This window comes from Delphinus delphis, unplaced genomic scaffold (genome assembly GCF_949987515.2).
Source record: "Delphinus delphis unplaced genomic scaffold, mDelDel1.2 scaffold_48, whole genome shotgun sequence".
NCBI lineage: Eukaryota > Metazoa > Chordata > Mammalia > Artiodactyla > Delphinidae > Delphinus > Delphinus delphis.
In genome coordinates, this window is record NW_027192669.1 from 736,770 (window position 1) to 880,948 (window position 144,179).

Consider the following 144,179-nt stretch of genomic DNA (forward strand, 5'->3'; position numbering starts at 1 on the left):
GGTTTTATGCAGCACGCCAACTCACCTTTCCCCTTAAGCAAGCATAAGTTGGTTTTCTAAATTTGAGACCCTGTTCTGTTTTGGAATTCAGTTCCTGTGTAGCCAAGTTTACATTCCGTGTATTAGGGATATCTTATGATGTTTCTTTTTCTGTGTGACTTATTTCAGTTAGAATCATCGTACCTGAATCTACTCATTATGCTGCTACAGGCCTGATGACATAGATTTCATTGCTGAGTGATACTGCATTGTACGTAAGTACCACAAGTTCTTTATCCATTTTTCACTTTCTGCGATGTTGAACTTGTACTGTAAACGAGGTTCTTGTAAACAGAGCCGTTCCAAACTTTGGGGTGGCTGTGTCTTTTTGATTTTAATTTCCCTAAGCTATAGGACCATAAGTGGAAGTGCCCTAGGCTCTGTTGCTTTGTTTTTTACATGTTTCAGGAAACACCATACACTTCTCCTGAGTGTCTGTTGGCAATTTACATCCCACCCATCAGCATAACAAGGCTCCCAGTTCTCCATGGCCTGTCCTGCCTTTCTGGATTTTACACTTTTTTCAGATGGCCCTTTTGACCGGGGGGAAGTGAGACTTCATTGTAGTGCAGATTTCCTTTGCAAGCTTGCTTGGTTGGCCAAAAAGGGCGTATGCGTTTTTTCCTGAATATATTCAGGAAAAAACGCATACGCCCTTTTTGGCCAAGTGCATCATTGTGGACGTTCTGCCTCTTTTCCTATGCTTTCAATGCAATTCCAGTCTACCTCCTGAAATCGGTTTCCTGCAATTCTGCCCCGCTTTCAAGTCCTCTTGGCAGCCTTACTTCAGTCTATTTTTGGACGATAGCTGTCATTTATAACTCTGCAGGTTTGTGAATTACAGTGCCCCTGAGCTCCTTTCTTCAACTCGCTTTCTTGTGACCTGGCCGCAACACCGCAGGATGGCTTCAGGCCCTAATCTGGTTCCGGCACGGCACGCTGAGCCTTTGGTTATTTCCTCTTCCTGGTGGGAAATGAGAGTTAAATTTGCCCGTCCAGACACCTCCAGCTAGTCTCTCATTGGTTCTCGCTATTCCTGTTCATCTTCCGCAGAAATTGCAAACTGGGCCAAACAGGAGGTTAAAGGGACTGACTCTCCAAGTCGGGAGAGTGTTAGTAAAGCGTCTGGAATGTTGCACCCGAGTACCAGGGTACGAAAACTGTGACATATTTGAACACGTCTCCCGATCACATGGTTGATCATACTCTAGGTTCCACATGCATGTTTTAGCTGAAGGAAGAATACCTTAAACCTGGGTAGTTGAAACCCGTGGAATGGGTACCATGCAATATGACTTCAAAGGGTCTTCATTTGCTCACCGAACCTCTCCAATCCTATCACTGCTGCGTTTATGCCCCTGTACACATGCTTGATTCTCTTTCGGAGACATAGCAATCCATAGGTTTTAAGATACTTACTAGTCAGGTACATTCTTAGGCGTTTAATATGCGGTGTTGAGTCCATTTCGTTGAACAAGGAGTAGTTCTTCTCTATTCCATATTTGACTTAAGGAACTTTATCTGTGCTCATTTCAATCTCTGGTTTTATGCAGCACGCCAACTCACCTTTACCCTTAAGCAAGAATAAGTTGGTTTTCTAAATTTGAGTCCCTGTTCTGTTCTGTAATTCAGTTCCTGTGTAGCCAAGTTTACATTCCATGTACTACTGATATCTTATGATGTTTCTTTTTCTGTGTGACTTACTTCAGTTAGAATCATCATACCTGAATCCACTCATTGTGCTGCTAAGGGCCTGATGACACAGATTTCATTGCTGAGTGATATTGCTTTGTAAGTAAATACCACAACTTCTTTATCCATTTTTCACTTTCTGCGATGTTGAACTTGTACTGTAAACGAGGTTCTTGTAAACAGAGCCGTTCCAAACTTTGGGGTGGCTGTGTCTTTTTGATTTTAATTTCCCTAAGCTATAGGACCATAAGTGGAAGTGCCCTAGGTTCTGTTGCTTTGTTTTTTAGATGTTTCAGGAAACACCATACACTTCTCCCGAGTGGTTGTTGGCAATTTACATCCCGCCCATCAGCATAACAAGGCTCCCAGTTCTCCATGGCCTGTCCTGCCTTTCTGGATTTTAGACTTTTTTCAGATGGCCCTTTTGACTGGGGGGAAGTGAGACTTCATTGTAGTGCAGATTTCCTTTGCAAGCTTGCTTGGTTGGCCAAAAAGGGCGTATGCGTTTTTTCCTGAATATATTCAGGAAAAAACGCATACGCCCTTTTTGGCCAAGTGCATCATTGTGGACGTTCTGCCTCTTTTCCTATGCTTTCAATGCAATTCCAGTCTACCTCCTGAAATCGGTTTCCTGCAATTCTGCCCCGCTTTCAAGTCCTCTTGGCAGCCTTACTTCAGTCTATTTTTGGACGATAGCTGTCATTTATAACTCTGCAGGTTTGTGAATTACAGTGCCCCTGAGCTCCTTTCTTCAACTCGCTTTCTTGTGACCTGGCCGCAACACCGCAGGATGGCTTCAGGCCCTAATCTGGTTCCCGCCCGGCATGCTGAGCCTTTGGTTATTTCCTCTTCCTGGTGGGAAATGAGAGTTAAATTTGCCCGTCCAGACACCTCCAGCTAGTCTCTCATTGGTTCTCGCTATTCCTGTTCATCTTCCGCAGAAATTGCAAACTGGGCCAAACAGGAGGTTAAAGGTGCTGACTCTCCAAGTGGGGAGAGTGTTAGTAAAGCGTCTGGAATGTTGCACCCGAGTACCAGGGTACGAAAACTGAGACATATTTGAACACGTCTCCTGTTCACATGGTTGATCATACTTGGGTTCCACATGCATATTTTAGCTGAAGGAAGAATACCTTAAACCTGGAGAGTTCAGACCCGTGTAATGGGTACCATGCAATATGACTTCAAAGGGTCTTCATTTGCTCACCGAACCTCTCCAATCCTATCACTGCTGCGTTTATGCCCCTGTACACATGCTTGATTCTCTTTCGGAGACATAGCAATCCATAGGTTTTAAGATACTTACTAGTCAGGTACATTCTTAGGCGTTTAATATGCGGTGTTGAGTCCATTTCGTTGAGCAAGGAGTAGCTCTTGTCTATTCCATATTTGACTTAAGGAACTTTATCTGTGCTCATTTCAATCTCTGGTTTTATGCAGCACCCCAACTCACCTTTACCCTTAAGCAAGCATAAGTTGGTTTTCTAAATTTGAGACCCTGTGCTGTTCTGTAATTCAGTTCCTGTGTAGCCAAGTTTACATTCCGTGTATTACTGATATCTTATGATGTTTCTTTTTCTGTGTGACTTATTTCAGTTAGAATCATCATACCTGAATCCACTCATTGTGCTGCTACGGGCCTGATGACATAGATTTCATTGCTGAGTGATATTGCTTTGTAAGTAAATACCACAACTTCTTTATCCATTTTTCACTTTCTGCGATGTTGAACTTGTACTGTAAATGAGGTTCTTTTAAACAGAGGTGTCCCAAACTTTGAGGTGGCTGTGTCTTTCTGATTTTAATTTCCCTAAGCTATAGGACCATAAGTGGCAGTGCCCTAGGCTCTGTTGCTTTGTTTTTTAGATGTTTCAGGAAACACCATACACTTCTCCCGAGTGTCTGTTGGCAATTTACATCCCGCCCATCAGCATAACAAGGCTCTCAGTTCTCCATGGCCTGTCCTGCCTTTCTGGATTTTACACTTTTTTCAGATGGCCCTTTTGACCGGGGGGAAGTGAGACTTCATTGTAGTGCAGATTTCCTTTGCAAGCTTGCTTGGTTGGCCAAAAAGGGCGTATGCGTTTTTTCCTGAATATATTCAGGAAAAAACTCATACGCCCTTTTTGGCCAAGTGCATCATTGTGGACGTTCTGCCTCTTTTCCTATGCTTTCAATGCAATTCCAGTCTACCTCCTGAAATCGGTTTCCTGCAATTCTGCCCCGCTTTCAAGTCCTCTTGGCAGCCTTACTTCAGTCTATTTTTGGACGATAGCTGTCATTTATAACTCTGCAGGTTTGTGAATTACAGTGCCCCTGAGCTCCTTTCTTCAACTCGCTTTCTTTTGAGCTGGCCGCAACACCGCAGGATGGCTTCAGGCCCTAATCTGGTTCCGGTACGGCACGCTGAGCCTTTGGTTATTTCCTCTTCCTGGTGGGAAATGAGAGTTAAATTTGCCCGTCCAGACACCTCCAGCTAGCCTCTCATTGGTTCTCGCTATTCCTGTTCATCTTCCGCAGAATTTGCAAACTGGGCCAAACAAGAGGTTAAAGGCGCTGACTCTCCAAGTGGGGAGAGTGTTAGTAAAGCGTCTGGAATGTTGCACCCGAGTACCAGGGGAGGAAAACTGAGACATATTTGAACACGTCTCCCGTTCACATGGTTGATCATACTTGGGTTCCACATGCATGTTTTAGCTGAAGGAAGAATACCTAAAACCTGGGTAGTTGAAACCCGTGGAATGGGTACCATGCAATATGACTTCAAAGGGTCTTCATTTGCTCACCGAACCTCTCCAATCCTATCACTGCTGCGTTTATGCCCCTGTACACATGCTTGATTCTCTTTCGGAGACATAGCAATCCATAGGTTTTAAGATACTTACTAGTCAGGTACATTCTTAGGCGTTTAATATGCGGTGTTGAGTCCATTTCGTTGAGCAAGGAGTAGCTCTTGTCTATTCCATATTTGGCTTAAGGAACTTTATCTGTGCTCATTTCAATCTCTGGTTTTATGCAGCACCCCAACTCACCTTTCCCCTTAAGCAAGCATAAGTTGGTTTTCTAAATTTGAGACCCTGTTCTGTTTTGGAATTCAGTTCCTGTGTAGCCAAGTTTACATTCCGTGTATTAGGGATATCTTATGATGTTTCTTTTTCTGTGTGACTTATTTCAGTTAGAATCATCGTACCTGAATCTACTCATTATACTGCTACGGGCCTGATGACATAGATTTCATTGCTGAGTGATACTGCATTGTACGTAAGTACCACAAGTTCTTTATCCATTTTTCACTTTCTGCGATGTTGAACTTGTACTGTAAACGAGGTTCTTGTAAACAGAGCCGTTCCAAACTTTGGGGTGGCTGTGTCTTTTTGATTTTAATTTCCCTAAGCTATAGGACCATAAGTGGAAGTGCCCTAGGCTCTGTTGCTTTGTTTTTTAGATGTTTCAGGAAACACCATACACTTCTCCTGAGTGTCTGTTGGCAATTTACATCCCGCCCATCAGCATAACAAGGCTCCCAGTTGTCCATGGCCTGTCCTGCCTTTCTGGATTTTACACTTTTTTCAGATGGCCCTTTTGACCGGGGGGAAGTGAGACTTCATTGTAGTGCAGATTTCCTTTGCAAGTTTGCTTGGTTGGCCAAAAAGGGCGTATGCGTTTTTTCCTGAATATATTCAGGAAAAAACGCATACGCCCTTTTTGGCCAAGTGCATCATTGTGGACGTTCTGCCTCTTTTCCTATGCTTTCAATGCAATTCCAGTCTACCTCCTGAAATCGGTTTCCTGCAATTCTGCCCCGCTTTCAAGTCCTCTTGGCAGCCTTACTTCAGTCTATTTTTGGACGATAGCTGTCATTTATAACTCTGCAGGTTTGTGAATTACAGTGCCCCTGAGCTCCTTTCTTCAACTCGCTTTCTTGTGACCTGGCCGCAACACCGCAGGATGGCTTCAGGCCCTAATCTGGTTCCGGCACGGCACGCTGAGCCTTTGGTTATTTCCTCTTCCTGGTGGGAAATGAGAGTTAAATTTGCCCGTCCAGACACCTCCAGCTAGTCTCTCATTGGTTCTCGCTATTCCTGTTCATCTTCCGCAGAAATTGCAAACTGGGCCAAACAGGAGGTTAAAGGGACTGACTCTCCAAGTCGGGAGAGTGTTAGTAAAGCGTCTGGAATGTTGCACCCGAGTACCAGGGTACGAAAACTGTGACATATTTGAACACGTCTCCCGATCACATGGTTGATCATACTTGGGTTCCACATGCATGTTTTAGCTGAAGGAAGAATACCTTAAACCTGGAGAGTTGAGACCCGTGTAATGGGTACCATGCAATATGACTTCAAAGGGTCTTCATTTGCTCACCGAACCTCTCCAATCCTATCACTGCTGCGTTTATGCCCCTGTACACATGCTTGATTCTCTTTCGGAGACATAGCAATCCATAGGTTTTAAGATAATTACTAGTCAGGTACATTCTTAGGCGTTTAATATGCGGTGTTGAGTCCATTTCGTTGAGCAAGGAGTAGCTCTTGTCTATTCCATATTTGGCTTAAGGAACTTTATCTGTGCTGATTTCAATCTCTGGTTTTATGCAGCACCCCAACTCACCTTTACCCTTAAGCAAGCATAAGTTGGTTTTCTAAATTTGAGTCCCTGTTCTGTTCTGTAATTCAGTTCCTGTGTAGCCAAGTTTACATTCCGTGTACTACTGATATCTTATGATGTTTCTTTTTCTGTGTGACTTACTTCAGTTAGAATCATCATACCTGAATCCACTCATTGTGCTGCTAAGGGCCTGATGACACAGATTTCATTGCTGAGTGATATTGCTTTGTAAGTAAATACCACAACTTCTTTATCCATTTTTCACTTTCTGCGATGTTGAACTTGTACTGTAAACGAGGTTCTTGTAAACAGAGCCGTTCCAAACTTTGGGGTGGCTGTGTCTTTTTTATTTTAATTTCCCTAAGCTATAGGACCATAAGTGGAAGTGCCCTAGGTTTTGTTGCTTTGTTTTTGAGATGTTTCAGGAAACACCATACACTTCTCCCGAGTGGTTGTTGGCAATTTACATCCCGCCCATCAGCATAACAAGGCTCCCAGTTCTCCATGGCCTGTCCTGCCTTTCTGGATTTTACACTTTTTTCAGATGGCCCTTTTGACCGGGGGGAAGTGAGACTTCATTGTAGTGCAGATTTCCTTTGCAAGCTTGCTTGGTTGGCCAAAAAGGGCGTATGCGTTTTTTCCTGAATATATTCAGGAAAAAACGCATACGCCCTTTTTGGCCAAGTGCATCATTGTGGACGTTCTGCCTCTTTTCCTATGCTTTCAATGCAATTCCAGTCTACCTCCTGAAATCGGTTTCCTGCAATTCTGCCCCGCTTTCAAGTCCTCTTGGCAGCCTTACTTCAGTCTATTTTTGGACGATAGCTGTCATTTATAACTCTGCAGGTTTGTGAATTACAGTGCCCCTGAGCTCCTTTCTTCAACTCGCTTTCTTTTGAGCTGGCTGCAACACCGCAGGATGGCTTCAGGCCCTAATCTGGTTCCGGTACGGCACGCTGAGCCTTTGGTTATTTCCTCTTCCTGGTGGGAAATGAGAGTTAAATTTGCCCGTCCAGACACCTCCAGCTAGTCTCTCATTGGTTCTCGCTATTCCTGTTCATCTTCCGCAGAAATTGCAAACTGGGCCAAACAGGAGGTTAAAGGCGCTGATTCTCCAAGTGGGGAGAGTGTTAGTAAAGCGTCTGGAATGTTGCACCCGAGTACCAGGGTACGAAAACTGAGACATATTTGAACACGTCTCCCGTTCACATGGTTGATCATACTTGGGTTCCACATGCATGTTTTAGCTGAAGGAAGAATACCATAAACCTGGAGAGTTAAGACCCGTGTAATGGGTACCATGCAATATGACTTCAAAGGGTCTTCATTTGCTCACCGAACCTCTCCAATCCTATCACTGCTGCGTTTATGCCCCTGTACACATGCTTGATTCTCTTTTGGAGACATAGCAATCCATAGGTTTTCCGATACTTACTAGTCAGGTACATTCTTAGGCTTTTAATATGCGGTGTTGAGTCCATTTCGTTGAGCAAGGAGTAGCTCTTGTCTATTCCATATTTGACTTAAGGAACTTTATCTGTGCTCATTTCAATCTCTGGTTTTATGCAGCACCCCAACTCACCTTTACCCTTAAGCAAGCATAAGTTGGTTTTCTAAATTTGAGACCCTGTTCTGTTTTGGAATTCAGTTCCTGTGTAGCCAAGTTTACATTCCGTGTATTAGTGATATCTTATGATGTTTCTTTTTCTGTGTGACTTATTTCAGTTAGAATCATCATACCTGAATCCACTCATTGTGCTGCTAAGGGCCTGATGACACAGATTTCATTGCTGAGTGATATTGCTTTGTAAGTAAATACCACAACTTCTTTATCCATTTTTCACTTTCTGCGATGTTGAACTTGTACTGTAAACGAGGTTCTTGTAAACAGAGCTGTTCCAAACTTTGGGGTGGCTGTGTCTTTTTGATTTTAATTTCCCTAAGCTATAGGACCATAAGTGGAAGTGCCCTAGGTTCTGTTGCTTTGTTTTTTACATGTTTCAGGAAACACCATACACTTTTCCCAAGTGGTTGTTGGCAATTTACATCCCGCCCATCAGCATAACAAGGCTCCCAGTTCTCCATGGCCTGTCTTGTCTTTCTGGATTTTACACTTTTTTCAGATGGCCCTTTTGACCGGGGGGAAGTGAGACTTCATTGTAGTGCAGATTTCCTTTGCAAGCTTGCTTGGTTGGCCAAAAAGGGCGTATGCGTTTTTTCCTGAATATATTCAGGAAAAAACGCATACGCACTTTTTGGCCAAGTGCATCATTGTGGACGTTCTGCCTCTTTTCCTATGCTTTCAATGCAATTCCAGTCTACCTCCTGAAATCGGTTTCCTGCAATTCTGCCCCGCTTTCAAGTCCTCTTGGCAGCCTTAGTTCAGTCTATTTTTGGACGATAGCTGTCATTTATAACTCTGCAGGTTTGTGAATTACAGTGCCCCTGAGCTCCTTTCTTCAACTCGCTTTCTTGTGACCTGGCCGCAACACCGCAGGATGGCTTCAGGCCCTAATCTGGTTCTGGCACGGCACGCTGAGCCTTTGGTTAATTCCTCTTCCTGGTGGGAAATGAGAGTTAAATTTGCCCGTCCAGACACCTCCAGCTAGTCTCTCATTGGTTCTCGCTATTCCTGTTCATCTTCCGCAGAAATTGCAAACTGGGCCAAACAGGAGGTTAAAGGGACTGACTCTCCAAGTCGGGAGAGTGTTAGTAAAGCGTCTGGAATGTTGCACCTGAGTACCAGGGGAGGAAAACTGAGACATATTTGAACACGTCTCCTGTTCACATGGTTGATCATACTCTAGGTTCCACATGCATGTTTTAGCTGAAGGAAGAATACCTTAAACCTGGGTAGTTGAAACCCGTGGAATGGGTACCATGCAAGATGACTTCAAAGGGTCTTCATTTGCTCACCGAACCTCTCCAATCCTATCACTGCTGCGATTATGCCCCTGTACACATGCTTGATTCTCTTTTGGAGACATAGCAATCCATAGGTTTTAAGATACTTACTAGTCAGGTACATTCTTAGGCGTTTAATATGCGGTGTTGAGTCCATTTCGTTGAGCAAGGAGTAGCTCTTGTCTATTCCATATTTGGCTTAAGGAACTTTATCTGTGCTCATTTCAATCTCTGGTTTTATGCAGCACCCCAACTCACCTTTACCCTTAAGCAAGCATAAGTTGGTTTTCTAAATTTGAGACCCTGTTCTGTTTTGGAATTCAGTTCCTGTGTAGCCAAGTTTACATTCCGTGTATTACTGATATCTTATGATGTTTCTTTTCTGTGTGACTTATTTCAGTTAGAATCATCATACCTGAATCCACTCATTGTGCTGCTACGGGCCTGATGACACAGATTTCATTGCTGAGTGATACTGCATTGTACGTAAGTACCACAAGTTCTTTATCCATTTTTCACTTTCTGCGATGTTGAACTTGTACTGTAAACGAGGTTCTTGTAAACAGAGCCGTCCCAAACTTTGGGGTGGCTGTGTCTTCTTGATTTTAATTTCCCTAAGCTATAGGACCATAAGTGGCAGTGCCCTAGGCTCTGTTGCTTTGTTTTTTAGATGTTTCAGGAAACACCATACACTTCTCCCGAGTGTCTGTTGGCAATTTACATCCCGCCCATCAGCATAACAAGGCTCCCAGTTCTCCATGGCCTGTCCTGCCTTTCTGGATTTTACACTTTTTTCAGATGGCCCTTTTGACCGGGGGGAAGTGAGACTTCATTGTAGTGCAGATTTCCTTTGCAAGCTTGCTTGGTTGGCCAAAAAGGGCGTATGCGTTTTTTCCTGAATATATTCAGGAAAAAACGCATACGCCCTTTTTGGCCAAGTGCATCATTGTGGACGTTCTGCCTCTTTTCCTATGCTTTCAATGCAATTCCAGTCTACCTCCTGAAATCGGTTTCCTGCAATTCTGCCCCGCTTTCAAGTCCTCTTGGCAGCCTAACTTCAGTCTATTTTTGGACGATAGCTGTCATTTATAACTCTGCAGGTTTGTGAATTACAGTGCCCCTGAGCTCCTTTCTTCAACTCGCTTTCTTTTGAGCTGGCCGCAACACCGCAGGATGGCTTCAGGCCCTAATCTGGTTCCGGTACGGCACGCTGAGCCTTTGGTTATTTCCTCTTCCTGGTGGGAAATGAGAGTTAAATTTGCCCGTCCAGACACCTCCAGCTAGCCTCTCATTGGTTCTTGCTATTCCTGTTCATCTTCCGCAGAAATTGCAAACTGGGACAAACAGGAGGTTAAAGGGACTGACTCTCCAAGTGGGGAGAGTGTTAGTAAAGCGTCTGGAATGTTGCACCCGAGTACCAGGGTACGAAAACTGACATATTTGAACACGTCTCCCGATCACATGGTTGATCATACTCTAGGTTCCACATGCATGTTTTAGCTGAAGGAAGAATACCTTAAACCTGGGTAGTTGAAACCCGTGGAATGGGTACCATGCAATATGACTTCAAAGGGTCTTCAGTTGCTCACCGAACCTCTGCAATCCTATAACTGCTGCGTTTATGCCCCTGTACACACGCTTGATTCTCTTTCGGAGACATAGCAATGCATAGGTTTTAAGATACTTACTAGTCAGGTACATTCTTAGGCGTTTAATATGCGGTGTTGAGTCCATTTCGTTGAGCAAGGAGTAGCTCTTGTCTATTCCATATTTGACTTAAGGAACTTTATCTGTGCTCATTTCAATCTCTGGTTTTATGCAGCACCCCAACTGACCTTTCCCCTTAAGCAAACATAAGTTGGTTTTCAGAATTTGAGTCCCTGTTCTATTCTGTAATTCAGTTCCTGTGTAGCCAAGTTTACATTCCGTGTACTACTGATATCTTATGATGTTTCTTTTTCTGTGTGACTTACTTCAGTTAGAATCATCATACCTGAATCCACTCATTGTGCTGCTACGGGCCTGATGACACAGATTTCATTGCTGAGTGATATTGCTTTGTAAGTAAATACCACAAGTTCTTTATCCATTTTTCACTTTCTGCGATGTTGAACTTGTACTGTAAACGAGGTTCTTGTAAACAGAGTCGTTCCAAACTTTGAGGTGGCTGTGTCTTTTTGATTTTAATTTCCCTAAGCTATAGGACCATAAGTGGAAGTGTCCTCGGTTCTGTTGCTTTGTTTTTTAGATGTTTCAGGAAACACCATACACTTCTCCCGAGTGGTTGTTGGCAATTTACATCCCGCCCTTCAGCATAACAAGGCTCCCAGTTCTCCATGGCCTGTCCTGCCTTTCTGGATTTTACACTTTTTTCAGATGGCCCTTTTGACCGGGGGGAAGTGAGACTTCATTGTAGTGCAGATTTCCTTTGCAAGCTTGCTTGGTTGGCCAAAAAGGGCGTATGCGTTTTTTCCTGAATATATTCAGGAAAAAACGCATACGCCCTTTTTGGCCAAGTGCATCATTGTGGACGTTCTGCCTCTTTTCCTATGCTTTCAATGCAATTCCAGTCTACCTCCTGAAATCGGTTTCCTGCAATTCTGCCCCGCTTTCAAGTCCTCTTGGCAGCCTTACTTCAGTCTATTTTTGGACGATAGCTGTCATTTATAACTCTGCAGGTTTGTGAATTACAGTGCCCCTGAGCTCCTTTCTTCAACTCGCTTTCTTTTGAGCTGGCCGCAACACCGCAGGATGGCTTCAGGCCCTAATCTTGTTCCGGTACGGCATGCTGAGCCTTTGGTTATTTCCTCTTCCTGGTGGGAAATGAGAGTTAAATTTGCCCGTCCAGACACCTCCAGCTAGCCTCTCATTGGTTGTTGCTATTCCTGTTCATCTTCCGCAGAAATTGCAAACTGGGCCAAACAGGAGGTTAAAGGGACTGACTCTCCAAGTCGGGAGAGTGTTAGTAAAGCGTCTGGAATGTTGCACCCGAGTACCAGGGTACGAAAACTGACATATTTGAACACGTCTCCCGATCACATGGTTGATCATACTCTAGGTTCCACATGCATGTTTTAGCTGAAGGAAGAATACCTAAAACCTGGGTAGTTGAAACCCGTGGAATGGGTACCATGCAATATGACTTCAAAGGGTCTTCATTTGCTCACCGAACCTCTGCAATCCTATCACTGCTGCGTTTATGCCCCTGTACACATGCTTGATTCTCTTTCGGAGACATAGCAATCCATAGGTTTTAAGATACTTACTAGTCAGGTACATTCTTAGGCGTTTAATATGCGGTGTTGAGTCCATTTCGTTGAGCAAGGAGTAGCTCTTGTCTATTCCATATTTTACTTAAGGAACTTTATCTGTGCTCATTTCAATCTCTGGTTTTATGCAGCACCCCAACTCACCTTTACCCTTAAGCAAACATAAGTTGGTTTTCTGAATTTGAGTCCCTGTTCTGTTCTGTAATTCAGTTCCTGTGTAGCCATGTTTACATTCCGTGTATTACTGATATCTTATGATGTTTCTTTTTCTGTGTGACTTACTTCAGTTAGAATCATCATACCTGAATCCACTCATTGTGCTGCTAAGGGCCTGATGACACAGATTTCATTGCTGAGTGATATTGCTTTGTAAGTAAATACCACAACTTCTTTATCCATTTTTCACTTTCTGCGATGTTGAACTTGTACTGTAAACGAGGTTCTTGTAAACAGAGCCGTTCCAAACTTTGGGGTGGCTGTGTCTTTTTGATTTTAATTTCCCTAAGCTATAGGACCATAAGTGGAAGTGCCCTAGGTTCTGTTGCTTTGTTTTTTAGATGTTTCAGGAAACACCATACACTTCTCCCGAGTGGTTGTTGGCAATTTACATCCCGCCCATCAGCATAACAAGGCTCCCAGTTCTCCATGGCCTGTCCTGCCTTTCTGGATTTTACACTTTTTTCAGATGGCCCTTTTGACCGGGGGGAAGTGAGACTTCATTGTAGTGCAGATTTCCTTTGCAAGCTTGCTTGGTTGGCCAAAAAGGGCGTATGCGTTTTTTCCTGAATATATTCAGGAAAAAACGCATACGCCCTTTTTGGCCAAGTGCATCATTGTGGACGTTCTGCCTCTTTTCCTATGCTTTCAATGCAATTCCAGTCTACCTCCTGAAATCGGTTTCCTGCAATTCTGCCCCGCTTTCAAGTCCTCTTGGCAGCCTTATTCAGTCTATTTTTGGACGATAGCTGTCATTTATAACTCTGCAGGTTTGTGAATTACAGTGCCCCTGAGCTCCTTTCTTCAACTCGCTTTCTTTTGAGCTGGCCGCAACACCGCAGGATGGCTTCAGGCCCTAATCTGGTTCCGGCACGGCACGCTGAGCCTTTGGTTAATTCTGCTTCCTGGTGGGAAATGAGAGTTAAATTTGCCCGTCCAGACACCTCCAGCTAGCCTCTCATTGGTTCTCGCTATTCCTGTTCATCTTCCGCAGAAATTGCAAACTGGGCCAAACAGGAGGTTAAAGGGACTGACTCTCCAAGTCGGGAGAGTGTTAGTAAAGCGTCTGGAATGTTGCACCCGAGTACCAGGGGAGGAAAACTGAGACATATTTGAACACGTCTCCCGTTCACATGGTTGATCATACACTGGGTTCCACATGCATGTTTTAGCTGAAGGAAGAATACCTTAAACCTGGAGGGTTGAGACCCTTGTAATGGGTACCATGCAATATGACTTCAAAGGGTCTTCATTTGCTCACGAACATCTCCAATCCTATCACTGCTGCGTTTATGCCCCTGTACACATGCTTGATTCTCTTTCGGAGACATAGCAATCCATAGGTTTTAAGATACTTACTAGTCAGGTGCATTCTTAGGCGTTTAATATGGGGTTTTGTGTCCATTTCGTTGAGCAAGGAGTAGCTCTTGTCTATTCCATATTTGGCTTAAGGAACTTTATCTGTGCTCATTTCAATCTCTCGTTTTATGCAGCACCCCAACTCACCTTTCCCCTTAAGCAAGCATAAGTTGGTTTTCTAAATTTGAGACCCTGTTCTGTTTTGGAATGCAGTTCCTGTGTAGCCAAGTTTACATTCCGTGTATTAGTGATATCTTATGATGTTTCTTTTTCTGTGTGACTTATTTCAGTTAGAATCATCATACCTGAATCCACTCCTTATGCTGCTACGGGCCTGATGACATAGATTTCATTGCTGAGTGATACTGCATTGTACGTAAGTACCACAAGTTCTTTATCCATTTTTCACTTTCTGTGATATTGAACTTGTACGGTAAACGAGGTTCTTGTAAACGGAGGCGTCCCAAACTTTGGGGTGGCTGTGTCTTTTTGATTTTAATTTCCCTAAGCTATAGGACCATAAGTGGAAGTGCCCTAGGTTCTGTTGCTTTGTTTTTAGATGTTTCAGGAAACACCATACACTTCTCCCGAGTGTCTGTTGGCAATTTACATCCCGCCCATCAGCATAACAAGGCTCCCAGTTCTCCATGGCCTGTCCTGCCTTTCTGGATTTTACACTTTTTTCAGATGGCCCTTTTGACCGGGGGGAAGTGAGACTTCATTGTAGTGCAGATTTCCTTTGCAAGCTTGCTTGGTTGGCCAAAAAGGGCGTATGCGTTTTTTCCTGAATATATTCAGGAAAAAACGCATACGCCCTTTTTGGCCAAGTGCATCATTGTGGACGTTCTGCCTCTTTTCCTATGCTTTCAATGCAATTCCAGTCTACCTCCTGAAATCGGTTTCCTGCAATTCTGCCCCGCTTTCAAGTCCTCTTGGCAGCCTTACTTCAGTCTATTTTTGGACGATAGCTGTCATTTATAACTCTGCAGGTTTGTGAATTACAGTGCCCCTGAGCTCCTTTCTTCAACTCGCTTTCTTGTGACCTGGCCGCAACACCGCAGGATGGCTTCAGGCCCTAATCTGGTTCCGGCACGGCACGCTGAGCCTTTGGTTAATTCCGCTTCCTGGTGGGAAATGAGAGTTAAATTTGCCCGTCCAGACACCTCCAGCTAGCCTCTCATTGGTTCTCGCTATTCCTGTTCATCTTCCGCAGAAATTGCAAACTGGGCCAAACAGGAGGTTAAAGGGACTGACTCTCCAAGTCGGGAGAGTGTTAGTAAAGCGTCTGGAATGTTGCACCCGAGTACCAGGGTACGAAAACTGAGACATATTTGAACACGTCTCCCAATCACATGGTTGATCATACTCTGGGTTCCACATGCATGTTTTAGCTGAAGGAACAATACCTTACACCTGGGTAGTTGAAACCCGTGGAATGGGTACCATGCAATATGACTTCAAAGGGTCTTCATTTGCTCACGAAACTCTGCAATCCTATCACTGCTGCATTTATGCCCCTGTACACATGCTTGATTCTCTTTCGGAGACATAGCAATCCATAGGTTTTAAGATACTTACTAGTCAGGTACATTCTTAGGCGTTTAATATGCGGTGTTGAGTCCATTTCGTTGAGCAAGGAGTAGCTCTTGTCTATTCCATATTTGGCTTAAGGAACTTTATCTGTGCTCATTTCAATCTCTGGTTTTATGCAGCACCCCAACTCACCTTTCCCCTTAAGCAAGCATAAGTTGGTTTTCTAAATTTGAGACCCTGTTCTCTTCTGTAATTCAGTTCCTGTGTAGCCAAGTTTACATTCCATGTATTACTGATATCTTATGATGTTTCTTTTTCTGTGTGACTTATTTCAGTTAGAATCATCATACCTGAATCCACTCATTGTGATGCTAAGGGCCTGATGACACAGATTTCATTGCTGAGTGATATTGCTTTGTAAGTAAATACCACAACTTCTTTATCCATTTTTCACTTTCTGCGATGTTGAACTTGTACTGTAAACGAGTTTCTTGTAAACAGAGCCGTTCCAAACTTTGGGGTGGCTGTGTCTTTTTGATTTTAATTTCCCTAATCTATAGGACCATAAGTGGAAGTGCCCTAGGTTCTGTTGCTTTGTTTTTTAGATGTTTCAGGAAACACCATACACTTCTCCCGAGTGTCTGTTGGCAATTTACATCCCGCCCATCAGCATAACAAGGCTCCCAGTTCTCCATGGCCTGTCCTGCCTTTCTGGATTTTACACTTTTTTCAGATGGCCCTTTTGACCGGGGGGAAGTGAGACTTCATTGTAGTGCAGATTTCCTTTGCAAGCTTGCTTGGTTGGCCAAAAAGGGCGTATGCGTTTTTTCCTGAATATATTCAGGAAAAAACGCATACGCCCTTTTTGGCCAAGTGCATCATTGTGGACGTTCTGCCTCTTTTCCTATGCTTTCAATGCAATTCCAGTCTACCTCCTGAAATCGGTTTCCTGCAATTCTGCCCCGCTTTCAAGTCCTCTTGGCAGCCTAACTTCAGTCTATTTTTGGACGATAGCTGTCATTTATAACTCTGCAGGTTTGTGAATTACAGTGCTCCTGAGCTCCTTTCTTCAACTCGCTTTCTTTTGAGCTGGCCGCAACACCGCAGGATGGCTTCAGGCCCTAATCTGGTTCCGGTACGACACGCTGAGCCTTTGGTTATTTCCTCTTCCTGGTGGGAAATGAGAGTTAAATTTGCCCGTCCAGACACCTCCAGCTAGCCTCTCATTGGTTCTCGCTATTCCTGTTCATCTTCCGCAGAAATTGCAAACTGGGCCAAACAGGAGGTTAAAGGCGCTGACTCTCCAAGTGGGGAGAGTGTTAGTAAAGCGTCTGGAATGTTGCACCCGAGTACCAGGGTACGAAAACTGGGACATATTTGAACACGTCTCCCGATCACATGGTTGATCATACTCTGGGTTCCACATGCATGTTTTAGCTGAAGGAAGAATACCTAAAACCTGGAGAGTTGAGACCCGTGGAATGGGTACCATGCAATATGACTTCAAAGGGTCTTCATTTGCTCACCGAACATCTCCAATCCTATCACTGCTGCGTTTATGCCCCTGTACACATGCTTGATTCTCTTTCGGAGACATAGCAATCCATAGGTTTTAAGATACTTACTAGTCAGGTACATTCTTAGGCGTTTAATATGCGGTGTTGAGTCCATTTCGTTGAGCAAGGAGTAGCTCTTGTCTATTCCATATTTGGCTTAAGGAACTTTATCTGTGCTCATTTCAATCTCTGGTTTTATGCAGCACCCCAACTCACCTTTCCCCTTAAGCAAGCATAAGTTGGTTTTCTAAATTTGAGAACCTGTTCTGTTCTGTCATTCAGTTCCTGTGTAGCCAAGTTTACAATCCGTGTATTAGTGATATCTTATGATGTTTCTTTTTCTGTGTGACTTATTTCAGTTAGAATCATCATACCTGAATCCACTCATTGTGCTGCTAAGGGCCTGATGACACAGATTTCATTGCTGAGTGATATTGCTTTGTAAGTAAATACCACAACTTCTTTATCCATTTTTCACTTTCTGCGATGTTGAACTTGTACTGTAAACGAGGTTCTTGTAAACAGAGCCGTTCCAAACTTTGGGGTGGCTGTGTCTTTTTGATTTTAATTTCCCTAAGCTATAGGACCATAAGTGGAAGTGCCCTAGGTTCTGTTGCTTTGTTTTTTAGATGTTTCAGGAAACACCATACACTTCTCCCGAGTGTCTGTTGGCAATTTACATCCCGCCCATCAGCATAACAAGGCTCCCAGTTCTCCATGGCCTGTCCTGCCTTTCTGGATTTTACACTTTTTTCAGATGGCCCTTTTGACCGGGGGGAAGTGAGACTTCATTGTAGTGCAGATTTCCTTTGCAAGCTTGCTTGGTTGGCCAAAAAGGGCGTATGCGTTTTTTCCTGAATATATTCAGGAAAAAACGCATACGCCCTTTTTGGCCAAGTGCATCATTGTGGACGTTCTGCCTCTTTTCCTATGCTTTCAATGCAATTCCAGTCTACCTCCTGAAATCGGTTTCCTGCAATTCTGCCCCGCTTTCAAGTCCTCTTGGCAGCCTAACTTCAGTCTATTTTTGGACGATAGCTGTCATTTATAACTCTGCAGGTTTGTGAATTACAGTGCCCCTGAGCTCCTTTCTTCAACTCGCTTTCTTTTGAGCTGGCCGCAACACCGCAGGATGGCTTCAGGCCCTAATCTGGTTCCGGTACGACACGCTGAGCCTTTGGTTATTTCCTCTTCCTGGTGGGAAATGAGAGTTAAATTTGCCCGTCCAGACACCTCCAGCTAGCCTCTCATTGGTTCTCGCTATTCCTGTTCATCTTCCGCAGAAATTGCAAACTGGGCCAAACAGGAGGTTAAAGGCGCTGACTCTCCAAGTGGGGAGAGTGTTAGTAAAGCGTCTGGAATGTTGCACCCGAGTACCAGGGTACGAAAACTGGGACATATTTGAACACGTCTCCCGATCACATGGTTGATCATACTCTGGGTTCCACATGCATGTTTTAGCTGAAGGAAGAATACCTAAAACCTGGAGAGTTGAGACCCGTGGAATGGGTACCATGCAATATGACTTCAAAGGGTCTTCATTTGCTCACCGAACCTCTCCAATCCTATCACTGCTGCGTTTATGCCCCTGTACACATGCTTGATTCTCTTTCGGAGACATAGCAATCCATAGGTTTTAAGATACTTACTAGTCAGGTACATTCTTAGGCGTTTAATATGCGGTGTTGAGTCCATTTCGTTGAGCAAGGAGTAGCTCTTGTCTATTCCATATTTGGCTTAAGGAACTTTATCTGTGCTCATTTCAATCTCTGGTTTTATGCAGCACCCCAACTCACCTTTACCCTTAAGCAAGCATAAGTTGGTTTTCTAAATTTGAGACCCTGTTCTGTTCTGTCATTCAGTTCCTGTGTAGCCAAGTTTACAATCCGTGTATTAGTGATATCTTATGATGTTTCTTTTTCTGTGTGACTTATTTCAGTTAGAATCATCATACCTGAATCCACTCATTGTGCTGCTAAGGGCCTGATGACACAGATTTCATTGCTGAGTGATATTGCTTTGTAAGTAAATACCACAACTTCTTTATCCATTTTTCACTTTCTGCGATGTTGAACTTGTACTGTAAACGAGGTTCTTGTAAACAGAGCTGTTCCAAACTTTGGGGTGGCTGTGTCTTTTTGATTTTAATTTCCCTAAGCTATAGGACCATAAGTGGAAGTGCCCTAGGTTCTGTTGCTTTGTTTTTTACATGTTTCAGGAAACACCATACACTTTTCCCAAGTGGTTGTTGGCAATTTACATCACGCCCATCAGCATAACAAGGCTCCCAGTTCTCCATGGCCTGTCCTGCCTTTCTGGATTTTACACTTTTTTCAGATGGCCCTTTTGACCGGGGGGAAGTGAGACTTCATTGTAGTGCAGATTTCCTTTGCAAGCTTGCTTGGTTGGCCAAAAAGGGCGTATGCGTTTTTTCCTGAATATATTCAGGAAAAAACGCATACGCCCTTTTTGGCCAAGTGCATCATTGTGGACGTTCTGCCTCTTTTCCTATGCTTTCAATGCAATTCCAGTCTACCTCCTGAAATCGGTTTCCTGCAATTCTGCCCCGCTTTCAAGTCCTCTTGGCAGCCTTAGTTCAGTCTATTTTTGGACGATAGCTGTCATTTATAACTCTGCAGGTTTGTGAATTACAGTGCCCCTGAGCTCCTTTCTTCAACTCGCTTTCTTGTGACCTGGCCGCAACACCGCAGGATGGCTTCAGGCCCTAATCTGGTTCCGGCCCGGCACGCTGAGCCTTTGGTTAATTCCTCTTCCTGGTGGGAAATGAGAGTTAAATTTGCCCGTCCAGACACCTCCAGCTAGTCTCTCATTGCTTCTCGCTATTCCTGTTCATCTTCCGCAGAAATTGCAAACTGGGCCAAACAGGAGGTTAAAGGGACTGACTCTCCAAGTCGGGAGAGTGTTAGTAAAGCGTCTGGAATGTTGCACCTGAGTACCAGGGGAGGAAAACTGAGACATATTTGAACACGTCTCCCGATCACATGGTTGATCATACTCTAGGTTCCACATGCATGTTTTAGCTGAAGGAAGAATACCTTAAACCTGGGTAGTTGAAACCCGTGGAATGGGTACCATGCAAGATGACTTCAAAGGGTCTTCATTTGCTCACCGAACCTCTCCAATCCTATCACTGCTGCGTTTATGCCCCTGTACACATGCTTGATTCTCTTTTGGAGACATAGCAATCCATAGGTTTTAAGATACTTACTAGTCAGGTACATTCTTAGGCGTTTAATATGCGGTGTTGAGTCCATTTCGTTGAGCAAGGAGTAGCTCTTGTCTATTCCATATTTGGCTTAAGGAACTTTATCTGTGCTCATTTCAATCTCTGGTTTTATGCAGCACCCCAACTCACCTTTACCCTTAAGCAAGCATAAGTTGGTTTTCTAAATTTGAGACCCTGTTCTGTTTTGGAATTCAGTTCCTGTGTAGCCAAGTTTACATTCCGTGTATTACTGATATCTTATGATGTTTCTTTTCTGTGTGACTTATTTCAGTTAGAATCATCATACCTGAATCCACTCATTGTGCTGCTACGGGCCTGATGACACAGATTTCATTGCTGAGTGATACTGCATTGTACGTAAGTACCACAAGTTCTTTATCCATTTTTCACTTTCTGCGATGTTGAACTTGTACTGTAAATGAGGTTCTTGTAAACAGAGCCGTCCCAAACTTTGGGGTGGCTGTGTCTTTTTGATTTTAATTTCCCTAAGCTATAGGACCATAAGTGGCAGTGCCCTAGGCTCTGTTGCTTTGTTTTTTAGATGTTTCAGGAAACACCATACACTTCTCCCGAGTGTCTGTTGGCAATTTACATCCCGTCCATCAGCATAACAAGGCTCCCAGTTCTCCATGGCCTGTCCTGCCTTTCTGGATTTTACACTTTTTTCAGATGGCCCTTTTGACCGGGGGGAAGTGAGACTTCATTGTAGTGCAGATTTCCTTTGCAAGCTTGCTTGGTTGGCCAAAAAGGGCGTATGCGTTTTTTCCTGAATATATTCAGGAAAAAACGCATACGCCCTTTTTGGCCAAGTGCATCATTGTGGACGTTCTGCCTCTTTTCCTATGCTTTCAATGCAATTCCAGTCTACCTCCTGAAATCGGTTTCCTGCAATTCTGCCCCGCTTTCAAGTCCTCTTGGCAGCCTAACTTCAGTCTATTTTTGGACGATAGCTGTCATTTATAACTCTGCAGGTTTGTGAATTACAGTGCCCCTGAGCTCCTTTCTTCAACTCGCTTTCTTTTGAGCTGGCCGCAACACCGCAGGATGGCTTCAGGCCCTAATCTGGTTCCGGTACGGCACGCTGAGCCTTTGGTTATTTCCTCTTCCTGGTGGGAAATGAGAGTTAAATTTGCCCGTCCAGACACCTCCAGCTAGCCTCTCATTGGTTCTTGCTATTCCTGTTCATCTTCCGCAGAAATTGCAAACTGGGACAAACAGGAGGTTAAAGGGACTGACTCTCCAAGTGGGGAGAGTGTTAGTAAAGCGTCTGGAATGTTGCACCCGAGTACCAGGGTACGAAAACTGACATATTTGAACACGTCTCCCGATCACATGGTTGATCATACTCTAGGTTCCACATGCATGTTTTAGCTGAAGGAAGAATACCTTAAACCTGGGTAGTTGAAACCCGTGGAATGGGTACCATGCAATATGACTTCAAAGGGTCTTCAGTTGCTCACCGAACCTCTGCAATCCTATAACTGCTGCGTTTATGCCCCTGTACACACGCTTGATTCTCTTTCGGAGACATAGCAATGCATAGGTTTTAAGATACTTACTAGTCAGGTACATTCTTAGGCGTTTAATATGCGGTGTTGAGTCCATTTCGTTGAGCAAGGAGTAGCTCTTGTCTATTCCATATTTGACTTAAGGAACTTTATCTGTGCTCATTTCAATCTCTGGTTTTATGCAGCACCCCAACTCACCTTTACCCTTAAGCAAACATAAGTTGGTTTTCAGAATTTGAGTCCCTGTTCTATTCTGTAATTCAGTTCCTGTGTAGCCAAGTTTACATTCCGTGTACTACTGATATCTTATGATGTTTCTTTTTCTGTGTGACTTACTTCAGTTAGAATCATCATACCTGAATCCACTCATTGTGCTGCTACGGGCCTGATGACACAGATATCATTGCTGAGTGATATTGCTTTGTAAGTAAATACCACAACTTCTTTATCCATTTTTCACTTTCTGCGATGTTGAACTTGTACTGTAAACGAGGTTCTTGTAAACAGAGTCGTTCCAAACTTTGGGGTGGCTGTGTCTTTTTGATTTTAATTTCCCTAAGCTATAGGACCATAAGTGGAAGTGTCCTCGGTTCTGTTGCTTTGTTTTTTAGATGTTTCAGGAAACACCATACACTTCTCCCGAGTGGTTGTTGGCAATTTACATCCCGCCCTTCAGCATAACAAGGCTCCCAGTTCTCCATGGCCTGTCCTGCCTTTCTGGATTTTACACTTTTTTCAGATGGCCCTTTTGACCGGGGGGAAGTGAGACTTCATTGTAGTGCAGATTTCCTTTGCAAGCTTGCTTGGTTGGCCAAAAAGGGCGTATGCGTTTTTTCCTGAATATATTCAGGAAAAAACGCATACGCCCTTTTTGGCCAAGTGCATCATTGTGGACGTTCTGCCTCTTTTCCTATGCTTTCAATGCAATTCCAGTCTACCTCCTGAAATCGGTTTCCTGCAATTCTGCCCCGCTTTCAAGTCCTCTTGGCAGCCTTACTTCAGTCTATTTTTGGACGATAGCTGTCATTTATAACTCTGCAGGTTTGTGAATTACAGTGCCCCTGAGCTCCTTTCTTCAACTCGCTTTCTTTTGAGCTGGCCGCAACACCGCAGGATGGCTTCAGGCCCTAATCTGGTTCCGGTACGGCATGCTGAGCCTTTGGTTATTTCCTCTTCCTGGTGGGAAATGAGAGTTAAATTTGCCCGTCCAGACACCTCCAGCTAGCCTCTCATTGGTTGTTGCTATTCCTGTTCATCTTCCGCAGAAATTGCAAACTGGGCCAAACAGGAGGTTAAAGGGACTGACTCTCCAAGTCGGGAGAGTGTTAGTAAAGCGTCTGGAATGTTGCACCCGAGTACCAGGGTACGAAAACTGACATATTTGAACACGTCTCCCGATCACATGGTTGATCATACTCTAGGTTCCACATGCATGTTTTAGCTGAAGGAAGAATACCTAAAACCTGGGTAGTTGAAACCCGTGGAATGGGTACCATGCAATATGACTTCAAAGGGTCTTCATTTGCTCACCGAACCTCTGCAATCCTATCACTGCTGCGTTTATGCCCCTGTACACATGCTTGATTCTCTTTCGGAGACATAGCAATCCATAGGTTTTAAGATACTTACTAGTCAGGTACATTCTTAGGCGTTTAATATGCGGTGTTGAGTCCATTTCGTTGAGCAAGGAGTAGCTCTTGTCTATTCCATATTTTACTTAAGGAACTTTATCTGTGCTCATTTCAATCTCTGGTTTTATGCAGCACCCCAACTCACCTTTACCCTTAAGCAAACATAAGTTGGTTTTCTGAATTTGAGTCCCTGTTCTGTTCTGTAATTCAGTTCCTGTGTAGCCATGTTTACATTCCGTGTATTACTGATATCTTATGATGTTTCTTTTTCTGTGTGACTTACTTCAGTTAGAATCATCATACCTGAATCCACTCATTGTGCTGCTAAGGGCCTGATGACACAGATTTCATTGCTGAGTGATATTGCTTTGTAAGTAAATACCACAACTTCTTTATCCATTTTTCACTTTCTGCGATGTTGAACTTGTACTGTAAACGAGGTTCTTGTAAACAGAGCCGTTCCAAACTTTGGGGTGGCTGTGTCTTTTTGATTTTAATTTCCCTAAGCTATAGGACCATAAGTGGAAGTGCCCTAGGTTCTGTTGCTTTGTTTTTTAGATGTTTCAGGAAACACCATACACTTCTCCCGAGTGGTTGTTGGCAATTTACATCCCGCCCATCAGCATAACAAGGCTCCCAGTTCTCCATGGCCTGTCCTGCCTTTCTGGATTTTACACTTTTTTCAGATGGCCCTTTTGACCGGGGGGAAGTGAGACTTCATTGTAGTGCAGATTTCCTTTGCAAGCTTGCTTGGTTGGCCAAAAAGGGCGTATGCGTTTTTTCCTGAATATATTCAGGAAAAAACGCATACGCCCTTTTTGGCCAAGTGCATCATTGTGGACGTTCTGCCTCTTTTCCTATGCTTTCAATGCAATTCCAGTCTACCTCCTGAAATCGGTTTCCTGCAATTCTGCCCCGCTTTCAAGTCCTCTTGGCAGCCTTATTCAGTCTATTTTTGGACGATAGCTGTCATTTATAACTCTGCAGGTTTGTGAATTACAGTGCCCCTGAGCTCCTTTCTTCAACTCGCTTTCTTTTGAGCTGGCCGCAACACCGCAGGATGGCTTCAGGCCCTAATCTGGTTCCGGCACGGCACGCTGAGCCTTTGGTTAATTCCGCTTCCTGGTGGGAAATGAGAGTTAAATTTGCCCGTCCAGACACCTCCAGCTAGCCTCTCATTGGTTCTCGCTATTCCTGTTCATCTTCCGCAGAAATTGCAAACTGGGCCAAACAGGAGGTTAAAGGGACTGACTCTCCAAGTCGGGAGAGTGTTAGTAAAGCGTCTGGAATGTTGCACCCGAGTACCAGGGGAGGAAAACTGAGACATATTTGAACACGTCTCCCGTTCACATGGTTGATCATACGCTGGGTTCCACATGCATGTTTTAGCTGAAGGAAGAATACCTTAAACCTGGAGGGTTGAGACCCTTGTAATGGGTACCATGCAATATGACTTCAAAGGGTCTTCATTTGCTCACGAACATCTCCAATCCTATCACTGCTGCGTTTATGCCCCTGTACACATGCTTGATTCTCTTTCGGAGACATAGCAATCCATAGGTTTTAAGATACTTACTAGTCAGGTGCATTCTTAGGCGTTTAATATGGGGTTTTCTGTCCATTTCGTTGAGAAAGGAGTAGCTCTTGTCTATTCCATATTTGGCTTAAGGAACTTTATCTGTGCTCATTTCAATCTCTCGTTTTATGCAGCACCCCAACTCACCTTTCCCCTTAAGCAAGCATAAGTTGGTTTTCTAAATTTGAGACCCTGTTCTGTTTTGGAATGCAGTTCCTGTGTAGCCAAGTTTACATTCCGTGTATTAGTGATATCTTATGATGTTTCTTTTTCTGTGTGACTTATTTCAGTTAGAATCATCATACCTGAATCCACTCCTTATGCTGCTACGGGCCTGATGACATAGATTTCATTGCTGAGTGATACTGCATTGTACGTAAGTACCACAAGTTCTTTATCCATTTTTCACTTTCTGTGATATTGAACTTGTACGGTAAACGAGGTTCTTGTAAACGGAGGCGTCCCAAACTTTGGGGTGGCTGTGTCTTTTTGATTTTAATTTCCCTAAGCTATAGGACCATAAGTGGAAGTGCCCTAGGTTCTGTTGCTTTGTTTTTAGATGTTTCAGGAAACACCATACACTTCTCCCGAGTGTCTGTTGGCAATTTACATCCCGCCCATCAGCATAACAAGGCTCCCAGTTCTCCATGGCCTGTCCTGCCTTTCTGGATTTTACACTTTTTTCAGATGGCCCTTTTGACCGGGGGGAAGTGAGACTTCATTGTAGTGCAGATTTCCTTTGCAAGCTTGCTTGGTTGGCCAAAAAGGGCGTATGCGTTTTTTCCTGAATATATTCAGGAAAAAACGCATACGCCCTTTTTGGCCAAGTGCATCATTGTGGACGTTCTGCCTCTTTTCCTATGCTTTCAATGCAATTCCAGTCTACCTCCTGAAATCGGTTTCCTGCAATTCTGCCCCGCTTTCAAGTCCTCTTGGCAGCCTTACTTCAGTCTATTTTTGGACGATAGCTGTCATTTATAACTCTGCAGGTTTGTGAATTACAGTGCCCCTGAGCTCCTTTCTTCAACTCGCTTTCTTGTGACCTGGCCGCAACACCGCAGGATGGCTTCAGGCCCTAATCTGGTTCCGGCACGGCACGCTGAGCCTTTGGTTAATTCCGCTTCCTGGTGGGAAATGAGAGTTAAATTTGCCCGTCCAGACACCTCCAGCTAGCCTCTCATTGGTTCTCGCTATTCCTGTTCATCTTCCGCAGAAATTGCAAACTGGGCCAAACAGGAGGTTAAAGGCGCTGACTCTCCAAGTGGTGAGAGTGTTAGTAAAGCGTCTGGAATGTTGCACCCGAGTACCAGGGGAGGAAAACTGAGACATATTTGAACACGTCTCCCGATCACATGGTTGATCATACTCTGGGTTCCACATGCATGTTTTAGCTGAAGGAAGAATACCTAAAACCTGGGTAGTTGAAACCCGTGGAATGGGTACCATGCAATATGACTTCAAAGGGTCTTCATTTGCTCACCGAACCTCTCCAATCCTATCACTGCTGCGTTTATGCCCCTGTACACACGCTTGATTCTCTTTTGGAGACATAGCAATCCATAGGTTTTAAGATACTTACTAGTCAGGTACATTCTTAGGCGTTTAATATGCGGTGTTGAGTCCATTTCGTTGAGCAAGGAGTAGCTCTTGTCTATTCCATATTTGGCTTAAGGAACTTTATCTGTGCTCATTTCAATCTCTGGTTTTATGCAGGACCCCAACTCACCTTTACCCTTAAGCAAGCATAAGTTGGTTTTCTAAATTTGAGACCCTGTTCTGTTCTGTAATTCAGTTCCTGTGTAGCCAAGTTTACAATCCGTGTATTAGTGATATCTTATGATGTTTCTTTTTCTGTGTGACTTATTTCAGTTAGAATCATCATACCTGAATCCACTCATTGTGATGCTAAGGGCCTGATGACACAGATTTCATTGCTTGGTGATATTGCTTTGTAAGTAAATACCACAACTTCTTTATCCATTTTTCACTTTCTGCGATGTTGAACTTGTACTGTAAACGAGGTTCTTGTAAACAGAGCCGTTCCAAACTTTGGGGTGGCTGTGTCTTTTTGATTTTAATTTCCCTAAGCTATAGGACCATAAGTGGAAGTGCCCTAGGTTCTGTTGCTTTGTTTTTTAGATGTTTCAGGAAACACCATACACTTCTCCCGAGTGGTTGTTGGCAATTTACATCCCGCCCATCAGCATAACAAGGCTCCCAGTTCTCCATGGCCTGTCCTGCCTTTCTGGATTTTACACTTTTTTCAGATGGCCCTTTTGACCGGGGGGAAGTGAGACTTCATTGTAGTGCAGATTTCCTTTGCAAGCTTGCTTGGTTGGCCAAAAAGGGCGTATGCGTTTTTTCCTGAATATATTCAGGAAAAAACGCATACGCCCTTTTTGGCCAAGTGCATCATTGTGGACGTTCTGCCTCTTTTCCTATGCTTTCAATGCAATTCCAGTCTACCTCCTGAAATCGGTTTCCTGCAATTCTGCCCCGCTTTCAAGTCCTCTTGGCAGCCTTACTTCAGTCTATTTTTGGATGATAGCTGTCATTTATAACTCTGCAGGTTTGTGAAATACAGTGCCCCTGAGCTCCTTTCTTCAACTCGCTTTCTTGTGACCTGGCCGCAACACCGCAGGATGGCTTCAGGCCCTAATCTGGTTCCGGCACGGCACGCTGAGCCTTTGGTTATTTCCTCTTCCTGGTGGGAAATGAGAGTTAAATTTGCCCGTCCAGACACCTCCAGCTAGTCTCTCATTGGTTCTCGCTATTCCTGTTCATCTTCCGCAGAAATTGCAAACTGGGCCAAACAGGAGGTTAAAGGGACTGACTCTCCAAGTCGGGAGAGTGTTAGTAAAGCGTCTGGAATGTTGCACCCGAGTACCAGGGGAGGAAAACTGAGACATATTTGAACACTTCTCCCGATCACATGGTTGATCATACTCTAGGTTCCACATGCATGTTTTAGCTGAAGGAAGAATACCTTAAAACTGGGTAGTTGAAACCCGTGGAATGGGTACCATGCAATATGACTTCAAAGGGTCTTCATTTGCTCACCGAACCTCTCCAATCCTATCACTGCTGCGTTTATGCCCCTGTACACATGCTTGATTCTCTTTCGGAGACATAGCAATCCATAGGTTTTAAGATACTTACTAGTCAGGTACATTCTTAGGCGTTTAATATGCGGTGTTGAGTCCATTTCGTTGAGCAAGGAGTAGCTCTTGTCTATTCCATATTTGGCTTAAGGAACTTTATCTGTGCTCATTTCAATCTCTGGTTTTATGCAGCACCCCAACTCACCTTTCCCCTTAAGCAAGCATAAGTTGGTTTTCGAAATTTGAGACCCTGTTCTGTTCTGTAATTCAGTTCCTGTGTAGCCAAGTTTACATTCCGTGTATTACTGATATCTTATGATGTTTCTTTTTCTGTGTGACTTATTTCAGTTAGAATCATCATACCTGAATCCACTCATTGTGCTGCTAAGGGCCTGATGACACAGATTTCATTGCTGAGTGATATTGCTTTGTAAGTAAATACCACAACTTCTTTATCCATTTTTCACTTTCTGCGATGTTGAACTTGTACTGTAAACGAGGTTCTTGTAAACAGAGCCGTTCCAAACTTTGGGGTGGCTGTGTCTTTTTGATTTTAATTTCCCTAAGCTATAGGACCATAAGTGGCAGTGCCCTAGGCTCTGTTGCTTTGTTTTTTAGATGTTTCAGGAAACACCATACACTTCTCCCGAGTGTCTGTTGGCAATTTACATCCCGCCCATCAGCATAACAAGGCTCCCAGTTCTCCATGGCCTGTCCTGCCTTTCTGGATTTTACACTTTTTTCAGATGGCCCTTTTGACCGGGGGGAAGTGAGACTTCATTGTAGTGCAGATTTCCTTTGCAAGCTTGCTTGGTTGGCCAAAAGGGCGTATGCGTTTTTTCCTGAATATATTCAGGAAAAAACGCATACACCCTTTTTGGCCAAGTGCATCATTGTGTACGTTCTGCCTCTTTTCCTATGCTTTCAATGCAATTCCAGTCTACCTCCTGAAATCGGTTTCCTGCAATTCTGCCCCGCTTTCAAGTCCTCTTGGCAGCCTTACTTCAGTCTATTTTTGGACGATAGCTGTCATTTATAACTCTGCAGGTTTGTGAATTACAGTGCCCCTGAGCTCCTTTCTTCAACTCGCTTTCTTGTGACCTGGCCGCAACACCGCAGGATGGCTTCAGGCCCTAATCTGGTTCCGGCACGGCACGCTGAGCCTTTGGTTATTTCCTCTTCCTGGTGGGAAATGAGAGTTAAATTTGCCCGTCCAGACACCTCCAGCTAGTCTCTCATTGGTTCTCGCTATTCCTGTTCATCTTCCGCAGAAATTGCAAACTGGGCCAAACAGGAGGTTAAAGGGACTGACTCTCCAAGTGGGGAGAGTGTTAGTAAAGCGTCTGGAATGTTGCACCCGAGTACCAGGGGAGGAAAACTGAGACATATTTGAACACGTCTCCCGTTCACATGGTTGATCATACTCTGGGTTCCACATGCATGTTTTAGCTGAAGGAAGAATACCTAAAACCTGGGTAGTTGAAACCCGTGGAATGGGTACCATGCAATATGACTTCAAAGGGTCTTCATTTGCTCACCGAACCTCTCCAATCCTATCACTGCTGCGTTTATGCCCCTGTACACATGCTTGATTCTCTTTCAGAGACATAGCAATCCATAGGTTTTAAGATACTTACTAGTCAGGTACATTCTTAGGCGTTTAATATGCGGTGTTGAGTCCATTTCGTTGAGCAAGGAGTAGCTCTTGTCTATTCCATATTTGGCTTAAGGAACTTTATCTGTGCTCATTTCAATCTCTGGTTTTATGCAGCACCCCAACTCACCTTTCCCCTTAAGCAAGCATAAGTTGGTTTTCGAAATTTGAGACCCTGTTCTGTTCTGTAATTCAGTTCCTGTGTAGCCAAGTTTACATTCCGTGTATTACTGATATCTTATGATGTTTCTATTTCTGTGTGACTTATTTCATTTAGAATCATCATACCTGAATCCACTCATTGTGCTGCTAAGGGCCTTATGACACAGATTTCATTGCTGAGTGATATTGCTTTGTAAGTAAATACCAGAACTTCTTTATCCATTTTTCACTTTCTGCGATGTTGAACTTCTACTGTAAACGAGGTTCTTGTAAACAGAGGCGTCCCAAACTTTGGGGTGGCTGTGTCTTTTTGATTTTAATTTCCCTAAGCTATAGGACCATAAGTGGAAGTGCCCTAGGCTCTGTTGCTTTGTTTTATATATGTTTCAGGAAACACCATACACTTCTCCCGAGTGTCTGTTGGCAATTTACATCCCACCCATCACCATAACAAGGCTCCCAGTTCTCCTTGGCCTGTCCTGCCTTTCTGGATTTTACACTTTTTTCAGATGGCCCTTTTGACCGGGGGGGGGGAAGTGAGACTTCATTGTAGTGCAGATTTCCTTTGCAAGCTTGCTTGGTTGGCCAAAAAGCGCGTATGCGTTTTTTCCTGAATATATTCAGGAAAAAACGCATACGCCCTTTTTGGCCAAGTGCATCATTGTGGACGTTCTGCCTCTTTTCCTATGCTTTCAATGCAATTCCAGTCTACCTCCTGAAATCGGTTTCCTGCAATTCTGCCCCGCTTTCAAGTCCTCTTGGCAGCCTTACTTCAGTCTATTTTTGGACGATAGCTGTCATTTATAACTCTGCAGGTTTGTGAATTACAGTGCCCCTGAGCTCCTTTCTTCAACTCGCTTTCTTTTGAGCTGGCCGCAACACTGCAGGATGGCTTCAGGCCCTAATCTGGTTCTGGCACGGCACGCTGAGGCTTTGGTTATTTCCTCTTCCTGGTGGGAAATGAGAGTTAAATTTGCCTGTCCAGACACCTCCAGCTAGCCTCTCATTGGTTCTCGCTATTCCTGTTCATCTTCCGCAGAAATTGCAAACTGGGCCAAACAGGAGGTTAAAGGCGCTGACTCTCCAAGTGGGGAGAGTGTTAGTAAAGCATCTGGAATGTTGCACCCGAGTACCAGGGGAGGAAAACTGAGACATATTTGAACACGTCTCTCGTTCACATGGTTGATCATACTCTGGGTTCCACATGCATGTTTTAGCTGAAGGAAGAATACCTTAAACCTGGAGAGTTGAGACCCGTGTAATGGGTACCATGCAATATGACTTCAAAGGGTCTTCATTTGCTCACCGAACCTCTCCAATCCTATCACTGCTGCGTTTATGCCCCTGTACACACGCTTGATTCTCTTTTGGAGACATAGCAATCCATAGGTTTTAAGATACTTACTAGTCAGGTACATTCTTAGGCGTTTAATATGCGGTGTTGAGTCCATTACGTTGAGCAAGGAGTAGCTCTTGTCTATTTCATATTTGGCTTAAGGAACTTTATCTGTGCTCATTTCAATCTCTGGTTTTATGCAGCACCCCAACTCACCTTTCCCCTTAAGCAAGCATAAGTTGGTTTTCTAAATTTGAGACCCTGTTCTGTTTTGGAATGCAGTTCCTGTGTAGCCAAGTTTACATTCCGTGTATTAGTGATATCTTATGATGTTTCTTTTTCTGTGTGACTTATTTCAGTTAGAATCATCGTACCTGAATCCACTCATTATGCTGCTACGGGCCTGATGACATAGATTTCATTGCTGAGTGATACTGCATTGTACGTAAGTACCACAAGTTCTTTATCCATTTTTCACTTTCTGTGATATTGAACTTGTACGGTAAACGAGGTTCTTGTAAACGGAGGCGTCCCAAACTTTGGGGTGGCTGTGTCTTTTTGATTTTAATTTCCCTAAGCTATAGGACCATAAGTGGAAGTGCCCTAGGCTCTGTTGCTTTGTTTTTTAGATGTTTCAGGAAACACCATACACTTCTCCTGAGTGTCTCTTGGCAATTTACATCCCGCCCATCAGCATAACAAGGCTCCCAGTTGTCCAAGGCCTGTCCTGCCTTTCTGGATTTTACACTTTTTTCAGATGGCCCTTTTGACCGGGGGGAAGTGAGACTTCATTGTAGTGCAGATTTCCTTTGCAAGTTTGCTTGGTTGGCCAAAAAAGGCGTATGCGTTTTTTCCTGAATATATTCAGGAAAAAACGCATACGCCCTTTTGGCCAAGTGCATCATTGTGGACGTTCTGCCTCTTTTCCTATGCTTTCAATGCACTTCCAGTCTACCTCCTGAAATCGGTTTCCTGCAATTCTGCCCCGCTTTCAAGTCCTCTTGGCAGCCTTACTTCAGTCTATTTTTGGACGATAGCTGTCATTTATAACTCTGCAGGTTTGTGAATTACAGTGCCCCTGAGCTCCTTTCTTCAACTTGCTTTCTTGTGACCTGGCCGCAACACCGCAGGATGGCTTCAGGCCCTAATCTGGTTCCGGCACGGCACGCTGAGCTTCTGGTTATTTCCTCTTCCTGGTGGGAAATGAGAGTTAAATTTGCCCGTCCAGACACCTCCAGCTAGTCTCTCATTGGTTCTCGCTATTCCTGTTCATCTTCCGCAGAAATTGCAAACTGGGCCAAACAGGAGGTTAAAGGCGCTGACTCTCCAAGTGGGGAGAGTGTTAGTAAAGCGTCTGGAATGTTGCACCCGAGTACCAGGGGAGGAAAACTGAGACATATTTGAACACGTCTCCCGATCACATGGTTGATCATACTCTGGGTTCCACATGCATGTTTTAGCTGAAGGAAGAATACCTAAAACCTGGGTAGTTGAAACCCGTGGAATGGGTACCATGCAATATGACTTCAAAGGGTCTTCATTTGCTCACCGAACCTCTCCAATCCTATCACTGCTGCGTTTATGCCCCTGTACACATGCTTGATTCTCTTTCGGAGACATAGCAATCCCTAGATTTTAAGATACTTACTAGTCAGGTACATTCTTAGGCGTTTAATATGCGGTGTTGAGTCCATTTCTTTGAGCAAGGAGTAGCTCTTATCTATTCCATATTTGGCTTAAGGAACTTTATCTGTGCTCATTTCAATCTCTGGTTTTATGCAGCACCCCAACTCACCTTTACCCTTAAGCAAGCATAGGTTGGTTTTCTAAATTTGAGACCCTGTTCTGTTCTGTAATTCAGTTCCTGTGTAGCCAAGTTTACATTCCGTGTATTACTGATATCTTATGATGTTTCTTTTTCTGTGTGACTTATTTCAGTTAGAATCATCATACCTGAGTCCACTCATTGTGCTACTAAGGGCCTGATGACACAGATTTCATTGCTGAGTGATATTGCTTTGTAAGTAAATACCACAACTTTTTTATCCATTTTTCACTTTCTGCGATGTTGAACTTGTACTGTAAACGAGGTTCTTGTAAACAGAGGCGTCCCAAACTTTGGGGTGGCTGTGTCTTTTTGATTTTAAATTCCCTAAGCTATAGGACCATAAGTGGAAGTGCCCTAGGCTCTGTTGCTTTGTTTTTTAGATGTTTCAGGAAACACCATACACTTCTCCCGAGTGGTTGTTGGCAATTTACATCCCGCCCTTCAGCATAACAAGGCTCCCAGTTCTCCATGGCCTGTCCTGCCTTTCTGGATTTTACACTTTTTTCAGATGGCCCTTTTGACCGGGGGGAAGTGAGACTTCATTGTAGTGCAGGTTTCCTTTGCAAGCTTGCTTGGTTGGCCAAAAAGGGCGTATGCGTTTTTTCCTGAATATATTCAGGAAAAAACGCATACGCCCTTTTTGGCCAAGTGCATCATTGTGGACGTTCTGCCTCTTTTCCTATGCTTTCAATGCAATTCCAGTCTACCTCCTGAAATCGGTTTCCTGCAATTCTGCCCCGCTTTCAAGTCCTCTTGGCAGCCTTACTTCAGTCTATTTTTGGACGATAGCTGTCATTTATAACTCTGCAGGTTTGTGAATTACAGTGCCCCTGAGCTCCTTTCTTCAACTCGCTTTCTTGTGACCTGGCCGCAACACCGCAGGATGGCTTCAGGCCCTAATCTGGTTCCGGCACGGCACGCTGAGCCTTTGGTTATTTCCTCTTCCTGGTGGGAAATGAGAGTTAAATTTGCCCGTCCAGACACCTCCAGCTAGTCTCTCATTGGTTCTCGCTATTCCTGTTCATCTTCCGCAGAAATTGCAAACTGGGCCAAACAGGAGGTTAAAGGGACTGACTCTCCAAGTGGGGAGAGTGTTAGTAAAGCGTCTGGAATGTTGCACCCGAGTACCAGGGGAGGAAAACTGAGACATATTTGAACACGTCTCCCGTTCACATGGTTGATCATACTCTGGGTTCCACATGCATGTTTTAGCTGAAGGAAGAATACCTAAAACCTGGGTAGTTGAAACCCGTGGAATGGGTACCATGCAATATGACTTCAAAGGGTCTTCATTTGCTCACCGAACCTCTCCAATCCTATCACTGCTGCGTTTATGCCCCTGTACACATGCTTGATTCTCTTTCAGAGACATAGCAATCCATAGGTTTTAAGATACTTACTAGTCAGGTACATTCTTAGGCGTTTAATATGCGGTGTTGAGTCCATTTCGTTGAGCAAGGAGTAGCTCTTGTCTATTCCATATTTGGCTTAAGGAACTTTATCTGTGCTCATTTCAATCTCTGGTTTTATGCAGCACCCCAACTCACCTTTCCCCTTAAGCAAGCATAAGTTGGTTTTCGAAATTTGAGACCCTGTTCTGTTCTGTAATTCAGTTCCTGTGTAGCCAAGTTTACATTCCGTGTATTACTGATATCTTATGATGTTTCTATTTCTGTGTGACTTATTTCATTTAGAATCATCATACCTGAATCCACTCATTGTGCTGCTAAGGGCCTTATGACACAGATTTCATTGCTGAGTGATATTGCTTTGTAAGTAAATACCAGAACTTCTTTATCCATTTTTCACTTTCTGCGATGTTGAACTTCTACTGTAAACGAGGTTCTTGTAAACAGAGGCGTCCCAAACTTTGGGGTGGCTGTGTCTTTTTGATTTTAATTTCCCTAAGCTATAGGACCATAAGTGGAAGTGCCCTAGGCTCTGTTGCTTTGTTTTATATATGTTTCAGGAAACACCATACACTTCTCCCGAGTGTCTGTTGGCAATTTACATCCCACCCATCACCATAACAAGGCTCCCAGTTCTCCTTGGCCTGTCCTGCCTTTCTGGATTTTACACTTTTTTCAGATGGCCCTTTTGACCGGGGGGGGGGAAGTGAGACTTCATTGTAGTGCAGATTTCCTTTGCAAGCTTGCTTGGTTGGCCAAAAAGCGCGTATGCGTTTTTTCCTGAATATATTCAGGAAAAAACGCATACGCCCTTTTTGGCCAAGTGCATCATTGTGGACGTTCTGCCTCTTTTCCTATGCTTTCAATGCAATTCCAGTCTACCTCCTGAAATCGGTTTCCTGCAATTCTGCCCCGCTTTCAAGTCCTCTTGGCAGCCTTACTTCAGTCTATTTTTGGACGATAGCTGTCATTTATAACTCTGCAGGTTTGTGAATTACAGTGCCCCTGAGCTCCTTTCTTCAACTCGCTTTCTTTTGAGCTGGCCGCAACACTGCAGGATGGCTTCAGGCCCTAATCTGGTTCTGGCACGGCACGCTGAGGCTTTGGTTATTTCCTCTTCCTGGTGGGAAATGAGAGTTAAATTTGCCTGTCCAGACACCTCCAGCTAGCCTCTCATTGGTTCTCGCTATTCCTGTTCATCTTCCGCAGAAATTGCAAACTGGGCCAAACAGGAGGTTAAAGGCGCTGACTCTCCAAGTGGGGAGAGTGTTAGTAAAGCATCTGGAATGTTGCACCCGAGTACCAGGGGAGGAAAACTGAGACATATTTGAACACGTCTCTCGTTCACATGGTTGATCATACTCTGGGTTCCACATGCATGTTTTAGCTGAAGGAAGAATACCTTAAACCTGGAGAGTTGAGACCCGTGTAATGGGTACCATGCAATATGACTTCAAAGGGTCTTCATTTGCTCACCGAACCTCTCCAATCCTATCACTGCTGCGTTTATGCCCCTGTACACACGCTTGATTCTCTTTCGGAGACATAGCAATCCATAGGTTTTAAGATACTTACTAGTCAGGTACATTCTTAGGCGTTTAATATGCGGTGTTGAGTCCATTTCGTTGAGCAAGGAGTAGCTCTTGTCTATTTCATATTTGGCTTAAGGAACTTTATCTGTGCTCATTTCAATCTCTGGTTTTATGCAGCACCCCAACTCACCTTTCCCCTTAAGCAAGCATAAGTTGGTTTTCTAAATTTGAGACCCTTTTCTGTTTTGGAATGCAGTTCCTGTGTAGCCAAGTTTACATTCCGTGTATTAGTGATATCTTATGATGTTTCTTTTTCTGTGTGACTTATTTCAGTTAGAATCATCGTACCTGAATCCACTCATTATGCTGCTACGGGCCTGATGACATAGATTTCATTGCTGAGTGATACTGCATTGTACGTAAGTACCACAAGTTCTTTATCCATTTTTCACTTTCTGTGATATTGAACTTGTACGGTAAACGAGGTTCTTGTAAACGGAGGCGTCCCAAACTTTGGGGTGGCTGTGTCTTTTTGATTTTAATTTCCCTAAGCTATAGGACCATAAGTGGAAGTGCCCTAGGCTCTGTTGCTTTGTTTTTTAGATGTTTCAGGAAACACCATACACTTCTCCTGAGTGTCTCTTGGCAATTTACATCCCGCCCATCAGCATAACAAGGCTCCCAGTTGTCCAAGGCCTGTCCTGCCTTTCTGGATTTTACACTTTTTTCAGATGGCCCTTTTGACCGGGGGGAAGTGAGACTTCATTGTAGTGCAGATTTCCTTTGCAAGTTTGCTTGGTTGGCCAAAAAAGGCGTATGCGTTTTTTCCTGAATATATTCAGGAAAAAACGCATACGCCCTTTTGGCCAAGTGCATCATTGTGGACGTTCTGCCTCTTTTCCTATGCTTTCAATGCACTTCCAGTCTACCTCCTGAAATCGGTTTCCTGCAATTCTGCCCCGCTTTCAAGTCCTCTTGGCAGCCTTACTTCAGTCTATTTTTGGACGATAGCTGTCATTTATAACTCTGCAGGTTTGTGAATTACAGTGCCCCTGAGCTCCTTTCTTCAACTTGCTTTCTTGTGACCTGGCCGCAACACCGCAGGATGGCTTCAGGCCCTAATCTGGTTCCGGCACGGCACGCTGAGCCTCTGGTTATTTCCTCTTCCTGGTGGGAAATGAGAGTTAAATTTGCCCGTCCAGACACCTCCAGCTAGTCTCTCATTGGTTCTCGCTATTCCTGTTCATCTTCCGCAGAAATTGCAAACTGGGCCAAACAGGAGGTTAAAGGCGCTGACTCTCCAAGTGGGGAGAGTGTTAGTAAAGCGTCTGGAATGTTGCACCCGAGTACCAGGGGAGGAAAACTGAGACATATTTGAACACGTCTCCCGATCACATGGTTGATCATACTCTGGGTTCCACATGCATGTTTTAGCTGAAGGAAGAATACCTAAAACCTGGGTAGTTGAAACCCGTGGAATGGGTACCATGCAATATGACTTCAAAGGGTCTTCATTTGCTCACCGAACCTCTCCAATCCTATCACTGCTGCGTTTATGCCCCTGTACACATGCTTGATTCTCTTTCGGAGACATAGCAATCCCTAGATTTTAAGATACTTACTAGTCAGGTACATTCTTAGGCGTTTAATATGCGGTGTTGAGTCCATTTCTTTGAGCAAGGAGTAGCTCTTATCTATTCCATATTTGGCTTAAGGAACTTTATCTGTGCTCATTTCAATCTCTGGTTTTATGCAGCACCCCAACTCACCTTTACCCTTAAGCAAGCATAGGTTGGTTTTCTAAATTTGAGACCCTGTTCTGTTCTGTAATTCAGTTCCTGTGTAGCCAAGTTTACATTCCGTGTATTACTGATATCTTATGATGTTTCTTTTTCTGTGTGACTTATTTCAGTTAGAATCATCATACCTGAGTCCACTCATTGTGCTACTAAGGGCCTGATGACACAGATTTCATTGCTGAGTGATATTGCTTTGTAAGTAAATACCACAACTTTTTTATCCATTTTTCACTTTCTGCGATGTTGAACTTGTACTGTAAACGAGGTTCTTGTAAACAGAGGCGTCCCAAACTTTGGGGTGGCTGTGTCTTTTTGATTTTAAATTCCCTAAGCTATAGGACCATAAGTGGAAGTGCCCTAGGCTCTGTTGCTTTGTTTTTTAGATGTTTCAGGAAACACCATACACTTCTCCCGAGTGGTTGTTGGCAATTTACATCCCGCCCTTCAGCATAACAAGGCTCCCAGTTCTCCATGGCCTGTCCTGCCTTTCTGGATTTTACACTTTTTTCAGATGGCCCTTTTGACCGGGGGGAAGTGAGACTTCATTGTAGTGCAGGTTTCCTTTGCAAGCTTGCTTGGTTGGCCAAAAAGGGCGTATGCGTTTTTTCCTGAATATATTCAGGAAAAAACGCATACGCCCTTTTTGGCCAAGTGCATCATTGTGGACGTTCTGCCTCTTTTCCTATGCTTTCAATGCAATTCCAGTCTACCTCCTGAAATCGGTTTCCTGCAATTCTGCCCCGCTTTCAAGTCCTCTTGGCAGCCTTACTTCAGTCTATTTTTGGACGATAGCTGTCATTTATAACTCTGCAGGTTTGTGAATTACAGTGCCCCTGAGCTCCTTTCTTCAACTCGCTTTCTTTTGAGCTGGCCGCAACACCGCAGGATGGCTTCAGGCCCTAATCTGGTTCCGGAACAGCACGCTGAGCCTTTGGTTATTTCCTCTTCCTGATGGGAAATGAGAGTTAAATTTGCCCGTCCAGACACCTCCAGCTAGCCTCTCATTGGTTCTCGCTATTCCTGTTCATCTTCCGCAGAAATTGCAAACTGGGCCAAACAGGAGGTTAAAGGCGCTGACTCTCCAAGTGGGGAGAGTGTTAGTAAAGCATCTGGAATGTTGCACCCGAGTACCAGGGGAGGAAAACTGAGACATATTTGAACACGTCTCTCGTTCACATGGTTGATCATACTTGGGTTCCACATGCATGTTTTAGCTGAAGGAAGAATACCTTAAACCTGGAGAGTTGAGACCCGTGTAATGGGTACCATGCAATATGACTTCAAAGGGTCTTCATTTGCTCACCGAACCTCTCCAATCCTATCACTGCTGCGTTTATGCCCCTGTACACATGCTTGATTCTCTTTCGGAGACATAGCAATCCATAGGTTTTAAGATACTTACTAGTCAGGTACATTCTTAAGCGTTTAATATGGGGTGTTGAGTCCATTTCGTTGAGCAAGGAGTAGCTCTTGTCTATTCCATATTTGGCTTAAGGAACTTTATCTGTGCTCATTTCAATCTCTGGTTTTATGCAGCACCCCAACTCACCTTTACCCTTAAGCAAGCATAAGTTGGTTTTCTAAATTTGAGACCCTGTTCTGTTCTGTAATTCAGTTCCTGTGTAGCCAAGTTTACATTCCGTGTATTACTGATATCTTATGATGTTTCTTTTTCTGTGTGACTTATTTCAGTTAGAATCATCATACCTGAATCCACTCATTATGCTGCTAAGGGCCTGATGACACAGATTTCATTGCTTGGTGATATTGCTTTGTAAGTAAATACCACAACTTCTTTATCCATTTTTCACTTTCTGCGATGTTGAACTTGTACTGTAAACGAGGTTCTTGTAAACAGAGCCGTTCCAAACTTTGGGGTGGCTGTGTCTTTTTGATTTTAATTTCCCTAAGCTATAGGACCATAAGTGGAAGTGCCCTAGGTTCTGTTGCTTTGTTTTTTAGATGTTTCAGGAAACACCATACACTTCTCCCGAGTGGTTGTTCGCAATTTACATCCCGCCCATCAGCATAACAAGGCTCCCAGTTCTCCATGGCCTGTCCTGCCTTTCTGGATTTTACACTTTTTTCAGATGGCCCTTTTGACCGGGGGGAAGTGAGACTTCATTGTAGTGCAGATTTCCTTTGCAAGCTTGCTTGGTTGGCCAAAAAGCGCGTATGCGTTTTTTCCTGAATATATTCAGGAAAAAACGCATACGCCCTTTTTGGCCAAGTGCATCATTGTGGACGTTCTGCCTCTTTTCCTATGCTTTCAATGCAATTCCAGTCTACCTCCTGAAATCGGTTTCCTGCAATTCTGCCCCGCTTTCAAGTCCTCTTGGCCGCCTTACTTCAGTATATTTTTGGACGATAGCTGTCATTTATAACTCTGCAGGTTTGTGAATTACAGTACCCCTGAGCTCCTTTCTTCAACTCGCTTTCTTGTGAGCTGGCCGCAACGCCGCAGGATGGCTTCAGGCCCTAATCTGGTTCCGGTACGGCACGCTGAGCCTTTGGTTAATTCCTCTTCCTGGTGGGAAATGAGAGTTAAATTTGCCCGTCCAGACACCTCCAGCTAGTCTCTCATTGGTTCTCGCTATTCCTGTTCATCTTCCGCAGAAATTGCAAACTGGGCCAAACAGGAGGTTAAAGGGACTGACTCTCCAAGACGGGAGAGTGTTAGTAAAGCGTCTGGAATGTTGCACCCGAGTACCAGGGGAGGAAAACTGAGACATATTTGAACACGTCTCCCGTTCACATGGTTGATCATACTCTGGGTTCCACATGCATGTTTTAGCTAAAGGATGAATACCTTAAACCTGGGTAGTTGAAACCCGTGGAATGGGTACCATGCAATATGACTTCAAAGGGTCTTCATTTGCTCACCGAACCTCTCCAATCCTATCACTGCTGCGTTTATGCCCCTGCACACATGCTTGATTCTCTTTCGGAGACATAGCAATCCATAGGTTTTAAGATACTTACTAGTCAGGTACATTCTTAGGCGTTTAATATGGGGTGTTGAGTCCATTTCGTTGAGCAAGGAGTAGCTCTTGTCTATTCCATATTTGGCATAAGGAACTTTATCTGTGCTCATTTCAATCTCTGGTTTTATGCAGCACCCCAACTCACCTTTACCCTTAAGCAAGCATAAGTTGGTTTTCTAAATTTGAGACTCTGTGCTGTTCTGTAATTCAGTTCCTGTGTAGCCAAGTTTACATTCCGTGTATTACTGATATCTTATGATGTTTCTTTTTCTGTGTGACTTATTTCAGTTAGAATCATCATACCTGAATCCACTCATTGTGCTGCTAAGGGCCTGATGACACAGATTTCATTGCTGAGTGATATTGCTTTGTAAGTAAATACCACAACTTTTTTATCCATTTTTCACTTTCTGCGATGTTGAACTTGTACTGTAAACGAGGTTCTTGTAAACAGAGCCGTTCCAAACTTTGGGGTGGCTGTGTCTTTTTGATTTTAAATTCCCTAAGCTATAGGACCATAATTGGAAGTGCCTAGGCTCTGTTGCTTTGTTTTTTAGATGTTTCAGGAAACACCATACACTTCTCCCGAGTGGTTGTTGGCAATTTACATCCCGCCCATCAGCATAACAAGGCTCCCAGTTCTCCATGGCCTGTCCTGCCTTTCTGGATTTTACCCTTTTTTCAGATGGCCCTTTTGACCAGGGGGAAGTGAGACTTCATTGTAGTGCAGATTTCCTTTGCAAGCTTGCTTGGTTGGCCAAAAAGGGCGTATGCGTTTTTTCCTGAATATATTCAGGAAAAAACGCATACGCCCTTTTTGGCCAAGTGCATCATTGTGGACGTTCTGCCTCTTTTCCTATGCTTTCAATGCAATTCCAGTCTACCTCCTGAAATCGGTTTCCTGCAATTCTGCCCCGCTTTCAAGTCCTCTTGGCAGCCTTACTTCAGTCTATTTTTGGACGATAGCTGTCATTTATAACTCTGCAGGTTTGTGAATTACAGTGCCCCTGAGCTCCTTTCTTCAACTCGCTTTCTTGTGACCTGGCCGCAACACCGCAGGATAGCTTCAGGCCCTAATCTGGTTCCGGCCCGGCATGCTGAGCCTTTGGTTAATTCCTCTTCCTGGTGGGAAATGAGAGTTAAATTTGCCCGTCCAGACACCTACAGCTAGCCTCTCATTGGTTCTCGCTATTCCTGTTCATCTTCCGCAGAAATTGCAAACTGGGCCAAACAGGAGGTTAAAGGCGCTGACTCTCCAAGTGGGGAGAGTGTTAGTAAAGCATCTGGAATGTTGCACCCGAGTACCAGGGGAGGAAAACTGAGACATATTTGAACACGTCTCTCGTTCACATGGTTGATCGTACTTGGGTTACACATGCATGTTTTAGCTGAAGGAAGAATACCTTAAACCTGGAGAGTTGAGACCCGTGTAATGGGTACCATGCAATATGACTTCAAAGGGTCTTCATTTGCTCACCGAACCTCTCCAATCCTATCACTGCTGCGTTTATGCCCCTGTACACACGCTTGATTCTCTTTTGGAGACATAGCAATCCATAGGTTTTAAGATATTTACTAGTCAGGTACATTCTTAGGCGTTTAATATGCGGTGTTGAGTCCATTTCGTTGAGCAAGGAGTAGCTCTTGTCTATTCCATATTTGGCTTAAGGAACTTTATCTGTGCTCATTTCAATCTCTGGTTTTATGCAGGACCCCAACTCACCTTTACCCTTAAGCAAGCATAAGTTGGTTTTCTAAATTTGAGACCCTGTTCTGTTCTGTAATTCAGTTCCTGTGTAGCCAAGTTTACATTCCGTGTATTACTGATATCTTATGATGTTTCTTTTTCTGTGTGACTTATTTCAGTTAGAATCATCATACCTGAATCCACTCATTGTGATGCTAAGGGCCTGATGACACAGATTTCATTGCTTGGTGATATTGCTTTGTAAGTAAATACCACAACTTCTTTATCCATTTTTCACTTTCTGCGATGTTGAACTTGTACTGTAAACGAGGTTCTTGTAAACAGAGCCGTTCCAAACTTTGGGGTGGCTGTGTCTTTTTGATTTTAATTTCCCTAAGCTATAGGACCATAAGTGGAAGTGCCCTAGGTTCTGTTGCTTTGTTTTTTAGATGTTTCAGGAAACACCATACACTTCTCCCGAGTGGTTGTTGGCAATTTACATCCCGCCCATCAGCATAACAAGGCTCCCAGTTCTCCATGGCCTGTCCTGCCTTTCTGGATTTTACACTTTTTTCAGATGGCCCTTTTGACCGGGGGGAAGTGAGACTTCATTGTAGTGCAGATTTCCTTTGCAAGCTTGCTTGGTTGGCCAAAAAGGGCGTATGCGTTTTTTCCTGAATATATTCAGGAAAAAACGCATACGCCCTTTTTGGCCAAGTGCATCATTGTGGACGTTCTGCCTCTTTTCCTATGCTTTCAATGCAATTCCAGTCTACCTCCTGAAATCGGTTTCCTGCAATTCTGCCCCGCTTTCAAGTCCTCTTGGCAGCCTTACTTCAGTCTATTTTTGGATGATAGCTGTCATTTATAACTCTGCAGGTTTGTGAAATACAGTGCCCCTGAGCTCCTTTCTTCAACTCGCTTTCTTGTGACCTGGCCGCAACACCGCAGGATGGCTTCAGGCCCTAATCTGGTTCCGGCACGGCACGCTGAGCCTTTGGTTATTTCCTCTTCCTGGTGGGAAATGAGAGTTAAATTTGCCCGTCCAGACACCTCCAGCTAGTCTCTCATTGGTTCTCGCTATTCCTGTTCATCTTCCGCAGAAATTGCAAACTGGGCCAAACAGGAGGTTAAAGGGACTGACTCTCCAAGTCGGGAGAGTGTTAGTAAAGCGTCTGGAATGTTGCACCCGAGTACCAGGGGAGGAAAACTGAGACATATTTGAACACTTCTCCCGATCACATGGTTGATCATACTCTAGGTTCCACATGCATGTTTTAGCTGAAGGAAGAATACCTTAAAACTGGGTAGTTGAAACCCGTGGAATGGGTACCATGCAATATGACTTCAAAGGGTCTTCATTTGCTCACCGAACCTCTCCAATCCTATCACTGCTGCGTTTATGCCCCTGTACACATGCTTGATTCTCTTTCGGAGACATAGCAATCCATAGGTTTTAAGATACTTACTAGTCAGGTACATTCTTAGGCGTTTAATATGCGGTGTTGAGTCCATTTCGTTGAGCAAGGAGTAGCTCTTGTCTATTCCATATTTGGCTTAAGGAACTTTATCTGTGCTCATTTCAATCTCTGGTTTTATGCAGCACCCCAACTCACCTTTCCCCTTAAGCAAGCATAAGTTGGTTTTCGAAATTTGAGACCCTGTTCTGTTCTGTAATTTAGTTCCTGTGTAGCCAAGTTTACATTCCGTGTATTACTGATATCTTATGATGTTTCTTTTTCTGTGTGACTTATTTCAGTTAGAATCATCATACCTGAATCCACTCATTGTGCTGCTAAGGGCCTGATGACACAGATTTCATTGCTGAGTGATATTGCTTTGTAAGTAAATACCACAACTTCTTTATCCATTTTTCACTTTCTGCGATGTTGAACTTGTACTGTAAACGAGGTTCTTGTAAACAGAGCCGTTCCAAACTTTGGGGTGGCTGTGTCTTTTTGATTTTAATTTCCCTAAGCTATAGGACCATAAGTGGCAGTGCCCTAGGCTCCGTTGCTTTGTTTTTTAGATGTTTCAGGAAACACCATACACTTCTCCCGAGTGTCTGTTGGCAATTTACATCCCGCCCATCAGCATAACAAGGCTCCCAGTTCTCCATGGCCTGTCCTGCCTTTCTGGATTTTACACTTTTTTCAGATGGCCCTTTTGACCGGGGGGAAGTGAGACTTCATTGTAGTGCAGATTTCCTTTGCAAGCTTGCTTGGTTGGCCAAAAAGGGCGTATGCGTTTTTTCCTGAATATATTCAGGAAAAAACGCATACGCCCTTTTTGGCCAAGTGCATCATTGTGGACGTTCTGCCTCTTTTCCTATGCTTTCAATGCAATTCCAGTCTACCTCCTGAAATCGGTTTCCTGCAATTCTGCCCCGCTTTCAAGTCCTCTTGGCAGCCTTACTTCAGTCTATTTTTGGATGATAGCTGTCATTTATAACTCTGCAGGTTTGTGAAATACAGTGCCCCTGAGCTCCTTTCTTCAACTCGCTTTTTTGTGACCTGGCCGCAACACCGCAGGATGGCTTCAGGCCCTAATCTGGTTCCGGCACGGCACGCTGAGCCTTTGGTTATTTCCTCTTCCTGGTGGGAAATGAGAGTTAAATTTGCCCGTCCAGACACCTCCAGCTAGTCTCTCATTGGTTCTCGCTATTCCTGTTCATCTTCCGCAGAAATTGCAAACTGGGCCAAACAGGAGGTTAAAGGGACTGACTCTCCAAGTCGGGAGAGTGTTAGTAAAGCGTCTGGAATGTTGCACCCGAGTACCAGGGGAGGAAAACTGAGACATATTTGAACACTTCTCCCGATCACATGGTTGATCATACTCTAGGTTCCACATGCATGTTTTAGCTGAAGGAAGAATACCTTAAAACTGGGTAGTTGAAACCCGTGTAATGGGTACCATGCAATATGACTTCAAAGGGTCTTCATTTGCTCACCGAACCTCTCCAATCCTATCACTGCTGCGTTTATGCCCCTGTACACATGCTTGATTCTCTTTCGGAGACATAGCAATCCATAGGTTTTAAGATACTTACTAGTCAGGTACATTCTTAGGCGTTTAATATGCGGTGTTGAGTCCATTTCGTTGAGCAAGGAGTAGCTCTTGTCTATTCCATATTTGGCTTAAGGAACTTTATCTGTGCTCATTTCAATCTCTGGTTTTATGCAGCACCCCAACTCACCTTTCCCCTTAAGCAAGCATAAGTTGGTTTTCGAAATTTGAGACCCTGTTCTGTTCTGTAATTTAGTTCCTGTGTAGCCAAGTTTACATTCCGTGTATTACTGATATCTTATGATGTTTCTTTTTCTGTGTGACTTATTTCAGTTAGAATCATCATACCTGAATCCACTCATTGTGCTGCTAAGGGCCTGATGACACAGATTTCATTGCTGAGTGATATTGCTTTGTAAGTAAATACCACAACTTCTTTATCCATTTTTCACTTTCTGCGATGTTGAACTTGTACTGTAAACGAGGTTCTTGTAAACAGAGCCGTTCCAAACTTTGGGGTGGCTGTGTCTTTTTGATTTTAATTTCCCTAAGCTATAGGACCATAAGTGGCAGTGCCCTAGGCTCCGTTGCTTTGTTTTTTAGATGTTTCAGGAAACACCATACACTTCTCCCGAGTGTCTGTTGGCAATTTACATCCCGCCCATCAGCATAACAAGGCTCCCAGTTCTCCATGGCCTGTCCTGCCTTTCTGGATTTTACACTTTTTTCAGATGGCCCTTTTGACCGGGGGGAAGTGAGACTTCATTGTAGTGCAGATTTCCTTTGCAAGCTTGCTTGGTTGGCCAAAAGGGCGTATGCGTTTTTTCCTGAATATATTCAGGAAAAAACGCATACACCCTTTTTGGCCAAGTGCATCATTGTGTACGTTCTGCCTCTTTTCCTATGCTTTCAATGCAATTCCAGTCTACCTCCTGAAATCGGTTTCCTGCAATTCTGCCCCGCTTTCAAGTCCTCTTGGCAGCCTTACTTCAGTCTATTTTTGGACGATAGCTGTCATTTATAACTCTGCAGGTTTGTGAATTACAGTGCCCCTGAGCTCCTTTCTTCAACTCGCTTTCTTGTGACCTGGCCGCAACACCGCAGGATGGCTTCAGGCCCTAATCTGGTTCCGGCCCGGCATGCTGAGCCTTTGGTTAATTCCTCTTCCTGGTGGGAAATGAGAGTTAAATTTGCCCGTCCAGACACCTCCAGCTAGCCTCTCATTGGTTCTCGCTATTCCTGTTCATCTTCCGCAGAAATTGCAAACTGTGCCAAACAGGAGGTTAAAGGCGCTGACTCTCCAAGTGGGGAGAGTGTTAGTAAAGCGTCTGGAATGTTGCACCTGAGTACCAGGGGAGGAAAACTGAGACATATTTGAACACGTCTCCCGTTCACATGGTTGATCATACTTGGGTTCCACATGCATGTTTTAGCTGAAGGAAGAATACCTAAAACCTGGGTAGTTGAAACCCGTGGAATGGGTACCATGCAATATGACTTCAAAGGGTCTTCATTTGCTCACCGAACCTCCCCAATCCTATCACTGCTGCGTTTATGCCCCTGTACACATGCTTGATTCTCTTTCGGAGACATAGCAATCCATAGGTTTTAAGATACTTACTAGTCAGGTACATTCTTAGGCGTTTAATATGCGGTGTTGAGTCCATTTCGTTGAGCAAGGAGTAGCTCTTGTCTATTCCATATTTGGCTTAAGGAACTTTATCTGTGCTCATTTCAATCTCTGGTTTTATGCAGCAACCCAACTCACCTTTCCCCTTAAGCTAGCATAAGTTGGTTTTCTAAATTTGAGACCCTGTTCTGTTCTGTAATTCAGTTCCTGTGTAGCCAAGTTTACATTCCGTGTATTACTGATATCTTATGATGTTTCTTTTTCTGTGTGACTTATTTCAGTTAGAATCATCATACCTGAATCCACTCATTGTGCTGCTAAGGGCCTGATGACACAGATTTCATTGCTGAGTGATATTGCTTTGTAAGTAAATACCACAACTTCTTTATCCATTTTTCACTTTCTGCGATGTTGAACTTGTACTGTAAACGAGGTTCTTGTAAACAGAGCCGTTCCAAACTTTGGGGTGGCTGTGTCTTTTTGATTTTAATTTCCCTAAGCTATAGGACCATAATTGGAAGTGCCCTAGGTTCTGTTGCTTTGTTTTTTAGATGTTTCAGGAAACACCATACACTTCTCCCGAGTGGTTGTTGGCAATTTACATCCCGCCCATCAGCATAACAAGGCTCCCAGTTCTCCATGGCCTGTCCTGCCTTTCTGGATTTTACACTTTTTTCAGATGGCCCTTTTGACCGGGGGGAAGTGAGACTTCATTGTAGTGCAGATTTCCTTTGCAAGCTTGCTTGGTTGGCCAAAAACTGCGTATGCGTTTTATCCTGAATATATTCAGGAAAAAACGCATACGCCCTTTTTGGCCAAGTGCATCATTGTGTACGTTCTGCCTCTTTTCCTATGCTTTCAATGCAATTCCAGTCTACCTCCTGAAATCGGTTTCCTGCAATTCTGCCCCGCTTTCAAGTCCTCTTGGCAGCCTTACTTCAGTCTATTTTTGGACGATAGCTGTCATTTATAACTCTGCAGGTTTGTGAATTACAGTGCCCCTGAGCTCCTTTCTTCAACTCGCTTTCTTGTGACCTGGCCGCAACACCGCAGGATGGCTTCAGGCCCTAATCTGGTTCCGGCATGGCACACTGAGCCTTTGGTATTTCCTCTTCCTGGTGGGAAATGAGAGTTAAATTTGCCCGTCCAGACACCTCCAGCTAGCCTCTCATTGGTGCTCGCTATTCCTGTTCATCTTCCGCAGAAATTGCAAACTGGGCCAAACAGGAGGTTAAAGGCGCTGACTCTCCAAGTGGGGAGAGTGTTAGTAAAGCGTCTGGAATGTTGCACCCGAGTACCAGGGGAGGAAAACTGAGACATATTTGAACACGTCTCCCGTTCACATGGTTGATCATACTTGGGTTCCACATGCATGTTTTAGCTGAAGGAAGAATACCTTAAACCTGGAGAGTTGAGACCCGTGTAATGGGTATCATGCAATATGACTTCAAAGGGTCTTCATTTGCTCACCGAACCTCTCCAATCCTATCACTGCTGCGTTTATGCCCCTGTACACATGCTTGATTCTCTTTTGGAGACATAGCCATCCATAGGTTTTACGATACTTACTAGTCAGGTACATTCTTAGGCGTTTAATTTGCGGTGTTGAGTCCATTTCGTTGAGCAAGGAGTAGCTCTTGTCTATTCCATATTTGACTTAAGGAACTTTATCTGTGCTCATTTCAATCTCTGGTTTTATGCAGGACCCCACCTCACCTTTACCCTTAAGCAAGCATAAGTTGGTTTTCTAAATTTGAGACCCTGTTCTGTTCTGTAATTCAGTTCCTGTGTAGCCAAGTTTACATTCCGTGTATTACTGATATCTTATGATGTTTCTTTTTCTGTGTGACTTATTTCAGTTAGAATCATCATACCTGAATCCACTCATTGTGATGCTAAGGGCCTGATGACATAGATTTCATTGCTGAGTGATATTGCTTTGTATGTAAATACCACAACTTCTTTATCCATTTTTCACTTTCTGCAATGTTGAACTTGTACTGTAAACGAGGTTCTTGTAAACAGAGCCGTTCCAAACTTTGGGGTGGCTGTGTCTTTTTGATTTTAATTTCCCTAAGCTATAGGACCATAAGTGGAAGTGCCCTAGGCTCTGTTGCTTTGTTTTTTAGATGTTTCAGGAAACACCATACACTTCTCCCTAGTGTCTGTTGGCAATTTACATCCCGCCCATCAGCATAACAAGGCTCCCAGTTCTCAATGGCCTGTTGCCTTTCTGGATTTTACACTTTTTTCAGATGGCCCTTTTGACCGGGGGGAAGTGAGACTTCATTGTAGTGCAGATTTCCTTTGCAAGCTTGCTGGGTTGGCCAAAAAGGGCGTATGCGTTTTTTCCTGATTATATTCAGGAAAAAACGCATACGCCCTTTTTGGCCAAGTGCATCATTGTGGACGTTCTGCCTCTTTTCCTATGCTTTCAATGCAATTCCAGTCTACCTCCTGAAATCGGTTTCCTGCAATTCTGCCCCGCTTTCAAGTCTTCTTGGCACCCTTACTTCAGTCTATTTTTGGACGATAGCTGTCATTTACAACTCTGCAGGTTTGTGAATTACAGTGCCCCTGAGCTCCTTTCTTCAACTCGCTTTCTTGTGACCTGGCCGCAACACCGCAGGTTGTCTTCAGACCCTAATCTGGTTCCGGCACGGCACGCTGAGCCTTTGGTTAATTCCTCTTCCTGGTGGGAAATGAGAGTTAAATTTGCCCGTCCAGACACCTCCAGCTAGCCTCTCATTGGTTCTCGCTATTCCTGTTCATCTTCCACAGAAATTGCAAACTGGGCCCAACAGGAGGTTAAAGGGACTGACTCTCCAAGTGGGGAGAGTGTTAGTAAAGCGCCTGGAATGTTGCACCCGAGTACCAGGGGAGGAAAACTGAGACATATTTGAACACGTCTCCCGATCACATGGTTGATCATACTCTAGGTTCCACATGCATGTTATAGCTGAAGGAAGAATACCTTAAACCTGGGTAGTTGAAACTTGTGGAATGGGTACCATGCAATATGACTTCAAAGGGTCTTCATTTGCTCACCGAACCTCTCCAATCCTATCACTGCTGCGTTTATGCCCCTGTACACATGCTTGATTCTCTTTCGGAGACATAGCAATCCATAGGTTTTAAGATACTTACTAGTCAGGTAAATTCTTAGGCGTTTAATATGGGGTGTTGAGTCCATTTCGTTGAGCAAGGAGTAGCTCTTGTCTATTTCATATTTGGCTTAAGGAACTTTATCTGTGCTCATTTCAATCTCTGGTTTTATGCAGCACCCCAACTCACCTTTCCCCTTAAGCAAGCATAAGTTGGTTTTCTAAATTTGAGACCCTGTTCTGTTCTGTAATTCAGTTCCTGTGTAGCCAAGTTTACATTCCGTGTATTACTGATATCTTATGATGTTTCTTTTTCTGTGTGACTTATTTCAGTTAGAATCATCATACCTGAATCCACTCATTGTTCTGCTAAGGGCCTGATGACATAGATTTCATTGCTGAGTGATATTGCTTTGTAAGTAAATACCACAACTTCTTTATCCATTTTTCACTTTCTGCGATGTTGAACTTGTACTGTAAACGAGGTTCTTGTAAACAGAGCCGTTCCAAACTTTGGGGTGGCTGTGTCTTTTTGATTTTAATTTCCCTAAGCTATAGGACCATAAGTGGAAGTGCCCTAGGCTCTGTTGCTTTGTTTTTTAGATGTTTCAGGAAACACCATACACTTCTCCCTAGTGTCTGTTGGCAATTTACATCCCGCCTATCAGCATAACAAGGCTCCCAGTTCTCAATGGCCTGTTGCCTTTCTGGATTTTACACTTTTTTCAGATGGCCCTTTTGACCGGGGGGAAGTGAGACTTCATTGTAGTGCAGATTTCCTTTGCAAGCCTGCTGGGTTGGCCAAAAAGGGCGTATGCGTTTTTTCCTGATTATATTCAGGAAAAAACGCATATGCCCTTTTTGGCCAAGTGCATCATTGTGGACGTTCTGCCTCTTTTCCTATGCTTTCAATGCAATTCCAGTCTACCTCCTGAAATCGGTTTCCTGCAATTCTGCCCCGCTTTCAAGTCCTCTTGGCAGCCTTACTTCAGTCTATTTTTGGACGATAGCTGTCATTTATAACTCTGCAGGTTTGTGAATTACAGTGCCCCTGAGCTCCTTTCTTCAACTCGCTTTCTTTTGAGCTGGCCGCAACACCGCAGGATGGCTTCAGGCCCTAATCTGGTTCCGGAACAGCACGCTGAGCCTTTGGTTATTTCCTCTTCCTGATGGGAAATGAGAGTTAAATTTGCCCGTCCAGACACCTCCAGCTAGCCTCTCATTGGTTCTCGCTATTCCTGTTCATCTTCCGCAGAAATTGCAAACTGGGCCAAACAGGAGGTTAAAGGCGCTGACTCTCCAAGTGGGGAGAGTGTTAGTAAAGCGTCTGGAATGTTGCACCCGAGTACCAGGGGAGGAAAACTGAGACATATTTGAACACGTCTCCCATTCACATGGTTGATCATACTTTGGTTCCACATGCATGTTTTAGCTGAAGGAAGAATACCTTAAACCTGGAGAGTTGAGACCCGTGTAATGGGTACCATGCAATATGACTTCAAAGGGTCTTCATTTGCTCACCGAACCTCTCCAATCCTATCACTGCTGCGTTTATGCCCCTGTACACATGCTTGATTCTCTTTTGGAGACATAGCAATCCATAGGTTTTACGATACTTACTAGTCAGGTACATTCTTAGGCGTTTAATATGCGGTGTTGAGTCCATTTCGTTGAGCAAGGTGTAGCTCTTGTCTATTCCATATTTGACTTAAGGAACTTTATCTGTGCTCATTTCAATCTCTGGTTTTATGCAGCACCCCAACTCACCTTTACCCTTAAGCAAGCATAAGTTGGTTTTCTAAATTTGAGACCCTGTTCTGTTCTGTAATTCAGTTCCTGTGTAGCCAAGTTTAATTCCGTGTATTACTGATATCTTATGATGTTTCTTTTTCTGTGTGACTTATTTCAGTTAGAATCATCATACCTGAATCCACTCATTGTGATGCTAAGGGCCTGATGACATAGATTTCATTGCTGAGTGATATTGCTTTGTAAGTAAATACCACAACTTCTTTATCCATTTTTCACTTTCTGCGATGTTGAACTTGTACTGTAAACGAGGTTGTTGTAAACAGAGGCGTCCCAAACTTTGGGGTGGCTGTGTCTTTTTGATTTTAATTTCCCTAAGTTATAGGACCATAAGTGGCAGTGCCCTAGGCTCTGTTGCTTTGTTTTTTAGATGTTTCAGGAAACACCATACACTTCTCCCTAGTGTCTGTTGGCAATTTACATCCCGCCCATCAGCATAACAAGGCTCCCAGTTCTCCATGGCCTGTCCTGCCTTTCTGGATTTTACACTTTTTTCAGATGGCCCTTTTGACCGGGGGGAAGTGAGACTTCATTGTAGTGCAGATTTCCTTTGCAAGCTTGCTTGGTTGGCCAAAAAGGGCGTATGCGGTTTTTCCTGAATATATTCAGGAAAAAACGCATACGCCCTTTTTGGCCAAGTGCATCATTGTGGACGTTCTGCCTCTTTTCCTATGCTTTCAATGCAATTCCAGTCTACCTCCTGAAATCGGTTTCCTGCAATTCTGCCCCGCTTTCAAGTCCTCTTGGCAGCCTTACTTCAGTATATTTTTGGACGATAGCTGTCATTTATAACTCTGCAGGTTTGTGAATTACAGTGCCCCTGAGCTCCTTTCTTCAACTCGCTTTCTTTGGAGCTGGCCGCAACACCGCAGGATGGCTTCAGGCCCTAATCTGGTTCCGGTACGGCATGCTGAGCCTTTGGTTATTTCCTCTTCCTGGTGGGCAATGAGAGTTAAATTTGCCCGTCCAGACACCTCCAGCTAGCCTCTCATTGGTTCTCGCTATTCCTGTTCATCTTCCGCAGAAATTGCAAACTGGGCCAAACAGGAGGTTAAAGGCGCTGACTCTCCAAGTCGGGAGAGTGTTAGTAAAGCGTCTGGAATGTTGCACCCGAGTACCAGGGGAGGAAAACTGAGACATATTTGAACACGTCTCCCGATCACATGGTTGATCATAGTCTGGGTTCCACATGCATGTTTTAGCTGAAGGAAGAATACCTTAAACCTGGAGAGTTGAGACCCGTGTAATGGGTACCATGCAATATGACTTCAAAGGGTCTTCATTTGCTCACCGAACCTCTCCAATCCTATCACTGCTGGGTTTATGCCCCTGTACACATGCTTGATTCTCTTTTGGAGACATAGCAATCCATAGGTTTTACGATACTTACTAGTCAGGTACATTCTTAGGCGTTTAATATGCGGTGTTGAGTCCATTTCGTTGAGCAAGGAGTAGCTCTTGTCTATTCCATATTTGACTTAAGGAACTTTATCTGTGCTCATTTCAATCTCTGGTTTTATGCAGCACCCCACCTCCCCTTTACCCTTAAGCAAGCATAAGTTGGTTTTCTAAATTTGAGACCCTGTTCTGTTCTGTAATTCAGTTCCTGTGTAGCCAAGTTTACATTCCGTGTATTACTAATATCTTATGATGTTTCTTTTTCTGTGTGACTTATTTCAGTTAGAATCATCATACCTGAATCCACTCATTGTGATGCTAAGGGCCTGATGACATAGATTTCATTGCTGAGTGATATTGCTTTGTAAGTAAATACCACAACTTCTTTATCCATTTTTCACTTTCTGCGATGTTGAACTTGTACTGTAAACGAGGTTGTTGTAAACAGAGGCGTCCCAAACTTTGGGGTGGCTGTGTCTTTTTGATTTTAATTTCCCTAAGCTATAGGACCATAAGTGACAGTGCCCTAGGCTCTGTTGCTTTGTTTTTTAGATGTTTCAGGAAACACCATACACTTCTCCCGAGTGTCTGTTGGCAATTTACATCCCGCCCATCAGCATAACAAGGCTCCCAGTTCTCCATGGCCTGTCCTGCCTTTCTGGATTTTACACTTTTTTCAGATGGCCCTTTTGACCGGGGGGAAGTGAGACTTCATTGTAGTGCAGATTTCCTTTGCAAGCTTGCTTGGTTGGCCAAAAAGGGCGTATGCGGTTTTTCCTGAATATATTCAGGAAAAAACGCATACGCCCTTTTTGGCCAAGTGCATCATTGTGGACGTTCTGCCTCTTTTCCTATGCTTTCAATGCAATTCCAGTCTACCTCCTGAAATCGGTTTCCTGCAATTCTGCCCCGCTTTCAAGTCCTCTTGGCAGCCTTACTTCAGTCTATTTTTGGACGATAGCTGTCATTTATAACTCTGCAGGTTTGTGAATTACAGTGCCCCTGAGCTCCTTTCTTCAACTCGCTTTCTTTTGAGCTGGCCGCAACACCGCAGGAGGGCTTCAGGCCCTAATCTGGTTCCGGCCCGGCATGCTGAGCCTTTGGTTATTTCCTCTTCCTGGTGGGAAATGAGAGTTAAATTTGCCCGTCCAGACACCTCCAGCTAGCCTCTCATTGGTTCTCGCTATTCCTGTTCATCTTCCGCAGAAATTGCAAACTGGGCCAAACAGGAGGTTAAAGGCGCTGACTCTCCAAGTCGGGAGAGTGTTAGTAAAGCGTCTGGAATGTTGCACCCGAGTACCAGGGGAGGAAAACTGAGACATATTTGAACACGTCTCCCGATCACATGGTTGATCATACTCTGGGTTCCACATGCATGTTTTAGCTGAAGGAAGAATACCTTAAACCTGGAGAGTTGAGACCCGTGTAATGGGTACCATGCAATATGACTTCAAAGGGTCTTCATTTGCTCACCGAACCTCTCCAATCCTATCACTGCTGCGTTTATGCCCCTGTACACATGCTTGATTCTCTTTTGGAGACATAGCAATCCATAGGTTTTACGATACTTACTAGTCAGGTACATTCTTAGGCGTTTAATATGCGGTGTTGAGTCCATTTCGTTGAGCAAGGAGTAGCTCTTGTCTATTCCATATTTGACTTAAGGAACTTTATCTGTGCTCATTTCAGTCTCTGGTTTTATGCAGCACCCCACCTCACCTTTCCCCTTAAGCAAGCATAAGTTGGTTTTCTAAATTTGAGACCCTGTTCTGTTCTGTAATTCAGTTCCTGTGTAGCCAAGTTTACATTCCGTGTATTACTGATATCTTATGATGTTTCTTTTTCTGTGTGACTTATTTCAGTTAGAATCATCATACCTGAATCCACTCATTGTTCTGCTAAGGGCATGATGACATAGATTTCATTGCTGAGTGATATTGCTTTGTAAGTAAATACCACAACTTCTTTATCCATTTTTCACTTTCTGCGATGTTGAACTTGTCCTGTAAACGAGGTTGTTGTAAACAGAGGCGTCCCAAACTTTGGGGTGGCTGTGTCTTTTTGATTTTAATTTCCCTAAGCTATAGGACCATAAGTGGCAGTGCCCTAGGCTCTGTTGCTTTGTTTTTTAGATGTTTCAGGAAACACCATACACTTCTCCCGAGTGTCTGTTGGCAATTTACATCCCGCCCATCAGCATAACAAGGCTCCCAGTTCTCCATGGCCTGTCCTGCCTTTCTGGATTTTACACTTTTTTCAGATGGCCCTTTTGACCGGGGGGAAGTGAGACTTCATTGTAGTGCAGATTTCCTTTGCAAGCTTGCTTGGTTGGCCAAAAAGGGCGTATGCGGTTTTTCCTGAATATATTCAGGAAAAAACGCATACGCCCTTTTTGGCCAAGTGCATCATTGTGGACGTTCTGCCTCTTTTCCTATGCTTTCAATGCAATTCCAGTCTACCTCCTGAAATCGGTTTCCTGCAATTCTGCCCCGCTTTCAAGTCCTCTTGGCAGCCTTACTTCAGTCTATTTTTGGACGATAGCTGTCATTTATAACTCTGCAGGTTTGTGAATTACAGTGCCCTTGAGCTCCTTTCTTCAACTCGCTTTCTTTTGAGCTGGCCGCAACACCGCAGGAGGGCTTCAGGCCCTAATCTGGTTCCGGCCCGGCATGCTGAGCCTTTGGTTATTTCCTCTTCCTGGTGGGAAATGAGAGTTAAATTTGCCCGTCCAGACACCTCCAGCTAGCCTCTCATTTGTTCTCGCTATTCCTGTTCATCTTCCGCAGAAATTGCAAACTGGGCCAAACAGGAGGTTAAAGGCGCTGACTTTCCAAGTGGGGAGAGTGTTAGTAAAGCGTCTGGAATGTTGCACCCGAGTACCAGGGGAAGAAAACTGAGACATATTTGAACACGTCTCCCGATCAAATGGTTGATCATACTCTGGGTTCCACATGCATGTTTTAGCTGAAGGAAGAATACCTAAAACCTGGGTAGTTGAAACCCGTGGAATGGGTACCATGCAATATGACTTCAAAGGGTCTTCATTTGCTCACCGAACCTCTCCAATCCTATCACTGCTGCGTTTATGCCCCTGTACACATGCTTGATTCTCTTTCGGAGACATAGCAATCTATAGGTTTTAAGATACTTACTAGTCAGGTACATTCTTAGGCGTTTAATATGGGGTGTTGAGTCCATTTCGTTGAGCAAGGAGTAGCTCTTGTCTATTCCATATTTGGCTTAAGGAACTTTATCTGTGCTCATTTCAATCTCTGGTTTTATGCAGCACCCCAACTCACCTTTCCCCTTAAGCAAGCATAAGTTGGTTTTCTAAATTTGAGACCCTGTTCTGTTCTGTAATTCAGTTCCTGTGTAGCCAAGTTTACATTCCGTGTATTACTGATATCTTATGATGTTTCTTTTTCTGTGTGACTTATTTCAGTTAGAATCATCATACCTGAATCCACTCATTGTGCTGCTAAGGGCCTGATGACACAGATTTCATTGCTGAGTGATATTGCTTTGTAAGTAAATACCACAACTTCTTTATCCATTTTTCACTTTCTGCGATGTTGAACTTGTACTGTAAACGAGGTTCTTGTAAACAGAGCCGTTCCAAACTTTGGGGTGGCTGTGTCTTTTTGATTTTAATTTCCCTAAGCTATAGGACCATAAGTGGAAGTGCCCTAGGTTCTGTTGCTTTGTTTTTTAGATGTTTCAGGAAACACCATACACTTCTCCCGAGTGGTTGTTGGCAATTTACATCCCGCCCATCAGCATAACAAGGCTCCCAGTTGTCCATGGCCTGTCCTGCCTTTCTGGATTTTACACTTTTTTCAGATGGCCCTTTTGACCGGGGGGAAGTGAGACTTCATTGTAGTGCAGATTTCCTTTGCAAGCTTGCTTGGTTGGCCAAAAAGGGCGTATGCGTTTTTTCCTGAATATATTCAGGAAAAAACGCATACGCCCTTTTTGGCCAAGTGCATCATTGTGGACGTTCTGCCTCTTTTCCTATGCTTTCAATGCAATTCCAGTCTACCTCCTGAAATCGGTTTCCTGCAATTCTGCCCTGCTTTCAAGTCCTCTTGGCAGCCTTACTTCAGTCTATTTTTGGACGATAGCTGTCATTTATAACTCTGCAGGTTTGTGAATTACAGTGCCCCTGAGCTCCTTTCTTCAACTCGCTTTCTTGTGAGCTGGCCGCAACACCGCAGGAGGGCTTCAGGCCCTAATCTGGTTCCGGCACGGCACGCTGAGCCTTTGGTTAATTCCTCTTCCTGGTGGGAAATGAGAGTTAAATTTGCCCGTTCAGACACCTCCAGCTAGCCTCTCATTGGTTCTCGCTATTCCTGTTCATCTTCCGCAGAAATTGCAAACTGGGCCAAACAGGAGGTTAAAGGGACTGACTCTCCAAGTCGCAAGAGTGTTAGTAAAGTGTCTGGAATGTTGCAACCAAGTACCAGGGTACGAAAACTGAGACATATTTGAACACGTCTCCCGATCACATGGTTGATCATACTTGGGTTCCACATGCATGTTTTAGCTGAAGGAAGAATACCTTAAACCTGGGTAGTTGAAACCCGTGGAATGGGTACCATGCAATATGACTTCAAAGGGTCTTCATTTGCTCACCGAACCTCTCCAATCCTATCACTGCTGCGTTTATGCCCCTGTACACATGCTTGATTCTCTTTCGGAGACATAGCAATCCATAGGTTTTAAGATACTTACTAGTCAGGTACATTCTTAGGCGTTTAATATGGGGTGTTGAGTCCATTTCGTTGAGCAAGGAGTAGCTCTTGTCTATTCCATATTTGGCTTAAGGAACTTTATCTGTGCTCATTTCAATCTCTGGTTTTATGCAGCACCCCAACTCTCCTTTACCCTTAAGCAAGCATAAGTTTGTTTTCTAAATTTGAGACCCTGTTCTGTTCTGTAATTCAGTTCCTGTGTAGCCAAGTTTACATTCCGTGTATTACTGATATCTTATGATGTTTCTTTTTCTGTGTGACTTATTTCAGTTAGAATCATCATACCTGAATCCACTCATTGTGCTGCTAAGGGCCTGATGACATAGATTTCATTGCTGAGTGATATTGCTTTGTAAGTAAATACCACAACTTCTTTATCCATTTTTCACTTTCTGCGATGTTGAACTTGTACTGTAAACGAGTTTCTTGTAAACAGAGCCGTCCCAAACTTTGGGGTGGCTGTGTCTTTTTGATTTTAATTTCCCTAAGCTATAGGACCATAAGTGGAAGTGCCCTAGGTTCTGTTGCTTTGTTTTTTAGATGTTTCAGGAAACACCATACACTTCTCCCGAGTGTCTGTTGGCAATTTACATCCCGCCCATCAGCATAACAAGGCTCCCAGTTCTCCATGGCCTGTCCTGCCTTTCTGGATTTTACACTTTTTTCAGATGGCCCTTTTGACCGGGGGGAAGTGAGACTTCATTGTAGTGCAGATTTCCTTTGCAAGCTTGCTTGGTTGGCCAAAAAGGGCGTATGCGTTTTTTCCTGAATATATTCAGGAAAAAACGCATACGCCCTTTTTGGCCAAGTGCATCATTGTGGACGTTCTGCCTCTTTTCCTATGCTTTCAATGCAATTCCAGTCTACCTCCTGAAATCGGTTTCCTGCAATTCTGCCCCGCTTTCAAGTCCTCTTGGCATCCTTACTTCAGTCTATTTTTGGACGATAGCTGTCATTTATAACTCTGCAGGTTTGTGAGTTACAGTGCCCCTGAGCTCCTTTCTTCAACTCGTTTTCTTGTGAGCTGGCTGCAACACCGCTGGATGGCTTCAGGCCCTAATCTGGTTCCGGCACGGCATGCTGAGCCTTTGGTTATTTCCTCTTTCTGGTGGGAAATGAGAGTTAAATTTGCCCGTCCAGACACCTCCAGCTAGTCTCTCATTGGTTCTCCCTATTCCTGTTCATCTTCCGCAGAAATTGCAAACGGGGCCAAACAGGAGGTTAAAGGTGCTGAGTCTCCAAGTGGGGAGAGTGTTAGTAAAGCGTCTGGAATGTTGCACCCGAGTACCAGGGGAGGAAAACTGAGACATATTTGAACACGTCTCCCGTTCACACGGTTGATCATACTCTGGGTTCCACATGCATGTTTTAGCTGAAGGAAGAATACCTTAAACCTGGAGAGTTGAGACCCGTGTAATGGGTACCATGCAATATGACTTCAAGGGGTGTTCATTTGCTCACCGAACCTCTCCAATCCTATCACTGCTGCGTTTATGCCCCTGTACACACGCTTGATTCTCTTTTGGAGACATAGCAATCCATAGGTTTTAAGATACTTACTAGTCAGGTACATTCTTAGGCGTTTAATATGGGGTGTTGAGTCCATTTCGTTGAGCAAGGAGTAGCTCTTGTCTATTCCATATTTGGCTTAAGGAACTTTATCTGTGCTCATTTCAATCTCTGGTTTTATGCAGCACCCCAACTCACCTTCCCCCTTAAGCAAGCATAAGTTGGTTTTCTAAACTTGACACAATGTTCTGTTTTGTAATTCAGTTCATGTGTAGCCAAGTTCACATTCTGTGTATTAGTGATACCTTATGATGTTTCTTTTCTGTGTGACTTATTTCAGTTCGAATCATCATACCTTTATCCACTCATTATGCTGCTACGGGCCTGATGACATAGATTTCATTGCTGAGTGATATTGCATTGTACGTAAGTACCACAAGTTCTTTATCCATTTTTCACTTTCTGCGATATTGAACTTGTACTGTAAACGAGATTCTTGTAAACAGAGCCGTCCCAAACTTTGGGGTGGCTGTGTCTTTTTGATTTTAATTTCCCTAAGCTATAGGACCATAAGTGGAAGTGCCCTAGGTTCTGTTGCTTTGTTTTTTAGATGTTTTAGGAAACACCATACACTTCTCCAGAGTGGCTGTTGGCAATTTACATCCCGCCCATCAGCATAAGAAGGCTCCCAGTTCTCCATGGCCTATCGTGCCTTTATGGATTTTACACTTTTTTCAGATGGCCCTTTTGACCAGGTGGAAATGAGACTTCATTGTAGTGCAGATTTCCTTTGCAAGCTTGCTTGGTTGGCCAAAAAGTGCGTATGCGTTTTTTCCTGAATATATTCAGGAAAAAACACATACGCCCTTTTTGGCCAAGTGCATCATTGTCGAGTTACTGACTCTCTTCATATGCTTTCAATGCAATTCCAGTCTACCTCCTGAAATCGGTTTCCTGCAATTCTGCCTTGCTTTCAATGCCTCTTCATAGCCTTACCTCAATATATTTTTTAAAAATAGTTGGCCTTTATAACTCTGCAGGTTTTTGAATTGCAGTGGCCCTTAGCTCCATTTTTTAGCTCTTATTTTTGTGGTATTGCCCCATAACCACAGGATTCCTTGAAGCCCTATTTTTCTTCTGGGGCACCTGCTGTGCCTTTGGTTAATTCTTCTTACTGATGTGATATTAGAGTGACATGTGCCCATTGAAACCGCTACAGCTAGTTTCTCACTGGTTCCCCCTATTCCCATTCATCCTCTGCACTAACTGCAGACTGTGCGATACCAGAACTTAAAGGCATTGACTCCATGTGGGGATGTTGTTAGTAAAGCGGCTGGAATGTCGATCCGGAGCCCCAGGAGAGGAAAAATGAGGTGCGTTTTAGAAACCTTTCCCGATCATATGGTATACCAGTCGCTGGGTTTCCCAAGCATGGTTTAGCTGTAGGAAGATTCCCTTCAACCTGGAGTGTTGGGACCCTTGGACTGAGTAGCATGAAGTATTGCATTAAACTTTCGGCAGTTGCTCACCAAAGCTCACCAATCCTGTCAGCCCCAAGTGTCCAGCCTTATGTCTTATCCAGCTGTGGGTTTATATGTGGTCAATCCAGGTTGCATCACAGCCCCTGAGCCAATTTTGTAAGAATTTTTCTCTCTTTCATTGTTTCAGCGTTTTGTTTTTAAAATTTATTTCTATAATGGGGTTTAGCTCCTTTTCACTGCTGTGTTTGTGCCGCTCTGCACACACTTGATTCCCTTATGGAGATATATCAATACATGGGTTTTAAGATTCTTATTCCTCAGATATATTTCTCTGCGGTGTATAGGGTGTGTTGAGGCCTGTTCATTGAGCAAGGTGTAGATCTTGTCTAATACCTATTTGGTTTATTGAACGGTATCTGTGCTAATTTCAAACTCTGGTTTTATGCATCACCCCACCTCTCCTTTCCCCTTAAGCTGACATAAGTGTGTTTTCTAAATGTGAGACACTGTTCTGTTCTGTAATTCATTTCTTGTGCAGCCATATTTACCCTCCCTCTATAAGTGATATCTTATGATATGTTTCTTTTTCTGTTTGACTTATTTCAAGTAGTATTATCGGACCTAAATCCACTCTTTATCCTTCTACTAGCCTTATTACATTGATTTCATGGTGAAGAGATATTCCATTGTACATAAGTACCACATCTTCTTTATCCATTGTTCTCTTTCCTGGGATATTTAAGGTGTACTGAAGTTGAGGTTCTTGTAAACAGAGTAGCCCTAAACTGTGGTGTGCTTGTGTCTTGTTGATTTTTAGACTTCCCTAGATATACTCCCATGATTGGAAGTGTCCTATGCTCTGTAGCTCTGTTTTTTAGATGATTTAGGAACCACCATACACTTCTCCAGAGTGGCTCTCGGCAGTTCACACACTGCCCATCAGCGTATAAAGGCTCCCTGTTCTCCATGGCCTGTCCTGCATTTCTGGTTTTTACAATTTTTTAGGATGGCCCTTTTGACCGGTGGGAAGTGAGACTTCTTTGTTGTGCACATTTGCATTGCTTGCTTGCTTCGTTGCCCATAAAGTGCGTATGCGTTTTTTCCTGGATATAATCAGGAAAAAACGCATACGCCCTTTTGGGCCAACTGCATCATTGTCGAAATTCTGCCGCTTTTCATGTGCGTTAAAGACGAGTCCAATCTATCTCTTGAAATCTGTTTCTTGCAATTCTGTCTTGCATTCAGATCCTCTTCTTTGCCTTACCTCAACATATTTTTGGACGTTAGTTTTCATTTATAACTCTGCAGGTTTGTGAATTGCAGTGACCCTGAGCTCCATTTTTTAAGTTGCTCTTTTGTGAGCTGGCCTCAAACCCGCAGGATTGCTTCAGGCCCTATTTTGGCTCCGGCGAGGCAGGCTGAGCCTTTCTTTAATTCTTATTCTTAATGGGAAATTAGAGTGATATGTGCCCGTCCAAACCCCTACAACTCTTCTCTCATTGGTTCCCCCTCTTCCCGTTCATCCTCCTCACAATTTGCAAAATGTGTGAAACAGAAGTTTAAATGTGCTGATTCTCCAAGTGGGGAGATTCTAAGTAGCGTGGCTGGAATGGTGAACAGGAGCACCAGGAGAGGATAAATGAGGTGCATTTTAGACACATCTCCCGATCACATGGTGTACAGTCCTCTGGGTTTTCCATGCATGTTTTAGCTATAGGAAGATCCCTTGAACCTGCAGATTTGGGACCCATTGAATGGGTACCAGGTAGTATTACTTTAAAGGGTGTGCATTTCCTCACCCAACCTCACATTTCTCTTAGCGCAAACAGTTTCCAGCCTTATGTCTCATCCTGCTGTGGGTCTAGATGTGTTCAATCCATGTTGCATCACCGTCCCTGAGGAAAAGTTGTAAGAGGTTTTCTCTGTCTCTCTGTCGTTTATTTTTTTCAATTTATTACTATATTGGTTACAGCTGATTTTCAAAGCTCTGTTTCTTGCTGCTGTACATCCACTTGATTCGCGTACAGAGAGACATCAATAAATTCTTTTTCAGATTCTTACCAGTCGTATATATTCTTTTCCGGTGACTTGAGTGTGCTGAGTGCAGTTCTTTTAGCTACCGTGTAGGCCTTGTTGATTATCAGTTTGGTATTTGGAATGGTATCTTTGCTAATTTCAACCTCCTGGATGATGCCTCACCCCTCCCCACCTTTCCCGTTTAGCAGCCTTATGCGTGTTTTCTACATATTTGACTATGTTTTTGTTTTGTAATTTATTTCATGTGTAGCCATTTTGGATTCCACCTTTAAGTGATATCTTATGATATGTGTCTTTTTCTTTTTGAATTCTGTCACTTAGAATGATCATACGTAACTCCTCCGGAGTCGTTACAACTGGCCATATTTCATTGATTTCCAGGCTGAATAATATTCCACTCTACCTAAGTACCACATCTCTATCCATTTTTTCCCTCCAGAGACATTTAAGTTATATCCTAGTCGAGGATCTTTTAAACAGAGAGGGGGTAAACATTGGGGTGCCTGTGTCCTCTCGATTTTTGTTTTTCCCAAGATATACGCCCATGAGTGCAAGTGCCCTATGCTCTGTAGCTCATTTTTTAGATGCTTTAGTAAACACAATACACTTCTCCAGAATGGCCGTTGGCAATATACATTTCCACTATAAGTCTCACAGGGCTCCCTCTTCTCGTTGCCCTGTCCTGCATTTCTGTTGTTTACGCTTTATGAGGATGGCTCTTCTGACTGATGCGAAGTGATATCTTTTGTAGTATTGACTTCCAGTGCCCACCTGTTTGGTTGGCTAAAAAAGTGTATGCCCTTTTCTTGAATATATACAGAAAAGAACGCATACACCCTTTTTGGCCAACTGCAATGTTGGCAATGTTCAGCTCCTTTTCTTGTGCTTAATGGCGAGTCCTTTCTACCTCCTCAAATCCCTTTCCTGCCATTCTCCCTTGCTTACAAGTCCTTTTCTCTGACTTTCCTCAAGACATTTTTCAGTGATGGATATTTTCAACTCTGCAGTTTTGTGAATTTTACTGCCCCTGAGTTCCATTGTTCAACTCGTGTTTATGGGAACTGGCCACAAAGCAGCGGGATTTCCTCAAGCCCTATACTGTTTCCATGGGCAACCCTAGCCTTTGGTCAATTCGTCTTCCTGATTGGAAATTAGAGTGACATGTGCCTGTCTGAACACCTAGGACTTGTCTCTCATTGTTCCTCATCCTTCCGCTTCATCCTCTGGACAAATTCCAAACTGTACGCAACAGGATGTTGACAGTGCTGACATCTCCAAGTGGGGAGACTGTTAGTAAAGACGCTGGAGGGGTGAACCCGAGCGCCAGGAGATGAGGAGATGAGATGCCTTTTCCAAACTCTTCCCGATCAGACGGTATACCATCCTCTGGGTGTGACAGACATGTTTTAGCAGTAGGAAGAGTCCCATTCATGTAAGGAGAACACCAGGGCTTTTTCAAAATCAGTGTCTCCCCGAAACCCAAACTGGGGAAGTTTTTAAGCTACGGCTACACATATGTTCATTAAGGGCCTTGGGGAGTAGGCAGAGTCCAAACTTTAGATGATTGAAGTCTTCAGGGTCAGAAGCACTCACCACCAGCTTCCCTTAGGCTACACTTTAACTGTCATTGATAGATGATGTCAATAAAAATATCTATTCTTTTTCAGATTATTTCCCCTTATAGGTTATTGCAAAATGTTGAGTGTAGTTCCCTGTGCTATACAGTAGTTCCTTGTTGATGATCTATTTTATACATAGCAGTGTGTATGTGTTAATTCCAAACTGTTAATTTATCCCTCCTCCCACCTTTCCCCTTTGGTAATAATAAATTATAAGATTTTATACTTCTCAGAAATGGGGGAGCTGAAAGAGAGGTATCATTTTCAATGGAAAAGCATTTAAAACAAGATTGAAGGTTTAACCAAGATTATTAGCTGTACATCCTTGGAAAGAAATCACTTCGTTTCTCTAATATTGACCTGACAAATAAGACAAACCTTTTCACTGAACTTGCTTATAAAAAGTGATGGAAATATCAAATGGAAGTGTTAAAAACATCTTATTTTACCCGAGCCTTATACACTGTTCTATGTTAACTACAGTTTGGCTCACACATCTGTTCATTGAGGTTACAATAGTCTCAATTTCTGTTATTGATCCTCCAGAGTGGACCCCAACAAGTGTCCCCCTGCCCAGTGTCATTGGGGCCAAGAGATCGAGACTGAGTTTGGTTCACAAGCAAAGGAAACTTTATATTTTGATCAGAGAATGGAGAGGTGAGAGCATGCACTACCCCGTGGGCTGTGGGCTGGGCTGCTGTGTAGAGATCCTGTCAGAGTCAGTGGGAGGGAGGGAGGCGGCGGAGCTCTCGAGGGCCGGGTTGGCTGTAGCTCAGGCTCTATATCGTGGAGTCTGCACTGGGCCCCAGGAGCTGAGGTGTCGACCCAGCCATTCTGCACTAGGAAATCTGGTCTGAAGTGCCGGGTGTGGAACCTCTGCATGTGGGACCCTAGGAGCACGTGAAATTAGACAAAGCACAAAGGATAAAAAAGGTTAGACTTGACTTTATTGCCCAGATTCTATTTTTATCTCCCAGGGATTTTTAATGGGCTTTGCTGGGGACAAACCCCTCCTCTGCCTTTTGTCCCGTTCCTCATTCTTGGAGTGCTGAGGGTGCAGACCCTTCTTCTGTAACTGCTGAGTGCTGAGTTGGGAGCCCTCATACCCTGGGGCGAGGGTCAGAGCTTCTCCCCAGCAGCCTCCCGGTGACGTTGATTGTCCCCAGGACCCCTGCCTCCCTGCTCGTCCACCTGAGCACCAGCATTGGAAGTGTTATAGATTCTAATGACCTTTAAGGGTCCAGGAAAGAGATGTGCAGAGACGCTGTGGGGGCCGGTTTCACCCCGCCCCACATTTGTTCGGCCACCTTAGGCTGACCGTCTCTGCCAGCCTAGATGCTCTGACCAGTAGTCTGCGCTTTCTTCAGTTAGGCCCCTGAATTAACGTACAAACAGCACCAGGTGTCAGAGCCCTGCCCGCTCAACTCCCAGACAGTCCAGGGTCAGTGGTGATCAAGGACCATGATGGCTACTGAGTCAACAGCCTTTTGAAGTAAACAGGAGTCCAGCCGGTCTTATTGGCCACCATCATCATGGTGTCTGTAGGCTTTTCTATGGTGACAGTGTGGTATACTGTTCCCCCGCCAAGATTATTAGCTCCCCTCTGGGTGCAGTAAGTCCTGCAAGCAGTAGTCTACTCTTTTGGGACACACTCTTGTTGTTTTATGAGAGAAACTCCAGGTCAAGTGATGTTCACACGAGTCGTCATGGTGCCCTGTTGCCCCCGGTTATCTCTCTGGATGTTGGAGTTGGAGAGCCTCCTCACTCGAGGTCGGTGTGCCCACGGAGCGAACCCTGCAACTTCAGGGCATGGTTGGTGGTTAGGATCACCACGTGGGGTCCTTTTCCCTTAGGAGGGAGGTGGCCTTTTGGGCTGCTGATTTCCAGGTTTTTAGATACCGCCAGTATCTTGGCCAGATGTGGCAGTGGGCCAAGCCCCTTAGTGACCGTAGTTTATCCTACCTGGATGGCATTCTTGCATTGTTCCATTTCAAGTGGTCCCAGTTTTTGCACTAATTCTCCAATGGCGATTCACCTTTCACCGGGAATGTAAAGGTCAAAGGGTTTAGCTAAATTAGGGAGTTCCAGGGCAAGGGTCTGAATTGACTGCTCTTTCCATTCTTGAAAGGCCACTTCTGGATTCTATTCAAAAGGATCATCATCTTTTCCTTTCAGTGTTTCATATAGAGGCCCAGCTAGTAGACTGTAGCTAGGGATCCAGAAGCAGCAAACCCTGGCCTCCCCAGGAACCCCTAAGCTGTCTTCTAGTTTTAGAAAGGGGTAAGGCTGAAAATGGTTTCTTCCCTTTCCTGGGATGGGCTTCTCTGACCTTCTGTGAGAATGAAGCCCAGGCAGGTCACCGCAGTCTGTGATATTTGAGCTTTTTCTTGGACAACTTCTATCCTTTATTGGCTTGGTAGTTCAGAGGCCTCCTTAGTAGGGCTGGTGATCAGAATGTCGTCTGCATATTGAAGGAGGGTTTCCTTTTCCAGAGGTAGAACTTTTAGGTCTTTAGCTAAGCTTTCCCCAAAGATGGTGTGGGAATTTTTGCACCCTTGGGGCCAGACGGCCCGGAAGTATTGTTTTAGTTGTATGTTGAGTCCTGCCACTCACAAGCCAAAATTTCTTGTGACTCTGGGACTAATGGAATACAAAAGAAGGCATCATTGAAGACTAATACAGAATACCATGTCCTGGTGGTTGGTAGAATGACCAGCAGGGTGTAGGAATTAGGAGCAACTGGAGGTATATCCTCGGTGGCTTCACTGACTGTCCTGACATCCTTTACCAGGTCCCCAGCAGCCCATGGGGCTCTCGTGGTCAGACCAATCCCAGAATATGGAGCTCACCTGGGCAGGTACCCCACCCCCACCCCAGCCCACGGGGCTCTCGTGGTCAGGCCCCTCCCAGGATACAGAGCTACCCTTGCAGGTACCGTGGCAGGGCTGGGCACACAGGAACTGTGCACATAGCCCTCATTGCAGAGCACCCCCAGCTCACCTGTCGCTCAGAGCTGACACAGAGCACCTCAGAGCAGGACTTGAACTAACAAACAGCAGCTGCGACAGGTCTGTGACCCTGGGCATCACTCCGTGAGGCCTCCCTCCACCTGGTCTTCCAGAGACTTCCACTGCACCCGGGGCACCAGGCCTCTGTCTCCAACCACCACCCACCCCTCCTCTCCCTGACTCCTGGGTTCCTCTCATTAGGAGAGGGTTTTCTTGAAGTTGTCTCCCACTCATGGGCCAGATAAAATGATTAGAAAACAAGCCAAAGCTGCAGCCCCTTGTCTATCCTGACTCTCAGGAGCCCACACCTGTTCCTTGGACCTGGCCGGTTCAGCAAGTTCCATTTTCTGCAACTGTGAGCCCCTGAGGGGTGATGATTGGCTGACCTGGGCAGCCTTACCGTGCCGGCCAGCCCTCCCCAGGTGTGCCTGGGTTGAGATCAATATAAATACTACTCCAGGCAGCAAGAGCCCCTGCAGCCGTGCCTGACGCCATTTTCTCTGCCCTGTCAGCAGTCTCGGGGCTGGGCTGGTGGGAGGGAGTGAGAGGCCACGGCTTTGTGGGTGGCCCAGTGTGAGTGGGGCTCTGCTGGACTTTCTGCAACAGTTGCCAGGCTGCCACCTGCTAAAGAAGAGGATGTGTCACCCATACCTGCTGCTGGAATTTCTCCCTGGGCAGAGGTGAGGAAGGAAAAAAGCAGTGGGGGCAGGGGCAGGACGGGTATCTCAGGCAGGGAAATGGAAATCTTCCAGAAGAGCACCCAGGGCCAGGACCATCCTGGCTGGCCTGCAGGCACCAAGTCGGCCGGCATGCTGTCACTCGTGTGGCTCTATGGACCTTCCTCTAGGCTTTCAAGTCCTTGTATATATTCAGGTGTTTTACCTGGGATGGGTGGGAATAGTTCAGCAGCAACTGGCCTGGGGCTCAGCTCACGTTTACTCACAGATGCCTCGGCACGGTGCCCCAGCTTTGCAATGAGGACGCTTGTTGCGTGGGGGCTGCTGGCTGAATGGGAGACGATTCCCCACCACTGACCAACTTCAGAATTGTTTACAACTGGAGCAAGTGCCCTGATATGGTTTTCCTCTGTGTAACTGGTGGGTTCTGTGTTTTTTTTCTCTTTTTCGTTTTTGGTTCAAGGTAGATTTTATTCCTCTTTTTTGTATTTACAGATATAAGCATGGAAATAATTTATTCATATAAATACATGTATGTGCAGGGAATAATTGTTTTTTCTGTTTTATTTTTTAAATTTTACTTCTTTTTAATTTTGAATTTTATTTTATATTTTTATACAGCAGGTTCTTATTGGTTATCTATTTTATACATATAAATGTATACATGCCAATCCCAGTCTCTCAACTCCTCCCACCACCACCCCCCCAACAGCTTTCCCCCCTTGTTGTCCATACGTTTGTTGTCTACATCTGTTGCTCTATTTATGCCTTGCAAAATGGTTAATCTGTACAGTTTTTCTAGGTTCCACATATATGCATGAATATACAAGATTTGTTTTTCTCCTTCTGACTTACTTCACTCTGTATGACAGTCTCTAGATCCATCGACGTCTCTACAAATGACCCAATTTCATTCCTTTTCATGGCTTAGTAATATTCCATTTTATATATGTACCACAGCTTTATGCATTCGTCTGTCTGTGGGCATTTAGGTTGCTTCCATTACCTCGATATTGTAAATAGTGATGCAATGAACATTGCGGTGAATGACTCTTTTTGATTTATGGTTTTGTCTGGGTATATGTCCAGTACTGGGATTGCTGTATCATATGGTAATTCTATTGTTAATTTCTTAAGAAATTCCATATTGTTCTCCATAATGACTGTATCAATTTATATTCCCAACAATAGTGGAAGAGGGTTCCTTTTCTCCACACCCTTTCCAGCATTTTTTGTTTGTAGATTTTCAATGATGCCTATTCTACCAGGTGTGAGGTGATACCTCATTGTTGAATCCATTTCGTTGAGCAAGGGGTAGCTCTTGTCTATTCCATATTTGGCTTAAGGAACTTTATCTGTGCTCATTTCAATCTCTGCTTTTATGCAGCACCCCAACTCACCTTTCCCCTTAAGCAAGCATAAGTTGGTTTTCTAAATTTGAGACCCTGTTCTGTTCTGTAATTCAGTTCCTGTGTAGCCAAGTTTACATTCCGTGTATTACTGATATCTTATGATGTTTCTTTTTCTGTGTGACTTATTTCAGTTAGAATCATCATACCTGAATCCACTCATTGTGCTGCTAAGGGCCTGATGACACAGATTTCATTGCTGAGTGATATTGCTTTGTAAGTAAATACCACAACTTCTTTATCCATTTTTCACTTTCTGCGATGTTGAACTTGTACTGTAAACGAGGTTCTTGTAAACAGAGCCGTTCCAAACTTTGGGGTGGCTGTGTCTTTTTGATTTTAATTTCCCTAAGCTATAGGACCATAAGTGGAAGTGCCCTAGGTTCTGTTGCTTTGTTTTTTAGATGTTTCAGGAAACACCATACACTTCTCCCGAGTGGTTGTTGGCAATTTACATCCCGCCCATCAGCATAACAAGGCTCCCAGTTCTCCATGGCCTGTCCTGCCTTTCTGGATTTTACACTTTTTTCAGATGGCCCTTTTGACCGGGGGGAAGTGAGACTTCATTGTAGTGCAGATTTCCTTTGCAAGCTTGCTTGGTTGGCCAAAAAGGGCGTATGCGTTTTTTCCTGAATATATTCAGGAAAAAACGCATACGCCCTTTTTGGCCAAGTGCATCATTGTGGACGTTCTGCCACTTTTCCTATGCTTTCAATGCAATTCCAGTCTACCTCCTGAAATCAGTTTCCTGCAATTCTGCCCCGCTTTCAAGTCCTCTTGGCAGCCTTACTTCAGTCTATTTTTGGACGATAGCTGTCATTTATAACTCTGCAGGTTTGTGAATTACAGTGCCCCTGAGCTCCTTTCTTCAACTCGCTTTCTTGTGAGCTGGCCGCAACACCGCAGGATGGCTTCAGGCCCTAATCTGGTTCCGGCACGGCACGCTGAGCCTTTGGTTAATTCCTATTCATGGTGGGAAATGAGAGTTAAATTTGCCCGTCCAGAAACCTCCAGCTAGTCTCTCATTGGTTCTCGCTATTCCTGTTCATCTTCCGCAGAAATTGCAAACTGGGCCAAACAGGAGGTTAAAGGGACTGACTCTCCAAGTCGGGAGAGTGTTAGTAAAGCGTCTGGAATGTTGCACCCGAGTACCAGGGGAGGAAAACTGAGACATATTTGAACACGTCTCCCGTTCACATGGTTGATCATACTCTGGGTTCCACATGCATGTTTTAGCTGAAGGAAGAATACCTTAAACCTGGAGAGTTGGGACCCGTGTAATGGGTACCATGCAATATGACTTCAAAGGGTCTTCATTTGCTCACCGAACCTCTCCAATCCTATCACTGCTGCGTTTATGCGCCTGTACACACGCTTGATTCTCTTTTGGAGACATAGCAATCCATAGGTTTTAAGATACTTACTAGTCAGGTACATTCTTAGGCGTTTAATATGGGGTGTTGAGTCCATTTCGTTGAGCAAGGAGTAGCTCTTGTGTATTCCATATTTGGCTTAAGGACCTTTATCTGTGCTCATTTCAATCTCTGGTTTTATACAGCACCCCAACTCACCTTTCCCCTTAAGAAAGCATAAGATGGTTTTCTAAATTTGAGACCCTGTTCTGTTTTGGAATGCAGTTCCTGTGTAGCCAAGTTTACATTCCGTGTATTAGTGATATCTTATGATGTTTCTTTTTCTGTGTGACTTATTTCAGTTAGAATCATCGTACCTGAATCCACTCATTATGCTGCTATGGGCCTGATGACATAGATTTCATTGCTGAGTGATACTGCATTGTACGTAAGTACCACAAGTTCTTTATCCATTTTTCACTTTCTGTGATATTGAACTTGTACGGTAAACGCAGTTCTTGTAAACGGAGGCGTCCCAAACTTTGGGGTGGCTGTGTCTTTTTGATTTTAATTTCCCTAAGCTATAGGACCATAAGTGGAAGTGCCCTAGGCTCTGTTGCTTTGTTTTTTAGATGTTTCAGGAAACACCATACACTTCTGCCAAGTGTCTGTTGGCAATTTACATCCCGCCCATCAGCATAACAAGGCTCCCAGTTCTCCATGGCCTGTCCTGCCTTTCTGGATTTTACACTTTTTTCAGATGGCCCTTTTGACCGGGGGGAAGTGAGACTTCATTGTAGTGCAGATTTCCTTTGCAAGCTTGCTTGGTTGGCCAAAAAGGGCGTATGCGTTTTTTCCTGAATATATTCAGGAAAAAACGCATACGCCCTTTTTGGCCAAGTGCATCATTGTGGACGTTCTGCCTCTTTTCCTATGCTTTCAATGCAATTCCAGTCTACCTCCTGAAATCGGTTTCCTGCAATTCTGCCCCGCTTTCAAGTCCTCTTGGCATCCTTACTTCAGTCTATTTTTGGACGATAGCTGTCATTTATAACTCTGCAGGTTTGTGAGTTACAGTGCCCCTGAGCTCCTTTCTTCAACTCGTTTTCTTGTGAGCTGGCTGCAACACCGCTGGATGGCTTCAGGCCCTAATCTGGTTCCGGCACGGCATGCTGAGCCTTTGGTTATTTCCTCTTTCTGGTGGGAAATGAGAGTTAAATTTGCCCGTCCAGACACCTCCAGCTAGTCTCTCATTGGTTCTCCCTATTCCTGTTCATCTTCCGCAGAAATTGCAAACGGGGCCAAACAGGAGGTTAAAGGTGCTGAGTCTCCAAGTGGGGAGAGTGTTAGTAAAGCGTCTGGAATGTTGCACCCGAGTACCAGGGGAGGAAAACTGAGACATATTTGAACACGTCTCCCGTTCACACGGTTGATCATACTCTGGGTTCCACATGCATGTTTTAGCTGAAGGAAGAATACCTTAAACCTGGAGAGTTGAGACCCGTGTAATGGGTACCATGCAATATGACTTCAAGGGGTCTTCATTTGCTCACCGAACCTCTCCAATCCTATCACTGCTGCGTTTATGCCCCTGTACACACGCTTGATTCTCTTTTGGAGACATAGCAATCCATAGGTTTTAAGATACTTACTAGTCAGGTACATTCTTAGGCGTTTAATATGGGGTGTTGAGTCCATTTCGTTGAGCAAGGAGTAGCTCTTGTCTATTCCATATTTGGCTTAAGGAACTTTATCTGTGCTCATTTCAATCTCTGGTTTTATGCAGCACCCCAACTCACCTTCCCCCTTAAGCAAGCATAAGTTGGTTTTCTAAACTTGACACAATGTTCTGTTTTGTAATTCAGTTCATGTGTAGCCAAGTTCACATTCTGTGTATTAGTGATACCTTATGATGTTTCTTTTCTGTGTGACTTATTTCAGTTCGAATCATCATACCTTTATCCACTCATTATGCTGCTACGGGCCTGATGACATAGATTTCATTGCTGAGTGATATTGCATTGTACGTAAGTACCACAAGTTCTTTATCCATTTTTCACTTTCTGCGATATTGAACTTGTACTGTAAACGAGATTCTTGTAAACAGAGCCGTCCCAAACTTTGGGGTGGCTGTGTCTTTTTGATTTTAATTTCCCTAAGCTATAGGACCATAAGTGGAAGTGCCCTAGGTTCTGTTGCTTTGTTTTTTAGATGTTTTAGGAAACACCATACACTTCTCCAGAGTGGCTGTTGGCAATTTACATCCCGCCCATCAGCATAAGAAGGCTCCCAGTTCTCCATGGCCTATCCTGCCTTTATGGATTTTACACTTTTTTCAGATGGCCCTTTTGACCAGGTGGAAATGAGACTTCATTGTAGTGCAGATTTCCTTTGCAAGCTTGCTTGGTTGGCCAAAAAGTGCGTATGCGTTTTTTCCTGAATATATTCAGGAAAAAACACATACGCCCTTTTTGGCCAAGTGCATCATTGTCGAGTTATTTACTGACTCTCTTCATATGCTTTCAATGCAATTCCAGTCTACCTCCTGAAATCGGTTTCCTGCAATTCTGCCTTGCTTTCAATGCCTCTTCATAGCCTTACCTCAATATATTTTTAAAAATTAGTTGTCCTTTATAACTCTGCAGGTTTTTGAATTGCAGTGGCCCTTAGCTCATTTTTTAGCTCTTATTTTTGTGGTATTGCCCCATAACCACAGGATTCCTTGAAGCCCTATTTTTCTTCTGGGGCACCTGCTGTGCCTTGGTTAATTCTTCTTACTGATGTGATATTAGAGTGACATGTGCCCATTGAAACCGCTACAGCTAGTTCTCACTGGTTCCCCCTATTCCCATTCATCCTCTGCACTACTGCAGACTGTGCGATACCAGACTTAAAGGCATTGACTCCATGTGGGGATGTTGTTAGTAAAGCGGCTGGAATGTCGATCCGGAGCCCCAGGAGAGGAAAAATGAGGTGCGTTTTAGAAACCTTTCCCGATCATATGGTATACCAGTCGCTGGGTTTCCCAAGCATGGTTTAGCTGTAGGAAGATTCCCTTCAACCTGGAGTGTTGGGACCCTTGGACTGAGTAGCATGAAGTATTGCATTAAACTTTCGGCAGTTGCTCACCAAAGCTCACCAATCCTGTCAGCCCCAAGTGTCCAGCCTTATGTCTTATCCAGCTGTGGGTTTATATGTGGTCAATCCAGGTTGCATCACAGCCCCTGAGCCAATTTTGTAAGAATTTTTCTCTCTTTCATTGTTTCAGCGTTTTGTTTTTAAAATTTATTTCTATAATGGGGTTTAGCTCCTTTTCACTGCTGTGTTTGTGCCGCTCTGCACACACTTGATTCCCTTATGGAGATATATCAATACATGGGTTTTAAGATTCTTATTCCTCAGATATATTTCTCTGCGGTGTATAGGGTGTGTTGAGGCCTGTTCATTGAGCAAGGTGTAGATCTTGTCTAATACCTATTTGGTTTATTGAACGGTATCTGTGCTAATTTCAAACTCTGGTTTTATGCATCACCCCACCTCTCCTTTCCCCTTAAGCTGACATAAGTGTGTTTTCTAAATGTGAGACACTGTTCTGTTCTGTAATTCATTTCTTGTGCAGCCATATTTACCCTCCCTCTATAAGTGATATCTTATGATATGTTTCTTTTTCTGTTTGACTTATTTCAAGTAGTATTATCGGACCTAAATCCACTCTTTATCCTTCTACTAGCCTTATTACATTGATTTCATGGTGAAGAGATATTCCATTGTACATAAGTACCACATCTTCTTTATCCATTGTTCTCTTTCCTGGGATATTTAAGGTGTACTGAAGTTGAGGTTCTTGTAAACAGAGTAGCCCTAAACTGTGGTGTGCTTGTGTCTTGTTGATTTTTAGACTTCCCTAGATATACTCCCATGATTGGAAGTGTCCTATGCTCTGTAGCTCTGTTTTTTAGATGATTTAGGAACCACCATACACTTCTCCAGAGTGGCTCTCGGCAGTTCACACACTGCCCATCAGCGTATAAAGGCTCCCTGTTCTCCATGGCCTGTCCTGCATTTCTGGTTTTTACAATTTTTTAGGATGGCCCTTTTGACCGGTGGGAAGTGAGACTTCTTTGTTGTGCACATTTGCATTGCTTGCTTGCTTCGTTGCCCATAAAGTGCGTATGCGTTTTTTCCTGGATATAATCAGGAAAAAACGCATACGCCCTTTTGGGCCAACTGCATCATTGTCGAAATTCTGCCGCTTTTCATGTGCGTTAAAGACGAGTCCAATCTATCTCTTGAAATCTGTTTCTTGCAATTCTGTCTTGCATTCAGATCCTCTTCTTTGCCTTACCTCAACATATTTTTGGACGTTAGTTTTCATTTATAACTCTGCAGGTTTGTGAATTGCAGTGACCCTGAGCTCCATTTTTTAAGTTGCTCTTTTGTGAGCTGGCCTCAAACCCGCAGGATTGCTTCAGGCCCTATTTTGGCTCCGGCGAGGCAGGCTGAGCCTTTCTTTAATTCTTATTCTTAATGGGAAATTAGAGTGATATGTGCCCGTCCAAACCCCTACAACTCTTCTCTCATTGGTTCCCCCTCTTCCCGTTCATCCTCCTCACAATTTGCAAAATGTGTGAAACAGAAGTTTAAATGTGCTGATTCTCCAAGTGGGGAGATTCTAAGTAGCGTGGCTGGAATGGTGAACAGGAGCACCAGGAGAGGATAAATGAGGTGCATTTTAGACACATCTCCCGATCACATGGTGTACAGTCCTCTGGGTTTTCCATGCATGTTTTAGCTATAGGAAGATCCCTTGAACCTGCAGATTTGGGACCCATTGAATGGGTACCAGGTAGTATTACTTTAAAGGGTGTGCATTTCCTCACCCAACCTCACATTTCTCTTAGCGCAAACAGTTTCCAGCCTTATGTCTCATCCTGCTGTGGGTCTAGATGTGTTCAATCCATGTTGCATCACCGTCCCTGAGGAAAAGTTGTAAGAGGTTTTCTCTGTCTCTCTGTCGTTTATTTTTTTCAATTTATTACTATATTGGTTACAGCTGATTTTCAAAGCTCTGTTTCTTGCTGCTGTACATCCACTTGATTCGCGTACAGAGAGACATCAATAAATTCTTTTTCAGATTCTTACCAGTCGTATATATTCTTTTCCGGTGACTTGAGTGTGCTGAGTGCAGTTCTTTTAGCTACCGTGTAGGCCTTGTTGATTATCAGTTTGGTATTTGGAATGGTATCTTTGCTAATTTCAACCTCCTGGATGATGCCTCACCCCTCCCCACCTTTCCCGTTTAGCAGCCTTATGCGTGTTTTCTACATATTTGACTATGTTTTTGTTTTGTAATTTATTTCATGTGTAGCCATTTTGGATTCCACCTTTAAGTGATATCTTATGATATGTGTCTTTTTCTTTTTGAATTCTGTCACTTAGAATGATCATACGTAACTCCTCCGGAGTCGTTACAACTGGCCATATTTCATTGATTTCCAGGCTGAATAATATTCCACTCTACCTAAGTACCACATCTCTATCCATTTTTTCCCTCCAGAGACATTTAAGTTATATCCTAGTCGAGGATCTTTTAAACAGAGAGGGGGTAAACATTGGGGTGCCTGTGTCCTCTCGATTTTTGTTTTTCCCAAGATATACGCCCATGAGTGCAAGTGCCCTATGCTCTGTAGCTCATTTTTTAGATGCTTTAGTAAACACAATACACTTCTCCAGAATGGCCGTTGGCAATATACATTTCCACTATAAGTCTCACAGGGCTCCCTCTTCTCGTTGCCCTGTCCTGCATTTCTGTTGTTTACGCTTTATGAGGATGGCTCTTCTGACTGATGCGAAGTGATATCTTTTGTAGTATTGACTTCCAGTGCCCACCTGTTTGGTTGGCTAAAAAAGTGTATGCCCTTTTCTTGAATATATACAGAAAAGAACGCATACACCCTTTTTGGCCAACTGCAATGTTGGCAATGTTCAGCTCCTTTTCTTGTGCTTAATGGCGAGTCCTTTCTACCTCCTCAAATCCCTTTCCTGCCATTCTCCCTTGCTTACAAGTCCTTTTCTCTGACTTTCCTCAAGACATTTTTCAGTGATGGATATTTTCAACTCTGCAGTTTTGTGAATTTTACTGCCCCTGAGTTCCATTGTTCAACTCGTGTTTATGGGAACTGGCCACAAAGCAGCGGGATTTCCTCAAGCCCTATACTGTTTCCATGGGCAACCCTAGCCTTTGGTCAATTCGTCTTCCTGATTGGAAATTAGAGTGACATGTGCCTGTCTGAACACCTAGGACTTGTCTCTCATTGTTCCTCATCCTTCCGCTTCATCCTCTGGACAAATTCCAAACTGTACGCAACAGGATGTTGACAGTGCTGACATCTCCAAGTGGGGAGACTGTTAGTAAAGACGCTGGAGGGGTGAACCCGAGCGCCAGGAGATGAGGAGATGAGATGCCTTTTCCAAACTCTTCCCGATCAGACGGTATACCATCCTCTGGGTGTGACAGACATGTTTTAGCAGTAGGAAGAGTCCCATTCATGTAAGGAGAACACCAGGGCTTTTTCAAAATCAGTGTCTCCCCGAAACCCAAACTGGGGAAGTTTTTAAGCTACGGCTACACATATGTTCATTAAGGGCCTTGGGGAGTAGGCAGAGTCCAAACTTTAGATGATTGAAGTCTTCAGGGTCAGAAGCACTCACCACCAGCTTCCCTTAGGCTACACTTTAACTGTCATTGATAGATGATGTCAATAAAAATATCTATTCTTTTTCAGATTATTTCCCCTTATAGGTTATTGCAAAATGTTGAGTGTAGTTCCCTGTGCTATACAGTAGTTCCTTGTTGATGATCTATTTTATACATAGCAGTGTGTATGTGTTAATTCCAAACTGTTAATTTATCCCTCCTCCCACCTTTCCCCTTTGGTAATAATAAATTATAAGATTTTATACTTCTCAGAAATGGGGGAGCTGAAAGAGAGGTATCATTTTCAATGGAAAAGCATTTAAAACAAGATTGAAGGTTTAACCAAGATTATTAGCTGTACATCCTTGGAAAGAAATCACTTCGTTTCTCTAATATTGACCTGACAAATAAGACAAACCTTTTCACTGAACTTGCTTATAAAAAGTGATGGAAATATCAAATGGAAGTGTTAAAAACATCTTATTTTACCCGAGCCTTATACACTGTTCTATGTTAACTACAGTTTGGCTCACACATCTGTTCATTGAGGTTACAATAGTCTCAATTTCTGTTATTGATCCTCCAGAGTGGACCCCAACAAGTGTCCCCCTGCCCAGTGTCATTGGGGCCAAGAGATCGAGACTGAGTTTGGTTCACAAGCAAAGGAAACTTTATATTTTGATCAGAGAATGGAGAGGTGAGAGCATGCACTACCCCGTGGGCTGTGGGCTGGGCTGCTGTGTAGAGATCCTGTCAGAGTCAGTGGGAGGGAGGGAGGCGGCGGAGCTCTCGAGGGCCGGGTTGGCTGTAGCTCAGGCTCTATATCGTGGAGTCTGCACTGGGCCCCAGGAGCTGAGGTGTCGACCCAGCCATTCTGCACTAGGAAATCTGGTCTGAAGTGCCGGGTGTGGAACCTCTGCATGTGGGACCCTAGGAGCACGTGAAATTAGACAAAGCACAAAGGATAAAAAAGGTTAGACTTGACTTTATTGCCCAGATTCTATTTTTATCTCCCAGGGATTTTTAATGGGCTTTGCTGGGGACAAACCCCTCCTCTGCCTTTTGTCCCGTTCCTCATTCTTGGAGTGCTGAGGGTGCAGACCCTTCTTCTGTAACTGCTGAGTGCTGAGTTGGGAGCCCTCATACCCTGGGGCGAGGGTCAGAGCTTCTCCCCAGCAGCCTCCCGGTGACGTTGATTGTCCCCAGGACCCCTGCCTCCCTGCTCGTCCACCTGAGCACCAGCATTGGAAGTGTTATAGATTCTAATGACCTTTAAGGGTCCAGGAAAAAGATGTGCAGAGACGCTGTGGGGGCCGGTTTCACCCCGCCCCACATTTGTTCGGCCACCTTAGGCTGACCGTCTCTGCCAGCCTAGATGCTCTGACCAGTAGTCTGCGCTTTCTTCAGTTAGGCCCCTGAATTAACGTACAAACAGCACCAGGTGTCAGAGCCCTGCCCGCTCAACTCCCAGACAGTCCAGGGTCAGTGGTGATCAAGGACCATGATGGCTACTGAGTCAACAGCCTTTTGAAGTAAACAGGAGTCCAGCCGGTCTTATTGGCCACCATCATCATGGTGTCTGTAGGCTTTTCTATGGTGACAGTGTGGTATACTGTTCCCCCGCCAAGATTATTAGCTCCCCTCTGGGTGCAGTAAGTCCTGCAAGCAGTAGTCTACTCTTTTGGGACACACTCTTGTTGTTTTATGAGAGAAACTCCAGGTCAAGTGATGTTCACACGAGTCGTCATGGTGCCCTGTTGCCCCCGGTTATCTCTCTGGATGTTGGAGTTGGAGGGCCTCCTCACTCGAGGTCGGTGTGCCCACGGAGCGAACCCTGCAACTTCAGGGCATGGTTGGTGGTTAGGATCACCACGTGGGGTCCTTTTCCCTTAGGAGGGAGGTGGCCTTTTGGGCTGCTGATTTCCAGGTTTTTAGATACCGCCAGTATCTTGGCCAGATGTGGCAGTGGGCCAAGCCCCTTAGTGACCGTAGTTTATCCTACCTGGATGGCATTCTTGCATTGTTCCATTTCAAGTGGTCCCAGTTTTTGCACTAATTCTCCAATGGCGATTCACCTTTCACCGGGAATGTAAAGGTCAAAGGGTTTAGCTAAATTAGGGAGTTCCAGGGCAAGGGTCTGAATTGACTGCTCTTTCCATTCTTGAAAGGCCACTTCTGGATTCTATTCAAAAGGATCATCATCTTTTCCTTTCAGTGTTTCATATAGAGGCCCAGCTAGTAGACTGTAGCTAGGGATCCAGAAGCAGCAAACCCTGGCCTCCCCAGGAACCCCTAAGCTGTCTTCTAGTTTTAGAAAGGGGTAAGGCTGAAAATGGTTTCTTCCCTTTCCTGGGATGGGCTTCTCTGACCTTCTGTGAGAATGAAGCCCAGGCAGGTCACCGCAGTCTGTGATATTTGAGCTTTTTCTTGGACAACTTCTATCCTTTATTGGCTTGGTAGTTCAGAGGCCTCCTTAGTAGGGCTGGTGATCAGAATGTCGTCTGCATATTGAAGGAGGGTTTCCTTTTCCAGAGGTAGAACTTTTAGGTCTTTAGCTAAGCTTTCCCCAAAGATGGTGTGGGAATTTTTGCACCCTTGGGGCCAGACGGCCCGGAAGTATTGTTTTAGTTGTATGTTGAGTCCTGCCACTCACAAGCCAAAATTTCTTGTGACTCTGGGACTAATGGAATACAAAAGAAGGCATCATTGAAGACTAATACAGAATACCATGTCCTGGTGGTTGGTAGAATGACCAGCAGGGTGTAGGAATTAGGAGCAACTGGAGGTATATCCTCGGTGGCTTCACTGACTGTCCTGACATCCTTTACCAGGTCCCCAGCAGCCCATGGGGCTCTCGTGGTCAGACCAATCCCAGAATATGGAGCTCACCTGGGCAGGTACCCCACCCCCACCCCAGCCCACGGGGCTCTCGTGGTCAGGCCCCTCCCAGGATACAGAGCTACCCTTGCAGGTACCGTGGCAGGGCTGGGCACACAGGAACTGTGCACATAGCCCTCATTGCAGAGCACCCCCAGCTCACCTGTCGCTCAGAGCTGACACAGAGCACCTCAGAGCAGGACTTGAACTAACAAACAGCAGCTGCGACAGGTCTGTGACCCTGGGCATCACTCCGTGAGGCCTCCCTCCACCTGGTCTTCCAGAGACTTCCACTGCACCCGGGGCACCAGGCCTCTGTCTCCAACCACCACCCACCCCTCCTCTCCCTGACTCCTGGGTTCCTCTCATTAGGAGAGGGTTTTCTTGAAGTTGTCTCCCACTCATGGGCCAGATAAAATGATTAGAAAACAAGCCAAAGCTGCAGCCCCTTGTCTATCCTGACTCTCAGGAGCCCACACCTGTTCCTTGGACCTGGCCGGTTCAGCAAGTTCCATTTTCTGCAACTGTGAGCCCCTGAGGGGTGATGATTGGCTGACCTGGGCAGCCTTACCGTGCCGGCCAGCCCTCCCCAGGTGTGCCTGGGTTGAGATCAATATAAATACTACTCCAGGCAGCAAGAGCCCCTGCAGCCGTGCCTGACGCCATTTTCTCTGCCCTGTCAGCAGTCTCGGGGCTGGGCTGGTGGGAGGGAGTGAGAGGCCACGGCTTTGTGGGTGGCCCAGTGTGAGTGGGGCTCTGCTGGACTTTCTGCAACAGTTGCCAGGCTGCCACCTGCTAAAGAAGAGGATGTGTCACCCATACCTGCTGCTGGAATTTCTCCCTGGGCAGAGGTGAGGAAGGAAAAAAGCAGTGGGGGCAGGGACAGGACGGGTATCTCAGGCAGGGAAATGGAAATCTTCCAGAAGAGCACCCAGGGCCAGGACCATCCTGGCTGGCCTGCAGGCACCAAGTCGGCCGGCATGCTGTCACTCGTGTGGCTCTATGGACCTTCCTCTAGGCTTTCAAGTCCTTGTATATATTCAGGTGTTTTACCTGGGATGGGTGGGAATAGTTCAGCAGCAACTGGCCTGGGGCTCAGCTCACGTTTACTCACAGATGCCTCGGCACGGTGCCCCAGCTTTGCAATGAGGACGCTTGTTGCGTGGGGGCTGCTGGCTGAATGGGAGACGATTCCCCACCACTGACCAACTTCAGAATTGTTTACAACTGGAGCAAGTGCCCTGATATGGTTTTCCTCTGTGTAACTGGTGGGTTCTGTGTTTTTTTTCTCTTTTTCGTTTTTGGTTCAAGGTAGATTTTATTCCTCTTTTTTGTATTTACAGATATAAGCATGGAAATAATTTATTCATATAAATACATGTATGTGCAGGGAATAATTGTTTTTTCTGTTTTATTTTTTAAATTTTACTTCTTTTTAATTTTGAATTTTATTTTATATTTTTATACAGCAGGTTCTTATTGGTTATCTATTTTATACATATAAATGTATACATGCCAATCCCAGTCTCTCAACTCCTCCCACCACCACCCCCCCAACAGCTTTCCCCCCTTGTTGTCCATACGTTTGTTGTCTACATCTGTTGCTCTATTTATGCCTTGCAAAATGGTTAATCTGTACAGTTTTTCTAGGTTCCACATATATGCATGAATATACAAGATTTGTTTTTCTCCTTCTGACTTACTTCACTCTGTATGACAGTCTCTAGATCCATCGACGTCTCTACAAATGACCCAATTTCATTCCTTTTCATGGCTTAGTAATATTCCATTTTATATATGTACCACAGCTTTATGCATTCGTCTGTCTGTGGGCATTTAGGTTGCTTCCATTACCTCGATATTGTAAATAGTGATGCAATGAACATTGCGGTGAATGACTCTTTTTGATTTATGGTTTTGTCTGGGTATATGTCCAGTACTGGGATTGCTGTATCATATGGTAATTCTATTGTTAATTTCTTAAGAAATTCCATATTGTTCTCCATAATGACTGTATCAATTTATATTCCCAACAATAGTGGAAGAGGGTTCCTTTTCTCCACACCCTTTCCAGCATTTTTTGTTTGTAGATTTTCAATGATGCCTATTCTACCAGGTGTGAGGTGATACCTCATTGTTGAATCCATTTCGTTGAGCAAGGGGTAGCTCTTGTCTATTCCATATTTGGCTTAAGGAACTTTATCTGTGCTCATTTCAATCTCTGCTTTTATGCAGCACCCCAACTCACCTTTCCCCTTAAGCAAGCATAAGTTGGTTTTCTAAATTTGAGACCCTGTTCTGTTCTGTAATTCAGTTCCTGTGTAGCCAAGTTTACATTCCGTGTATTACTGATATCTTATGATGTTTCTTTTTCTGTGTGACTTATTTCAGTTAGAATCATCATACCTGAATCCACTCATTGTGCTGCTAAGGGCCTGATGACACAGATTTCATTGCTGAGTGATATTGCTTTGTAAGTAAATACCACAACTTCTTTATCCATTTTTCACTTTCTGCGATGTTGAACTTGTACTGTAAACGAGGTTCTTGTAAACAGAGCCGTTCCAAACTTTGGGGTGGCTGTGTCTTTTTGATTTTAATTTCCCTAAGCTATAGGACCATAAGTGGAAGTGCCCTAGGCTCTGTTGCTTTGTTTTTTAGATGTTTCAGGAAACACCATACACTTCTCCCGAGTGGTTGTTGGCAATTTACATCCCGCCCATCAGCATAACAAGGCTGCCAATTCTCCATGGCCTGTCCTGCCTTTCTGGATTTTACACTTTTTTCAGATGGCCCTTTTGACCGGGGGGAAGTGAGACTTCATTGTAGTGCAGATTTCCTTTGCAAGCTTGCTTGGTTGGCCAAAAAGGGCGTATGCGTTTTTTCCTGAATATATTCAGGAAAAAACGCATACGCACTTTTTGGCCAAGTGCATCATTGTGGACGTTCTGCCACTTTTCCTATGCTTTCAATGCAATTCCAGTCTACCTCCTGAAATCAGTTTCCTGCAATTCTGCCCAGCTTTCAAGTCCTCTTGGCAGCCTTACTTCAGTCTATTTTTGGACGATAGCTGTCATTTATAACTCTGCAGGTTTGTGAATTACAGTGCCCCTGAGCTCCTTTCTTCAACTCGCTTTCTTGTGAGCTGGCCGCAACACCGCAGGATGGCTTCAGGCCCTAATCTGGTTCCGGCACGGCACGCTGAGCCTTTGGTTAATTCCTATTCATGGTGGGAAATGAGAGTTAAATTTGCCCGTCCAGAAACCTCCAGCTAGTCTCTCATTGGTTCTCGCTATTCCTGTTCATCTTCCGCAGAAATTGCAAACTGGGCCAAACAGGAGGTTAAAGGGACTGACTCTCCAAGTCGGGAGAGTGTTAGTAAAGCGTCTGGAATGTTGCACCCGAGTACCAGGGGAGGAAAACTGAGACATATTTGAACACGTCTCCCGTTCACATGGTTGATCATACTCTGGGTTCCCCATGCATGTTTTAGCTGAAGAAAGAATACCTTAAACCTGGAGAGTTGGGACCCGTGTAATGGGTACCATGCAATATGACTTCAAAGGGTCTTCATTTGCTCACCGAACCTCTCCAATCCTATCACTGCTGCGTTTATGCCCCTGTACACACGCTTGATTCTCTTTTGGAGACATAGCAATCCATAGGTTTTAAGATACTTACTAGTCAGGTACATTCTTAGGCGTTTAATATGGGGTGTTGAGTCCATTTCGTTGAGCAAGGAGTAGCTCTTGTGTATTCCATATTTGGCTTAAGGACCTTTATCTGTGCTCATTTCAATCTCTGGTTTTATACAGCACCCCAACTCACCTTTCCCCTTAAGAAAGCATAAGATGGTTTTCTAAATTTGAGAACCTGTTCTGTTTTGGAATGCAGTTCCTGTGTAGCCAAGTTTACATTCCGTGTATTAGTGATATCTTATGATGTTTCTTTTTCTGTGTGACTTATTTCAGTTAGAATCATCGTACCTGAATCCACTCATTATGCTGCTACGGGCCTGATGACATAGATTTCATTGCTGAGTGATACTGCATTGTACGTAAGTACCACAAGTTCTTTATCCATTTTTCACTTTCTGTGATATTGAACTTGTACGGTAAACGCATTTCTTGTAAACGGAGGCGTCCCAAACTTTGGGGTGGCTGTGTCTTTTTGATTTTAATTTCCCTAAGCTATAGGACCATAAGTGGAAGTGCCCTAGGCTCTGTTGCTTTGTTTTTTAGATGTTTCAGGAAACACCATACACTTCTGCCAAGTGTCTGTTGGCAATTTACATCCCGCCCATCAGCATAACAAGGCTCCCAGTTCTCCATGGCCTGTCCTGCCTTTCTGGATTTTACACTTTTTTCAGATGGCCCTTTTGACCGGGGGAAAGTGAGACTTCATTGTAGTGCAGATTTCCTTTGCAAGCTTGCTTGGTTGGCCAAAAAGTGCGTATGCGTTTTTTCCTGAATATATTCAGGAAAAAACGCATACGCCCTTCTTGGCCAAGTGCATCATTGTGGACGTTCTGCCTCTTTTCCTATGCTTTCAATGCAATTCCAGTCTGCCTCCTGAAATCTGTTTCCTGCAATTCTGCCCCACTTTCAAGTCCTCTTGGCAACCTTACTTCAGTATATTTTTGGACGATAGCTGTCATTTATAACTCTGCAGGTTTGTGAATTACAGTGTCCCTGAGCTCCTTTCTTCAACTCGCTTTCTTGTGACCTGGCTGCAACACCGCAGCATGGCTTCAGGCCCTAATCTAGTTCCGGCACAGCATGCTGAGCCTTTGGTTAATTCCTCTTCCTGGTGGGAAATGAGAGTTAATTTGCCCGTCCAGACACCTCCAGCTAGGCTCTCATTGGTTCTCGCTATTCCTGTTCATCTTCCGCAGAAATTGCAAACTGGGCCAAACAGGAGGTTAAAGGCACTGACTCTCCAAGGCGGGAGAGTGTTAGTAAAGCGTCTGGAATGTTGCACCCGAGTACCAGGGGACGAAAACTGAGACATATTTGAACACGTCTCCCTATCACACGGTTGATCATATTCTGGGTTCCACATGCATGTTTTAGCTGAAGGAAGAATACCTTAAACCTGCAGAGTTGAGACCCGTGTAATGGGGACCATGCAATATGACTTCAAAGAGTCTTCATTTGCTCACTGAACCTCTCCAATCCTATCACTGCTGCGTTTATGCCCCTGTACACACGCTTGATTCTCTTTCGGAGACATAGCAATCCATCGGTTTTAAGATACTTACTTGTCAGGTACATTCTTAGTTGTTTAATATGGGTTGTTGAGTCATTTCGTTGAGCAAGGAGTAGCTCTTGTCTATTCCATATTTGGCTTAAGGAACTTTATCTGTGCTCATTTCAATCTCTGGTTTTATGCAGCACCCCAACTCAACTTTCACCTTAAGCAAGCATAAGTTGGTTTTCTAAATTTGAGACCCTGTTCTGTTTTGTAATTCAGTTCCTCTGTAGCCAAGTTTACATTCCATGTATTAGTGATATATATTGATGTTTCTTTTTCTGTGTGACTTATTTCAGTTAGAATCATCATACCTGAATCCACTCATTGTGCTGCTACAGGCCTGATGACATAGATTTCATTGTTGAGTGATACTGCATTGTATGTGAGTACCACAACTTCTTTATCCATTTTTCACTGTCTGTGATATTGAACTTGTACGGTAAACGAGGTTCTTGTAAACACAGCCGTCCCAAACTTTGGGGTGGCTGTGTCTTTTTGATTTTAATTTCCCTAAGCTATAGGACCATAAGTGGAAGTGCCCTAGGCTCTGTTGCTTTGTTTTTTAGATGTTTCAGGAAACACCATACACTTCTCCCGAGTGTCTGTTGGCAATTTACATCCCGCCCATCAGCATAACAAGGCTCCCAGTTCTCCATGGCCTGTCCTGCCTTTCTGGATTTTACACTTTTTTCAGATGGCCCTTTTGACCGGGGGGAAGTGAGACTTCATTGTAGTGCAGATTTCCTTTGCAAGCTTGCTTGGTTGGCCAAAAAGGGCGTATGCGTTTTTTCCTGGATATATTCAGGAAAAAACGCATACGCCCTTTTTGGCCAAGTGCATCATTGTGGACGTTCTGCCTCTTTTCCTATGCTTTCAATGCAATTCCAGTCTACCTCCTGAAATCGGTTTCCTGCAATTCTGCCCCGCTTTCAAGTCCTCTTGGCATCCTTACTTCAGTCTATTTTTGGACGATAGCTGTCATTTATAACTCTGCAGGTTTGTGAGTTACAGTGCCCCTGAGCTCCTTTCTTCAACTCGTTTTCTTGTGAGCTGGCTGCAACACCGCTGGATGGCTTCAGGCCCTAATCTGGTTCCGGCACGGCATGCTGAGCCTTTGGTTATTTCCTCTTTCTGGTGGGAAATGAGAGTTAAATTTGCCCGTCCAGACACCTCCAGCTAGTCTCTCATTGGTTCTCCCTATTCCTGTTCATCTTCCGCAGAAATTGCAAACGGGGCCAAACAGGAGGTTAAAGGTGCTGAGTCTCCAAGTGGGGAGAGTGTTAGTAAAGCGTCTGGAATGTTGCACCCGAGTACCAGGGGAGGAAAACTGAGACATATTTGAACACGTCTCCCGTTCACACGGTTGATCATACTCTGGGTTCCACATGCATGTTTTAGCTGAAGGAAGAATACCTTAAACCTGGAGAGTTGAGACCCGTGTAATGGGTACCATGCAATATGACTTCAAGGGGTCTTCATTTGCTCACCGAACCTCTCCAATCCTATCACTGCTGCGTTTATGCCCCTGTACACACGCTTGATTCTCTTTTGGAGACATAGCAATCCATAGGTTTTAAGATACTTACTAGTCAGGTACATTCTTAGGCGTTTAATATGGGGTGTTGAGTCCATTTCGTTGAGCAAGGAGTAGCTCTTGTCTATTCCATATTTGGCTTAAGGAACTTTATCTGTGCTCATTTCAATCTCTGGTTTTATGCAGCACCCCAACTCACCTTCCCCCTTAAGCAAGCATAAGTTGGTTTTCTAAACTTGACACAATGTTCTGTTTTGTAATTCAGTTCATGTGTAGCCAAGTTCACATTCTGTGTATTAGTGATACCTTATGATGTTTCTTTTCTGTGTGACTTATTTCAGTTCGAATCATCATACCTTTATCCACTCATTATGCTGCTACGGGCCTGATGACATAGATTTCATTGCTGAGTGATATTGCATTGTACGTAAGTACCACAAGTTCTTTATCCATTTTTCACTTTCTGCGATATTGAACTTGTACTGTAAACGAGATTCTTGTAAACAGAGCCGTCCCAAACTTTGGGGTGGCTGTGTCTTTTTGATTTTAATTTCCCTAAGCTATAGGACCATAAGTGGATGTGCCCTAGGTTCTGTTGCTTTGTTTTTTAGATGTTTTAGGAAACACCATACACTTCTCCAGAGTGGCTGTTGGCAATTTACATCCCGCCCATCAGCATAAGAAGGCTCCCAGTTCTCCATGGCCTATCGTGCCTTTATGGATTTTACACTTTTTTCAGATGGCCCTTTTGACCAGGTGGAAATGAGACTTCATTGTAGTGCAGATTTCCTTTGCAAGCTTGCTTGGTTGGCCAAAAAGTGCGTATGCGTTTTTTCCTGAATATATTCAGGAAAAAACGCATACGCCCTTTTTGGCCAAGTGCATCATTGTCGAGTTACTGACTCTCTTCATATGCTTTCAATGCAATTCCAGTCTACCTCCTGAAATCGGTTTCCTGCAATTCTGCCTTGCTTTCAATGCCTCTTCATAGCCTTACCTCAATATATTTTTTAAAAATAGTTGGCCTTTATAACTCTGCAGGTTTTTGAATTGCAGTGGCCCTTAGCTCCATTTTTTAGCTCTTATTTTTGTGGTATTGCCCCATAACCACAGGATTCCTTGAAGCCCTATTTTTCTTCTGGGGCACCTGCTGTGCCTTTGGTTAATTCTTCTTACTGATGTGATATTAGAGTGACATGTGCCCATTGAAACCACTACAGCTAGTTTCTCACTGGTTCCCCCTATTCCCATTCATCCTCTGCACTAACTGCAGACTGTGCGATACCAGAACTTAAAGGCATTGACTCCATGTGGGGATGTTGTTAGTAAAGCGGCTGGAATGTCGATCCGGAGCCCCAGGAGAGGAAAAATGAGGTGCGTTTTAGAAACCTTTCCCGATCATATGGTATACCAGTCGCTGGGTTTCCCAAGCATGGTTTAGCTGTAGGAAGATTCCCTTCAACCTGGAGTGTTGGGACCCTTGGACTGAGTAGCATGAAGTATTGCATTAAACTTTCGGCAGTTGCTCACCAAAGCTCACCAATCCTGTCAGCCCCAAGTGTCCAGCCTTATGTCTTATCCAGCTGTGGGTTTATATGTGGTCAATCCAGGTTGCATCACAGCCCCTGAGCCAATTTTGTAAGAATTTTTCTCTCTTTCATTGTTTCAGCGTTTTGTTTTTAAAATTTATTTCTATAATGGGGTTTAGCTCCTTTTCACTGCTGTGTTTGTGCCGCTCTGCACACACTTGATTCCCTTATGGAGATATATCAATACATGGGTTTTAAGATTCTTATTCCTCAGATATATTTCTCTGCGGTGTATAGGGTGTGTTGAGGCCTGTTCATTGAGCAAGGTGTAGATCTTGTCTAATACCTATTTGGTTTATTGAACGGTATCTGTGCTAATTTCAAACTCTGGTTTTATGCATCACCCCACCTCTCCTTTCCCCTTAAGCTGACATAAGTGTGTTTTCTAAATGTGAGACACTGTTCTGTTCTGTAATTCATTTCTTGTGCAGCCATATTTACCCTCCCTCTATAAGTGATATCTTATGATATGTTTCTTTTTCTGTTTGACTTATTTCAAGTAGTATTATCGGACCTAAATCCACTCTTTATCCTTCTACTAGCCTTATTACATTGATTTCATGGTGAAGAGATATTCCATTGTACATAAGTACCACATCTTCTTTATCCATTGTTCTCTTTCCTGGGATATTTAAGGTGTACTGAAGTTGAGGTTCTTGTAAACAGAGTAGCCCTAAACTGTGGTGTGCTTGTGTCTTGTTGATTTTTAGACTTCCCTAGATATACTCCCATGATTGGAAGTGTCCTATGCTCTGTAGCTCTGTTTTTTAGATGATTTAGGAACCACCATACACTTCTCCAGAGTGGCTCTCGGCAGTTCACACACTGCCCATCAGCGTATAAAGGCTCCCTGTTCTCCATGGCCTGTCCTGCATTTCTGGTTTTTACAATTTTTTAGGATGGCCCTTTTGACCGGTGGGAAGTGAGACTTCTTTGTTGTGCACATTTGCATTGCTTGCTTGCTTCGTTGCCCATAAAGTGCGTATGCGTTTTTTCCTGGATATAATCAGGAAAAAACGCATACGCCCTTTTGGGCCAACTGCATCATTGTCGAAATTCTGCCGCTTTTCATGTGCGTTAAAGACGAGTCCAATCTATCTCTTGAAATCTGTTTCTTGCAATTCTGTCTTGCATTCAGATCCTCTTCTTTGCCTTACCTCAACATATTTTTGGACGTTAGTTTTCATTTATAACTCTGCAGGTTTGTGAATTGCAGTGACCCTGAGCTCCATTTTTTAAGTTGCTCTTTTGTGAGCTGGCCTCAAACCCGCAGGATTGCTTCAGGCCCTATTTTGGCTCCGGCGAGGCAGGCTGAGCCTTTCTTTAATTCTTATTCTTAATGGGAAATTAGAGTGATATGTGCCCGTCCAAACCCCTACAACTCTTCTCTCATTGGTTCCCCCTCTTCCCGTTCATCCTCCTCACAATTTGCAAAATGTGTGAAACAGAAGTTTAAATGTGCTGATTCTCCAAGTGGGGAGATTCTAAGTAGCGTGGCTGGAATGGTGAACAGGAGCACCAGGAGAGGATAAATGAGGTGCATTTTAGACACATCTCCCGATCACATGGTGTACAGTCCTCTGGGTTTTCCATGCATGTTTTAGCTATAGGAAGATCCCTTGAACCTGCAGATTTGGGACCCATTGAATGGGTACCAGGTAGTATTACTTTAAAGGGTGTGCATTTCCTCACCCAACCTCACATTTCTCTTAGCGCAAACAGTTTCCAGCCTTATGTCTCATCCTGCTGTGGGTCTAGATGTGTTCAATCCATGTTGCATCACCGTCCCTGAGGAAAAGTTGTAAGAGGTTTTCTCTGTCTCTCTGTCGTTTATTTTTTTCAATTTATTACTATATTGGTTACAGCTGATTTTCAAAGCTCTGTTTCTTGCTGCTGTACATCCACTTGATTCGCGTACAGAGAGACATCAATAAATTCTTTTTCAGATTCTTACCAGTCGTATATATTCTTTTCCGGTGACTTGAGTGTGCTGAGTGCAGTTCTTTTAGCTACCGTGTAGGCCTTGTTGATTATCAGTTTGGTATTTGGAATGGTATCTTTGCTAATTTCAACCTCCTGGATGATGCCTCACCCCTCCCCACCTTTCCCGTTTAGCAGCCTTATGCGTGTTTTCTACATATTTGACTATGTTTTTGTTTTGTAATTTATTTCATGTGTAGCCATTTTGGATTCCACCTTTAAGTGATATCTTATGATATGTGTCTTTTTCTTTTTGAATTCTGTCACTTAGAATGATCATACGTAACTCCTCCGGAGTCGTTACAACTGGCCATATTTCATTGATTTCCAGGCTGAATAATATTCCACTCTACCTAAGTACCACATCTCTATCCATTTTTTCCCTCCAGAGACATTTAAGTTATATCCTAGTCGAGGATCTTTTAAACAGAGAGGGGGTAAACATTGGGGTGCCTGTGTCCTCTCGATTTTTGTTTTTCCCAAGATATACGCCCATGAGTGCAAGTGCCCTATGCTCTGTAGCTCATTTTTTAGATGCTTTAGTAAACACAATACACTTCTCCAGAATGGCCGTTGGCAATATACATTTCCACTATAAGTCTCACAGGGCTCCCTCTTCTCGTTGCCCTGTCCTGCATTTCTGTTGTTTACGCTTTATGAGGATGGCTCTTCTGACTGATGCGAAGTGATATCTTTTGTAGTATTGACTTCCAGTGCCCACCTGTTTGGTTGGCTAAAAAAGTGTATGCCCTTTTCTTGAATATATACAGAAAAGAACGCATACACCCTTTTTGGCCAACTGCAATGTTGGCAATGTTCAGCTCCTTTTCTTGTGCTTAATGGCGAGTCCTTTCTACCTCCTCAAATCCCTTTCCTGCCATTCTCCCTTGCTTACAAGTCCTTTTCTCTGACTTTCCTCAAGACATTTTTCAGTGATGGATATTTTCAACTCTGCAGTTTTGTGAATTTTACTGCCCCTGAGTTCCATTGTTCAACTCGTGTTTATGGGAACTGGCCACAAAGCAGCGGGATTTCCTCAAGCCCTATACTGTTTCCATGGGCAACCCTAGCCTTTGGTCAATTCGTCTTCCTGATTGGAAATTAGAGTGACATGTGCCTGTCTGAACACCTAGGACTTGTCTCTCATTGTTCCTCATCCTTCCGCTTCATCCTCTGGACAAATTCCAAACTGTACGCAACAGGATGTTGACAGTGCTGACATCTCCAAGTGGGGAGACTGTTAGTAAAGACGCTGGAGGGGTGAACCCGAGCGCCAGGAGATGAGGAGATGAGATGCCTTTTCCAAACTCTTCCCGATCAGACGGTATACCATCCTCTGGGTGTGACAGACATGTTTTAGCAGTAGGAAGAGTCCCATTCATGTAAGGAGAACACCAGGGCTTTTTCAAAATCAGTGTCTCCCCGAAACCCAAACTGGGGAAGTTTTTAAGCTACGGCTACACATATGTTCATTAAGGGCCTTGGGGAGTAGGCAGAGTCCAAACTTTAGATGATTGAAGTCTTCAGGGTCAGAAGCACTCACCACCAGCTTCCCTTAGGCTACACTTTAACTGTCATTGATAGATGATGTCAATAAAAATATCTATTCTTTTTCAGATTATTTCCCCTTATAGGTTATTGCAAAATGTTGAGTGTAGTTCCCTGTGCTATACAGTAGTTCCTTGTTGATGATCTATTTTATACATAGCAGTGTGTATGTGTTAATTCCAAACTGTTAATTTATCCCTCCTCCCACCTTTCCCCTTTGGTAATAATAAATTATAAGATTTTATACTTCTCAGAAATGGGGGAGCTGAAAGAGAGGTATCATTTTCAATGGAAAAGCATTTAAAACAAGATTGAAGGTTTAACCAAGATTATTAGCTGTACATCCTTGGAAAGAAATCACTTCGTTTCTCTAATATTGACCTGACAAATAAGACAAACCTTTTCACTGAACTTGCTTATAAAAAGTGATGGAAATATCAAATGGAAGTGTTAAAAACATCTTATTTTACCCGAGCCTTATACACTGTTCTATGTTAACTACAGTTTGGCTCACACATCTGTTCATTGAGGTTACAATAGTCTCAATTTCTGTTATTGATCCTCCAGAGTGGACCCCAACAAGTGTCCCCCTGCCCAGTGTCATTGGGGCCAAGAGATCGAGACTGAGTTTGGTTCACAAGCAAAGGAAACTTTATATTTTGATCAGAGAATGGAGAGGTGAGAGCATGCACTACCCCGTGGGCTGTGGGCTGGGCTGCTGTGTAGAGATCCTGTCAGAGTCAGTGGGAGGGAGGGAGGCGGCGGAGCTCTCGAGGGCCGGGTTGGCTGTAGCTCAGGCTCTATATCGTGGAGTCTGCACTGGGCCCCAGGAGCTGAGGTGTCGACCCAGCCATTCTGCACTAGGAAATCTGGTCTGAAGTGCCGGGTGTGGAACCTCTGCATGTGGGACCCTAGGAGCACGTGAAATTAGACAAAGCACAAAGGATAAAAAAGGTTAGACTTGACTTTATTGCCCAGATTCTATTTTTATCTCCCAGGGATTTTTAATGGGCTTTGCTGGGGACAAACCCCTCCTCTGCCTTTTGTCCCGTTCCTCATTCTTGGAGTGCTGAGGGTGCAGACCCTTCTTCTGTAACTGCTGAGTGCTGAGTTGGGAGCCCTCATACCCTGGGGCGAGGGTCAGAGCTTCTCCCCAGCAGCCTCCCGGTGACGTTGATTGTCCCCAGGACCCCTGCCTCCCTGCTCGTCCACCTGAGCACCAGCATTGGAAGTGTTATAGATTCTAATGACCTTTAAGGGTCCAGGAAAAAGATGTGCAGAGACGCTGTGGGGGCCGGTTTCACCCCGCCCCACATTTGTTCGGCCACCTTAGGCTGACCGTCTCTGCCAGCCTAGATGCTCTGACCAGTAGTCTGCGCTTTCTTCAGTTAGGCCCCTGAATTAACGTACAAACAGCACCAGGTGTCAGAGCCCTGCCCGCTCAACTCCCAGACAGTCCAGGGTCAGTGGTGATCAAGGACCATGATGGCTACTGAGTCAACAGCCTTTTGAAGTAAACAGGAGTCCAGCCGGTCTTATTGGCCACCATCATCATGGTGTCTGTAGGCTTTTCTATGGTGACAGTGTGGTATACTGTTCCCCCGCCAAGATTATTAGCTCCCCTCTGGGTGCAGTAAGTCCTGCAAGCAGTAGTCTACTCTTTTGGGACACACTCTTGTTGTTTTATGAGAGAAACTCCAGGTCAAGTGATGTTCACACGAGTCGTCATGGTGCCCTGTTGCCCCCGGTTATCTCTCTGGATGTTGGAGTTGGAGGGCCTCCTCACTCGAGGTCGGTGTGCCCACGGAGCGAACCCTGCAACTTCAGGGCATGGTTGGTGGTTAGGATCACCACGTGGGGTCCTTTTCCCTTAGGAGGGAGGTGGCCTTTTGGGCTGCTGATTTCCAGGTTTTTAGATACCGCCAGTATCTTGGCCAGATGTGGCAGTGGGCCAAGCCCCTTAGTGACCGTAGTTTATCCTACCTGGATGGCATTCTTGCATTGTTCCATTTCAAGTGGTCCCAGTTTTTGCACTAATTCTCCAATGGCGATTCACCTTTCACCGGGAATGTAAAGGTCAAAGGGTTTAGCTAAATTAGGGAGTTCCAGGGCAAGGGTCTGAATTGACTGCTCTTTCCATTCTTGAAAGGCCACTTCTGGATTCTATTCAAAAGGATCATCATCTTTTCCTTTCAGTGTTTCATATAGAGGCCCAGCTAGTAGACTGTAGCTAGGGATCCAGAAGCAGCAAACCCTGGCCTCCCCAGGAACCCCTAAGCTGTCTTCTAGTTTTAGAAAGGGGTAAGGCTGAAAATGGTTTCTTCCCTTTCCTGGGATGGGCTTCTCTGACCTTCTGTGAGAATGAAGCCCAGGCAGGTCACCGCAGTCTGTGATATTTGAGCTTTTTCTTGGACAACTTCTATCCTTTATTGGCTTGGTAGTTCAGAGGCCTCCTTAGTAGGGCTGGTGATCAGAATGTCGTCTGCATATTGAAGGAGGGTTTCCTTTTCCAGAGGTAGAACTTTTAGGTCTTTAGCTAAGCTTTCCCCAAAGATGGTGTGGGAATTTTTGCACCCTTGGGGCCAGACGGCCCGGAAGTATTGTTTTAGTTGTATGTTGAGTCCTGCCACTCACAAGCCAAAATTTCTTGTGACTCTGGGACTAATGGAATACAAAAGAAGGCATCATTGAAGACTAATACAGAATACCATGTCCTGGTGGTTGGTAGAATGACCAGCAGGGTGTAGGAATTAGGAGCAACTGGAGGTATATCCTCGGTGGCTTCACTGACTGTCCTGACATCCTTTACCAGGTCCCCAGCAGCCCATGGGGCTCTCGTGGTCAGACCAATCCCAGAATATGGAGCTCACCTGGGCAGGTACCCCACCCCCACCCCAGCCCACGGGGCTCTCGTGGTCAGGCCCCTCCCAGGATACAGAGCTACCCTTGCAGGTACCGTGGCAGGGCTGGGCACACAGGAACTGTGCACATAGCCCTCATTGCAGAGCACCCCCAGCTCACCTGTCGCTCAGAGCTGACACAGAGCACCTCAGAGCAGGACTTGAACTAACAAACAGCAGCTGCGACAGGTCTGTGACCCTGGGCATCACTCCGTGAGGCCTCCCTCCACCTGGTCTTCCAGAGACTTCCACTGCACCCGGGGCACCAGGCCTCTGTCTCCAACCACCACCCACCCCTCCTCTCCCTGACTCCTGGGTTCCTCTCATTAGGAGAGGGTTTTCTTGAAGTTGTCTCCCACTCATGGGCCAGATAAAATGATTAGAAAACAAGCCAAAGCTGCAGCCCCTTGTCTATCCTGACTCTCAGGAGCCCACACCTGTTCCTTGGACCTGGCCGGTTCAGCAAGTTCCATTTTCTGCAACTGTGAGCCCCTGAGGGGTGATGATTGGCTGACCTGGGCAGCCTTACCGTGCCGGCCAGCCCTCCCCAGGTGTGCCTGGGTTGAGATCAATATAAATACTACTCCAGGCAGCAAGAGCCCCTGCAGCCGTGCCTGACGCCATTTTCTCTGCCCTGTCAGCAGTCTCGGGGCTGGGCTGGTGGGAGGGAGTGAGAGGCCACGGCTTTGTGGGTGGCCCAGTGTGAGTGGGGCTCTGCTGGACTTTCTGCAACAGTTGCCAGGCTGCCACCTGCTAAAGAAGAGGATGTGTCACCCATACCTGCTGCTGGAATTTCTCCCTGGGCAGAGGTGAGGAAGGAAAAAAGCAGTGGGGGCAGGGACAGGACGGGTATCTCAGGCAGGGAAATGGAAATCTTCCAGAAGAGCACCCAGGGCCAGGACCATCCTGGCTGGCCTGCAGGCACCAAGTCGGCCGGCATGCTGTCACTCGTGTGGCTCTATGGCCCTTCCTCTAGGCTTTCAAGTCCTTGTATATATTCAGGTGTTTTACCTGGGATGGGTGGGAATAGTTCAGCAGCAACTGGCCTGGGGCTCAGCTCACGTTTACTCACAGATGCCTCGGCACGGTGCCCCAGCTTTGCAATGAGGACGCTTGTTGCGTGGGGGCTGCTGGCTGAATGGGAGATGATTCCCCACCACTGACCAACTTCAGAATTGTTTACAACTGGAGCAAGTGCCCTGATATGGTTTTCCTCTGTGTAACTGGTGGGTTCTGTGTTTTTTTTCTCTTTTTCGTTTTTGGTTCAAGGTAGATTTTATTCCTCTTTTTTGTATTTACAGATATAAGCATGGAAATAATTTATTCATATAAATACATGTATGTGCAGGGAATAATTGTTTTTTCTGTTTTATTTTTTAAATTTTACTTCTTTTTAATTTTGAATTTTATTTTATATTTTTATACAGCAGGTTCTTATTGGTTATCTATTTTATACATATAAATGTATACATGCCAATCCCAGTCTCTCAACTCCTCCCACCACCACCCCCCCAACAGCTTTCCCCCCTTGTTGTCCATACGTTTGTTGTCTACATCTGTTGCTCTATTTATGCCTTGCAAAATGGTTAATCTGTACAGTTTTTCTAGGTTCCACATATATGCATGAATATACAAGATTTGTTTTTCTCCTTCTGACTTACTTCACTCTGTATGACAGTCTCTAGATCCATCGACGTCTCTACAAATGACCCAATTTCATTCCTTTTCATGGCTTAGTAATATTCCATTTTATATATGTACCACAGCTTTATGCATTCGTCTGTCTGTGGGCATTTAGGTTGCTTCCATTACCTCGATATTGTAAATAGTGATGCAATGAACATTGCGGTGAATGACTCTTTTTGATTTATGGTTTTGTCTGGGTATATGTCCAGTACTGGGATTGCTGTATCATATGGTAATTCTATTGTTAATTTCTTAAGAAATTCCATATTGTTCTCCATAATGACTGTATCAATTTATATTCCCAACAATAGTGGAAGAGGGTTCCTTTTCTCCACACCCTTTCCAGCATTTTTTGTTTGTAGATTTTCAATGATGCCTATTCTACCAGGTGTGAGGTGATACCTCATTGTTGAATCCATTTCGTTGAGCAAGGGGTAGCTCTTGTCTATTCCATATTTGGCTTAAGGAACTTTATCTGTGCTCATTTCAATCTCTGCTTTTATGCAGCACCCCAACTCACCTTTCCCCTTAAGCAAGCATAAGTTGGTTTTCTAAATTTGAGACCCTGTTCTGTTCTGTAATTCAGTTCCTGTGTAGCCAAGTTTACATTCCGTGTATTACTGATATCTTATGATGTTTCTTTTTCTGTGTGACTTATTTCAGTTAGAATCATCATACCTGAATCCACTCATTGTGCTGCTAAGGGCCTGATGACACAGATTTCATTGCTGAGTGATATTGCTTTGTAAGTAAATACCACAACTTCTTTATCCATTTTTCACTTTCTGCGATGTTGAACTTGTACTGTAAACGAGGTTCTTGTAAACAGAGCCGTTCCAAACTTTGGGGTGGCTGTGTCTTTTTAGTTTTAATTTCCCTAAGCTATAGGACCATAAGTGGAAGTGCCCTAGGTTCTGTTGCTTTGTTTTTTAGATGTTTCAGGAAACACCATACACTTCTCCCGAGTGTCTGTTGGCAATTTACATCCCGCCCATCAGCATAACAAGGCTCCCAGTTCTCCATGGCCTGTCCTGCCTTTCTGGATTTTACACTTTTTTCAGATGGCCCTTTTGACCGGGGGGAAGTGAGACTTCATTGTAGTGCAGATTTCCTTTGCAAGCTTGCTTGGTTGGCCAAAAAGGGCGTATGCGTTTTTTCCTGAATATATTCAGGAAAAAACGCATACGCCCTTTTTGGCCAAGTGCATCATTGTGGACGTTCTGCCACTTTTCCTATGCTTTCAATGCAATTCCAGTCTACCTCCTGAAATCAGTTTCCTGCAATTCTGCCCCGCTTTCAAGTCCTCTTGGCAGCCTTACTTCAGTCTATTTTTGGACGATAGCTGTCATTTATAACTCTGCAGGTTTGTGAATTACAGTGCCCCTGAGCTCCTTTCTTCAACTCGCTTTCTTGTGAGCTGGCCGCAACACCGCAGGATGGCTTCAGGCCCTAATCTGGTTCCGGCACGGCACGCTGAGCCTTTGGTTAATTCCTATTCATGGTGGGAAATGAGAGTTAAATTTGCCCGTCCAGAAACCTCCAGCTAGTCTCTCATTGGTTCTCGCTATTCCTGTTCATCTTCCGCAGAAATTGCAAACTGGGCCAAACAGGAGGTTAAAGGGACTGACTCTCCAAGTCGGGAGAGTGTTAGTAAAGCGTCTGGAATGTTGCACCCGAGTACCAGGGGAGGAAAACTGAGACATATTTGAACACGTCTCCCGTTCACATGGTTGATCATACTCTGGGTTCCCCATGCATGTTTTAGCTGAAGAAAGAATACCTTAAACCTGGAGAGTTGGGACCCGTGTAATGGGTACCATGCAATATGACTTCAAAGGGTCTTCATTTGCTCACCGAACCTCTCCAATCCTATCACTGCTGCGTTTATGCGCCTGTACACACGCTTGATTCTCTTTTGGAGACATAGCAATCCATAGGTTTTAAGATACTTACTAGTCAGGTACATTCTTAGGCGTTTAATATGGGGTGTTGAGTCCATTTCGTTGAGCAAGGAGTAGCTCTTGTGTATTCCATATTTGGCTTAAGGACCTTTATCTGTGCTCATTTCAATCTCTGGTTTTATACAGCACCCCAACTCACCTTTCCCCTTAAGAAAGCATAAGATGGTTTTCTAAATTTGAGACCCTGTTCTGTTTTGGAATGCAGTTCCTGTGTAGCCAAGTTTACATTCCGTGTATTAGTGATATCTTATGATGTTTCTTTTTCTGTGTGACTTATTTCAGTTAGAATCATCGTACCTGAATCCACTCATTATGCTGCTATGGGACTGATGACATAGATTTCATTGGTGAGTGATACTGCATTGTATGTAAGTACCACAAGTTCTTTATCCATTTTTCACTTTATGTGATATTGAACTTGTACGGTAAACGCAGTTCTTGTAAACGGAGGCGTCCCAAACTTTGGGGTGGCTGTGTCTTTTTGATTTTAATTTCCCTAAGCTATAGGACCATAAGTGGAAGTGCCCTAGGCTCTGTTGCTTTGTTTTTTAGATGTTTCAGGAAACACCATACACTTCTCCTGAGTGTCTGTTGGCAATTTACATCCCGCCCATCAGCATAACAAGGCTCCCAGTTCTCCATGGCCTGTCCTGCCTTTCTGGATTTTACACTTTTTTCAGATGGACCTTTTGACCGGGGAGAAGTGAGACTTCATTGTAGTGCAGATTTCCTTTACAAGTTTGCTTGGTTGGCCAAAAAGGGCGTATGCGTTTTTTCCTGAATATATTCAGGAAAAAACGCATACGCCCTTTTTGGCCAAGTGCATCATTGTGGACGTTCTGCCTCTTTTCCTATGCTTTCAATGCAATTCCAGTCTACCTCCTGAAATCGGTTTCCTGCAATTCTGCCCCGCTTTCAAGTCCTCTTGGCAGCCTTACTTCAGTATATTTTTGGACGATAGCTGTCATTTATAACTCTGCAGGTTTGTGAATTACAGTGCCCCTGAGCTGCTTTCTTCAACTCGCTTTCTTTTGAGCTGGCCGCAACACCGCAGGATGGCTTCAGGCTCTAATCTGGTTCTGGCACGGCACGCTGAGCGTTTGGTTATTTCCTCTTCCTGGTGGGAAATGAGAGTTAAATTTGCCCATCCAGACACCTCCAGCTAGTTTCTCATTGGTTCTCGCTATTCCTGTTCATCTTCCGCAGAAATTGCAAACTGCGCCAAACAGGAGGTTAAAGGGACTGACTCTCCAAGTGGGGAGAGTGTTAGTAAAGTGTCTGGAATGTTGCACCCGAGTACCAGTGTACGAAAACTGAGACATATTTGAACACGTCTCCCGATCACATGGTTGATCATACTCTGGGTTCCACATGCATGTTTTAGCTGAAGGAAGAATACCTAAAACCTGGGTAGTTGAAACCCGTGTAATGGGTACCATGCAATATGACTTCAAAGGGTCTTCATTTGCTCACCGAACCTCTCCAATCCTATCACTGCTGCGTTTATGTCCCTGTACACATGCTTGATTCTCTTTCGGACACATAGCAATCCATAGGTTTTAACATACTTACTAGTCAGGTACATTCTTAGGCGTTTAATATGCGGTGTTGAGTCCATTTCGTTGAGCAAGGAGTAGCTCTTGTCTATTCCATATTTGGCTTAAGGAACTTTATCTGTGCTCATTTCAATCTCTGGTTTTATGCAGCACCCCAACTCACCTTTCCCCTTAAGCAAGCATAAGTTGGTTTTCTAAATTTGAGACCCTGTTCTGTTCTGTAATTCAGTTCCTGTGTAGCCAAGTTTACATTCCGTGTATTACTGATATCTTATGATGTTTCTTTTTCTGTGTGACTTATTTCAGTTAGAATCATCATACCTGAATCCACTCATTGTGCTGCTAAGGGCCTGATGACACAGATTTCATTGCTGAGTGATATTGCTTTGTAAGTAAATACCACAACTTCTTTATCCATTTTTCACTTTCTGCGATGTTGAACTTGTACTGTAAACGAGGTTCTTGTAAACAGAGCCGTTCCAAACTTTGGGGTGGCTGTGTCTTTTTGATTTTAATTTCCCTAAGCTATAGGACCATAAGTGGAAGTGCCCTAGGCTCTGTTGCTTTGTTTTTTAGATGTTTCAGGAAACACCATACACTTCTCCCGAATGTCTGTTGGCAATTTACATCCCGCCCATCAGCATAACAAGGCTCCCAGTTCTCCATGGCCTGTCCTGCCTTTCTGGATTTTACACTTTTTTCAGATGGCCCTTTTGACCGGGGGGAAGTGAGACTTCATTGTAGTGCAGATTTCCTTTGCAAGCTTGCTTGGTTGGCCAAAAAGGGCGTATGCGTTTTTTCCTGAATATATTCAGGAAAAAACGCATACGCCCTTTTTGGCCAAGTGCATCATTGTGGACGTTCTGCCTCTTTTCCTATGCTTTCAATGCAATTCCAGTCTACCTCCTGAAATCGGTTTCCTGCAATTCTGCCCCGCTTTCAAGTCCTTTTGGCAGCCTTACTTCAGTCTATTTTTGGACGATAGCTGTCATTTATAACTCTGCAGGTTTGTGAATTACAGTGCCCCTGAGCTCCTTTCTTCAACTCGCTTTCTTGTGAGCTGGCCGCAACACCGCAGGATGGCTTCAGGCCCTAATCTGGTTCCGGCCCGGCATGCTGAGCCTTTGGTTAATTCCTCTTCCTGGTGGGAAATGAGAGTTAAATTTGCCCGTCCAGACACCTCCAGCTAGCCTCTCATTGGTTCTCGCTATTCCTGTTCATCTTCCGCAGAAATTGCAAACTGGGCCAAACAGGAGGTTAAAGGCGCTGACTCTCCAAGTGGGGAGAGTGTTAGTAAAGCGTCTGGAATGTTGCACCCGAGTACCAGGGGAGGAAAACTGAGACATATTTGAACACGTCTCCCGTTCACATGGTTGATCATACTCTGGGTTCCACATGCATGTTTTAGCTGAAGGAAGAATACCTTAAACCTGGAGAGTTGAGACCCGTGTAATGGGTACCATGCAATATGACTTCAAAGGGTCTTCATTTGCTCACCGAACCTCTCCAATCCTATCACTGCTGCGTTTATGCCCCTGTACACACGCTTGATTCTCTTTTGGAGACATAGCAATCCATAGGTTTTAAGATACTTACTAGTCAGGTACATTCTTAGGCGTTTAATATGGGGTTTTGAGTCCATTTCGTTGAGCAAGGAGTAGCTCTTGTCTATTCCATATTTGGCTTAAGGAACTTTATCTGTGCTCATTTCAATCTCTGGTTTTATGCAGCACCCCAACTCACCTTTCCCCTTAAGCAAGCATAAGTTGGTTTTCTAAATTTGAGACCCTGTTCTGTTTTGGAATGCAGTTCCTGTGTAGCCAAGTTTACATTCCGTGTATTAGTGATATCTTATGATGTTTCTTTTTCTGTGTGACTTATTTCAGTTAGAATCATCGTACCTGAATCCACTCATTATGCTGCTACGGGCCTGATGACATAGATTTCATTGCTGAGTGATACTGCATTGTACGTAAGTACCACAAGTTCTTTATCCATTTTTCACTTTCTGTGATATTGAACTTGTACGGTAAACGGGGTTCGTGTAAACGGAGGCGTCCCAAACTTTGGGGTGGCTGTGTCTTTTTGATTTTAATTTCCCTAAGCTATAGGACCATAAGTGGAAGTGTCCTAGGCTCTGTTGCTTTGTTTTTTAGATGTTTCAGGAAACACCATACACTTCTCCCGAGTGTCTGTTGGCAATTTACATCCCGCCCATCAGCATAACAAGGCTCCCAGTTCTCCATGGCCTGTCCTGCCATTCTGGATTTTACACTTTTTTCAGATGGACCTTTTGACTGGGGAGAAGTGAGACTTCATTGTAGTGCAGATTTCCTTTGCAAGCTTGCTTGGTTGGCCAAAAAGGGCGTATGCGTTTTTTCCTGAATATATTCAGGAAAAAACGCATACGCCCTTTTTGGCCAAGTGCATCATTGTGGACGTTCTGCCTCTTTTCCTATGCTTTCAATGCAATTCCAGTCTACCTCCTGAAATCGGTTTCCTGCAATTCTGCCCCGCTTTCAAGTCCTCTTGGCAGCCTTACTTCAGTATATTTTTGGACGATAGCTGTCATTTATAACTCTGCAGGTTTGTGAATTACAGTGCCCCTGAGCTCCTTTCTTCAACTCGCTTTCTTTTGAGCTGGCCGCAACACCGCAGGATGTCTTCAGGCTCTAATCTGGTTCTGGCACGGCACGCTGAGCGTTTGGTTATTTCCTCTTCCTGGTGGGAAATGAGAGTTAAATTTGCCCATCCAGACACCTCCAGCTAGTTTCTCATTGGTTCTCGTTATTCCTGTTCATCTTCCGCAGAAATTGCAAACTGGGCCAAACAGGAGGTTAAAGGGACTGACTCTCCAAGTGGGGAGAGTGTTAGTAAAGTGTCTGGAATGTTGCACCCGAGTACCAGTGTACGAAAACTGAGACATATTTGAACACGTCTCCCGATCACATGGTTGATCATACTCTGGGTTCCACATGCATGTTTTAGCTGAAGGAAGAATACCTAAAACCTGGGTAGTTGAAACCCGTGTAATGGGTACCATGCAATATGACTTCAAAGGGTCTTCATTTGCTCACCGAACCTCTCCAATCCTATCACTGCTGCGTTTATGCCCCTGTACACATGCTTGATTCTCTTTCGGACACATAGCAATCCATAGGTTTTAACATACTTACTAGTCAGGTACATTCTTAGGCGTTTAATATGCGGTGTTGAGTCCATTTCGTTGAGCAAGGAGTAGCTCTTGTCTATTCCATATTTGGCTTAAGGAACTTTATCTGTGCTCATTTCAATCTCTGGTATTATGCAGCACCCCAACTCACCTTTACCCTTAAGCAAGCATAAGTTGGTTTTCTAAATTTGAGACCCTGTTCTGTTCTGTAATTCAGTTCCTGTGTAGCCAAGTTTCCATTCCGTGTATTACTGATATCTTATGATGTTTCTTTTTCTGTGTGACTTATTTCAGTTAGAATCATCATACCTGAATCCACTCATTGTGCTGCTACGGGCCTGATGACATAGATTTCATTGCTGAGTGATATTGCTTTGTAAGTGAATACCACATCTTCTTTATCCATTTTTCACTTTCTGCGATGTTGAACTTGTACTGTAAACGAGGTTCTTGTAAACAGAGCCGTTCCAAACTTTGGGGTGGCTGTGTCTTTTTGATTTTAATTTCCCTAAGCTATAGGACCATAAGTGGAAGTGCCCTAGGCTCTGTTGCTTTGTTTTTTAGATGTTTCAGGAAACACCATACACTTCTCCCGAGTGTCTGTTGGCAATTTACATCCCGCCCATCAGCATAACAAGGCTCCCAGTTCTCCATGGCCTGTCCTGCCTTTCTGGATTTTACACTTTTTTCAGATGGCCCTTTTGACCGGGGGGAAGTGAGACTTCATTGTAGTGCAGATTTCCTTTGCAAGCTTGCTTGGTTGGCCAAAAAGGGCGTATGCCTTTTTTCCTGAATATATTCAGGAAAAAACGCATACGCCCTTTTTGGCCAAGTGCATCATTGTGGACGTTCTGCCTCTTTTCCTATGCTTTCAATGCAATTCCAGTCTACCTCCTGAAATCGGTTTCCTGCAATTCTGCCCCGCTTTCAAGTCCTTTTGGCAGCCTTACTTCAGTCTATTTTTGGACGATAGCTGTCATTTATAACTCTGCAGGTTTGTGAATTACAGTGCCCCTGAGCTCCTTTCTTCAACTCGCTTTCTTGTGAGCTGGCCGCAACACCGCAGGATGGCTTCAGGCCCTAATCTGGTTCCGGCCCGGCATGCTGAGCCTTTGGTTAATTCCTCTTCCTGGTGGGAAATGAGAGTTAAATTTGCCCGTCCAGACACCTCCAGCTAGCCTCTCATTGGTTCTCGCTATTCCTGTTCATCTTCCGCAGAAATTGCAAACTGGGCCAAACAGGAGGTTAAAGGCGCTGACTCTCCAAGTGGGGAGAGTGTTAGTAAAGCGTCTGGAATGTTGCACCCGAGTACCAGGGGAGGAAAACTGAGACATATTTGAACACGTCTCCCGTTCACATGGTTGATCATACTCTGGGTTCCACATGCATGTTTTAGCTGAAGGAAGAATACCTTAAACCTGGAGAGTTGAGACCCGTGTAATGGGTACCATGCAATATGACTTCAAAGGGTCTTCATTTGCTCACCGAACCTCTCCAATCCTATCACTGCTGCGTTTATGCCCCTGTACACACGCTTGATTCTCTTTTGGAGACATAGCAATCCATAGGTTTTAAGATACTTACTAGTCAGGTACATTCTTAGGCGTTTAATATGGGGTTTTGAGTCCATTTCGTTGAGCAAGGAGTAGCTCTTGTCCATTAAATATTTGGCTTAAGGAACTTTATCTGTGCTCATTTCAATCTCTGGTTTTATGCAGCACCCCAACTCACCTTTCCCCTTAAGCAAGCATAAGTTGGTTTTCTAAATTTGAGACCCTGTTCTGTTTTGGAATGCAGTTCCTGTGTAGCCAAGTTTACATTCCGTGTATTAGTGATATCTTATGATGTTTCTTTTTCTGTGTGACTTATTTCAGTTAGAATCATCGTACCTGAATCCACTCATTATGCTGCTACGGGCTTGATGACATAGATTTCATTGCTGAGTGATACTGCATTGTACGTAAGTACCACAAGTTCTTTATCCATTTTTCACTTTCTGTGATATTGAACTTGTACGGTAAACGGGGTTCGTGTAAACGGAGGCGTCCCAAACTTTGGGGTGGCTGTGTCTTTTTGATTTTAATTTCCCTAAGCTATAGGACCATAAGTGGAAGTGTCCTAGGCTCTGTTGCTTTGTTTTTTAGATGTTTCAGGAAACACCATACACTTCTCCCGAGTGTCTGTTGGCAATTTACATCCCGCCCATCAGCATAACAAGGCTCCCAGTTCTCCATGGCCTGTCCTGCCATTCTGGATTTTACACTTTTTTCAGATGGACCTTTTGACTGGGGAGAAGTGAGACTTCATTGTAGTGCAGATTTCCTTTGCAAGTTTGCTTGGTTGGCCAAAAAGGGCGTATGCGTTTTTTCCTGAATATATTCAGGAAAAAACGCATACGCCCTTTTTGGCCAAGTGCATCATTGTGGACGTTCTGCCTCTTTTCCTATGCTTTCAATGCAATTCCAGTCTACCTCCTGAAATCGGTTTCCTGCAATTCTGCCCCGCTTTCAAGTCCTCTTGGCAGCCTTACTTCAGTATATTTTTGGACGATAGCTGTCATTTATAACTCTGCAGGTTTGTGAATTACAGTGCCCCTGAGCTCCTTTCTTCAACTCGCTTTCTTTTGAGCTGGCCGCAACACCGCAGGATGTCTTCAGGCTCTAATCTGGTTCTGGCACGGCACGCTGAGCGTTTGGTTATTTCCTCTTCCTGGTGGGAAATGAGAGTTAAATTTGCCCATCCAGACACCTCCAGCTAGTTTCTCATTGGTTCTCGTTATTCCTGTTCATCTTCCGCAGAAATTGCAAACTGGGCCAAACAGGAGGTTAAAGGGACTGACTCTCCAAGTGGGGAGAGTGTTAGTAAAGTGTCTGGAATGTTGCACCCGAGTACCAGTGTACGAAAACTGAGACATATTTGAACACGTCTCCCGATCACATGGTTGATCATACTCTGGGTTCCACATGCATGTTTTAGCTGAAGGAAGAATACCTAAAACCTGGGTAGTTGAAACCCGTGTAATGGGTACCATGCAATATGACTTCAAAGGGTCTTCATTTGCTCACCGAACCTCTCCAATCCTATCACTGCTGCGTTTATGTCCCTGTACACATGCTTGATTCTCTTTCGGACACATAGCAATCCATAGGTTTTAACATACTTACTAGTCAGGTACATTCTTAGGCGTTTAATATGCGGTGTTGAGTCCATTTCGTTGAGCAAGGAGTAGCTCTTGTCTATTCCATATTTGGCTTAAGGAACTTTATCTGTGCTCATTTCAATCTCTGGTTTTATGCAGCACCCCAACTCACCTTTCCCCTTAAGCAAGCATAAGTTGGTTTTCTAAATTTGAGACCCTGTTCTGTTCTGTAATTCAGTTCCTGTGTAGCCAAGTTTACATTCCGTGTATTACTGATATCTTATGATGTTTCTTTTTCTGTGTGACTTATTTCAGTTAGAATCATCATACCTGAATCCACTCATTGTGCTGCTAAGGGCCTGATGACACAGATTTCATTGCTGAGTGATATTGCTTTGTAAGTAAATACCACAACTTCTTTATCCATTTTTCACTTTCTGCGATGTTGAACTTGTACTGTAAACGAGGTTCTTGTAAACAGAGCCGTTCCAAACTTTGGGGTGGCTGTGTCTTTTTGATTTTAATTTCCCTAAGCTATAGGACCATAAGTGGAAGTGCCCTAGGTTCTGTTGCTTTGTTTTTTAGATGTTTCAGGAAACACCATACACTTCTCCCGAATGTCTGTTGGCAATTTACATCCCGCCCATCAGCATAACAAGGCTCCCAGTTCTCCATGGCCTGTCCTGCCTTTCTGGATTTTACACTTTTTTCAGATGGCCCTTTTGACCGGGGGGAAGTGAGACTTCATTGTAGTGCAGATTTCCTTTGCAAGCTTGCTTGGTTGGCCAAAAAGGGCGTATGCGTTTTTTCCTGAATATATTCAGGAAAAAACGCATACGCCCTTTTTGGCCAAGTGCATCATTGTGGACGTTCTGCCTCTTTTCCTATGCTTTCAATGCAATTCCAGTCTACCTCCTGAAATCGGTTTCCTGCAATTCTGCCCCGCTTTCAAGTCCTTTTGGCAGCCTTACTTCAGTCTATTTTTGGACGATAGCTGTCATTTATAACTCTGCAGGTTTGTGAATTACAGTGCCCCTGAGCTCCTTTCTTCAACTCGCTTTCTTGTGAGCTGGCCGCAAAACCGCAGGATGGCTTCAGGCCCTAATCTGGTTCCGGCACGGCACGCTGAGCCTTTGGTTATTTCCTCTTCCTGGTGGGAAATGAGAGTTAAATTTGCCCGTCCAGACACCTCCAGCTAGTCTCTCATTGCTTCTCGCTTTTCCTGTTCATCTTCCGCAGAAATTGCAAACTGGGCCAAACAGGAGGTTAAAGGCGCTGACTCTCCAAGTGGGGAGAGTGTTAGTAAAGTGTCTGGAATGTTGCACCCGAGTACCAGGGTACGAAAACTGAGACATATTTGAACACGTCTCCCGATCACATGGTTGATCATACTCTGGGTTCCACATGCATGTTTTAGCTGAAGGAAGAATACCTAAAACCTGGGTAGTTGAAACCCGTGTAATGGGTACCATGCAATATGACTTCAAAGGGTCTTCATTTGCTCACCGAACCTCTCCAATCCTATCACTGCTGCGTTTATGCCCCTGTACACATGCTTGATTCTCTTTCGGACACATAGCAATCCATAGGTTTTAAGATACTTACTAGTCAGGTACATTCTTAGGCGTTTAATATGCGGTGTTGAGTCCATTTCGTTGAGCAAGGAGTAGCTCTTGTCTATTCCATATTTGGCTTAAGGAACTTTATCTGTGCTCATTTCAATCTCTGGTATTATGCAGCACCCCAACTCACCTTTACCCTTAAGCAAGCATAAGTTGGTTTTCTAAATTTGAGACCCTGTTCTGTTCTGTAATTCAGTTCCTGTGTAGCCAAGTTTCCATTCCGTGTATTACTGATATCTTATGATGTTTCTTTTTCTGTGTGACTTATTTCAGTTAGAATCATCATACCTGAATCCACTCATTGTGCTGCTACGGGCCTGATGACATAGATTTCATTGCTGAGTGATATTGCTTTGTAAGTGAATACCACAACTTCTTTATCCATTTTTCACTTTCTGCGATGTTGAACTTGTACTGTAAACGAGGTTCTTGTAAACAGAGCCGTTCCAAACTTTGGGGTGGCTGTGTCTTTTTGATTTTAATTTCCCTAAGCTATAGGACCATAAGTGGAAGTGCCCTAGGCTCTGTTGCTTTGTTTTTTAGATGTTTCAGGAAACACCATACACTTCTCCCGAGTGTCTGTTGGCAATTTACATCCCGCCCATCAGCATAACAAGGCTCCCAGTTCTCCATGGCCTGTCCTGCCTTTCTGGATTTTACACTTTTTTCAGATGGCCCTTTTGACCGGGGGGAAGTGAGACTTCATTGTAGTGCAGATTTCCTTTGCAAGCTTGCTTGGTTGGCCAAAAAGGGCGTATGCGTTTTTTCCTGAATATATTCAGGAAAAAACGCATACGCCCTTTTTGGCCAAGTGCATCATTGTGGACGTTCTGCCTCTTTTCCTATGCTTTCAATGCAATTCCAGTCTACCTCCTGAAATCGGTTTCCTGCAATTCTGCCCCGCTTTCAAGTCCTCTTGGCAGCCTTACTTCAGTCTATTTTTGGACGATAGCTGTCATTTATAACTCTGCAGGTTTGTGAATTACAGTGCCCCTGAGCTCCTTTCTTCAACTCGCTTTCTTGTGAGCTGGCCGCAACACCGCAGGATGGCTTCAGGCCCTAATCTGGTTCCGGCACGGCACGCTGAGCCTTTGGTTAATTCCTCTTCCTGGCGGGAAATGAGAGTTAAATTTGCCCGTCCAGACACCTCCAGCTAGTCTCTCATTGGTTCTCGCTATTCCTGTTCATCTTCCGCAGAAATTGCAAACTGGGCCAAACAGGAGGTTAAAGGTGTTGACTCTCCAAGTGGGGAGAGTGTTAGTAAAGCGTCTGGAATGTTGCACCCGAGTACCAGGGTACGAAAACTGAGACATATTTGAACATGTCTCCCGATCACATGGTTGATCATACTCTGGGTTCCACATGCATGTTTTAGCTGAAGGAAGAATACCTAAAACCTGGGTAGTTGAAACCCGTGGAATGGGTACCATGCAATATGACTTCAAAGGGTCTTCATTTGCTCACCGAACCTCTCCAATCCTATCACTGCTGTGTTTATGCCCCTGTACACATGCTTGATTCCCCTTCGGAGACATAGCAATCCATAGGTTTTAAGATACTTACTAGTCAGGTACATTCTTAGGCGTTTAATATGCCGTGTTGAGTCCATTTCATTGAGCAAGGAGTAGCTCTTGTCTATTCCATATTTGGCTTAAGGAACTTTATCTGTGCTCATTTCAATCTCTGGTTTTATGCAGCACCCCAACTCACCTTTCCCCTTAAGCAAGCATAAGTTGGTTTTCTAAATTTGAGACCCTGTTCTGTTTTGGAATGCAGTTCCTGTGTAGCCAAGTTTACATTCCGTGTATTAGTGATATCTTATGATGTTTCTTTTTCTGTGTGACTTATTTCAGTTAGAATCATTGTACCTGAATCCACTCACTATGCTGCTACGGGCCTGATGACATAGATTTCATTGCTGAGTGATACTGCATTGTACGTAAGTACCACAACTTCTTTATCCATTTTTCACTTTCTGTGATATTGAACTTGTACGGTAAACGAGGTTCTTGTAAACGGAGGCGTCCCAAACTTTGGGGTGGCTGTGTCTTTTTGATTTTAATTTCCCTAAGCTATAGGACCATAAGTGGAAGTGCCCTAGGCTCTGTTGCTTTGTTTTTTAGATGTTTCAGGAAACACCATACACTTCTCCTGAGTGTCTGTTGGCAATTTACATCCCGCCCATCAGCATAACAAGGCTCCCAGTTCTCCATGGCCTGTCCTGCCTTTCTGGATTTTACACTTTTTTCAGATGGCCCTTTTGACCGGGGGGAAGTGAGACTTCATTGTAGTGCAGATTTCCTTTGCAAGCTTGCTTGGTTGGCCAAAAAGGGCGTATGCGTTTTTTCCTGAATATATTCAGGAAAAAACGCATACGCCCTTTTTGGCCAAGTGCATCATTGTGGACGTTCTGCCTCTTTTCCTATGCTTTCAATGCAATTCCAGTCTACCTCCTGAAATCGGTTTCCTGCAATTCTGCCCCGCTTTCAAGTCCTCTTGGCAGCCTTACTTCAGTCTATTTTTGGACGATAGCTGTCATTTATAACTCTGCAGGTTTGTGAATTACAGTGCCCCTGAGCTCCTTTCTTCAACTCGCTTTCTTGTGAGCTGGCCGCAACACCGCAGGATGGCTTCAGGCCCTAATCTGGTTCCGGCACGGCATGCTGAGCCTTTGGTTAATTCCTCTTCCTGGTGGGAAATGAGAGTTAAATTTGCCCGTCCAGACACCTCCAGCTAGTCTCTCATTGGTTCTCGCTATTCCTGTTCATCTTCCGCAGAAATTGCAAACTGGGCCAAACAGGAGGTTAAAGGTGCTGACTCTCCAAGTGGGGAGAGTGTTAGTAAAGCGTCTGGAATGTTGCACCCGAGTACCAGGGTACGAAAACTGAGACATATTTGAACACGTCTCCCGATCACATGGTTGATCATACTCTGGGTTCCACATGCATGTTTTAGCTGAAGGAAGAATACCTAAAACCTGGGTAGTTGAAACCCGTGGAATGGGTACCATGCAATATGACTTCAAAGGGTCTTCATTTGCTCACCGAACCTCTCCAATCCTATCACTGCTGCGTTTATGCCCCTGTACACATGCTTGATTCCCCTTCGGAGACATAGCAATCCATAGGTTTTAAGATACTTACTAGTCAGGTACATTCTTAGGCGTTTAATATGCGGTGTTGAGTCCATTTCGTTGAGCAAGGAGTAGCTCTTGTCTATTCCATATTTGGCTTAAGGAACTTTATCTGTGCTCATTTCAATCTCTGGTTTTATGCAGCACCCCAACTCACCTTTCCCCTTAAGCAAGCATAAGTTGGTTTTCTAAATTTGAGACCCTGTTCTGTTTTGGAATGCAGTTCCTGTGTAGCCAAGTTTACATTCCGTGTATTAGTGATATCTTATGATGTTTCTTTTTCTGTGTGACTTATTTCAGTTAGAATCATCGTACCTGAATCCACTCATTATGCTGCTACGGGCCTGATGACATAGATTTCATTGCTGAGTGATACTGGTTTGTACGTAAGTACCACAAGTTCTTTATCCATTTTTCACTTTCTGTGATATTGAACTTGTATGGTAAACGAGGTTCTTGTAAACAGAGGCGTCCCAAACTTTGGGGTGGCTGTGTCTTTTTGATTTTAATTTCCCTAAGCTATAGGACCATAAGTGGAAGTGCCCTAGGCTCTGTTGCTTTGTTTTTTAGATGTTTCAGGAAACACCATACACTTCTCCCAAGTGTCTGTTGGCAATTTACATCCCGCCCATCAGCATAACAAGGCTCCCAGTTCTCCATGGCCTGTCCTGCCTTTCTGGATTTTACACTTTTTTCAGATGGCCCTTTTGACCGGGGGGAAGTGAGACTTCATTGTAGTGCAGATTTCCTTTGCAAGCTTGCTTGGTTGGCCAAAAAGGGCGTATGCGTTTTTTCCTGAATATATTCAGGAAAAAACGCATACGCCCTTTTTGGCCAAGTGCATCATTGTGGACGTTCTGCCTCTTTTCCTATGCTTTCAATGCAATTCCAGTCTACCTCCTGAAATCGGTTTCCTGCAATTCTGCCCCGCTTTCAAGTCCTCTTGGCAGCCTTACTTCAGTCTATTTTTGGACGATAGCTGTCATTTATAACTCTGCAGGTTTGTGAATTACAGTGCCCCTGAGCTCCTTTCTTCAACTCGCTTTCTTGTGACCTGGCCGCAACACCGCAGGATGGCTTCAGGCCCTAATCTGGTTCCGGCACGGGATGCTGAGCCTTTGGTTAATTCCTCTTCCTGGTGGGAAATGAGAGTTAAATTTGCCCGTCCAGACACCTCCAGCTAGCCTCTCATTGGTTCTCGCTATTCCTGTTCATCTTCCGCAGAAATTGCAAACTGGGCCAAACAGGAGGTTAAAGGTGCTGACTCTCCAAGTGGGGAGAGTGTTAGTAAAGCGTCTGGAATGTTGCACCCGAGTACCAGGGGAGGAAAACTGAGACATATTTGAACACGTCTCCCGATCACATGGTTGATCATACTCTGGGTTCCACATGCATGTTTTAGCTGAAGGAAGAATACCTAAAACCTGGGTAGTTGAAACCCGTGGAATGGGTACCATGCAATATGACTTCAAAGGGTCTTCATTTGCTCACCGAACCTCTCCAATCCTATCACTGCTGTGTTTATGCCCCTGTACACATGCTTGATTCCCCTTCGGAGACATAGCAATCCATAGGTTTTAAGATACTTACTAGTCAGGTACATTCTTAGGCGTTTAATATGCCGTGTTGAGTCCATTTCATTGAGCAAGGAGTAGCTCTTGTCTATTCCATATTTGGCTTAAGGAACTTTATCTGTGCTCATTTCAATCTCTGGTTTTATGCAGCACCCCAACTCACCTTTCCCCTTAAGCAAGCATAAGTTGGTTTTCTAAATTTGAGACCCTGTTCTGTTTTGGAATGCAGTTCCTGTGTAGCCAAGTTTACATTCCGTGTATTAGTGATATCTTATGATGTTTCTTTTTCTGTGTGACTTATTTCAGTTAGAATCATTGTACCTGAATCCACTCACTATGCTGCTACGGGCCTGATGACATAGATTTCATTGCTGAGTGATACTGCATTGTACGTAAGTACCACAAGTTCTTTATCCATTTTTCACTTTATGTGATATTGAACTTGTACGGTAAACGAGGTTCTTGTAAACGGAGGCGTCCCAAACTTTGGGGTGGCTGTGTCTTTTTGATTTTAATTTCCCTAAGCTATAGGACCATAAGTGGAAGTGCCCTAGGCTCTGTTGCTTTGTTTTTTAGATGTTTCAGGAAACACCATACACTTCTCCTGAGTGTCTGTTGGCAATTTACATCCCGCCCATCAGCATAACAAGGCTCCCAGTTCTCCATGGCCTGTCCTGCCTTTCTGGATTTTACACTTTTTTCAGATGGCCCTTTTGACCGGGGGGAAGTGAGACTTCATTGTAGTGCAGATTTCCTTTGCAAGCTTGCTTGGTTGGCCAAAAAGGGCGTATGCGTTTTTTCCTGAATATATTCAGGAAAAAACGCATACGCCCTTTTTGGCCAAGTGCATCATTGTGGACGTTCTGCCTCTTTTCCTATGCTTTCAATGCAATTCCAGTCTACCTCCTGAAATCGGTTTCCTGCAATTCTGCCCCGCTTTCAAGTCCTCTTGGCAGCCTTACTTCAGTCTATTTTTGGACGATAGCTGTCATTTATAACTCTGCAGGTTTGTGAATTACAGTGCCCCTGAGCTCCTTTCTTCAACTCGCTTTCTTGTGAGCTGGCCGCAACACCGCAGGATGGCTTCAGGCCCTAATCTGGTTCCGGCACGGCACGCTGAGCCTTTGGTTAATTCCTCTTCCTGGTGGGAAATGAGAGTTAAATTTGCCCGTCCAGACACCTCCAGCTAGTCTCTCATTGGTTCTCGCTATTCCTGTTCATCTTCCGCAGAAATTGCAAACTGGGCCAAACAGGAGGTTAAAGGTGCTGACTCTCCAAGTGGGGAGAGTGTTAGTAAAGCGTCTGGAATGTTGCACCCGAGTACCAGGGTACGAAAACTGAGACATATTTGAACACGTCTCCCGATCACATGGTTGATCATACTCTGGGTTCCACATGCATGTTTTAGCTGAAGGAAGAATACCTAAAACCTGGGTAGTTGAAACCCGTGGAATGGGTACCATGCAATATGACTTCAAAGGGTCTTCATCTGCTCACCGAACCTCTCCAATCCTATCACTGCTGCGTTTATGCCCCTGTACACATGCTTGATTCCCCTTCGGAGACATAGCAATCCATAGGTTTTAAGATACTTACTAGTCAGGTACATTCTTAGGCGTTTAATATGCGGTGTTGAGTCCATTTCGTTGAGCAAGGAGTAGCTCTTGTCTATTCCATATTTGGCTTAAGGAACTTTATCTGTGCTCATTTCAATCTCTGGTTTTATGCAGCACCCCAACTCACCTTTCCCCTTAAGCAAGCATAAGTTGGTTTTCTAAATTTGAGACCCTGTTCTGTTTTGGAATGCAGTTCCTGTGTAGCCAAGTTTACATTCCGTGTATTAGTGATATCTTATGATGTTTCTTTTTCTGTGTGACTTATTTCAGTTAGAATCATCGTACCTGAATCCACTCATTATGCTGCTACGGGCCTGATGACATAGATTTCATTGCTGAGTGATACTGCATTGTACGTAAGTACCACAAGTTCTTTATCCATTTTTCACTTTCTGTGATATTGAACTTGTACGGTAAACGCGGTTCTTGTAAACGGAGGCGTCCCAAACTTTGGGGTGGCTGTGTCTTTTTGATTTTAATTTCCCTAAGCTATAGGACCGTAAGTGGAAGTGCCCTATGCTCTGTTGCTTTGTTTTTTAGATGTTTCAGGAAACACCATACACTTCTCCCGAGTGTCTGTTGGCAATTTACATCCCGCCCATCAGCATAACAAGGCTGCCAGTTCTCAATGGCCTGTTGCCTTTCTGGATTTTACACTTTTTTCAGATGGCCCTTTTGACCGGGGGGAAGTGAGACTTCATTGTAGTGCAGATTTCCTTTGCAAGCTTGCTTGGTTGGCCAAAAAGGGCGTATGCGTTTTTTCCTGAATATATTCAGGAAAAAACGCATACGCCCTTTTTGGCCAAGTGCATCATTGTGGACGTTCTGCCTCTTTTCCTATGCTTTCAATGCAATTCCAGTCTACCTCCTGAAATCGGTTTCCTGCAATTCTGCCCCACTTTCAAGTCCTCTTGGCAGCCTTACTTCAGTCTATTTTTGGACGATAGCTGTCATTTATAACTCTGCAGGTTTGTGAATTACAGTGCCCCTGAGCTCCTTTCTTCAACTCGCTTTCTTGTGACCTGGCCGCAACACCGCAGGATGGCTTCAGGCCCTAATCTGGTTCCGGCCCGGCATGCTGAGCCTTTGGTTAATTCCTCTTCCTGGTGCGAAATGAGAGTTAAATTTGCCCGTCCAGACACCTCCAGCTAGCCTCTCATTGGTTCTCGCTATTCCTGTTCATCTTCCGCAGAAATTGCAAACTGGGCCAAACAGGAGGTTAAAGGCGCTGACTCTCCAAGTCGGGAGAGTGTTAGTAAAGCGTCTGGAATGTTGCACCCGAGTACCAGGGTACGAAAACTGAGACATATTTGAACACGTCTCCCGATCACATGGTTGATCATACTCTGGGTTCCACATGCATGTTTTAGCTGAAGGAAGAATACCTAAAACCTGGGTAGTTGAAACCCGTGGAATGGGTACCATGCAATATGACTTCAAAGGGTCTTCATCTGCTCACCGAACCTCTCCAATCCTATCACTGCTGCGTTTATGCCCCTGTACACATGCTTGATTCCCCTTCGGAGACATAGCAATCCATAGGTTTTAAGATACTTACTAGTCAGGTACATTCTTAGGCGTTTAATATGCGGTGTTGAGTCCATTTCGTTGAGCAAGGAGTAGCTCTTGTCTATTCCATATTTGGCTTAAGGAACTTTATCTGTGCTCATTTCAATCTCTGGTTTTATGCAGCACCCCAACTCACCTTTCCCCTTAAGCAAGCATAAGTTGGTTTTCTAAATTTGAGACCCTGTTCTGTTTTGGAATGCAGTTCCTGTGTAGCCAAGTTTACATTCCGTGTATTAGTGATATCTTATGATGTTTCTTTTTCTGTGTGACTTATTTCAGTTAGAATCATCGTACCTGAATCCACTCATTATGCTGCTACGGGCCTGATGACATAGATTTCATTGCTGAGTGATACTGCATTGTACGTAAGTACCACAAGTTCTTTATCCATTTTTCACTTTCTGTGATATTGAACTTGTACGGTAAACGCGGTTCTTGTAAACGGAGGCGTCCCAAACTTTGGGGTGGCTGTGTCTTTTTGATTTTAATTTCCCTAAGCTATAGGACCGTAAGTGGAAGTGCCCTATGCTCTGTTGCTTTGTTTTTTAGATGTTTCAGGAAACACCATACACTTCTCCCGAGTGTCTGTTGGCAATTTACATCCCGCCCATCAGCATAACAAGGCTGCCAGTTCTCAATGGCCTGTTGCCTTTCTGGATTTTACACTTTTTTCAGATGGCCCTTTTGACCGGGGGGAAGTGAGACTTCATTGTAGTGCAGATTTCCTTTGCAAGCTTGCTTGGTTGGCCAAAAAGGGCGTATGCGTTTTTTCCTGAATATATTCAGGAAAAAACGCATACGCCCTTTTTGGCCAAGTGCATCATTGTGGACGTTCTGCCTCTTTTCCTATGCTTTCAATGCAATTCCAGTCTACCTCCTGAAATCGGTTTCCTGCAATTCTGCCCCACTTTCAAGTCCTCTTGGCAGCCTTACTTCAGTCTATTTTTGGACGATAGCTGTCATTTATAACTCTGCAGGTTTGTGAATTACAGTGCCCCTGAGCTCCTTTCTTCAACTCGCTTTCTTGTGACCTGGCCGCAACACCGCAGGATGGCTTCAGGCCCTAATCTGGTTCCGGCCCGGCATGCTGAGCCTTTGGTTAATTCCTCTTCCTGGTGCGAAATGAGAGTTAAATTTGCCCGTCCAGACACCTCCAGCTAGCCTCTCATTGGTTCTCGCTATTCCTGTTCATCTTCCGCAGAAATTGCAAACTGGGCCAAACAGGAGGTTAAAGGCGCTGACTCTCCAAGTCGGGAGAGTGTTAGTAAAGCGTCTGGAATGTTGCACCCGAGTACCAGGGGAGGAAAACTGAGACATATTTGAACACGTCTCCCGTTCACATGGTTGATCATACTCTGGGTTCCACATGCATGTTTTAGCTGAAGGAAGAATACCTTAAACCTGGAGAGTTGAGACCCGTGTAATGGGTACCATGCAATATGACTTCAAAGGGTCTTCATTTGCTCACCGAACCTCTCCAATCCTATCACTGCTGCGTTTATGCCCCTGTACACACGCTTGATTCTCTTTTGGAGACATAGCAATCCATAGGTTTTAAGATACTTACTAGTCAGGTACATTCTTAGGCGTTTAATATGGGGTTTTGAGTCCATTTCGTTGAGCAAGGAGTAGCTCTTGTCTATTCCATATTTGGCTTAAGGAACTTTATCTGTGCTCATTTCAATCTCTGGTTTTATGCAGCACCCCAACTCACCTTTCCCCTTAAGCAAGCATAAGTTGGTTTTCGAAATTTGAGACCCTGTTCTGTTTTGGAATGCAGTTCCTGTGTAGCCAAGTTTACATTCCGTGTATTAGTGATATCTTATGATGTTTCTTTTTCTGTGTGACTTATTTCAGTTAGAATCATCATACCTGAATCCACTCATTATGCTACTACGGGCCTGATGACATAGATTTCATTGCTGAGTGATACTGCATTGTACGTAAGTACCACAAGTTCTTTATCCATTTTTCACTTTATGTGATATTGAACTTGTACGGTAAACGGGGTTCTTGTAAACGGAGGCGTCCCAAACTTTGGGGTGGCTGTGTCTTTTTGATTTTAATTTCCCTAAGCTATAGGACCATAAGTGGAAGTGCCCTAGGCTCTGTTGCTTTGTTTTTTAGATGTTTCAGGAAACACCATACACTTCTCCCGAGTGTCTGTTGGCAATTTACATCCCGCCCATCAGCATAACAAGGCTCCCAGTTCTCCATGGCCTGTCCTGCCTTTCTGGATTTTACACTTTTTTCAGATGGCCCTTTTGACCGGGGGGAAGTGAGACTTCATTGTAGTGCAGATTTCCTTTGCAAGCTTGCTTGGTTGGCCAAAAAGGGCGTATGCGTTTTTTCCTGAATATATTCAGGAAAAAACGCATACGCCCTTTTTGGCCAAGTGCATCATTGTGGACGTTCTGCCTCTTTTCCTATGCTTTCAATGCAATTCCAGTCTACCTCCTGAAATCGGTTTCCTGCAATTCTGCCCCGCTTTCAAGTCCTCTTGGCAGCCTTACTTCAGTCTATTTTTGGACGATAGCTGTCATTTATAACTCTGCAGGTTTGTGAATTACAGTGCCCCTGAGCTCCTTTCTTCAACTCGCTTTCTTGTGAGCTGGCCGCAACACCGCAGGATGGCTTCAGGCCCTAATCTGGTTCCGGCACGGCACGCTGAGCCTTTGGTTAATTCCTCTTCCTGGTGGGAAATGAGAGTTAAATTTGCCCGTCCAGACACCTCCAGCTAGTCTCTCATTGGTTCTCGCTATTCCTGTTCATCTTCCGCAGAAATTGCAAACTGGGCCAAACAGGAGGTTAAAGGTGCTGACTCTCCAAGTGGGGAGAGTGTTAGTAAAGCGTCTGGAATGTTGCACCCGAGTACCAGGGTACGAAAACTGAGACATATTTGAACACGTCTCCCGATCACATGGTTGATCATACTCTGGGTTCCACATGCATGTTTTAGCTGAAGGAAGAATACCTAAAACCTGGGTAGTTGAAACCCGTGGAATGGGTACCATGCAATATGACTTCAAAGGGTCTTCATTAGCTCACCGAACCTCTCCAATCCTATCACTGCTGCGTTTATGCCCCTGTACACATGCTTGATTCTCTTTCGGAGACATAGCAATCCATAGGTTTTAAGATACTTACTAGTCAGGTACATTCTTAGGCGTTTAATATGCGGTGTTGAGTCCATTTCGTTGAGCAAGGAGTAGCTCTTGTCTATTCCATATTTGGCTTAAGGAACTTTATCTGTGCTCATTTCAATCTCTGGTTTTATGCAGCACCCTAACTCACCTTTCCCCTTAAGCAAGCATAAGTTGGTTTTCTAAATTTGAGACCCTGTTCTGTTCTGTAATTCAGTTCCTGTGTAGCCAAGTTTACATTCCGTGTATTACTGATATCTTATGATGTTTCTATTTCTGTGTGACTTATTTCAGTTAGAATCATCATACCTGAATCCACTCATTGTGCTGCTAAGGGCCTGATGACACAGATTTCATTGCTGAGTGATATTGCTTTGTAAGTAAATACCACAACTTCTTTCTCCATTTTTCACTTTCTGCGATGTTGAACTTGTACTGTAAACGAGGTTCTTCTAAACAGAGCCGTTCCAAACTTTGGGGTGGCTGTGTCTTTTTGATTTTAATTTCCCTAAGCTATAGGACCATAAGTGGAAGTGCCCTAGGTTCTGTTGCTTTGTTTTTTAGATGTTTCAGGAAACACCATACACTTCTCCCGAGTGGTTGTTGGCAATTTACATCCCGCTCATCAGCATAACAAGGCTCCCAGTTCTCCATGGCCTGTCCTGCCTTTCTGGATTTTACACTTTTTTCAGATGGCCCTTTTGACCGGGGGGAAGTGAGACTTCATTGTAGTGCAGATTTCCTTTGCAAGCTTGCTTTGTTGGCCAAAAAGTGCGTATGCGTTTTTTCCTGAATATATTCAGGAAAAAACGCATACGCCCTTTTTGGCCAAGTGCATCATTGTGGACGTTCTGCCTCTTTTCCTATGCTTTCAATGCAATTCCAGTCTACCTCCTGAAATCGGTTTCCTGCAATTCTGCCCTGCTTTCAAGTCCTCTTGGCAGCCTTACTTCAGTCTATTTTTGGACGATAGCTGTCATTTATAACTCTGCAGGTTTGTGAATTACAGTGCCCCTGAGCTCCTTTCTTCAACTCGCTTTCTTGTGACCTGGCCGCAACACCGCAGGATGGCTTCAGGCCCTAATCTGGTTCCGGCACGGCACGCTGAGCCTTTGGTTAATTCCTCTTCCTGGTGGGAAATGAGAGTTAAATTTGCCCGTCCAGACACCTCCAGCTAGTCTCTCATTGGTTCTCGCTATTCCTGTTCATCTTCCGCAGAAATTGCAAACTGGGCCAAACAGGAGGTTAAAGGTGCTGACTCTCCAAGTGGGGAGAGTGTTAGTAAAGCGTCTGGAATGTTGCACCCGAGTACCAGGGTACGAAAACTGAGACATATTTGAACACGTCTCCCGATCACATGGTTGATCATACTCTGGGTTCCACATGCATGTTTTAGCTGAAGGAAGAATACCTAAAACCTGGGTAGTTGAAACCCGTGGAATGGGTACCATGCAATATGACTTCAAAGGGTCTTCATTTGCTCACCGAACCTCTCCAATCCTATCACTGCTGCGTTTATGCCCCTGTACACATGCTTGATTCCCCTTCGGAGACATAGCAATCCATAGGTTTTAAGATACTTACTAGTCAGGTACATTCTTAGGCGTTTAATATGCGGTGTTGAGTCCATGTCGTTGAGCAAGGAGTAGCTCTTGTCTATTCCATATTTGGCTTAAGGAACTTTATCTGTGCTCATTTCAATCTCTGGTTTTATGCAGCACCCCAACTCACCTTTCCCCTTAAGCAAGCATAAGTTGGTTTTCTAAATTTGAGACCCTGTTCTGTTTTGGAATGCAGTTCCTGTGTAGCCAAGTTTACATTCCGTGTATTAGTGATATCTTATGATGTTTCTTTTTCTGTGTGACTTATTTCAGTTAGAATCATCGTACCTGAATCCACTCATTATGCTGCTACGGGCCTGATGACATAGATTTCATTGCTGAGTGATACTGGATTGTACGTAAGTACCACAAGTTCTTTATCCATTTTTCACTTTCTGTGATATTGAACTTGTATGGTAAACGAGGTTCTTGTAAACAGAGGCGTCCCAAACTTTGGGGTGGCTGTGTCTTTTTGATTTTAATTTCCCTAAGCTATAGGACCATAAGTGGAAGTGCCCTAGGCTCTGTTGCTTTGTTTTTTAGATGTTTCAGGAAACACCATACACTTCTCCCAAGTGTCTGTTGGCAATTTACATCCCGCCCATCAGCATAACAAGGCTCCCAGTTCTCCATGGCCTGTCCTGCCTTTCTGGATTTTACACTTTTTTCAGATGGCCCTTTTGACCGGGGGGAAGTGAGACTTCATTGTAGTGCAGATTTCCTTTGCAAGCTTGCTTGGTTGGCCAAAAAGGGCGTATGCGTTTTTTCCTGAATATATTCAGGAAAAAACGCATACGCCCTTTTTGGCCAAGTGCATCATTGTGGACGTTCTGCCTCTTTTCCTATGCTTTCAATGCAATTCCAGTCTACCTCCTGAAATCGGTTTCCTGCAATTCTGCCCCGCTTTCAAGTCCTCTTGGCAGCCTTACTTCAGTCTATTTTTGGACGATAGCTGTCATTTATAACTCTGCAGGTTTGTGAATTACAGTGCCCCTGAGCTCCTTTCTTCAACTCGCTTTCTTGTGACCTGGCCGCAACACCGCAGGATGGCTTCAGGCCCTAATCTGGTTCCGGCCCGGCATGCTGAGCCTTTGGTTAATTCCTCTTCCTGGTGCGAAATGAGAGTTAAATTTGCCCGTCCAGACACCTCCAGCTAGCCTCTCATTGGTTCTCGCTATTCCTGTTCATCTTCCGCAGAAATTGCAAACTGGGCCAAACAGGAGGTTAAAGGGACTGACTCTCCAAGTCGGGAGAGTGTTAGTAAAGCATCTGGAATGTTGCACCCGAGTACCAGGGGAGGAAAACTGAGACATATTTGAACACGTCTCCCGTTCACATGGTTGATCATACTCTGGGTTCCACATGCATGTTTTAGCTGAAGGAAGAATACCTTAAACCTGGAGAGTTGAGACCCGTGTAATGGGTACCATGCAATATGACTTCAAAGGGTCTTCATTTGCTCACCGAACCTCTCCAATCCTATCACTGCTGCGTTTATGCCCCTGTACACACGCTTGATTCTCTTTTGGAGACATAGCAATCCATAGGTTTTAAGATACTTACTAGTCAGGTACATTCTTAGGCGTTTAATATGGGGTTTTGAGTCCATTTCGTTGAGCAAGGAGTAGCTCTTGTCTATTCCATATTTGGCTTAAGAAACTTTATCTGTGCTCATTTCAATCTCTGGTTTTATGCAGCACCCCAACTCACCTTTCCCCTTAAGCAAGCATAAGTTGGTTTTCTAAATTTGAGACCCTGTTTTGTTTTGGAATGCAGTTCCTGTGTAGCCAAGTTTACATTCCGTGTATTAGTGATATCTTATGATGTTTCTTTTTCTGTGTGACTTATTTCAGTTAGAATCATCATACCTGAATCCACTCATTATGCTACTACGGGCCTGATGACATAGATTTCATTGCTGAGTGATACTGCATTGTACGTAAGTACCACAAGTTCTTTATCCATTTTTCACTTTATGTGATATTGAACTTGTACGGTAAACGGGGTTCTTGTAAACGGAGGCGACCCAAACTTTGGGGTGGCTGTGTCTTTTTGATTTTAATTTCCCTAAGCTATAGGACCATAAGTGGAAGTGCCCTAGGCTCTGTTGCTTTGTTTTTTAGATGTTTCAGGAAACACCATACACTTCTCCCGAGTGTCTGTTGGCAATTTACATCCCGCCCATCAGCATAACAAGGCTCCCAGTTCTCCATGGCCTGTCCTGCCTTTCTGGATTTTACACTTTTTTCAGATGGCCCTTTTGACCGGGGGGGAAGTGAGACTTCATTGTAGTGCAGATTTCCTTTGCAAGCTTGCTTGGTTGGCCAAAAAGGGCGTATGCGTTTTTTCCTGAATATATTCAGGAAAAAACGCATACGCCCTTTTTGGCCAAGTGCATCATTGTGGACGTTCTGCCTCTTTTCCTATGCTTTCAATGCAATTCCAGTCTACCTCCTGAAATCGGTTTCCTGCAATTCTGCCCCGCTTTCAAGTCCTCTTGGCAGCCTTACTTCAGTCTATTTTTGGACGATAGCTGTCATTTATAACTCTGCAGGTTTGTGAATTACAGTGCCCCTGAGCTCCTTTCTTCAACTCGCTTTCTTGTGACCTGGCCGCAACACCGCAGGATGGCTTCAGGCCCTAATCTGGTTCAGGCCCGGCATGCTGAGCCTTTGGTTAATTCCTCTTCCTGGTGGGAAATGAGAGTTAAATTTGCCCGTCCAGACACCTCCAGCTAGTCTCTCATTGGTTCTCGCTATTCCTGTTCATCTTCCGCAGAAATTGCAAACTGGGCCAAACAGGAGGTTAAAGGTGCTGACTCTCCAAGTGGGGAGAGTGTTAGTAAAGCGTCTGGAATGTTGCACCCGAGTACCAGGGTACGAAAACTGAGACATATTTGAACACGTCTCCCGATCACATGGTTGATCATACTCTGGGTTCCACATGCATGTTTTAGCTGAAGGAAGAATACCTTAAACCTGGGTAGTTGAAATCCGTGGAATGGGTACCATGCAATATGACTTCAAAGGGTCTTCATTTGCTCACCGAACCTCTGCAAACCTATCACTGCTGCGTTTATGCCCCTGTACACATGCTTGATTCCCCTTCGGAGACATAGCAATCCATAGGTTTTAAGATACTTACTAGTCAGGTACATTCTTAGGCGTTTAATATGCGGTGTTGAGTCCATTTCATTGAGCAAGGAGTAGCTCTTGTCTATTCCATATTTGGCTTAAGGAACTTTATCTGTGCTCATTTCAATCTCTGGTTTTATGCAGCACCCCAACTCACCTTTCCCCTTAAGCAAGCATAAGTTGGTTTTCTAAATTTGAGACCCTGTTCTGTTCTGTAATTCAGTTCCTGTGTAGCCAAGTTTCCATTCCGTGTATTATTGATATCTTATGATGTTTCCTTTTCTGTGTCACTTATTTCAGTTAGAATCATCATACCTGAATCCACTCATTGTGCTGCTACGGGCCTGATGACATAGATTTCATTGCTGAGTGATATTGCTTTCTAAGTGAATACCACAACTTCTTTATCAATTTTTCACTTTCTGCGATGTTGAACTTGTACTGTAAACGAGGTTCTTGTAAACAGAGCCGTTCCAAACTTTGGGGTGGCTGTGTCTTTTTGATTTTAATTTCCCTAAGCTATAGGACCATAAGTGGAAGTGCCCTAGGCTCTGTTGCTTTGTTTTTTAGATGTTTCAGGAAACACCATACACTTCTCCCGAGTGTCTGTTGGCAATTTACATCCCGCCCATCAGCATAACAAGGCTCCCAGTTCTCCATGGCCTGTTGCCTTTCTGGATTTTACACTTTTTTCAGATGGCCCTTTTGACCGGGGGGAAGTGAGACTTCATTGTAGTGCAGATTTCCTTTGCAAGCTTGCTTGGTTGGCCAAAAAGGGCGTATGCGTTTTTTCCTGAATATATTCAGGAAAAAACGCATACGCCCTTTTTGGCCAAGTGCATCATTGTGGACGTTCTGCCTCTTTTCCTATGCTTTCAATGCAATTCCAGTCTACCTCCTGAAATCGGTTTCCTGCAATTCTGCCCCGCTTTCAAGTCCTCTTGGCAGCCTTACTTCAGTCTATTTTTGGACGATAGCTGTCATTTATAACTCTGCAGGTTTGTGAATTACAGTGCCCCTGAGCTCCTTTCTTCAACTCGCTTTCTTGTGAGCTGGCCGCAACACCGCAGGATGGCTTCAGGCCCTAATCTGGTTCCGGCCCGGCATGCTGAGCCTTTGGTTAATTCGTCTTCCTGGTGCAAAATGAGAGTTAAATTTGCCCGTCCAGACACCTCCAGCTAGCCTCTCATTGGTTCTCGCTATTCCTGTTCATCTTCCGCAGAAATTGCAAACTGGGCCAAACAGGAGGTTAAAGGGACTGACTCTCCAAGTCGGGAGAGTGTTAGTAAAGCGTCTGGAATGTTGCACCCGAGTACCAGGGGAGGAAAACTGAGACATATTTGAACACGTCTCCCGTTCACATGGTTGATCATACTCTGGGTTCCACATGCATGTTTTAGCTGAAGGAAGAATACCTTAAACCTGGAGAGTTGAGACCCGTGTAATGGGTACCATGCAATATGACTTCAAAGGGTCTTCATTTGCTCACCGAACCTCTCCAATCCTATCACTGCTGCGTTTATGCCCCTGTACACACGCTTGATTCTCTTTTGGAGACATAGCAATCCATAGGTTTTAAGATACTTACTAGTCAGGTACATTCTTAGGCGTTTAATATGGGGTTTTGAGTCCATTTCGTTGAGCAAGGAGTAGCTCTTGTCTATTCCATATTTGGCTTAAGGAACTTTATCTGTGCTCATTTCAATCTCTGGTTTTATGCAGCACCCCAACTCACCTTTCCCCTTAAGCAAGCATAAGTTGGTTTTCTAAATTTGAGACCCTGTTCTGTTTTGGAATGCAGTTCCTGTGTAGCCAAGTTTACATTCCGTGTATTAGTGATATCTTATGATGTTTCTTTTTCTGTGTGATTTATTTCAGTTAGAATCATCGTACCTGAATCCACTCATTATGCTACTACGGGCCTGATGACATAGATTTCATTGCTGAGTGATACTGCATTGTACGTAAGTACCACAAGTTCTTTATCCATTTTTCACTTTATGTGATATTGAACTTGTACGGTAAACGGGGTTCTTGTAAACGGAGGCGTCCCAAACTTTGGGGTGGCTGTGTCTTTTTGATTTTAATTTCCCTAAGCTATAGGACCATAAGTGGAAGTGCCCTAGGCTCTGTTGCTTTGTTTTTTAGATGTTTCAGGAAACACCATACACTTCTCCCAAGTGTCTGTTGGCAATTTACATCCCGCCCATCAGCATAACAAGGCTCCCAGTTCTCCATGGCCTGTCCTGCCTTTCTGGATTTTACACTTTTTTCAGATGGCCCTTTTGACCGGGGGGAAGTGAGACTTCATTGTAGTGCAGATTTCCTTTGCAAGCTTGCTTGGTTGGCCAAAAAGGGCGTATGCGTTTTTTCCTGAATATATTCAGGAAAAAACGCATACGCCCTTTTTGGCCAAGTGCATCATTGTGGACGTTCTGCCTCTTTTCCTATGCTTTCAATGCAATTCCAGTCTACCTCCTGAAATCGGTTTCCTGCAATTCTGCCCCGCTTTCAAGTCCTCTTGGCAGCCTTACTTCAGTCTATTTTTGGACGATAGCTGTCATTTATAACTCTGCAGGTTTGTGAATTACAGTGCCCCTGAGCTCCTTTCTTCAACTCGCTTTCTTGTGAGCTGGCCGCAACACCGCAGGATGGCTTCAGGCCCTAATCTGGTTCCGGCACGGCACGCTGAGCCTTTGGTTAATTCCTCTTCCTGGTGGGAAATGAGAGTTAAATTTGCCCGTCCAGACACCTCCAGCTAGTCTCTCATTGGTTCTCGCTATTCCTGTTCATCTTCCGCAGAAATTGCAAACTGGGCCATACAGGAGGTTAAAGGGACTGACTCTCCTAGTCGGGAGAGTGTTAGTAAAGCGTCTGGAATGTTGCACCAGAGTCCCAGGGTACGAAAACTGAGACATATTTGAACACGTCTCCCGATCACATGGTTGATCATACTCTAGGTTCCACATGCATGTTTTAGCTGAAGGAAGAATACCTTAAACCTGGGTACTTGAAACCCGTGGAATGGGTACCATGCAATATGACTTCAAAGGTTCTTCATTTGTTCACCGAACCTCTCCAATCCTATCACTGCTGTGTTTATGCCCCTGTACACATGCTTGATTCTCTTTCGGAGACATAGCAATCCATAGGTTTTAAGATACTTACAAGTCAGGTACATTCTTAGGCGTTTAATATGTGGTGTTGAGTCCATTTCGTTGAGCAAGGAGTAGCTCTTGTCTATTCCATATTTGGCTTAAGGAACTTTATGTGTGCTCATTTCAATCTCTGGTTTTATGCAGCACCCCAACTCACCTTTCCCCTTAAGCAAGCATAAGTTTTTTTTCTAAATTTCAGACCCTGTTCTGTTTTGGAATTCAGTTCCTGTGTAGCCAAGTTTACATTCCGTGTATTACTGATATCTTATGATGTTTCTTTTTCTGTGTGACTTATTTCAGTTAGAATCATCATACCTGAATCCACTCATTATGCTACTACGGGCCTGATGACATAGATTTCATTGCTGAGTGATACTGCATTGTACGTAAGTACCACAAGTTCTTTATCCATTTTTCACTTTCTGTGATATTGAACTTGTACGGTAAACGAGGTTCTTGTAAACGGAGGCGTCCCAAACTTTGGGGTGGCTGTGTCTTTTTGATTTTAATTTCCCTAAGCTATAGGACCATAAGTGGAAGTGCCCGAGGTTCTGTTGCTTTGTTTTTTAGATGTTTCAGGAAACACCATACACTTCTCCCGAGTGGTTCTTGGCAATTTACATCCCGCCCATCAGCATAACAAGGCTCCCAGTTCTCCACGACCTGTCCTGCCTTTCTGGATTTTACACTTTTTTCAGATGGCCCTTTTGACCGGGGGGGAAGTGAGACTTCATTGTAGTGCAGATTTCCTTTGCAAGCTTGCTTGGTTGGCCAAAAAGGGCGTATGCGTTTTTTCCTGAATATATTCAGGAAAAAACGCATACGCCCTTTTTGGCCAAGTGCATCATTGTGGACGTTCTGCCTCTTTTCCTATGCTTTCAATGCAATTCCAGTCTACCTACTGAAATCGATTTCCTGCAATTCTGCCCCACTTTCAAGTCCTCTTGGCAGCCTTACTTCAGTCTATTTTTGGATGATAGCTGTCATTTATAACTCTGCAGGTTTGTGAATTACAGTGCCCCTGAGCTCCTTTCTTCAACTCGCTTTCTTGTGAGCTGGCCGCAACACCGCAGGATGGCTTCAGGCCCTAATCTGGTTCCGGCACGGCACGCTGAGCTTTTGGTTAATTCCTCTTCCTGGTGGGAAATGAGAGTTAAATTTGCCCGTCTAGACACCTCCAGCTAGTCTCTCATTGGTTCTCGCTATTCCTGTTCATCTTCCGCAGAAATTGCAAACTGGGCCAAACAAGAGGTTAAAGGGACTGACTCTCCAAGTCGGGAGAGTGTTAGTAAAGCGTCTGGAATGTTGCACCCGAGTACCAGGGTCCGAAAACTGAGACATATTTGAACACGTCTCCCGTTCACATGGTTGATCATACTCTGGGTTCCACATGCATGTTTTAGCTGAAGGAAGAATACCTTAAACCTGGAGAGTTGAGACCCGTGTAATGGGTACCATGCAATATGACTTCAAAGGGTCTTCATTTGCTCACCGAACCTCTCCAATCCTATCACTGCTGCGTTTATGCCCCTGTACACACGCTTGATTCTCTTTCGGAGACATAGCAATCCATATGTTTTAAGATACTTACTAGTCAGGTACATTCTTAGGCGTTTAATATGCGGTGTTGAGTCCATTTCGTTCAGCAAGGAGTAGCTCTTGTCTATTCCATATTTGGCTTAAGGACCTTTATCTGTGCTCATTTCAATCTCTGGTTTTATGCAGCACCCCAACTCACCTTTACCCTTAAGCAAGAATAAGTTGGTTTTCTAAATTTGAGACCCTGTTCTGTTCTGTAATTCAGTTCCTGTGTAGCCAAGTTTACATTCCGTGTATTACTGATATCTTATGATGTTTCTTTTTCTGTGTGACTTATTTCAGTTAGAATCATCATACCTGAATCCACTCATTGTGCTGCTAAGGGCCTGATGACACAGATTTCATTGCTGAGTGATATTGCTTTGTAAGTAAATACCACAACTTCTTTATCCATTTTTCACTTTCTGCGATGTTGAACTTGTACTGTAAACGAGGTTCTTGTAAACAGAGCCGTTCCAAACTTTGGGGTGGCTGTGTCTTTTTGATTTTAATTTCCCTAAGCTATAGGACCATAAGTGGAAGTGCCCTAGGTTCTGTTGCTTTGTTTTTTAGATGTTTCAGGAAACACCATACACTTCTCCCGAGTGGTTGTTGGCAATTTACATCCCGCCCATCAGCATAACAAGGCTCCCAGTTCTCCATGGCCTGTCCTGCCTTTCTGGATTTTACACTTTTTTCAGATGGCCCTTTTGACCGGGGGGAAGTGAGACTTCATTGTAGTGCAGATTTCCTTTGCAAGCTTGCTTGGTTGGCCAAAAAGGGCGTATGCGTTTTTTCCTGAATATATTCAGGAAAAAACGCATACGCCCTTTTTGGCCAAGTGCATCATTGTGGACGTTCTGCCTCTTTTCCTATGCTTTCAATGCAATTCCAGTCTACCTCCTGAAATCGGTTTCCTGCAATTCTGCCCCGCTTTCAAGTCCTCTTGGCAGCCTTACTTCAGTCTATTTTTGGACGATAGCTGTCATTTATAACTCTGCAGGTTTGTGAATTACAGTGCCCCTGAGCTCCTTTCTTCAACTCGCTTTCTTGTGACCTGGCCGCAACACCGCAGGATGGCTTCAGGCCCTAATCTGGTTCCGGTACGGCACACTGAGCCTTTGGTTATTTCCTCTTCCTGTTGGGAAATGAGAGTTAAATTTGCCCGTCCAGACATCTCCAGCTAACCTCTCATTGGTTCTCGCTATTCCTGTTCATCTTCAGCAGAAATTGCAAACTGGGCCAAACAGGAGGTTAAAGGCGCTGACTCTCCAAGTGGGGAGAGTGTTAGTAAAGCGTCTGGAATGTTGCACCCGAGTACCAGGGGAGGAAAACTGAGACATATTTGAACACGTCTCCCGATCACATGGTTGATCATACTCTGGGTTCCACATGCATGTTTTAGCTGAAGGAAGAATACCTAAAACCTGGGTAGTTGAAACCCGTGGAATGGGCACCATGCAATATGACTTCAAAGGGTCTTCATTTGCTCACCGAACCTCTCCAATCCTATCACTGCTGCGTTTATGCCCCTGTACACATGCTTGATTCTCTTTCGGAGACATAGCAATCCACAGGTTTTAAGATACTTACTAGTCAGGTACATTCTTAGGCGTTTAATATGCGGTGTTGAGTCCATTTCGTTGAGCAAGGAGTAGCTCTTGTCTATTCCATATTTGGCTTAAGGAACTTTATCTGTGCTCATTTCAATCTCTGGTTTTATGCAGCAACCCAACTCACCTTTCCCCTTAAGCAAGCATAAGTTGGTTTTCTAAATTTGAGACCCTGTTCTGTTTTGGAATGCAGTTCCTGTGTAGCCAAGTTTACATTCCGTGTATTAGTGATATCTTATGATGTTTCTTTTTCTGTGTGACTTATTTCAGTTAGAATCATCGTACCTGAATCCACTCATTATTCTGCTACGGGCCTGATGACATAGATTTCATTGCTGAGTGATACTGCATTGTACGTAAGTACCACAAGTTCTTTATCCATTTTTCACTTTTTGTGATATTGAACTTGTACGGTAAACGAGGTTCTTGTAAACGGAGGCGTCCCAAACTTTGGGGTGGCTGTGTCTTTTTGATTTTAATTTCCCTAAGCTATAGGACCATAAGTGGAAGTGCCCTAGGCTCTGTTGCTTTGTTTTTTAGATGTTTCAGGAAACACCATACACTTCTCCCGAGTGGTTGTTGGCAATTTACATCCCGCCCATCAGCATAACAAGGCTCCCAGTTCTCCATGGCCTGTCCTGCCTTTCTGGATTTTACACTTTTTTCAGATGGCCCTTTTGACCGGGGGGAAGTGAGACTTCATTGTAGTGCAGATTTCCTTTGCAAGCTTGCTTGGTTGGCCAAAAAGGGCGTATGCGTTTTTTCCTGAATATATTCAGGAAAAAACGCATACGCCCTTTTTGGCCAAGTGCATCATTGTGGACGTTCTGCCTCTTTTCCTATGCTTTCAATGCAATTCCAGTCTACCTCCTGAAATCGGTTTCCTGCAATTCTGCCCCGCTTTCAAGTCCTCTTGCCAGCCTTACTTCAGTCTATTTTTGGACGATAGCTGTCATTTATAACTCTGCAGGTTTGTGAATTACAGTGCCCCTGAGCTCCTTTCTTCAACTTGCTTTCTTGTGACCTGGCCGCAACACCGCAGGATGGCTTCAGGCCCTAATCTGGTTCCGGCACGGCACTCTGAGCCTTTGGTTATTTCCTCTTCCTGGTGGGAAATGAGAGTTAAATTTGCCCGTCCAGACACCTCCAGCTAGCCTCTCATTGGTTCTCGCTATTCCTGTTCATCTTCCGCAGAAATTGCAAACTGGGCCAAACAGGAGGTTAAAGGGACTGACTCTCCAAGTGGGGAGAGTGTTAGTAAAGCGTCTGGAATGTTGCACCCGAGTACCAGGGGAGGAAAACTGAGACATATTTGAACACGTCTCCCGATCACATGGTTGATCATACTCTGGGTTCCACATGCATATTTTAGCTGAAGGAAGAATACCTAAAACCTGGGTAGTTGAAACCCGTGGAATGGGTACCATGCAATATGACTTCAAAGGGTCTTCATTTGCTCACCGAACCTCTCCAATCCTATCACTGCTGCGTTTATGCCCCTGTACACATGCTTGATTCTCTTTCAGAGACATAGCAATCCATAGGTTTTAAGATACTTACTAGTCAGGTACATTCTTAGGCGTTTAATATGCGGTGTTGAGTCCATTTCGTTGAGCAAGGAGTAGCTCTTGTCTATTCCATATTTGGCTTAAGGAACTTTATCTGTGCTCATTTCAATCTCTGGTTTTATGCAGCACCCCAACTCACCTTTCCCCTTAAGCAAGCATAAGTTGGTTTTCTAAATTTGAGACCCTGTTCAGTTTTGGAATGCAGTTCCTCTGTAGCCAAGTTTACATTCCGTGTATTAGTGATATCTTATGATGTTTCTTTTTCTGTGTGACTTATTTCAGTTAGAATCATCGTACCTGAATCCACTCATTATGCTGCTATGTGCCTGATGACATAGATTTCATTGCTGAGTGATACTGCATTGTATGTAAGTACCACAAGTTCTTTATCCATTTTTCACATTCTGTGATATTGAACTTGTACGGTAAACGAGGTTCTTGTAAACGGAGGCGTCCCAAACTTTGGGGTGGCTGTGTCTTTTTGATTTTAATTTCCCTAAGCTATAGGACCATAAGTGGAAGTGCCCTAGGCTCTGTTGCTTTGTTTTTTAGATGTTTCAGGAAACACCATACACTTCTCCCTAGTGTCTGTTGGCAATTTACATCCCGCCCATCAGCATAACAAGGCTCCCAGTTCTCCATGGCCTGTCCTGCCTTTCTGGATTTTACACTTTTTCCAGATGGCCCTTTTGACCGGGGGGAAGTGAGACTTCATTGTAGTGCAGATTTCCTTTGCAAGCTTGCTTGGTTGGCCAAAAAGGGCGTATGCGTTTTTTCCTGAATATATTCAGGAAAAAACGCATACGCCCTTTTTGGCCAAGTGCATCATTGTGGACGTTCTGCCTCTTTTCCTATGCTTTCAATGCAATTCCAGTCTACCTCCTGAAATCGGTTTCCTGCAATTCTGCCCCGCTTTCAAGTCCTCTTGGCAGCCTTACTTCAGTCTATTTTTGGACGATAGCTGTCATTTATAACTCTGCAGGTTTGTGAATTACAGTGTCCCTGAGCTCCTTTCTTCAACTCGCTTTCTTTTGAGCTGGCCGCAACACCGCAGGATGGCTTCAGGCCCTAATCTGGTTCCGGTACGGCACGCTGAGCCTTTGGTTATTTCCTCTTCCTGGTGGGAAATGAGAGTTAAATTTGCCCGTCCAGACACCTCCAGCTAGCCTCTCATTGGTTCTCGCTATTCCTGTTCATCTTCCGCAGAAATTGCAAACTGGGCCAAACAGGAGGTTAAAGGCGCTGACTCTCCAAGTGGGGAGAGTGTTAGTAAAGCGTCTGGAATGTTGCACCCGAGTACCATGGGAGGAAAACTGAGACATATTTGAACACGTCTCCCGATCACATGGTTGATCATACTTGGGTTCCACATGCATATTTTAGCTGAAGGAAGAATACCTAAAACCTGGGTAGTTGAAACCCGTGGAATGGGTACCATGCAATATGACTTCAAAGGGTCTTCATTTGCTCACCGAACCTCTCCAATCCTATCACTGCTGCGTTTATGCCCCTGTACACATGCTTGATTCTCTTTCAGAGACATAGCAATCCATAGGTTTTAAGATACTTACTAGTCAGGTACATTCTTAGGCGTTTAATATGCGGTGTTGAGTCCATTTCGTTGAGCAAGGAGTAGCTCTTGTCTATTCCATATTTGACTTAAGGAACTTTATCTGTGCTCATTTCAATCTCTGGTTTTATGCAGCACCCCAACTCACCTTTACCTTTAAGCAAGCATAAGTTGGTTTTCTAAATTTGAGACCCTGTTCTGTTCTGTAATTCAGTTCCTGTGTAGCCAAGTTTACATTCCGTGTATTACTGATATCTTATGATGTTTCATTTTCTGTGTGACTTATTTCAGTTAGAATCATCATACCTGAATCCACTCATTGTGCTGCTAAGGGCGTGATGACACAGATTTCATTGCTGAGTGATATTGCTTTGTAAGTAAATACCACAACTTCTTTATCCATTTTTCACTTTCTGTGATGTTGAACTTGTACTGTAAACGAGGTTCTTGTAAACAGAGCCGTTCCAAACTTTGGGGTGGCTGTGTCTTTTTGATTTTAATTTCCCTAAGGTATAGGACCATAAGTGGAAGTGCCCTAGGTTCTGTTGCTTTGTTTTTTAGATGTTTCAGGAAACACCATACACTTCTCCCGAGTGGTTGTTGGCAATTTACATCCCGCCCATCAGCATAACAAGGCTCCCAGTTCTCCATGGCCTGTCCTGCCTTTCTGGATTTTACACTTTTTTCAGATGGCCCTTTTGACCGGGGGGAAGTGAGACTTCATTGTAGTGCAGATTTCCTTTGCAAGCTTGCTTGGTTGGCCAAAAAGGGCGTATGCGTTTTTTCCTGAATATATTCAGGAAAAAACGCATACGCCCTTTTTGGCCAAGTGCATCATTGTGGACGTTCTGCCTCTTTTCCTATGCTTTCAATGCAATTCCAGTCTACCTCCTGAAATCGGTTTCCTGCAATTCTGCCCCGCTTTCAAGTCCTCTTGGCAGCCTTACTTCAGTCTATTTTTGGACGATAGCTGTCATTTATAACTCTGCAGGTTTGTGAATTACAGTGCCCCTGAGCTCCTTTCTTCAACTCGCTTTCTTGTGAGCTGGCCGCAACACCGCAGGATGGCTTCAGGCCCTAATCTGGTTCCGGCACGGCACTCTGAGCCTTTGGTTATTTCCTCTTCCTGGTGGGAAATGAGAGTTAAATTTGCCCGTCCAGACACCTCCAGCTAGCCTCTCATTGGTTCTCGCTATTCCTGTTCATCTTCCGCAGAAATTGCAAAGTGGGCCAAACAGGAGGTTAAAGGGACTGACTCTCCAAGTGGGGAGAGTGTTAGTAAAGCGTCTGGAATGTTGCACCCGAGTACCAGGGGAGGAAAACTGAGACATATTTGAACACGTCTCCCGATCACATGGTTGATCATACTTGGGTTCCACATGCATATTTTAGCTGAAGGAAGAATACCTAAAACCTGGGTAGTTGAAACCCGTGGAATGGATACCATGCAATATGACTTCAAAGGGTCTTCATTTGCTCACCGACCCTCTCCAATCCTATCACTGCTGCGTTTATGCCCCTGTACACATGCTTGATTCTCTTTCGGAGACATAGCAATCCATAGGTTTTAAGATACTTACTAGTCAGGTACATTCTTAGGCGTTTAATATGCGGTGTTGAGTCCATTTCGTTGAGCAAGGAGTAGCTCTTGTCTATTCCATATTTGGCTTAAGGAACTTTATCTGTGCTCATTTCAATCTCTGGTTTTATGCAGCACCCCAACTCACCTTTACCCTTAAGCAAGCATAAGTTGGTTTTCTAAATTTGAGACCCTGTTCAGTTTTGGAATGCAGTTCCTCTGTAGCCAAGTTTACATTCCGTGTATTAGTGATATCTTATGATGTTTCTTTTTCTGTGTGACTTATTTCAGTTAGAATCATCGTACCTGAATCCACTCATTGTGCTGCTATGTGCCTGATGACATAGATTTCATTGCTGAGTGATACTGCATTGTATGTAAGTACCACAAGTTCTTTATCCATTTTTCACTTTCTGTGATATTGAACTTGTACGGTAAACGAGGTTCTTGTAAACGGAGGCGTCCCAAACTTTGGGGTGGCTGTGTCTTTTTGATTTTAATTTCCCTAAGCTATAGGACCATAAGTGGAAGTGCCCTAGGCTCTGTTGCTTTGTTTTTTAGATGTTTCAGGAAACACCATACACTTCTCCCGAGTGTCTGTTGGCAATTTACATCCCGCCCATCAGCATAACAAGGCTCCCAGTTCTCCATGGCCTGTCCTGCCTTTCTGGATTTTACACTTTTTTCAGATGGCCCTTTTGACCGGGGGGAAGTGAGACTTCATTGTAGTGCAGATTTCCTTTGCAAGCTTGCTTGGTTGGCCAAAAAGGGCGTATGCGTTTTTTCCTGAATATATTCAGGAAAAAACGCATACGCCCTTTTTGGCCAAGTGCATCATTGTGGACGTTCTGCCTCTTTTCCTATGCTTTCAATGCAATTCCAGTCTACCTCCTGAAATCGGTTTCCTGCAATTCTGCCCCGCTTTCAAGTCCTCTTGGCAGCCTTACTTCAGTGTATTTTTGGACGATAGCTGTCATTTATAACTCTGCAGGTTTGTGAATTACAGTGCCCCTGAGCTCCTTTCTTCAACTCGCTTTCTTTTGAGCTGGCCGGAACACCGCAGGATGGCTTCAGGCCCTAATCTGGTTCCGGTACGGCACGCTGAGCCTTTGGTTATTTCCTCTTCCTGGTGGGAAATGAGAGTTAAATTTGCCCGTCCAGACACCTCCAGCTAGCCTCTCATTGGTTCTCGCTATTCCTGTTCATCTTCCGCAGAAATTGCAAACTGGGCCAAACAGGAGGTTAAAGGCGCTGACTCTCCAAGTGGGGAGAGTGTTAGTAAAGCGTCTGGAATGTTGCACCCGAGTACCAGGGGAGGAAAACTGAGACATATTTGAACACGTCTCCCGTTCACATGGTTGATGATACTTGGGTTCCACATGCATGTTTTAGCTGAAGGAAGAATACCTTAAACCTGGAGAGTTGAGACCCGTGTAATGGGTACCATGCAATATGACTTCAAAGGGTCTTCATTTGCTCACCAAACCTCTCCAATCCTATCACTGCTGCGTTTATGCCCCTGTACACATGCTTGATTCTCTTTTGGAGACATAGTAATCCATAGGTTTTATGATACTTACTAGTCAGGTACATTCTTAGGCGTTTAATATGCGGTGTTGAGTCCATTTCGTTGAGCAAGGAGTAGCTCTTGTCTATTCCATATTTGACTTAAGGAACTTTATCTGTGCTCATTTCAATCTCTGGTTTTATGCAGCACCCCAACTCACCTTTACCCTTAAGCAAGCATAAGTTGGTTTTCGAAATTTGAGACCCTGTTCTGTTCTGTAATTCAGTTCCTGTGTAGCCAAGTTTACATTCCGTGTATTACTGATATCTTATGATGTTTCTTTTTCTGTGTGACTTACTTCTGTTAGAATCATCATACCTGAATCCACTCATTGTGCTGCTACGGGCCTGATGACATAGATTTCATTGCTGAGTGATATTGCTTTGTAAGTAAATACCACAACTTCTTTATCCATTTTTCACTTTCTGCGATGTTGAACTTGTACTGTAAACGAGGTTCTTGTAAACAGAGCCGTTCCAAACTTTGGGGTGGCTGTGTCTTTTTGATTTTAATTTCCCTAAGCTATAGGACCATAAGTGGAAGTGCCCTAGGTTCTGTTGCTTTGTTTTTCAGATGTTTCAGGAAACACCATACACTTCTCCCGAGTGGTTCTTGGCAATTTACATCCCGCCCATCAGCATAACAAGGCTCCCAGTTCTCCATGGCCTGTCCTGCCTTTCTGGATTTTACACTTTTTTCAGATGGCCCTTTTGACCGGGGGGAAGTGAGACTTCATTGTAGTGCAGATTTCCTTTGCAAGCTTGCTTGGTTGGCCAAAAAGGGCGTATGCGTTTTTTCCTGAATATATTCAGGAAAAAACGCATACGCCCTTTTTGGCCAAGTGCATCATTGTGGACGTTCTGTCTCTTTTCCTATGCTTTCAATGCAATTCCAGTCTACCTCCTGAAATCGGTTTCCTGCAATTCTGCCCCGCTTTCAAGTCCTCTTGGCAGGCTTACATCAGTCTATTTTTGGACGATAGCTGTCATTTATAACTCTGCAGGTTTGTGCATTACAGTGCCCCTGAGCTCCTTTGTTCAACTCGCTTTCTTTTGAGCTGGCCGCAACACCGCAGGATGGCTTCAGGCCCTAATCTGGTTCCGGTACGGCACGCTGAGCCTTTGGTTATTTCCTCTTCCTGGTGAGAAATGAGAGTTAAATTTGCCCGTCCAGACACCTCCAGCTAGCCTCTCATTGGTTCTCGCTATTCCTGTTCATCTTCCGCAGAAATTGCAAACTGGGCCAAACAGGAGGTTAAAGGCGCTGACTCTCCAAGTGGGGAGAGTGTTAGTAAAGCGTCTGGAATGTTGCACCCGAGTACCAGGGGAGGAAAACTGAGACATATTTGAACACGTCTCCCGTTCACATGGTTGATCATACTTGGGTTCCACATGCATGTTTTAGCTGAAGGAAGAATACCTTAAACCTGGAGAGTTGAGACCCGTGTAATGGGTACCATGCAATATGACTTCAAAGGGTCTTCATTTGCTCACCAAACCTCTCCAATCCTATCACTGCTGCGTTTATGCCCCTGTACACATGCTTGATTCTCTTTCGGAGACATAGCAATCCATAGGTTTTACGATACTTACTATTCAGGTACATTCTTAGGCGTTTAGTGTGCGGTGTTGAGTCCATTTCGTTGAGCAAGGAGTAGCTCTTGTCTATTCCATATTTGGCTTAAGGAACTTTATCTGTGCTCATTTCAATCTCTGGTTTTATGCAGCACCCCAACTCACCTTTCCCCTTAAGCAAGCATAAGTTGGTTTTCTAAATTTGAGACCCTGTTCTGTTCTGTAATTCAGTTCCTGTGTAGCCAAGTTTACATTCCGTGTATTACTGATATCTTATGATGTTTCTTTTTCTGTGTGACTTATTTCAGTTAGAATCATCATACCTGAATCCACTCATTGTGATGCTAAGGGCATGATGACATAGATTTCATTGCTGAGTGATATTGCTTTGTAAGTAAATACCACAACTTCTTTATCCATTTTTCACTTTCTGCGATGTTGAACTTGTACTGTAAACGAGGTTCTTGTAAACAGAGGCGTCCCAAACTTTGGGGTGGCTGTGTCTTTTTGATTTTAATTTCCCTAAGCTATAGGACCATAAGTGGCAGTGCCCTAGGCTCTGTTGCTTTGTTTTTTAGATGTTTCAGGAAACACCATACACTTCTCCCGAGTGGTTGTTGGCAATTTACATCCCGCCCATCAGCATAACAAGGCTCCCAGTTCTCAATGGCCTGTTGCCTTTCTGGATTTTACACTTTTTTCAGATGGCCCTTTTGACCGGGGGGAAGTGAGACTTCATTGTAGTGCAGATTTCCTTTGCAAGCTTGCTTGGTTGGCCAAAAAGGGCGTATGCGTTTTTTCCTGAATATATTCAGGAAAAAACGCATACGCCCTTTTTGGCCAAGTGCATCATTGTGGACGTTCTGCCTCTTTTCCTATGCTTTCAATGCAATTCCAGTCTACCTCCTGAAATCGGTTTCCTGCAATTCTGCCCCGCTTTCAAGTCCTCTTGGCAGCCTTACTTCAGTCTATTTTTGGACGATAGCTGTCATTTATAACTCTGCAGGTTTGTGAATTACAGTGCCCCTGAGCTCCTTTCTTCAACTCGCTTTCTTTTGAGCTGGCCGCAACACCGCAGGATGGCTTCAGGCCCTAATCTGGTTCCGGTACGGCACACTGAGCCTTTGGTTATTTCCTCTTCCTGGTGGGAAATGAGAGTTAAATTTGCCCGTCCAGACACCTCCAGCTAGCCTCTCATTGGTTCTCGCTATTCCTGTTCATCTTCCGCAGAAATTGCAAACTGGGCCAAACAGGAGGTTAAAGGCGCTGACTCTCCAAGTGGGGAGAGTGTTAGTAAAGCGTCTGGAATGTTACACCCGAGTACCAGGGGAGGAAAACTGAGACATATTTGAACACGTCTCCCGTTCACATGGTTGATCATACTTGGGTTCCACATGCATGTTTTAGCTGAAGGAAGAATACCTTAAACCTGGGAGTTGAGACCCGTGTAATGGGTACCATGCAATATGACTTCAAAGGGTCTTCATTTGCTCACCGAACCTCTCCAATCCTATCACTGCTGCGTTTATGCCCCTGTTCACATGCTTGATTCTCTTTTGGAGACATAGCAATCCATAGGTTTTACGATACTTACTATTCAGGTACATTCTTAGGCGTTTAGTGTGCGGTGTTGAGTCCATTTCGTTGAGCAAGGAGTAGCTCTTGTCTATTCCATATTTGGCTTAAGGAACTTTATCTGTGCTCATTTCAATCTCTGGTTTTATGCAGCACCCCAACTCACCTTTACCCTTAAGCAAGCATAAGTTGGTTTTCTAAATTTGAGACCCTGTTCTGTTCTGTAATTCAGTTCCTGTGTAGCCAAGTTTACATTCCGTGTATTACTGATATCTTATGATGTTTCTTTTTCTGTGTGACTTATTTCAGTTAGAATCATCATACCTGAATCCACTCATTGTGATGCTAAGGGCATGATGACATAGATTTCATTGCTGAGTGATATTGCTTTGTAAGTAAATACCACAACTTCTTTATCCATTTTTCACTTTCTGCGATGTTGAACTTGTACTGTAAACGAGGTTCTTGTAAACAGAGGCGTCCCAAACTTTGGGGTGGCTGTGTCTTTTTGATTTTAATTTCCCTAAGCTATAGGACCATAAGTGGCAGTGCTCTAGGCTCTGTTGCTTTGTTTTTTAGATGTTTCAGGAAACACCATACACTTCTCCCGAGTGGTTGTTGGCAATTTACATCCCGCCCATCAGCATAACAAGGCTCCCAGTTCTCAATGGCCTGTTGCCTTTCTGGATTTTACACTTTTTTCAGATGGCCCTTTTGACCGGGGGGAAGTGAGACTTCATTGTAGTGCAGATTTCCTTTGCAAGCTTGCTTGGTTGGCCAAAAAGGGCGTATGCGTTTTTTCCTGAATATATTCAGGAAAAAACGCATACGCCCTTTTTGGCCAAGTGCATCATTGTGGACGTTCTGCCTCTTTTCCTATGCTTTCAATGCAATTCCAGTCTACCTCCTGAAATCGGTTTCCTGCAATTCTGCCCCGCTTTCAAGTCCTCTTGGCAGCCTTACTTCAGTGTATTTTTGGACGATAGCTGTCATTTATAACTCTGCAGGTTTGTGAATTACAGTGCCCCTGAGCTCCTTTCTTCAACTCGCTTTCTTTTGAGCTGGCCGCAACACCGCAGGATGGCTTCAGGCCCTAATCTGGTTCCGGTACGGCACACTGAGCCTTTGGTTATTTCCTCTTCCTGGTGGGAAATGAGAGTTAAATTTGCCCGTCCAGACACCTCCAGCTAGCCTCTCATTGGTTCTCGCTATTCCTGTTCATCTTCCACAGAAATTGCAAACTGGGCCAAACAGGAGGTTAAAGGCGCTGACTCTCCAAGTGGGGAGAGTGTTAGTAAAGCGTCTGGAATGTTACACCCGAGTACCAGGGGAGGAAAACTGAGACATATTTGAACACGTCTCCCGTTCACATGGTTGATGATACTTGGGTTCCACATGCATGTTTTAGCTGAAGGAAGAATACCTTAAACCTGGAGAGTTGAGACCCGTGTAATGGGTACCATGCAATATGACTTCAAAGGGTCTTCATTTGCTCACCGAACCTCTCCAATCCTATCACTGCTGCGTTTATGCCCCTGTTCACATGCTTGATTCTCTTTTGGAGACATAGCAATCCATAGGTTTTACGATACTTACTATTCAGGTACATTCTTAGGCGTTTAGTATGCGGTGTTGAGTCCATTTCGTTGAGCAAGGAGTAGCTCTTGTCTATTCCATATTTGGCTTAAGGAATTTTATCTGTGCTCATTTCAATCTCTGGTTTTATGCAGCACCCCAACTCACCTTTACCCTTAAGCAAGCATAAGTTGTTTTTCTAAATTTGAGACCCTGTTCTGTTCTGTAATTCAGTTCCTGTGTAGCCAAGTTTCCATTCCGTGTATTACTGATATCTTATGATGTTTCTTTTTCTGTGTGACTTATTTCAGTTAGAATCATCATACCTGAATCCACTCATTGTGCTGCTAAGGGCCTGATGACATAGATTTCATTGCTGAGTGATATTGCTTTGTAAGTGAATACCACAACTTCTTTATCCATTTTTCACTTTCTGCGATGTTGAACTTGTACTGTAAACGAGGTTCTTGTAAACAGAGCCATTCCAAACTTTGGGGTGGCTGTGTCTTTTTGATTTTAATTTCCCTAAGCTATAGGACCATAAGTGGAAGTGCCCTAGGTTCTGTTGCTTTGTTTTTTAGATGTTTCAGGAAACACCATACACTTCTCCCGAGTGGTTGTTGGCAATTTACATCCCGCCCATCAGCATAACAAGGCTCCCAGTTCTCCATGGCCTGTTGCCTTTCTGGATTTTACACTTTTTTCAGATGGCCCTTTTGACCGGGGGGAAGTGAGACTTCATTGTAGTGCAGATTTCCTTTGCAAGCTTGCTTGGTTGGCCAAAAAGGGCGTATGCGTTTTTTCCTGAATATATTCAGGAAAAAACGCATACGCCCTTTTTGGCCAAGTGCATCATTGTGGACGTTCTGCCTCTTTTCCTATGCTTTCAATGCAATTCCAGTCTACCTCCTGAAATCGGTTTCCTGCAATTCTGCCCCGCTTTCAAGTCCTCTTGGCAGCCTTACTTCAGTCTATTTTTGGACGATAGCTGTCATTTATAACTCTGCAGGTTTGTGAATTACAGTGCCCCTGAGCTCCTTTCTTCAACTCGCTTTCTTGTGACCTGGCCGCAACACCGCAGGATGGCTTCAGGCCCTAATCTGGTTCCGGCCCGGCATGCTGAGCCTTTGGTTAATTCCTCTTCCTGGTGGGAAATGAGAGTTAAATTTGCCCGTCCAGACACCTCCAGCTAGCCTCTCATTGGTTCTCGCTATTCCTGTTCATCTTCCGCAGAATTTGCAAACTGGGCCAAACAGGAGGTTAAAGGGACTGACTCTCCAAGTGGGGAGAGTGTTAGTAAAGCGTCTGGAATGTTGCACCCGAGTACCAGGGGAGGAAAACTGAGACATATTTGAACACGTCTCCCGATCACATGGTTGATCATACTCTAGGTTCCACATGCATGTTTTAGCTGAAGGAAGAATACCTTAAACCTGGAGAGTTAAGACCCGTGTAATGGGTACCATGCAATATGACTTCAAAGGGTCTTCATTTGCTCACCGAACCTCTCCAATCCTATCACTGCTGCGTTTTTGCCCCTGTACACATGCTTGATTCTCTTTTGGAGACATAGCAATCCATAGGTTTTACGATACTTACTAGTCAGGTACATTCTTAGGCGTTTAATATGCGGTGTTGAGTCCATTTCGTTGAGCAAGGAGTAGGTCTTGTCTATTCCCATATTTGACTTAAGGAACTTTATCTGTGCTCATTTCAATCTCTGGTTTTATGCAGCACCCCAACTCACCTTTACCCTTAAGCAAGCATAAGTTGGTTTTCTAAATTTGAGACCCTGTTCTGTTCTGTAATTCAGTTCCTGTGTAGCCAAGTTTACATTCCGTGTATTACTGATATCTTATGATGTTTCTTTTTCTGTGTGACTTACTTCAGTTAGAATCATCATACCTGAATCCACTCATTGTGCTGCTAAGGGCCTGATGACACAGATTTCATTGCTGAGTGATATTGCTTTGTAAGTAAATACCACAACTTCTTTATCCATTTTTCACTTTCTGCGATGTTGAACTTGTACTGTAAACGAGGTTCTTGTAAACAGAGCCGTTCCAAACTTTGGGGTGGCTGTGTCTTTTTGATTTTAATTTCCCTAAGCTATAGGAC